The sequence below is a fragment of the Fundulus heteroclitus genome, chromosome 23 (assembly GCF_011125445.2).
Source record: "Fundulus heteroclitus isolate FHET01 chromosome 23, MU-UCD_Fhet_4.1, whole genome shotgun sequence".
NCBI lineage: Eukaryota > Metazoa > Chordata > Actinopteri > Cyprinodontiformes > Fundulidae > Fundulus > Fundulus heteroclitus.
The window spans coordinates 28,386,368-28,508,425 of NC_046383.1; the positions used below are offsets into that span (position 1 = coordinate 28,386,368).

Consider the following 122,058-nt stretch of genomic DNA (forward strand, 5'->3'; position numbering starts at 1 on the left):
ATTGTTATTGATTAATGTCCGGATATTGTTGTGCTTCAGTGCATCAAAACATTAATACTGTCATTCCATACAGTTCATTTATCGAAGAGCGCATATCATTAAGAGAGAAAACAGGGCTATTAGAAATGTAAGTTATAAGAACAGTTTTTATTTTAAAGTAAATGAAAACCTACACACAATGCAATGGAATAATCTAAGCAGAAGATGACCCTGAAGGGCGTTTAAAGGATAACGGATTATTCCAGTACCTCTTTTAACTTTTTATTCCAGCGTGCAGTGTGTCAAACGCCTACCGCATGTTGATATATTCAGTCTTGAAGTTGACAGTACCTGAGATTGAGATCATCATATTCAGTCCTTGGTACTGGAGAATCTTCTTGACCTTAGATATACATAGAAAAGGGGACTGTTAACACGTGCACCAAAAGAGCATGAAGTATCAAATCAAGTGTGTGCCGTTACACCTAAATTGCCTTTTCTGCGACTGGTCTGTTGTCTCGCAGCTGATCATTCATCTGATGACTCTCCAGCTGCACAGGGGGTTGTGGGTCAGAACAGATAGAAAAACATGCTTTCATGAATACAGAAAAAATGTGACTGGAATGAAGGAGGACATCCTAGTATTTTAGACATACTCCACCAAAAATAATATGTACTGGGATATATACTGGCAACCTTACTAGCTTTCTAAAATGTATGGCAGTAGTAGGAACACTGGACCACAGGACAGGACATAGGGGAGAGGAGTACGAGTGAAAATTAAAGCCACTGAAAGTGTACAACTTTTATTAAACATTATGTGAATTCCTAACCATTTCCAGACCTGCAATTTAGTGTAAAATTTAAAAACTTTTCACAACCACGGGATCCCCAGCAGTTAGGCTAAGACAAAGTATATTTTTACACGGAGAATGTTGAATGCTGGGTTCTTCTTGTTGTGCTTCTGGAGTGTCACAAAGAACGGTTTTTTTTTCTGGTGGCTTGTTTACCCTGTCATCTCTTCTCCCTTACCTAAAATTAAAATAATTGATGGTGTAGAGAGATACCTTGTGGATAAATATTTATTTATAATAAATATTTTGGCAATGGAAGAGAATATAGCAAACACACAAAAAAAAAAAAAAAAAACTGTGAAGAGAGGTCAAGGCTAATTATCCATACCTTTCCATCATTGCCTCAGGTCTCTGGCTTCTGTTAGTGTAAACAAACACAAAAGGCACAAAATCAGGACTGAGCCAGTCCAGTCATGTTTCCTCTGCAAATAAAGTACCGTGTTTGCTTATAAGCCACAAGCTAGTGCTGTAGATCCATATTTAACTGTTGGTCTGTGCTTTAAAAACAATTGGTAATTAAACCCAAGGTTCCAAGTGAAATCAAAGTGTAGAAACATAAGTTTATTTTTTATAGGGTCCTCGGTCTAATCCACCCGTTTGATAGCCTGAAGCTGCAGCTGCCTTTGGTATTTCTGTGGTGGTAAGCGTTTAATATCAGATTTGGTTGGTTTTTCATATGCTTCAAAAAATAGCAGGGGTACATCATCCCAGACATGTGCGCAGCTTCTTGCTGACATAGTCTGTAAACAGGTCCAAAGTAGGTATAGATAGCGCCATTAAACTATTATAAAATCTCTGTTGTTTTGGTTTCCTGGTTACATATTTAACTCTTTCTGACGCTATGATCTTAGTAATAATGTTCGTCATGCACGTTTGCTTTTATCACAAGAATATTTTCTGGTGTTTAGCCCTCTTTAGCCCTTGAATCAATTGAAAATGTAATTGTCATGGTATGCTCAGTAAAATTCGTTTTCAAATGGAATCAACATTAAAACAATTTTTGTTGAATTGTTGCAACAACGTTTTAAACGGTAAAACCTCCTCTGTATCTGGAGTGTAGGCCTACTCCTCCTTAAGCCAAGTCATCAGATAGCTTTGTAACCCCTGCTCAGCTCCTATAATGCTCCCTCATATCATCCCCCCCCCCTCACAAGTCTACTCATACATATTAATTGGAAATCAAACTAAAACAGCTCCTCCGCTCCCCCTGTCACTTCTCCAGAAGGTATTAATGGAAGCTATTAACCTGTTAATGATCAGCCATACTGCAATGGTGAGTCAAATCCTGTTTCGCACGCATTTATTTAGCCATCCATGAAAAATCTAATAAAAAACAATAGATATGAAAAACAAAAGGCACCACCCACTTACAAGTGTATTTCTGTATGAGTGTTAGGTTTGTTTGTCTTGCGCTCTGATAGACTAAACAGTCCATTTTTCCTTCCTACGGGCTGTGAGAAAATGAAATCGCCCTCGACGGGGATTTTGTCCCTCGTTGGAGTTGTCATCGCTTCAAACTGCCGGGTCATTACTGCTCCACAAGCAGCTTGGCTTAATGTCTTCTAACTTAGCACTAATGACTGACTCTGCATCGGTCCCCGCAGGCACACGGGAAGATGAGAACAGTATGAAAATTCACGGCGACCCGTATTTGCAACAATAAGTATGACATTTCTTATGGTATTTTCAAAGTAAAGCTGTTTTTTTTTTTTTTTACGTCCCTCCAAATGCCACCATTCTGTGAGGATGGAATGGGAGAGAGAAAAACAGAAACAAAATGTCTACATGAATATTGGAGTTTTGTGAGTCTACTGAGCAGTTCGTTATTGCTTTTCGGTGTTTAGACCAACCACAGGACAAGAACATCAAAGATGACAAGCCGAAAAGCTATTCTCATCTCCTCGTTTTCCTTTTTGTCTTCTTTCCCAGCGATGAATTCTTACAGTATCTCTGCTTACTTTCTCTCCCACCTCGTTTTCCAGCCCTACACTGAGATGGATAACCCATGCATATTTAACATGGCTGCATCTTCAAAGCTATGAACTTATTCATTAGCATTTAGAGTGCTAATGAAAGCATGCAGAGTGCTCGCACCCTCACTGTTTCCCAGCATCCCCGCTCAACTCCCCTTACCCAGCTCCATGCCACCCCCTCCGCCACATGCACACTCATCCGAATTGCTGTTTCTTCTCATTTTTAGCCTGTTTGGCACAGAATTCAATTACAGATTGACTTAAAACATAAAAGTAGACATTTCTGTAGTTGAGGTAGCTGAACCCTGCAGAGTTTTTATTTTTAATCTCTCTTCATCAACCACTGCCACTGTTCAGTCTTCTGACTTTCTCTACTTTTCTGTTTTTTTACTCCTCGAGAAGAGATGCAAAGGGTTCCCACGGGTCATGGAGGTGTGTTGCTCATTCCTTCACATGTCCTCATTCTGTGGTTTCCTCATTCGTCACACACAGAGGAGGCAGCTGGGTGCTTGCTTAATTGGATAGGAAGGAGTGCTCTTCTCACCCGTTTGCTCCCCTTCGGTTGTAGAATGGAAAAGTCGGCACCCTTTGTCTCATTGGCAGGGCCATGAGCAGTCTTTTGTCTGGTGTATTTTTTAGCTATTGCTTCAGCTTTGGCCCAGCTTTAAACCCCAACCCCACTTAAATCGGGATTGTTTAAAAGTTGAGGCCATGATCTTAAATCTACAGGCAAAACTTTGCTTTAAAATCAATCAAAGCCATGTTCCCTACACACAATGGTCACTTTATTAATACTATTGTTAATACCAGGCTGGACCGTTTTAGAACTTCAGAAATATTACTAATCTATATTAGCAAGATAGCAGCATCCAGTTGTTGCAGATTGTTCAGTATCAACTTTATTTCACCCAGTGTTTAGGGTACAAACAAGGAATTTGACTTTGGATTCCAGCTGTAAATTGTCCATTCTACCCTGTCCTAAAGTTGCTGGATTGTATTAAGATCTGGTGACAGTAGAAGCTAGAGGAAGGAGGTACTGAATTACGTTTCAGTGAATTTTATCACGCAAAATCAACTTTTTGGAATTGTTTACCATGTTACAATGCTGTTCCTTTATCAAAATCATCCTAAAGTGGTATTTTGCTTGATTCGGGAAGATTCATGCAGATTCATGCTTGATTCGGGTCTGAGTAATCCTCTCTGTCCTGGAAATCTAGACCAGGTCAAAATAAAGCGGTTTTTACCCGCCCCTTCAGGAAGTACCTACCTTGACCGTGCCGCCCCTGCCCAGTAAACTACGTGCCCAATGTGCGGTGATGAGAGGGAGAGCGGGAGTGCTCAAAGTTGAGACGAGGTGGCTCTTTTAGCCCCTAATCTGCTCAGCGACAGAAACTGCTCTTTTTTTTAATGCCATGCTCATGGAGAGAAGCGGCGTCGCAGTTAAGGCAAGCATGTTCCTTGGAAAAATAGCACCAGAAAACAACTAATATTGCATAAGTAATAAATACATCGTAGTGCCAGAGGCAACATTTCATCATATATATACATGATATATATACATGATACAGAACCTTTAAGAAACCAGTGTAAGATGATTAAATATTTGTGACATTAGCTACATTTACATGGACAAAAGTGATAGGAATAAAGGGATGATCAGAATAAAAATGCATAATGGAAACAAGCCAGTCGGAATATTGTGATCAGATTAAGCTCAATCGGAATGAAATTGTAATCCGAATGAAAGTGGTGGTTTTGCCGATTGATAATCGGATCAACATGTCAGGATCAAGTTATTCCGAATGTGGCAAACTGACCCGAGTGCGCATGTGCGTCGGATGTAAACATTACGAATCCTGCGTTGTTGAGTGGCGGAAATACGTCAGGAAGCAAAAATGTCTGTGTCCCTGATAATATCTTTCTATTTGAAACTTTAAAAGAGCTCAGAATTATTATTTATTCAGTAACGTTTCAACATTAATTAGAACCTGGTGCAAGTCTAGCCTGGGGACTCAACAGACAAACAAACTCGTACTCTATGGGTTTGTTTACTATTTTTTGTTGTTCAGCACAAAACTGAATTTCTTCTTCTGAGTTTTTTTTAGGGAAGTTTGATAACTGCACATGTCAGAGTGGTTCTATTCTGAATAAAGACAGGTGCATATACACGCACATTATGATCGGATTAATTGATTGTGTGCCCATATGAATGGTACAATCCAGTAATTTTCTGTTTTGTAATCTGAATACATTTCAATTGGATTGTGCAATTTTGTGCATGTAAACAAAGCTACTGTGCAGGTAGCCATCAGAAGTTGGGCAGACTGAAGAAAGAGATGGACATGGTTGGCAACAATACACAGGTTGTGGCATTAACATGATGCCCAGTTGGTAACAAGGAGGTCAAAGTCCATTCATCCATCCATCCATCCATCCATCCATCCATCCACCCATTCATCCATTCATCCATTGTCTTCCACTTATCCGGGGTCGGGTCGCGGGGGTAGCAGCTTCAGTAGGGAGGCCCAGACGTCCCTCTCGCCAGCCACTAGGAGCTCAAAGTGTGCAAAGAAAACATTCCCACACTAGTACACTGCCATCATCACCATTAGTCTGAGCCATTATTGCAAAGCAGGATGGATACATTTGAATCTAGCATAATCGAAGGAACATGAGAAGTGGAAAGTGGCCCGATTAGCACTCTGCGACTGAGAACTATCTGGCATCTGCCTTAGGGGGGATGATCTCCTCCATATGATCCTCCTAAATGGCCCAAACGAGCTCCATCTATGAGGACACTCCTACCAGCCACACCTTGCATCATCAGAGGATGTAATGTATATACAACTATGAGCATATGGCAATTGCAGCCACAGTTTTATGTTTTTAGCCAGCAGGAGTTGTCTGAACAATAGCCAGACATCTTCACCATATCTGCATGCCTAAAAATGCAGAATCGTTGCTCCATGATCAGCTGAGTCACCATTTGTATTAATCTAGTGATTCAACAGCTGTAAAAAATTGCCATGATTGCCTGTATAACAAATATATCACAGTCTTTTCCATTCTCTCTCTGTGTATATAGTTTTTTTAACAAGCTGGATTTTATTAGAATTGTAGAGTCACTGAAAAGGAAATGCACCTCTGGCTATTTGTTTTAAAACGGCAGTGGATCTGTCCACCACCACCTCCGCAATCATACATTCATCACACTCCAACACAAATACAAATCTGCCAATGGAGGTGGCCTGTTTGACACAGAATGACAGAGGGACAGCCAGCATGAAAGAGCAAAAAAGCGAAAAAAGAGGAGAGTGTGAGGATGTTGGGGGGAGGGAGAGATGATGGAGATATTGGGACTTGTAGTTAAAAGAGGGCTATGAGGGAGTTAATCTTTAGAGGAACAGACCCGTCGCTCCTGGTACTTCAAAGAGTAGCGCCGACAAAAAAGGAAGAAAATCTTCGTACCCAGTCCAGAAAGCATCTCATGCTATGAAGGCACGTGCAAATGATACATACACTGAAGAGAAAGTGATCCTAATGCATCACTCTCCCAAACAGGTACGGGTTCATAGAAAACACACTCCTCTCCCTTGGTCAGTGGCCCATTTTTTTAGCACTGGCACACTTGGGGGGTGACCACCGAATGGACTCGGCGACTTGAAACATATGGGTCAATAAAACACAGGGGACGCCGCAGCTCAAAAGGAAATTGATTTCTCAGCGGCTAGAGTGTGCTGTGACCTTCACTGACATTCACAGGCGCTTTTCTCGTGGCTTCACTTGGACTGTGCCACATTTTTGTCCTTGTTTTGATAAAAAGAAATAAATAAATCAGCAGCTGCGGCCCCTCCAGCAATTCACATCACATTACATCAATATTCTGAGCTCGCCACCCCAAGCAACAGCTTAATTGACTTCACTGAAGTTTGGAAACACTTGGCTTCTTTTATCAGATATTCTGGGACTCTGTTTACTTTCTAATAATAAACAGATTTGATTGCTTAATAAATTATTACTTGCCTATTAAGGTATCTTTCAGTCTGGAAACATTCATGGTTATACTAATTTAACATCTATTTATTTGCAGGGATTTGATCAGGAACTAATAAGTTTAACCATTTTTTTTCATTATTGAAAACGTTGCACATAAATCCTATGAAAGACTGATAACCTTTCCTCTGTGTACTCTTACACCAGGTGACTGTATGTAGATATCCTATTCCCTCAGTGACACTGATCGGGATTTGTTGGGTGTGTAAATGGAAGGATGGATGGATAGAGGAACTTTAACTTTTAGTCTGATGATAATAAACCATACATTAAAACAAAATAAACATTGTTTTTTTTCCTTTCATTTACTTCCAGCTATTTCTGTTTGTGGGACTCAAGACTTTTTAGCCCTTGAACTTTGGATTATGGCTGAGTTCCCAATGAATTCCCAAATAACTCATAATTCCCAGTTAATTATGAGTTTAAATTCTTCCACTGGTCAACTGAGTGGCTCATTTTGCAGTCTTTTGAAAGCGCGTTTCCTCGTGGACAACTTGAAATGAAAGCAAATCTGGTTGCAATGTCAACAAAACAGCTTGCGCTGGTGTATTTCCTACAAAGCCTGCTCATTCTAAGTTTACTGCACTTGTTTTTTTATCAGCAATCAATGCAGGCATTGCAAAGCTGATGGGATGTAAACTGTATATTTAAAGCTGGGCGGACAGCTCAAGATAGCTTTTATGTGGCGACAGCAGCGGGGGGGGGAAAAATGGAACCAGCTGCAGCCAACAGGGTATCTACTTTTCTTATAGGAATCTGGATGCAGAAGTTTACAAGGGTGTCTTGCTATGTCCCCAAAAAGTTGGAGCATTCACAACTTTTGTTGTTTACTGGAAGAAATTGTGTTGGTGTTGTTGCAGAAGATTCAAACAGGTGTAAATGACTTTATCTTATTTGAATGAATATAATCAATGAAAACAGAATGCATCAGAAACACCCGATTCATGAGCTCCTACAATGACTGCACTCACTCTCTTCCCTGCGCTGTCCTTTGTGAAAAACTCATGCAGAACAGCAATACAAAATTGTAAATCATAAACAAGTCTGTCTTGTAAATGAGAACTTGTGTCTCAATGAGACTACCTGTACGTACAAATAAAGGTTTAATAATAATAATATATCAAATCTTTCCCTGCTCCCCAAGCCGTTCTCTCTTTAAGTGCTGTTGAAGTATATTTAAGTGCATTGAGCTGTCGTGAAAAACATATTGTATAGCTCTGCAGGAACCTTTACTGCGAATAACCTACAAAGATGAAGCTAGATTAACTTTGACAGTCTGCAGCAAACCTCCCAGAAAATGTTTACATTCATAGCATGCTGTGCACATTTGTGTGGCTTGGTTTGCTGACCCAGTAACAGCGGACACCTTTATTATTCTCACCAAGTTTGACCTGCTCATTGGACGGCATACGCAGCACTTCCCAGTCAAGCTGGCAGAAACCCCTTAGAGTTAGACTATGCAGAAAAATTCCACTTGCTGGTTAAATATCTCTCTCCGGGATCAGGCGAAAGCACTTCCACCGTGTTTATAGCGGTTTTACTAGAGATTACAGTTGTAAATTGCAGCATCTTTTCTTTTTTTTTCGTCGTCAGCTGACCTTTCCACCTATGTCTACTTTTTACTGCTCCCTACTTTCTTTGCTAGAGTCAGTTCTCTCATAGCCCGTCTAGCAGAGATTGACATTAGAAGCTGCAGCACCCGGTGCAGCGCAGGTTGGCGCCGATGACACAAAATAACACAGGCACACACAAATGTTGGAATTGGCTGAGCCTTGCTCTGATTTCCTAATGGAAATGATATGGTGTGTGAATGGTTTTGTGGGAAGGAACCATCATTTTCTTCGAATGTACTGAAACGTGCGAACCATGACACAGAGACCTATGCCACCCTGACAAGAATATTCACTCAACTGTCTTTACACACATTTGAATTTTGGGGAAACTCTATCATTCATCTATTTGTTTTGTTCAGTTGCAGTCACGTGCCTTGCAGCAATAACAGCTTCAACTCTTCTGTGAAATTCTTCGACAGGGTTTAGTAGGAATTGGTTTATGGGAATTTTCGACCATTAGACAAAGATTTTGGATAACAAAGAGTGGCTTGCAATCTCTGTTCTAATTCATCCCAAATGTTTTGTACCTAACTGAGGTCAGGACTCCACGCAGGCCATTCACGTTCTTCCACACCTAACTTGCTCTTTCATTTAGCACCTTGCTTTGTGCAGTGGGCCATTTTCCAATGGGTGTTCTGGGTGGTGGCCAGGGGAGACCTGGGTTCAGTCCCGAAATCTCTTTGGCCACCCCTATGGTCACCCCCACATCTGCCATGTCCAGTTTGTCAACATACTAGATAGGAAACATTTACCAATCACAGGAGAAAGATGATTTCTTACGCTGATGTAGGATCAGACATATATTACAGGTGACCATAGGAATAGTATAATTAAAACAGAGATAATTTCTGGTCAGCTAAACATCTGTCTGGGCATTGCGTAAGTTCTTTCGGTGTCTACTCTCTCTGTTAATGAATATTTCAAAATGTCATCCGACACTTAAACAGCCTGCATGGCTACCTCATTAGGCAGCTGTAAATGTTGCCTTTTTTAGATTTTCTAATCCAGATAATGCTTAAAATAAGTGCTTGTACATGCGGTCTAGGATTCCTACATAAGGATTCAGTTGGGATGAGTTTGGCTGGTTACAGATATCTATGATAAACAGAGAAAACTATTTAGCTTTATTTCCACCCGTTCTTTGTTACACAATTTATGTTTAAAACACATTGTCATGTTTTTTTTTTTTTTTTTTTTTTGATGGACTTTTTAGTCCTTAAATATATCTTGTTGTGTACTTGGAATCTCTAGGAGTGCAGAAAGGTTGAATGTAGCCTGTTCGGGTGCTGCAGATATTTCTTATTTTCCTTCTGAGATACATTTGTTAAGCTGCTCTGTTTTCTCTCTTTTTTCTGTTACATGTTTTGAACAGTTATATCACAGTATTTGCTACGGAACCGCTAAACAAAGTCATGGTGCTCTCATTTACTAATCTTGCGGATCCACCATTTTTATTTGTCTTAGCTATTTTGTAGTCCAAGATGAAGGATGCTGAAGCCACAAGTAACTAAAGTGAAAATGTTTGCTTTTTCATTACACCGTTCCTCAGCATCCTACAAAAATGGCCAAACAGGGTGAAGTGGAACGCTCTGTGACCTGGAGGGGAGCAGGGTGTAAAGTGCCTCATTTAGCTTTAAAGAGACCCCAGCAGAACAAGCTGCTCTCAGACGCACCTCAAAACAGGGAGCGTGGGGGGTAAATTAATGGGGTATTCAGACCAGAGCATTGTAATTCCGCTTTATATAGATTTCATTGTGAAATCATTCAATATATTTGGAATGGGAAAGTTCATGTAATTGCAACAGATATGCAACATGGCATTTACAATAAGTCATAAATGTTTGGTGTTGTGATTAACGCTACTGAATGATTATTGTCATTTCCACTGGGATAATTACAGTTAGAGTGGACACGAAAAGGCACAGGGATACTGAAAGTGTCTAAGTCAGCCAGTGCTACTGATTGTGAGACGGTCAGGATCAGAGGCAATGTGAAAAGGCCAGTCCAATCAGCATTCTAGAGATAATAACAATGATGAGGAGAAGTCAGTTTCCTCTACCCAGCATGATAGGTCATGTTCATAAAGTTTGTGTGCAACCCAGATATACAAATTAAATTCAGCCTGTTGTTTTGTTTTTGAGGTAATGACTTGCCGACTATACATTCTGTCGGAAATATGGTTCGAGTAGGAAATAATTGAAAGAAAATATAACTAAGACAAAAAATAAAGAAAAATATAGATAGCGACCACCAAGAGATGGATATAACGTTACCATTTAAAGAAGTACACAAAACCTTAACTGATGTCTCTCTTTGTGGGAGCATAATCAACATCTCTGGAGCAGTCAAACGTTTCTAAAGCCCCGTCTGCTCATCATGGTAAATTGAATTATTTCAATTAACAAGCGGCCTCTCTTAAACCTTTACTTAAAAATGTTTTGTTATTCTTTATAGCATTCAACATAAGAATGACACTGGAGAGGTGTACTCCCAAACTTAGTGTAGAAATTGTATTATGTAAATTCAAAAGGATGTAAAGCATAAGAAAAGGTTAGATGAGCAAAATGTAGTTATGTAGCACCAGAAGATACTTATTAAACTGATGACAGTAAACTATCTTTTCAGGCTGTTCGTCTACCAAGGAAAATGATCCTGGCATCCCAATAACTGGTGCAGATGACCCAGAGGTTCTTCCTACATCCCCAAAACTTTCTGTACCAGCTTGATCACATGCGTGAATATTTCATGTTTTATAATTATGAAACTATAATTGTATTCAGAAAAAGGAGGTTAAAAATGTATCTCTTTGGGAGCTATAGGGCTTTAAAAAACTCTGACCAATCACTGCCATTTGCACCAAAGAGAAGGAATCTGTTAGAGTTTTGGTCTTGTCCTCTGTCCCTCGAGTTCCAGGGATATCGCCAATCATTAAGTTAAGACCTGCTCACGTAACGCCAGTGTGTGTGCACGTTCTTCGTTGATTTCCGCTTGCTTGTTGGCTGCGGACGAACACTAGAAGTGTTCATCCGCAGCCAATGTATCCAGTAAGGTTAGCGGTTAGGTTCGGTGTTCGCTGTTCATTGTAGCTCCACTGCTCTTGCCGAATTCATTGAACATGGCTGCAAGTCGCAAAAAAAACAAACCGTGTCCATTGTTATGAGAAGAAGAGGAAGGCCTCAGTAGAAAGAAACAAGACCAGAGTGGATTTGGGAGATTTCTTTCACACGATCCCCCTGAAGAGAGGAAGAGCCAGGAAAGCCAATCTTGCGCATGTGCAGTTGTTCAAAAAGGGACTTGGGGAAACTTCTAGAAAAAACACTGACCCTAACCTTAACAGACAAAGTAACTAGTTACAGTCTAAAAGTCTGAAAGCTTTCCTATTATTTGAAGTATGAAAACTACTTAGTTATCAATTATCAAACATAAAAAAGGTGGCTTGACTCTTGTCAAGGCACCTATCAACTGCAATATATTCATGTAGATATAAATATAAAATACATCATTATCGTTATCATTATGTTTGTAATAAAAGAATAATAAAGATAACCCGATGTTTTATTACTTTATAATTATGGAAAATTAACAGGCTGTAAATTAAATGGCTATAAAATGGGTATAGCTTTAAAACCATAATGCTTTTCAAGCAGTATGACAAAATAAAATACACTTTATGGTAAAATTAAATATGGGTCCCACCATTTCAGCAGCCAGATTTCTGATTACAACACTAACATATGATGTTATATGACTAGAGAAGTGAAGTGCAAAACTAAGGCACCCAGTTGTGAACGACTTAAACAATAATAAAGTATAAGCTTTGGACTGTCCATTCTGTCCATATTTGCACTTAACTGGAGTAAACATAAAATAGGGTCTAAACTTTCAGATTCCGAATGCAGTCTTCAAATTTGCAAGGGTCCCCTGCATCACAGTCTGTGTCTTTTCCGGTTGGTCTATTCTGTGTGTGAAGACCTGCCCATCTTAAGCATTGTCAGCCAATCAGCATCACCTATGCCTCTGTCTCACCCCCCCCCCCACCCCCCCCACAACCCTCCGTAGTGTCCTCTTTCCGTCTTGCACCAGAAAAAAAAATCTCTTGCAGCGTAGAACATGCTCTTATTAAAAGTTGCTTTAACTGATCGAGTTGTAGTAACGCACCACATCATGTTGTATGTAACATAACAGCATCCCTGAAATGGGAGAAGCCATTAGTTAGATTACTGGAAAAAAATAACAGTGTTATTTTCTAACACCACTACTCCTAACACCACCAACCCCACTCCATGGACTTTTCCACGGCCTAACATTGCGTTTCCTGGTGTTTGTGCTTCCCAATTGCTCCACTCTGCGAATATAATGCCACAAATAATAAACTGTGGAATATTTATAAGCAAATACATTTTCTTACTGCCCTTATTGCACAGGTAGCATCCCATCATGGTACCACTCTGGAACTCACTGAAATTTGGAGAACGACTTATTCTTTCACAGTGTTTGTTGAAGGACTGTGCATAATAAGGTGATGGATTTCATACTGCTGTGTTCACTGAAGTGGTTCCTGAAAACAGTGACTTCGAGGGATAAATTTTTACTTTTGGCAAAAATAGTAGAGGAGAAAAGTAAACAACTAAAAAACATGTCGGTTACTTGATTGATAAAAAAAAAATTGTATTCCTTTTTGCAGGATCTTCCAAAAGTAGGCAAATACAACATTTACTAAAGAAGGAGGCATTGCAAAGGCCCCATTGAGACCTTGTTAGTCATGCACTCCAGAAATCAGACCTTTAAGGAAGAGTGGCAGAGGAAAGCAGTATGGCACAAGCCATGTCATGAACACAGTAAACATGCAGAAAAAAGTGCTCAAGTCAAATGACAAAACAATTTTTTACTGTATACACAAAACACTATTTGGGGCAAAACCTAATGTCCAAAACTTACAATCCCCACAGTGGAGGATTAAACAAGTCAATTTAAGTTATGGCATTGACACATACAATGATGCCGATGCAATGGAACAGTTTATCTCAAAGCGTAGTTACTTGTTAGAATGGCTTAGTCAAAGTCCAGACCAAAACTTAGTCAGTAATGAAAAATAAAAATGTGTTTTACACTTTTTTTTGCTGCTGATGATTAACCACATAAGATCCCAACTACCTACACTGAACTTTGTGACTGTAAAACAAATTGAATCCGTATAAACTTTCTTTTAAGGCACTTTAACTGACAGAGGCCATGCATGCTGTCCATTTAGTCTGAAATAAACTCTTTGAAAGCAGCCTACAATTAAACGCTGACCAATGAGATTGGCAGCTGTAGGTCTTGTTTGTAGATATATTTCTCCTCACTCCCCCCCCCCCCACACACACACACCCACCCGTTTCCCTCCTCTACAAAGTGTGTCTGATCTCATTTGGGCCGACCCTATTAGCCGTGCACGACACTAATTTGTTTTGATTGATCCTAAAGGCCTGTTAGCAAAGGCAAAACAGTGATGCGGAGACGGCGGCCTTGATATTCAAAATGATTAGGGAGACAATGAGACAGCAGATCAATTAGGCGCATTTGGCTGAAATGTATCCCTGCTTTTTACTGGAAGCTATCCAATATGGCAGGTATGAAGATACGGACGCTCTGAGTGAAAGGCTTTATGTGAGTAGATATGATTACCTGTTTCCAGTGTGCCTCTTTGTTGTTAAACTTAGGAGCGGAAATTGATTTGACTGTCACAAGCAAAGGAAATACTTCATAGTGGAACACGGCGTTATTAGCAGCTGTCATTTTCTGATAAACTGCTAATATCATTTCAGTAGGTTGCACAGTTTGAGACAGCACTGAGGTAATTAGTAAACAAATGTTTCATCATTGCAATGCATTATTTATTCGGTGTCTTTATCCATGAATACAGCTTCTTTAAAGAAGTTTTATTGCTTGAAAACAGTACTTGAGAGAAAAAAAAGAAAAAAAAAAAGAAAACAGTACTTGCTCCCTTACAGATTTGCTCTTTTTTGCTTTTTCATCGTACTTAAACGTTTCAGATGATCACATTTTTTACAGATTTTAACAGCATTGTGTTAACAAAATATGTATATATATATATATATATATATATATATATATATATATATATATATATATATATATATATATATATATATATATATATGGTAAATAGCAAAAACGACCCCAAAGCGACCCCAAACGTCATTCACCCATTCACACACTAACGGTGGTGAGCTATGTTAGCAGCCACAGCTGCCCTGGAGCAGACTGACAGAGGCCAGGCTGCCATGCAACGGCGTACCATCTCACCAGCAGGCAATGCGGTTGAAGTGTCTTGCCCAAGGACACAATGACTGAGACAGACAGAGCGGAGGATCGAACCAGCAGCCTGTCAATTACAGGTATATATATAATTATGTGAAAGATTGTGTCTCTATACATAGCACAGTAGTTCTAATTTCATTACATAACTTTTTAAGATATATCAATGTTTCCCATCTTTCAAAACAGCTGGTATTTTATATAAATGAAATTTAATTGTTGTTTATTTTGTTGTTTTTTTGGCTCAGGAGTTGTGATACGATGCAGCATGGCAAATATTTGGACAGGAAATATGCAAGCTGTCAGATGAAATGTTTCAAATCCCTAAAGTACACTACGACAATACATTTCAAAGCAGGGTTATGGATAGAGTTGGCCCAAAGTTTAAAATTTTGCATTTAAAATGTACCAGTTTGGGAATAAGCGGGATTCACAGCAGTTTACAGGGAGGAAAATCCCACTTTCCATGCATTGTTAATTACGTAACTTTCGTGATTTACAGATTTATTCAGTCTTAGCTCTCAGTTCTTGGCAGGCCCCCCCGCACCAAGACAATGGCTCCAACAGCCATTTGAACTCGGTCGTGTTGCACGGCTATGCTCTCGCTAAGTTCATAGGTACTCACAATATTTCCATTTTTCCCAGAGGGGATTAATCATGATGCGGGCCATTATAATTTGTTCCCCCCGAAATTTGTCATGTCTGTGTGTAGTGATGCTCGATGTTCTGGAACCACACGAGTATCGACTCGATCAATCAGTATTACCACGGTAACGTTGTTAGAGCTCCACTTCCCCTGCGGCCCGTAGAGGGGGAAGGCAATTATGCAGGTTCCATATGAGCGCGATTGAGCTCGAGACAGAGCTGCTGGGAGGAAGAAAGACAAGCACACATGAATGGAAATAAAAGGTGACGAAAGGGGAGCATGTTTTTTAGCCTCACCTATTAATGGGTTTTTGTTTTTTTTGCCTTGCACTGGATGTCTTTTTTAATAACAAGGATTAGTTTGGTGGGTATAAGCAGCCTGTTTTTATATAAATCAGACTGAATATGAGAAAACTTAAAAAAACTTCTCACCTTAATTAAATGATTAAAATATTATACTGAAATTTATACAAAATGTTTCAATCTTCAGGAGTCAGTTTGCTGAAATCTAGCACTTTGCAAAAGCATTCACACCCCTACAACTTTTTCATATTTTGTCAGAAAATGCCATACAATTCTCTGTGAACTAAGATGTAGTTAGATCAGGATTTTGAGTGGATTATTCGAACACATTTATATGCTTTGATCAAAATGATTTCACCATAGCTGTGGCTGACTTTTCATTTTGGATTGTTATCCTGCTGGAAGGTGGACATCTACCTCAGTCCCAAGCGTTTTTCAGCCTCTTACAAGTTTTCCTTCAGGATTCCCTTGTAATTTAGCTCCATCCGTCTTGCCATCAACTCTGACCCTCACAGAATGGCGTTGTCACATACAAAATCATGAAACCTTTTTCCTTCCACTTTACAAATCAGCTCTACTTTGTGTCGATCGGTGACATAAAATCCCAATAAAATGAACATAGCAAAATAGGTAACAAAGCAATGTCATTTTAAATCGTATTTACCTGCCATAACTATATTAAGATGAAATTATATAAAAATGTGACCACCCTTGTTCCAATATCCATAGTATAATGCTTTAATAATCTCATGATTGTAAAATAATAGAATCTTACTGGAGTTTTGACCTGAGAAGTAAAGAGTTCTAATCTTTTATGTCCCCATGATGCGCTTCATCTTTCGGACAGAGTAGGTGAATCATCTATTAGAGCAACTTGTTAACCAACATGTCAATAAGCCATCCCAATTAGGGTAAAGACTAAGAACCAGGCATGCCACAAGACCGAGGCAAACTTCCTTCCATTGATCCTATGCTAATGCCTGGCATTTGTTCAAAGCCAGTGCACTCTCACATCGTCTGTCTTGTCAGTCAACAAGCGGCGTAATTAAATAAGCAGGTAAGCCAAAACCAACAACATTCATTAATGGAGCTTTGCTCAGGCCCCAGATGAAACAGGCAGTCAGTTCCAGCCAAACTGTCACCAGTCATCCAGGACTCCAGTCAACATGCTTTAAAACCAACATGGTCAGTTGCTGCTCTCTTTTCAGCCCGTTGGTGAAATCTCCCAGGGAATGGGTATCTGTCCAATTAATTGCCATTTTGTTACAGTAATATAGAGTAATTAGGCAAAGACTGCTAAGTCCTATGGATTGGTCAAGTTTAATGTAAAGTGTAAACTAAAATTACCCTATTTTAGCAAATGTGGGTTATTTATTTACAACAGTTACAGTTACTGAAGTATTTCCTCTAGTTATATTTAGACGGTTTAGGTTAGTAAAAACCTTCCTTTGACTTAAAAAACACACACACACACAACTTCATGAAGAACTCTTAAGAATTGCTCTAATATCTTTGTGACAGGTCACTTAAGTTGATAAATTAGATTACTGGATTTATGTGGTTTTTAACATACAGCTAATGTTTAATACATACTTTGCTTTAGATGGCTATATTGGGGACTGCTGTGGTATTTATCTACTCCACTGAGGACAGCAAATGGAAAAAATGGGAGGATTTTACCTCTTTAGTCAAATGCAGACCCCACGGAGAAAGATATGTAAGATCATATTTGTTGTCAATGCACAGTTTTATGAGTCAGGGAATGAAGGAGCAGTGAAGATCATGCACACATTTTAACACCTGTGTTTTTTATCCGATGCCTTTAAGTGTTTGCTGTACTTTAACCAAATACATAAATCTTTTTCAATAAATAAACAAATAAAGTACAAATTTAAGCTGCCAATATTGATGAGTGATCAGCTTATATTCAGTTTGTCAGAAGGCATACAATATTATCTATCCAATCTGCCTGTGCAAATTCAGCAAACAGCAAAAAAAACAGCAAACAGGCTTAAATCGGAGGCAACCGGACTTTCTTTCAGTTCCTTCTGAAGATATTTCGACCACTGTGCAGGAGTATTTGTCAATTCTGGAGGCTCGCGCTATCCAATCCTTCACCACCATGACATTAGCCGTAGTGTTCATTGCATATTAATGAAGCATACTTTACAGCAGCTCATCTTATGTTAGGTGGAGTTTAATATGCTTATCCACATCTCTTCCTCAGCAAATTTAACATCATAATTTAAGTCTATCCTCACACTACAGACAGAGTCTGCCTTTAGACATACGAGGGTTTTCCTCGCATCTTTTGAAAATCTTTCTTTTTTCTTATTTTTTTTGATAACAAACATGTTTCCTACAATGATTCTACCCAGGTACAAACTCTACTTTCATCACTTTTAACATGTACTAGTAAGAGCTACCTTGCCAGAAATTGCCCTGTTGTCTTATTATGACTGGTTAGATCATTCCTGCTGTGTTGTGTGGAGTACTTTGCTCAGGTTTTGACTTTGTCTTCTTCTTTCAAATGAAGTGTACTCTCAACATCTCATTGTTTTGACAGGCTTTATACCCTTCATTGCTTTTTGTTTACCCCAAGGCTGCACATTGGACACCCCTGCCTTAAATCTTTTTGCATTTTATCGCAGTTGCAAAACCACATTTCAATGTATTTTATTGGGGATTTCCATGACAGGCCCACATAAAGCAGCTCCTTTTGTCAAGTGTAAAAAAAATAATAGTTTACTTAGTTTTTTCGAAAAGTTTCATGATGCAAATTCTGAAAAGCATGCCCTGCATTTGTATTCATTCCACAAGTCAGCACTTTGTAGAATCATATTTTGCTCCAGTAAGAGCTGCCTGTCTTTTTAGTATTTATTTCTTCTAGGGTGCTATCCGTGGACTTCAGCTCAGCATTCAACACCGGGATTATCCGCACTTCTCTGCTCCTGAATCAGTGACTTCCTCACCAACAGGCCCCAGCTGGTGTTGATAGGGAAAACACACATCTGCCACACTCATCCTCAACACTGGAACGCTGCAGGGTTGTGTCCTCAGCCCTGCTCTCTTCACCCTTTTCACCCAGGACTGTTCTGCTGTCCACCTGACAAACACAGTGGTGAGGTTTGTGGACGTCACCACTGTGGTGGGTCTCCAACAATGATGAGACCCACTGCAGATACGAGATCCACAATCTAACAGTGGTACTCCAGGAACAACCTGATCCTGAACACCAGCAAAACCAAGGAGGTAATAATAGATTATAGGAGGCCCAGGAGGACTGAACACGCTCCTCTCTGCATACAGGGGGAGGTCCCAACGACGGCTCTTCTTCCTGAAATGACTAGACTCTGTTTATGCTCCATAAGTCCAGAGAATGGCCAGACAAGTCGCCACAGATCCCACCCACCCAGGCAATACACTCTTTGCCAATCTCTCCCATCAGGTAAACGTTTCTGGAGCATCAAATCCAGCAGGAGCAGACATAGAAATAGCTAAAGCTGTAAGGACCCCCTGTTAAGGAGACTGAGTATGTACACGTTGCAACATCACCACTGTGAAGGCATATTCTTTGCTCACTCTTAACCATCAGGAATCTTTCACTGCACAGTTTTCATTGCAAAGTTCTGCATATTAAGGTTTAAGAACATTGCTCAAGATTCACCACAAGCTTGAATTTATCATCAAAGAAGCTCCAAGTGACTGATTCATCCAACACAATGAATCGTGTTTAGGTGGGACTGACTTTCAGAACTAGTACTAGCAGACCACAAAGACCATCTTGCATGCTCTGATCTTGAAGAAAAAAAAAACTTTGTATTTATCATTTACTATGTTATTACCTGCACCCATTGCTCATTGTTTATTACCTGTTGTGTGTGTCACCACAGTAACACGCAGTGACAATAACTTCTTGATTCTTGATTCCAGCTTTGCACATCTAGGGACTTACATTTCCACCCACTCCTCTGTTATCCTGGATGGGGAGCATCTGTGTACATTCAATTTCAATTCTTTCTGCAACCTTTCTAATGAATTCTGATCTGCACTGTGACTAGGTAATTGTAACATGAATATGGTTCCATCTGTACAGCTGTAGCTCTGACTGTATGTGAACCAACAACTCAGTCCCAACCCTTTTTCAGTTGCTAACTGGTTTTCCTCCAGGATCTCATTGTATTTGGCTCCATCCATCTTCCAATCAGATCAGCTTCTTAGTTTTTGCTAAAGAAAACCATCCTTACAGCATGAGGCTACTGCAATATATCATCATGGTGATAATGAGTAATGTGTAGTGTTGGTTTCTCATAAAACACTGTTTTACATGTAGGCCAAAGTGTATAAATTTGGTCTTATCTGACCAGAGCACTTCCTGCTATGCTCTGCCACCCTACATGGCTTGTGTCAAACTGTAAACAGGACTTCCTATGGCTTTCCTCCTGTCACTCTTCTATCTAGACCAGATTTGTGGAAGCACAACAAACTGTTGTCTTGCTTGCTGATTCTTCCTGTGGATCAGTGCAGCTCATCCAGAGTAAACATGGTCGCCAGCTTGTCGGTGTAGATGTTTAAAACTTGGAACATTGTCGTATAACCTCACCCTGCTTCAAACTTCACAACTTTGCCTCTGAACCGGTAGCTTCACAGAAAAGCTGGATTTACACACCATTGGATTAATGTCCAAGGGGTACGAATATGTTTTGCAAGGCACTCTATATAATTACTCAACATAATTATATTTTGTTCTTTTTATAATGTAAGAGATAAAGAGTCATCCCATCAAATTCAACATCTGAATACAGCTGTACTGGTTTTGTTCCCACTTTTAGACACAATACCCATCACACGTATAGTGTCTCATTTAACACAGTCATTTTCCGGAAAGCTTTTCCTTTTTGTCTTTGCCCACTCAAACAGGAGTGGAACGGGCAGATTTTGACAGATTGCCCTCATTATGGTCTTCACATGGACTTCTATTAAAAACCCAAAGACAGTCTCTTCGATTATGATCTATGATGCAGACATCTTTGGGAATTAAATCTGCATTTCCATCTTTCTGAGTTTGTCTTTTAGTCACAGTCTTAACCCTTACTGCTAATAATTGTGTAATGGTTGTAGCTGATTTTTTTTTTTCTTATTTTGTGTGAAACCAATTACTTTCCTGTTATATGTAAAGTACTTCTCAGGTCTCTCGGCATTAATAACGATAAAAAGCATTGTGGTTAGCATACATACAAAATTATCCATGCATCCTGGACTTTCTTTTACATTTAGTTTTACATTTGGATACTATCTTTTAAAAGAAGTACTGCATAGTTGTGAGTCGAACATGGTTTTCTTTTTTTTTCTTTTTCACATATACAAATGTAAAAAGTGTGTTATGCATAAATCAAAACTGCCTATGTGTGTGTTTTGATCTCGGTATATTTGCAGATTTTCTGTGTAGGCCTCAGAGGTCTGCTGGAGAAGATTGGAGAACAAATGGCATCCCGAAGACCAAAAAGGACACAGCAGCCAGGTCGGGGATAAGGTTTTAGAGAAGCTCAAGACAGGATCAGATAATATAAAAACACTCTAAGCTCTGGCCATCTTACAGAGAAAGGACAGCATTAATCACAGAAGCAGCCGAGAGGCCGATGGTGGCCGGTGAAGGAAGTCCGTCGACAGGACGTCTGTTAGCGAGAAGAAGAAAAGCCACAGCATGTTCTGTTTGCAGCCACGTATGGGACACAGCAAACATATGGAGGAAGGAGCTCTGGTTGGAACGAGACACAAACTGAATTTTTTTTTTGGCTTCCATATGAATCTGTGTGCATGACTGCCCACCACCCTTAACAAATGATCTATGTAATGGCGGCATCATTTTGTGGGGAAGCTGGTAAGGCTGGACAAAGACTGGGAAGCACACCTGCTGCACAAGACTAGAGACCGGAGCAGAGATTCACCTTCCTGCAGGACAATGACCCCAAATATAAAGCCAGAACTACAATGGAAGGAGTTCTGTTGTTTGTTTGTGTTTTTCTTCTTATCATGACATTGTGGGAAATCAGTTTACATTTTATTTTCTCTTTACAATGTTGCACTACTTTCTGCTGGTCGATCACATAAAAAATAAATCCAACTAAGGCAAAGATATTCTGGTATTTGTGACAAAACGAGGGGGGGGGGGGGGACTATCAAGAGGTGTGAATACTTTTGCAAGGCTCTGCATATCTGTGGGCAATCTGACACACGTAATCAAACAGAGTGGGAAATCAAATGTGCTTTTGAACTCAGATAATGAAATGGCGAGAGACTTAAGTAAAAAAGAACGAAGGTAACCCTTTATCATTTTGAACAAAAGGAAGAAAAATGGACCATTCCGAGTGTATCTATAGAACATCCATCACTCATAAATTAGATAACCTCCAACTTCCTTGCCAGAGGTAATCAGTCAGAGTTGTAACGTTTCTTTTCAATTGGAAACACTGCAAATCTAATTCGGCATAAGCTTCTAATCTTCCAAATTTCATTTTTCTGGGAGAAATGTGTTACAGTCGGCTTGCGTTATGGAAACAATGAGCTGAGGGAACTGATTTTAATTTAACAAAGTACTCTTACGTGGTGTGATAGATGCGCTCATCTCCCCTGTTCCAAACCGCGCCAGCGGCACGACTTTCCTCTTTATTTTGCAAACATGCGCGGCAGCATCACAGCGTAGCGGACTTATCAATCAGCCTCACGCAAACATCAGGGGCCGTTGGTTAAATTTGCAATCTGCAGACGTGAGGCTGTGTAGCTGTTTTCCGGTGGACCCACTGGCACCGGCTGCTGGTTTAACTCATCATGTCAGCGGCTTGCTAGCCCTGCATTGTGTAAGTGCCCTGTTGTATTGAGAAATGTCAGATTTTACAGTAAACCAAGAGAACTTTATTGGACAAATCATTACAATACCAGTGCCAGTTTCCAGGTTATCTGTTTCTCTTCTCTCCAAATCTTCACTTGGAAGTTTAATGTAATTTAAAAAAATCGAAACGTGAACATAGCTCCCAGCAAATGGAAAAAAAAAATAAAAAATTGGGCGGCAAACAACTTTCATGAATCTTGGTTCCTGATTGTTTTTCTACAAAATTCAACTTTTTCACAAGAGCACTGTGACTTATTTTCACTTAAACCCTCTGGTTGTTCTCCAAACAAAACTAAGAATGTAAAAGTTGTATTCAAAGGAAAGTTGGAAAAAAAAAAAACATATTTTTATGGATTGTCTTGTATTCTTTGCCATTCAAATCTACCGATTGTAAAATAATACAATGAAGGTTTAAAAAAACATAACTTTTGAATTACTGACTTGTGCTGAGAGTGAATTACACTTCATCGTTTCTCTATAGTTTTGCTAGAATTGTAATCATTACTCTGACTAAATTGTTTTTTATACCAAAACAGCAGAGGGATTTAGCAGCATAGCACTAGTCATTACACAGTAACTAACTGATTTTTTTATTATGATTAAATTTATGTTTTTGCTGATTAGTTTGATTATGTGAGCAGAAATGTGTTCCTTTTTATTCTATAAGGCTGAAGTTCAGTTTTTGACATACATACTGAGGTAACATGGCCTCTGGATGTCTCTCTGGAAAGGAAGGAGTGGGATAACTATGTAGCAATGTGGGAGCTGAGGATGCTGAAGTAGCTAAAAACGCTGAGGAAGCTGAGGATTTGACACCTGACCGAGCTCAAGGACGGAAGAAAGCAATGTATCACACATCCGTAAGCGTACACAGAACCTGTCTCGGCGCGGGAGCATTTTTTTTTTCCTTTTCTTTTTTATTACTGTTTTACTGTTTTGTTCTGAAAGGTTTATACGTTTGCATCTCCCTGATTTAGTTACTAACCCACAAACGTAGAAATGACCGTCAAACCTTAGATTTCAACATAGGGAAGAAGGTTGGCCTGTAGAGTCAAGATGAGGGTTTGAACACGTGAAGTAATGAGATCGGCACATGTGAGCATGTGCAATGCATGTGTTTTCATAGTAGATAATTCTATGTCAAAATATGCAGAAGAAAACTAAAGCCCTTCTTAATTTCTTTACTTATTTTGTGGGGGGCCCTGGGGTCCTATTCAGGGGAAATCTACATTTTAGATTCAATTATTTCTGAAGTCGAGCAGTACAGGAAGTAGCAAAATCAATTGGCACCCTTGGTAAAGATGTGCACAAAAGTCTTAAAGTAGATTTTTTGTCACGGAAACCAATGTGGCGCCTTTTGATGATTTTTTTGAATGTTCTATTTCCATTTAGCTTTTCCTGTGTCCATTGTTCAGGTTTCCCTCGGTTCCCAGCTTAGATTCTCCCTGCAGCTGCTCTGCATTCATGTCCCAATCACATCTGCGGTAGTATTTCAGCTGCTTGGATTCTCTCCCACTCCTGGATCCCTCTGTTGCCCTGGATGGTCCCCCTGTGCTTTTCTGTAAGTAGCCCATGATTGAATCCATCACTCCACACTCAATCACGCGTCCGCTGATGTCGTGTTCAACAACATCCAAGCTTGAGATCAAGCCATTTTGACACGTTCTTACCGGTCTGGGTGCCGATAGTTTTTTCTTAAGCTTCAGAATTGGCTCTTGAGCTCCTTTTTCAGGATTCACATTTTTGCTTTTAAACAAGTAGGCCCCCTCAAACGTATAAAGTATAAAAGGACATTGAAGAACGTATGCCTATGGGTCTTAAGTAATGCCCCCCCCCCCCCCCCCTCCTTTAAAAGATTTGTTGCATCAGAGGTAATCCTGTCCATGTAGGCTATTAAACTTTTTACAGTACAGCGAAATGAGCGGATTCGAGCCAGCATGGAAATCCGTGCGCCCCTCGGGGACCTCGCATGCACTCCTTGGGCGCACACTGCAAAAAATATTCATCACGCAGGTCATTAGACATGTAATGAGTGAGAAAACGTCCATTTTCCTCCTCTGAAGTGAGAATCTGCAATCGGGAGAGGTATCGTGCCTCCGTTTCCCGTGCGAAACAGCCCTTTTAAGACTTCTGTGACTCGATCTTTCGCCATCCTTTTTTATGAGCTAAAACCCCTGACGCTTGTTGCTCTGACACTTGTATCCATGCATTTACGCAAGAGAGGGGTGTTTTTTTTTCTCTCTCTCTCTCCTTTCATTTCCAGCGTGCAACAATTAAATGCATCTTGATCCGCTTAATTTGACAGGAGGAAATTTGTCTAATAGCTTTGAAGAATCAACAGTTCTTTTTTCTTCTCTCCTGAACGGGATTTTATTCATTTCTTTTTTTCTTTTTTTCTTTCTTTTTGCAGTGCAGCTCTCGCTGAAGTCATTCTCCGTCTCGTAGCCTACACGGCAAGCAAGCAAGGACAGGAGAGCATCAGCAGCGAGAGAGAAAGGTGCCTCCTCTCCTCTCCTCTCCTCTTCTCTCCTCTCCTCCTCGCCATTGCGCTCATTGTGTCGCTGCTGAATCGATGTCAGTGCGAACGCTCCTGTAACCGGAGGCTGCTGGAAGCGCAGGGACAAACCCACGGACAAACCTATGCGTGGATTCCGGCTCTTTTTCCCTTCGCCAATGCAAAAGGAAATATGCAGCGAAGCGTCACCTTGCTCTACACCAGTTTACTGGGGATATGCTTGGGTTCGGGTTCAAGTTTCCCAAGTAACATCAATATAGGTGAGAATAGATTAGACCTTCTGATTCAAAGAAAAGGAGAGAGAGGGGGAGAAACAACAACTATTTTCCAACTTTGTGTCTTTCCCTGTGTGTCTTTAACCTGATTTGCCTGCATCTCTGAATCTGAAGCATGAACTCCTGGTTGTTTTGCTGCTCAACAGGAGGATTGTTCCCCAACGTTTCGCACGAATATGAGGTGTTCCGGTTCGCGCTCTCTCACCATCAGGACATCCCCAAACTGGTGCCGCAGGTGGATATGGTCCTAATGGGAAATAGCTTCTCCATGACATATGCCTGTAAGTGATCAGTCACCAGAAACTGCGTGTTAAGCCGCCGGTAATTGCTCCTCCTCCTCCTCTCATTGTGTGGCAGCATCTGGATGCCCGTGAAATGCTGTAATCACTCATGTTTCGGACCTGCTGCAAAGCGACATGCTGGTCGCTTATCTCAGTAACTGTTGCGTGGGACTTATTTCCCACTGCATGATCGCAGCCTTATTTGCGCTTAGGGGGGGGATCTCAAAGCTAAGGCGCATCAGTGGGAAAAGGTGTGTGATAATTCACGTCAGATCTTTACATCTACAGTATACAGTTGTTTTTTTTATTTTATTGCTTTTTTTTTCTGGAAATGCACCAAGAAGACAAGATATCAGAAAACGGGCAATTTTCCCTTGTTTGGCTGACTAGTAAACAGTCAAATACTTAAAAAAGATATATATATATATATATATATATATATATATATATATATATATATATATATATATATATATATATATATATATATATATATGTTTAGCAGACATTAATGCATATCATTTTATAGAAAATACACGTAAATAAATATGAACTGAGTATAAATTAATATTTAAGTGTTTTCTTAATGCATGTGTATGCAACATGTATCTCCAAAATCAGTTAAATTAGAAATTCTAAATATCTTGCAAACATTTACATTTTGGGTCCAAACAGGTAGCAAATGGACCCTAGATGGGACCATCCACACCTTACTTATAGGGGTCTGGTGTTTATTGCCTAAATGCGTCTTATCAACGCAGCCTTGGCCCAGGCCATAAGTAAACTGCTTTAGCCCCCCACACCAGTAGGGGGGCTCCAAGAGCACCATGACTTTCACCAAAGTCGGCTTACAAATGTACGAATAACACATCAGTATCATGCATATAAAAGCTGTCTGATTTATGCTTTTGAACTTCAGAGCACTAAAAAGCTACAGCAGAATTTCTCTAAAAACCCTGTAAATATAATGTGCTGTCAGTAAATCAGTTAAGTGACTTAAGACGGGAAAGAACACATATATTTTTTGGGATTTGCTCATTTATTTATTTCAAAGTAGAATATTTCTAAAGTTAGATGTAAATGGCACAGAAGTTCAGTTAATGATAGTAGATTAGAAAGATCTATAGAAGATAAAAGCTGTGGACATATTTTTTAATGCATAAATCAGGATAATCTGTTAATCCCTCCATTTTCTGTAGGATTTTAAGTACCATCTCCATTAAATAACCCACAGCATATATCACCCAGGCAAAGTCTGATCAGTACATCTCTACTCTCACATGATGTGCCTGGCAAAGTGACGCTTCACTGATTCAGTCTCACATTTAAGCTCCAAATTAACTATTTTAATCTTTATGAAACTCAGTTCTAATCTTTCTGATCCAAACAGCCTGGCAGATCTGAACAAATAGCTGTATGTTACTGTAGCTGTGAAGGTCAAAGGCTTATTTGCAGCACGTTTGTTTTGACACTCATTGGATTCGTTGGGTATGCCGCTCTCCTCTGGACCGTGATCTGTGTCATTCATAAAATTGATCATAAGCATTAAAAACTTGGACTTTCAAAAGTGCAAACACCTTCTGTTGTACCATTGCTGTTACTTACCATTGTAAGTGTTTGTGTGGAAACTAGAAAAGTGCAGCGTTGCCCCTCTGCCTCCTGTTGCGGACGTTGTCTGTTTCAGGTTGCTGAATAAGAGCGCTTTCCACCACCTGGAAGAGCAGCAATTCTGCTTTCCCTGAAACATTTTAAAACAGTTTGGTTGTGAAAATTAATCCAAATCCAATTAGTCTTGTGTTGGTAGCCCTTTGTTGAACTGTAGCTGGCAAGCTACGAGCAGCATGTCTGTTATTTGGTACACTACTGGTTTGCCACTTGAGTAAATAGCCCAATTAATTAACCGTCCAATATCAAGGGTTTATACTCTTGTTACTCTATGCAATCAGGATGGTTAAAAGAACAAAAATCAGAACGTTACACACTTGTAATCTACAAACGAGTTCATGTTTTGAGTTTTTTGTGGTAAATGTTTTTTTTTTTTTACTGAATGCAAATAGCTTATTGTACTGTGTCAATCACATACTGTCACAGATCCACTTTTCTGCCACGTTTTTTTTTTTTTTTTTCTCTTCCCATCCTTGACTCACTCGCACTTTTGTGAAATCTCACACTCCACTTCCGGGAGATACCCTTTGACAAGTGAGTCTGTGTGTGTGTGTGTCTGCACCCAGAGTGTGATACTGCTTGGATGACAGGCATTTCCTTGTTACTCTCCCGGACCACGTTTCCAATTTGAAATCTCCCTGGAATTTAGAAAGCAGGTCTTTAACCCATTTCCCCTTAAAAAAGATGTAAGGTGGGATATTAATAAAGACACGTACACAAAAGCTGGTGTTTTTTTAATATCTTTAAGCTTAAGTAAGTGGGTTTTTTTCAGGTTTTTTTTTTCAAGTTATTTGAGAGAAAACGACATTCCCATCAGAAATACAGCGAGAAATCCTCAGGTCTGTCTGAAATCAGCCAATTGGGGCTGACCAGACTGGATGGAAACTCAACACTCTGATCAGTGAATGCACCATACCTAAGCATTATTAAGTGTCACTGAAGAGAGCACTCTTGATGTGAAAGTTGTTATTGAGGGAAATATACTTAAATTGAACAATTTTCAATATCAGTGACATGTTTAACTCCAAGTTAGAAGAAGCACAGAGATGGGGGAAGTAACAGTAACAGTATTTAATAGCAAACTGTATTTTGTAAGACATCCTGAGATATGGCTTTTATTTATTCCGACTAGGGGACAATTAGAGAGACTTTGAGCATGTAATAGGAAGGCCGACTGTGTTAAAACAAAGCTGCACAGTTTGTGCCCTTTTTAGCCTCCAACCTCTTTCTGCCATGGAAAATGCTGGATTGGTTGGCAGCTTTTTGAAAATAAGTTATGGTAAGAGTCTACGTACTTAAGGAAATGCACACAGAGACTAATATAGTCTAGTAGTATAATATATAGTATTAATTGTATAATATAAAACTGAAAGAGAGCTTTAGGAGCACTGCAAAAAGGGAACGAAAAGTAAGTAAAATATTCTTAAAAATTGTATAATCTTCCTTGATTTGAGCAGCTAAATAAGACTATTTGCCAATGGAATAAGAATTTCTACCCCTAAGATAAGATAATTAGACATCCTGCACTTGAAATAAGATGATGGAGATGAATTGTTCTTATTTTATGTGCAAAAATCTTATTCTATTGGCAAATACTCCGATTTATCAGCTCAAATCAATGAAAAATATACTATTTTCAAGAGGATTTTACCTACTTTTAGTTCCGTTTTTGCAGTGAGAGCTTTTAATATCAAACCCAAAATAGTTTGATAGTTGTTTTAAAATATAAACTAATAGCATACCACTCATATTTCTTTTCGTATTTTTGGAAAAGAAAAATGGATTTGGTTCTTAAATCATTCCCCACATTACAGCTCTTGGAGAGAACTTGATGTCTGCAGATCAAAGCTTTGCAAAGATTACATATCACAAAATTCCAACCCATTCCTCTTTATCCATCAGCACATACGCTGAGCATCGATGGTCAGCTCTACTTTTTTTTGCAGAACAGTGATTTCTACCTTGAAAGAAAACTTTAATGCTCAAGTGCTGAACAGGAATCTATATAGTCAATCATGTTGCTGCTGCGATGCGATGCTTTTACAGACCCCATCGCCTAAGGAGCTGCTTGTGGAAAATACTGCTCTTAAAACCTCGCTGGTATCTGGCAGACACCTCGGTGACCACTCCGTGTGCCACCCCTCAGCCATTTATATGCCAGGTGCCAGGCTGAGCTAAGATGCCTTCATTAATGAGACAGCCCTCTGCTCAGAAGAGAGTGCAGGGAGGGAAGGCCGCTGGCGACCCTTTGCAGGAATTTCTCCACCGGGTTTAACAGCAGCAGCGAAGCAGGTGGTGGCGCTGATCGCGGTGGGGTGCGCTCGCGTCTCCGTAGTCGAGGCAGCAACACGGCACGCTGTTGAAGGATAAGTCCGATGGCTCGGGTGCAAGTATGGATTGCGTTGTTTTAGAATATGCAACCATTCCAATTTTCTGATGTGATTGCTGTGGCGAAGCTGTCTGACAGGGGTTGTTTGAAAAAGGATCAGCCCCAAAGGACATCCACAGATTTTCTATCATGTTCTCTCAATCTGGCTCCTCTCCATCTCTTCCATGGACAGATTTGACATCCCCCCCCCACCTCCCCTCCATTTCTTGTCAGACACATCACCCCTGTCCATGGATACGATGCAGGGTTCTGGTATAAGCGTGTCAGAAGCTTTCAAAAAGCAGAGAGGGATGACAAAAATGAAAATGACACCTCGTCCTGCTGCGTGTCACTCGTTCTAAAAGGCTGCAGAGGATATGGAGACGGTTTTGGTAGGGGGAAAAAAAAAAAAAAACGAAATGGCTCTGGGGCTTGCTTATAATAAGTCAGAGGAGAGGGAGAAAAAAAAGTGGTCTATTCCTGGATTTCTATTTAGCATGTCGGTGCGGAGGAGTGGATGTGTTTTTGCATCTGCGTGCCCATTTTATGTGGGCAGCTTTTTCAGTGAGTGACAGTTTACCTCTCTTAGCGTTTGATTCTGGGAACTCGCCCCGTGTTCGGGGGGGTGGGAGGGTCTTGGAGTTGCACCGCTGGGGTGAAAAGCAGCAGGGGGTGAATGGACCCTTGTGCAGTAGGGATGAATGGAGTTCCGGATCATCAGCTGCCACTTATGACCAGCCACTTCCTTGGAACACTCACACTCACACACACACACGTGCTAATACACGATCACTGGCTTCTGCCAAAAGGCTAAGGGAAGCTAAGTGGGTTAGAAATGATGGTTTCCCTGTGTGTTTGTGTCAGCGTGGGGGAGTGGAAGGTTGGGTTTATGCAGAGCAGAGGTTATAAAGAGGACAATAGTATGGCATAAACCTATTTTGATCGGAATAAAAAAAGAAGATAACGTCGTTGTTTGTTCGTGGCTTCTTTTCTATACGTGCCTTTGTTTTGGCACCGTCAGTGCAAGCGCTCGCAGGGACTTGCTGTTTGTAAATGTAGAATATTAGTCACCGCTCCCCCTCAGCTGGATCCCACATTACCATAATCTGCTTTTGACTTGGTTTAGAACGCGGACGTCACCGATTCACCGGCTTCATGTCAAAGAACCCCGCAGGCTCACGCTTATATGATCTACTTTTCTCTTTGATGTCCTTCGCGCGGTGAGAGTTAGGCTGAGCTTTGGTTATTTTTGGCCTATCTGCTGAGGATCGCGCTTAGCAACAAGATGTACTGTAAGGTGTCAAATTTCAGGATGTTTCCCTCACTTTTTTTTTTCTTCCTTTTTCACAAAAATGCATGCTTGGCTTTGCGATCCACTAAAGCGCCGTTTAATTCTGCGTGCGTCTCTGTGATAAACATCACATTAGGACTAATTAGCGCTCATGGAAATAAAGATTTGTGTTGTCACAGCGATGCAGGGAGAAGTGTTTCTCCGGGGTCTGGGAGGGTCAGTTAAAGAGGACTCTGTGAAGATCTATGAGGCGGTCTTGATCAATGAACTGAGCTCTGGATGGAAGCCTTCCCAGCCGATCGATATAGCACAGATGGGGAGGGGGGGGGGGGGTAGGGTCAGCTGTCTTTTAAGCATGTGCAAAGGGCACACTTGAATTAATACCCGTTGACAGGATGAGCGGTGATGTTGCAAAAACTACTCATCCAGCTTGAACCATTCTGTTTGTCATGTTGCTACCACTAACGTCGATATTTTATCGGCATTGTATGTGACAGAAGGAGAAGTAATGCACAGTTGCGAGTTTTTTTTAACAAATATCTGGAAGGTCTGCCCCTCATGTGTATTTGGTCCGCTTTACAATAATACCTGTTAACAAGAGAGCTTCAAGCATAGAAGCAATAGAGGTTCAACTCTAGAGGAGCTGCAGAGCCGCACAGCTCAGGTGGGAAAATGTGCCGACATCACCATCAGTAGACACGCACTCCACAACTCTGCAGTGTCATGAAAAAGAAAAAGAAAAAGAAAAAACACTGAATGGAAAATATAATGAGCTATTTAAGGGGAAACAGACAGTAAAACAGACAGTAAAACAGTGGTGGCGGCAATATGCTGAGGAGATGGTTTTCCTCAGCAGAGACAACAGCTTGTCAGAGTGGATGCAGCTTAATGCAGGGCAGGGAAATCCTGGAACGGAAACGTGTTACCGGCTGCCAAAGACTGTAGACGGGGAGAGAGGTTTGCTGGAATGAATCAACTTGTTTGTGTTAGAATGACCCGATCAATGACCTGACATACATCATATCTATAAAACTTGAGCTTGAGCTACTTTGAATAAAAAGGCTAGACATCTCTGTCTTTGGATGGGCAAAAGCAGAGATATACCCCAAAGGAACTTGCAGTTGTAGTAGCAGATAAAGGGATTCTACAAAGTATTGATCCAGGTTTTCTCAATAAAAATGTACACCACACTTTTCAGATGTTTATTTCTAGATAATAATAATATTCTTAAACTATCATTGTTTTTCCTCTTGGCAAATATGTACCAATTAGTGTGCTTTATGGCATAACACTTCAGTAAAACGCATTAAATTGGCTGTAACATGACAAAATGTTCAGTACTTTGAGGACCGTAACATAAGTCATGTTGAATGATAGAAAACCTTGTCCAAACCTGCCATTATTTCAATAAAATTAAGGAGAGAGAATCCCGAAATTATAGGGAACATTTTCCACATTTTCCATTTTCAGTTCATATTTGTATGATAAATAATGAAATGGTGAAATCTGTGGTGTCTTTTTTCTACATTTGAGGTTTGATTGAGTCTTTTCTCTATCAAAACCAGAGCATTCTTATATTGTACTTTATTCTAACTGCAACAATGAAATGTTTGGTCTAAACAGGTATGGACCCCACACTGCATAAAAAGGCTTGAAAGGGTCAAACAAAGGGTGCAACCATTTGCATGTAAAGTGTGCCTTGTTCTTAGTATAACACATTGATGCATTCTTAATTGACACATGCTGCATGATGACCTCCTGATGCCCCCCAAAACATTTGCAATAGCAGAGTATAAGTAATCCTCAAACCTTCTGGTTCGGCCATTATCAACAGAACCAGAAGGACGGAAGTGAGGTACGAACTGCACCGAGGAGAGTGTAAACACAGCCTCCCATCATACTACAAGCTGCCAGTCAGTCGACATGCCGTGCTGCTGCTTGTTCTCACATACTTGCATCTTATGATGGGTCAAGAATTTGAAAAAGGGCTTCAATTTGCAAGCATGTGGTTTATTTTTGCTACCTGGCAAATGTTACGCCTGGTATTCCAGCATGTTTAGCATGATCAAATTCTGGGGCCTGGAGCAGTTGGTACGTCACAATTCCGAATATTTTCATGAGACTTAAGTGACACTTCGGGTTTACCATTATATAACATTTCCAGTTGAGTAATTTTTTGGCCTCGCTGCAAAATGAGGTGTTTAAGAACGTTGGAATATAAACAGTGAAATGAACCTCACATTTTACCTGAGTTTAGCAATTATATACAAGCTGTAAAGTAAAGCTGGTAGATGTATCAAGAACTTTACCTCTTTGTGGGAATTCTAAAATTAATTGTTGGATTGAAAACAACTGTTCTCCCAAAAGTTGTGTCTCTAAATAGCTTATTTCCCAACCTCTAAAGCCTATTATATGAAAATGATTTGCTAGCTTAAAGCAACTAGTTTGATTGGGACAGATCAGCGTTGCTAACTGACCTTACAAGTAGCTTTATGTCTTTACATCAACACGGGTTTCAGATATTTCTGCTGTTTTGGTGATTATGTCTTCCAGCTAATGGATATCCAGAATGTTGTTCCTCGTATCAGAATATCACAGAAGACCAAATGATCTTTTCCAAATAGAGAAACATGATGGGAAAGACTGTTAACTCAACGGGTTTCCAGCAGACAGTCACTAATGCCCTCCACAAGAGGCGAAGCCACCTCAGGAAACGGCCACATTGGCTGCTGACAGAATGGGCAGCACCAAATTTGGGTTGAAATAAAAAATGTAATAGAACAAGATGTATGGGGAACTACATTTGTCACTGTATTGAAAATAATTGTGAAGGAATTGTAATTCAAGAGTTTTGGGGGAATTCACTCCTGAACCAGAGACTTTGCCAGAAGCATCCTGGGGTAAGAAGTAATGTGAGGAAACATGGTCCAAAGTAGTTTTCTCAGATAAAAGCAAATTCTGCATTTCATTTGGAAACACTAACAGCAGCACTTAGCAAATGTCCATATTCCCAAAAATAATGATACCATATTGACCATAGCACCAATATGTTTGATTGGTCAGCAAAGCGATCTGACCTTAAGCCCATAGAGACTCTCTGGAGTGTTTTCAAGAGGAAGAAAAGAGACACCAGAGCCAACAACGTAAATGAGCTGGAGGCAACCACGGCTTGCTTCATTCCTCAGCAGAGCTACAGGCTACATTGAGATCATATTTCATGCGAAAGGATCCCTGACCAAGTATTAAGGATTATACTTACTCTGTCCACTACATAGAAATACTTGTGTTATTGATGGATTTGCCTTAAGTAATATTTCATGATTTGGGGTTTTCATTTAATTCAAAATTTGACAGATCTTTTCTTTTTTTTATCGGATTACTGTACTAGATTAACTTTTATATTAATTTAATAAAATCCCAGAATTTATGTTCTTGACATAGGAACCACTTCATTGCTGGGCTGTTTTTAAAAGGTGGACTTGTGAATGAAGTTCAGATTTTCCTTTATTCCCAGTAGTGCAGCCTAGCAATTCATTTAATTGTGATAAACTACGGAGAAAAAAAAGTCGTACTTCAGAAAAAGACTAATCCTGGGACGTGTCTGGAGTTATATCCCTGCTTCTGCAAGTTCTCCTCATCAGCAATCCGACTCCAAAACAGAAATATTTCACACGCACATGACTCCTTTGCAGAATATTTGGGCCCACACTGCTACGCACACACACACACACACACACACACACACACACACACACACACACACACAATAGCTTACAAGAGACGGCGCTTGAGCAGATGCATTTAATGTATTATTCAATGCAGCACATCCGAAGCCATCACTCCATGGACTTATAAGCATAAATATGTAATAATAACTGGGTAGAAAAAAAACTGAATCAAACTGACTCTTTTGAACACTGTAATGCTTCATTGAAAATGTGCAGCTTTGTCGGATCTGAGAAGAAAAAAATCTTTCCTCTGAGTTTATTTTTGTTTTGTTTTTTTATTCTTTTTTTTACACTTTGTGTCTATACAGCCAGTGTTTTTTTTTCTCCTCTTTGTTCCGCCACCATGGGGAAAACAACAGCCCCAGACTTAAGAGTCTCGGTTGAAGGTGAAGGCTTATAAGCGGAGAGGCTGGGGAGGGTTGGAGGATAAGCTGGCATATTAGGCCCCGTGGATGGTGTCAGCACGTCTCTGTGGTGTTGTGTTTTGCTGTGTAGCCGGCGAGTTAAAGTTGTGGCGACTCGGCTTTTACAAAGCGCACGTGTTTCCAAGGCGCTTCTGTGTGTAAGAGAAAGCCGACAAACGGGAGATCGCCCGCTCCCTCTTGGCTGTTCGGGACACAACTGTTATTTGTTAAGAAGATAACAAAGAAAATGCTGTAGACGAAAAGAGAAAGCGGGAAGAGAAAAGTGACAGAAAAAGAGAAAGTTCTCTTGGGCTAGACTCTGGCAGGTGTTGGTTTGATGAATGAGAAAGCTTGGATTTTTTTTTTTTCTTCTTCTTCTCCCACACAGAGCCAGGAAAAGGGAATGGCCCTCAGCAATCAATGTAGATCAGCCAAAACGGCTCCCCATGCTGCACAGTGATAGAGTGTGGAGCAGAAGAGAAATGGAGATGTGGTCTGTGTGTGTGTGTGTGTGTGTGTGTGTTACTTTGAAAAATAATGGCAGAGGAGATGTGCACATGGGCCAGGTGGGAAGGGAGAGAGAAATGTCGGCGGTAAAGAAAATAAGCAACCTGTCATCTAATCTCCTCACACGGCCATTTTTCTTAGAAGCGCTCATATAAAAGCAACCCCAGTGGCCATCCGGTGCCTGAAGCTTCGGGAAATCTGTTGTCTTAATCACACATCTCATTTAGCTTGAACAAAAATACACACATTACTGGCGCCTGTGTCCACTCCCGTTTGCATTTGTTCTCCTTGTTGTCTCCCCCCCCCCCTCCTCTGTATTCATACGAGTATTTAAAACAAATCTGCGATCTCTGGAGGTAACGGCAGCTGGGATGTGACGGCCTAAGCCGAGACGCGCGGGGCCGGCAATTAGAACATCAGCGTGTTCGAAGACGAGGACCAGGATTCTTCCTGCGGGCCTGGTGGTGGTGGTGGTGGTGGCGGTGGAGAGGGGGGGGGGGGGAGGGGTTGGCTACGGCAGATGATGGCAGCTGTCATGTTTTCGTGCCGCGAAGACAGAAGCAGAGTCCCTCTTTTGTTACCCAGTACATCTTGGGAGCTTCTTGCGTACTTTAATGAGGAGCAGAGCCTACGAGCATATAAAACAGTGCGACATTGTGCAACTGCTCTGATGGTGACAGCATGAGGCTGTTGTTGTCATCGGCGCGCTTTGCACAGAAGCTCGCAGCACTAAATGGCTCGACTTGCTTTGAGACTAGACCCTCAACACGTACTTAAAAGTTGGAAAGGAAAACAAAACAGAGCCAGCAGTAAGCAGTTGTTTTTAACGTGCTGTTGCGCAAAGCCAGTTTACATTCGTTCGTATCAAATGGCAACCTAATCAATGTTTCTATGCACACATTGCTTACCCCGCGACAACTGATTGTCGAAACAAATGGCAAACGAATCGATAACATGGCAGCATCTCAGCGGATTTAGGCATCTAGAGGTGGTGAAGACGACTTGCTGAAATTCAAACCGAGCATCCCAATGTAGGGGGAAAGATGATATGACCGACCTTGAAAGCTGGCATAGTTGTTGGACCCAGAACCAGCTGGTGCGAGTATTTCAGAAACTGCTGATCTGCTGGGGTTTTGATGCAAAACCTTTGCACAGAATGGTTCCAAAGAAAAAAAAAAACTATTCAATGATCTGCAGTTGTGAGGACGAAAATCTCTATTATACTTTGGGATTTGTCAGAATTTGCTAAGGAGTATTGTGGAGAAATAAATGTCTGGTATACTTCATATACCTATTATCTCCACAACATGATCTCAGATCAGTAGACGTCAATAGATGGATGAACAGAAGGTAGAGTGGATAGCTGAAATTTGAACATGCCAGACTTGGAAGCTTGTTAGGATCGGCCCTTCCTCTTGCCCTTTGACCTAAAATAGACCCTTCACCTCCCCACCCGTGACTTTAAATATTAATGTGTGTATAGACATTAGGTGAATAGATGGATTAACTAGAAGGGGACTAGCGGGAGCAGAAAACACTGCACCCTGGATAGTACTCAACATTGCATTTGCAGAGGTCAATTCCCTGGAAACTTGAGGAAACATGAATTTACCAGCTGAGCGCTGTCTGCATCTTCGTAAATCTGTGCTTACTATGATGTGCTTGCTTTGATGGAAGCTGTCTTTACTTTTCCATGGTAAAATCTGTAAATTTTCTCCTCTGTGGAATCGGTTAAATCCGCGGTGTGCCGTAAATGATCCACAAATGTCTGTGCCAGGAGAGGAACAAAGGAATGGAAAGTTCCCCATGTAGATTGTATGAGGAGAGGTCTCCCAAACCAAAGTTAGCCTTTTCACTGCTTTATTCTGCCGGTAAAATAGTTTTAGGCTAAATTAAAGCTTTTCCTTTGTGCCTTACTGCTTGGAGAGTATTTTAGACTCTGCCTACAGTTTTTTACAGTGGACATTACAGAATACTTGAAGTACGTTTTCGAGTCAAATCTAACACTTATACATCAAATTAGTTTCCATCAACACCACTGAAAATGGCAATTGCATAGTATTGCTTAGATACAATGCTTTGTTGCTTAAATGTCTGTCGTGCATTTACATTCTGCCTGGGAAGAATATATTCGGCCAGATGCCCATTCCTTCCAGGTGATGCCCATATTCCCAGACCCAAAAACAAGCCAGACAAACATTGCTCAACTTGCCTGATCTAATATGTTAACGTTTCTTCCTTTATTAATAATGTCTTAGGAACGGATTATGTTAGGATCAGGATGAGCCTGTTTGCATCAAAGCTCCCTTGTCAGGTTAAGGCTTACACTTTTTAGATGACCTTCAGAGGGTAATACATGCCTTCATTAAATTTCTTCTGTAGAATACTGAGAGTCTTTATATGTTGATGTTTGTTTTTATCTCACATTTAAGCCCTGTTCCCACTGCAGGCAAATGTGGCCCAAATCTGATGTTCTGCAGGCTAAGTCACCTGGTCAGACTTTTTGGAACCAGTAGGGACACTCAGATTTGGTCCAAATCTGATATTTGAGCCACTTCCATACGTGGTCCTGAATCCGATTGGTATCTCACGTTTTGGAATGGGACTTCATTGGACACCACCAAAGCGTATTAAATGCATCGTTGACGTCACTTTCAACCGACACGTGTCACAACTTTGCCCCGGCAGCAGCAGCTGGAGGTGAAAGCCGTTAACATTAGGAAGACAGGCGGCAGCCGCCTGCTGCCAAAACGCTGCTCAGTGGAGGGACAGCAAGATTTTAGACCTCAGGAAATCTTCTAGTGAAGACGCTTGTATAGGAACCGTTTGGATGAGGGACGTAACGTACAACTGTGCATCATTTTTGTACAATCCTGCACACGGAGGACTTTGTAATGCCGAAGAGGTTTTCACTCGTCGCAATCCATTGAATCCCGAGCAGCGTGTTGTAATCTGCCCCATTGCAAAGCAATAAAATTTATTACGATGAGTGCCCTGCCTTTGGAGTTGAGATGAGAGGTGCTGATATATATTATTAAACGTTGCCCTATTCCTAAACTTATGAATGAACCCGGTCTCTGAAGTTGTTAAAATCTCTGCATCACCAGTCCTGGCTGCATCTCTGCGGCCAAACAGATCTCTGTTTAGCCAAAACCTTGTAAAATGCCAGAGTTTCACTTTCTCTTTATTTCCCCCTCAGCCCCCCGCTGACACAATAAATGGCTTCCATTGGACACTTTAATCCATCAATCCTGTTTTTTTACATATTTGCTGGACCAAAGCAAGCTGTGTGAAGTTATTGTTCTTTTGCACATGCGGGTGAGTTTGGAGCCCCCACACCGTTCACACTGGACTCAGTATTCCTAAAGTAATGGGAACAGCCTCTGAAGAAAAAAATTGGAATGAGCATTAAGACCTGGAGTGGAAACGTAGCCTTAGACATCTGCAAAATATCCACCTATTTTCTGACAAAGTGCCTCATAACATCACACCCTGCAATGGCTTTTACAGTTTCAAATATTGTTAGTTTACACAAAAAAGTAGCAGGATCGTAATCCAGTATTGCAATCTACCGTGTTTCCCTTGAATGTGCGTGCCTCACATAGAGTTAAACAGTATCTCCAGTACCTGTGACATCACTTGGCCTGTTTTTGCTGCAAGGTTTGGCTCAGCTCGTCTCAAGCTGCTCATTTTGTGATTTTCCATTGTGGTGGGTATTTTACCGGAGCCGCCTCAGTCGAGGTTCCGAGCTAGCAGAGCTGATAATGAAAGGTGATGTTGAAGTGCTTTGGACCACTGCAGCGAAGAAAGTTATCACTGGAATTGTCATGTGAACTGTCTCCGCACCCGGCGGTGAACTCCTTCGCACAAAGAAATGCTGCTGTAGCCAACAAAGCATCTTGGTGGGTTTTTTTTTTGTGATCAAAGAAGAAGCTCGTTTCGAATCTTGCTGCTTTTTGCACAAACATGCTGCCTGAACGCAAACTGCACCCCGGCGCCGCTCAGTGTGACAGGCACAGTCACTTACAAAGCGTCACAGTTCACATAGCCATTAAGGAGCAACGCAAACGTTGGCTGCAGACCGTGTGAGAGAGAACATTTAAGATTCAGTTTTTGATTTCCTTCTTTTGGTTAATGGGAATTTAATAGAAAATGCGGAGGATATAAAATGAGCATGTCAAATAGCCGAGCAGCATCTGTGACGTGACTTGATTGTGATGGCAGGTTAACAATGCAATAACTGTTGGCAATATTTCAGTCACTTTTTCATACCTGCTTCATTTTTTTTTTTAAAGAAAAACAGGAAGTTATGTAAATGAGATCTGCCAGTCAGCAGCCACAGCGGCAGACAGACTATTGGAGGTTGTGTCACATCTCTCCTCATCATGACAGGCTGAGGCTGCGTTATTGTAGCACTTTCAGATTTTAACATACTGGTTAATTTATTCCTTAAATCTTGCCTCTGTGTTTTTTTTTTTTTTTGTTCTTAAAATACAGAGGATGAACCCCAATGATGGCTGAATTAATTCAGGGTTTGCAGTCATCAGTCACGTTGCCTTGCAAAAGCAATGGAATCCCTCAAACGATTAAACATCATGTCACGAAGCCACCGACTATCAGTGTATCTTATTTGGATTTTTGTAACACTGCATTACTGGGAAGTGAAAGGGAAATGATGTAAACCGGGTTGGGACATTTTTTTTTTAACCTAACTGTGGTTTAACCTTCTCCACAACTTCAGCTTGGCATGTTCCTTTGTTTAGATGTACTGGATTTTATTTAGGTGTAGCAGAGTAAAGGGGGCTGAATACTTGAGCAAACCACATGCATTTATTTGTTTGGAAAAAAGTTCAAACTCTGCACCCTTTTTTCCCTTTATTTTACAATAATGCGCTACCACACAACCTCCCAAAATAAATACATAGATACACAACATTAAAAGGCTATGCATCTACAGTATGTACATACATCGCATTGAAACAATACTTATCCTTTGAATGCGTCAAGATGTGAAGAAATGCAGTTTTTTTTTAGCAAAACACTGTAGCTACAACAATCTGTTTCTTGTATCTATTTGCTTGAGCAGTTGATTGAACAAGATGAAGTTGTTTGGGACGCATTGCTTTTTAATTAGAGACCTTTTTGGGCTAAATTCTCCCCTTGATTCAGAATACCTGTATGGATTAACTAATTATTATCATAAATCATTTGCTGCTGCAGCAATTTCTCCCCCATTTTCACTTAAGGTTCACTTAAGTCGAAAAAAGGAAAAATTGCTCATAGGATTTGCAGTGAGCAGGAATTCCGCACATGTCTACAACGAGCGCTTTAATTTCCCAGTAGGTTGGCTGGAAATTGGTGAAGACCGTCGTTAATTTAGACAGAGCCTCCAAAGGAATTAGCATGTAGGTTGTGCGTCTGGCTCTTCTCGCTCCACATACCCGCCTCCATCGGTCCCCCCGTCAGACGACTGCACGTGTGCGCGCGCGACCGTCCCCGTGCACCTGTCGACAATGATACGCAGATGGGGAGATAATTGCAAAGGGATGATAGTTAAGCAGATAATTGGAGTTTCCATACCCCCTGACAGGAGCTGGCCCGGGGTTGCGTTTCTGACCCGCTGCCCAGGTAAGCATTTATGCAGCAGGCGGCCCGGGCCTCGCAGGTTTGCGAAACGTGGCGAGAGCCATCGAGGAGGAGAGACAATGACGGGGTTAGAGAGTAAAAATCAAGGAGGTAGAGGGAGAAAGAGAGAGATGCACGGAGCTGAAGGGAGTGCTCGCACACCCTCGATTACCCATTAAATGAGGCGACTCGGTGCCATTGTTTTATTACTTAGAGGAAATGGGAGAGATCTAGATTTCACGGTGTGGTTCCTATGTTTCCCACTGCTAGGCTGGCATCTGTTCTCTTTGTTCACAGCATTCTCTCCATTATCTTCTCTCGCAGGCAGTAATGCTTCAGTTTATCCACATTCTGTTTGCCATCACCTACACGTGCAATGGCTCACTTGCACCTTTCATCCTTATTAACCCTCTAATAGCCTCTTTTCAGTGAAACGATTTTTTTGGATTCAACAGTCCCCACTTTACAGCCGAAGAGCCGTTTGGTTGGCCCAGTTGGTCTCAAATCATGGTTTTCCTGTCTAATTTCATTCTTTATTTTCTAAAGAAATCCATTTTTATCGCTTATCAATTGCCATTTTCCTTCTCCTTTTCCCATCCTTTTCTTTTTTTTTTACTTTACAAAACGCCAGAAACAACAGCGACACAAATCCTGTTTTATTTCTCCTGCACTGGCCGTATATCTTACTCAAGCTGTTTATACCGGAGAACAGCAAGCACCCTTCGCTGGAGCATAGCAGTCTAAGGGGCATGTGGGTACATTAGAAAGATGGAAAGGCACTGAGCCTAAACCTATCCCCCCCCCACCACCACCACCACCACCACCACCACCTAAAAATCTTCGAGAAAAAGTCTCCTGCCTAACGACCTGAACTCTCTCCATGGAGTCTGCATGGATGAAATAATCTCTTTCCGCTACATCGACACATTATCCCTGGAGGTGCTAGTTGGCATGAATCTTTCTTTTTTTTTTTTTTCGCCCTTCTCTGAGGCGAAGATTCCTGAATCTTTCGCAGGAGATCCCAGAGAAAACTGCTCATACAGTGAAACCCTCCTACTCAGTCATGTCAGGAGACTGTCGTGCAGATCCTGGTTGGAGTTGCATTTCGGTCCCCCGGTTCCCTGTTCTCTTCACAGAAGGAGATTGATTGCACTGCATGAGTCATGCTGTGCTGGCGGGCCCACGGACTGGGCCACCCCCACCCATCACCTGGGGGATTCTTTACAAGCACAAGTCTGTGTCTGTGTCTATGTGTGTGTGTGTGTGTGTGTGTGTGTGTGTGTGTGTGTGTGCGCTCGCTCGCCAGGGTTGTCGAGGTGGGCGTATGGAGTACCTGCACCATTACAGTAAGACATAGCTCTGCTTGTTTCTGTATGCGTGTAGGTAATGAGTGAATCAGTTATTGACTTCTTTTGCTCTGCCTTTCATTACCGTTGCTGATTAGCTCCGCGAGAAGATAGATGGGACCGGCGGGACCACAACATGCTCTCCGTTTTTTTTATTACACGCATTATCTGGCAGTTATTAGCTGTGGGTGGCTGAGTGGATCGTGGTGCCATCTTCCAGTGTCTGTCAATTGTGTTTATCTCCCATCAGTGTGCTCTGTGGTTGATTAAGTGACCTTTCACCCGTTGGAAGTGGCGCACATCATTGCCTGACGTGACGGTAATGGCTCCGCTGCTGCCGCCATCTTTAAAAGTAATGGCCAGGTGACTGTATGTAGAGGATATGAATGTATTTACGCCATTTACCCAGCCATGAGACGGCACCTAAAGTCACGTTTGATCAAATTGCCTTTAGAGTTTGTGATGTTGTAATTCAATAAACAAAATGACAATGATATCACTACACAGAAGTCTGCAGGAATTTATGTTGTATTTTCTTATTTCATTTAAGACTGAACACTGGTAAAAATACTGACAATATAATGATGACTCAGCATAATTTATGTACAGTACCCTCAGTATGTTTATAGAACTCATTTTAAGGTGCGGCTGCAATTTAGTGGTTTTCCTTTCATATTTCAATCTAGTTGAATGCGTTTGTTGTTGTTTTTTTTGATAGAACCGAGGCAGAATATGTGGAAAAAGTTATTGATTTTGTTACTAGAGATATTGGGGTGGGTGGGTGCTATACTTTATGCTCAAAATACACCTACAATATTTGAAGTCACTGCTAGTTTTTATTTCAGACTTTACAGCTGGAAATTGAGGCTTTCTGTTTGAAATATGAGCATCATATCGTCGTTCAAATGTTGTTCAAATGTGACAATAAGGGATGGCAACATTGCAATTTAGTGCTTGCTTCTTCTCTCAATGGGCTGCAGAGTGCCAGAGTGGGCTCTCTTGCAGCAAGAAGGTTCTGGGTTCCAAACCCAGCCAGGGGTCTTTCTGTATGGAGTTTGCATGTTTTCCCTGTGCATGGGTTCTCTCCACATTAGGTACCTGTGTGTGTGTGTGTGTGTGTGTGTGTGTGTGTGTGTGTCCCTATGTTGCCCTGTGATCAACTGGCGACCTGTCCATCTGTACCCCCACCTGTCACCCAGTGACCAATGGAGATAGGCATCCCCCACCCCACTCAACCCTGCATGGAGAAGCAGGTTTAAACAATGGATGGGTGCTTCTCTTGATGTCATACCACAATGCTTGCGCCATCGGGTCACATCTGCGCTATGATGTTATATTTAAAATTCCTCTATATATTTTGGAGATTTATGTAGCTCTAGTTTCAACCTTGTTTAGCACCCAGCCATATTCTTATAGGCTGCACTGTGGTTATTTTATAGTTGTATTATACACCATATGAACCACTGCTTTTACTTTTCATCTCCATCCTTCACCTGTCTCCTTATCGCTAAACACAATGTCAAGCACCTGGGATTTGAAGAATCCTGTAACATATCTGCACTATCCAGGGAACATAATTTGTTTTGTTTCTGTTTTTTTTTTTTTTTTTACTTATCTGTGAGTATTGTTAACTTTGACTGCTTTGGCTGTTTTCATTGTTTGTGAGCTTTGTATATTTGCCGTTTTTCTAAAAAAGATAGTCCTTATTCTCAGGTGGCCAAATCAATAACACAGTGTTTTGTTGTCCTCCTTCTGTGACAAAGATTACACGGAAATGTCTAGTGGAAATGCTCTCGCTGTTTTCCGGCATCCAGCAAAACCCCTGTCCTATCACAGAATGTAATACACCTGCTGATTTTAAAAATACAACTGGTCTTTATATATTACATAAAAACGCCTGTAGCTTGCTCCCAGAAATGGAGATAGTGAGGATTTGAGCTGATTCCGCGTGTGCTGACATTCTTGCTATTTCTGACACCTGGCTTTTCAAATCTGAGGAGGATGAAAATTTATTGGTTTGATATTTATCATTCAAAGAGCCCAAGAAAATGAGGTTTTGTAGCTTTATTTGTAACATTCTGCCTTACAGTTCAAGGGTCTCGTTTACAAAAAAAAAAGCATAGAATCCATACTAAAAGTGTTCATACTGCAAACAAATTCTGATTTATAAGACCATGCGCACGTACACCAGCACACAATTTTTCTATATAGATCACAGCTGTACCTGAACGTTTGCGTACCAGGCTCTGCCTCATGTTCTGCCCTCTATATGCCCAGATTCAGCCATAGATGGTCAATGCAAAGCACCGCATGAATGCTAATCTGTATTAAAAATGTGTCAGCTGACCTTTTTTCATGGTGTAATGGAAACCACTGAGAATAAACAAAAAAATATTTTCAAAGAGAAAATCAAAGGTAAACGCACAGATGTTCACATTAAAAGAACTTGTTAAAAAGAGAAGTTGAATGCAGTTTTAAGTCAGAGGAAAGCCTGATGGCACTAAGGTCTGTGTTGAAATTCCTCCGAGGCTGTGCATCCTGAGGCTGTGAAACTGGGAGGAATGAGTGGTTTACCCCCAATGATGAAGAATTAGTCAAGTTAGTCCATAGTTCACTACTGCAATAGCAAGTTTGTTGCTAGGGAGAAATCAGATGTGTGGCATCCGCAAATAAATCTGATTCTAAAAGTTGATTGCTTACATTTCCTTCAAATATGAAACCAGTTTACGGCTGCCATGAAGAAAGGATTATTATTTTTCTCAGACTACAAAATGTTTAAAGCTCAAGTGTGTAAGATTTACTCCCATGTAGTGGTGTGCTAAATTAATTAAACGTCCAAGAAGCATGCTCTGGTGCCTCGCCACTAAGCGCGCAACGACTTTGAAAGCCGTGGAGTGTCACAAATGTGTTAAATAAAAAACAGCAACTGATAATTGTTACAATGGACCTTGTCCGGTGTTGGCTAACAAACAAACTTGCTGTCTCTGCCAGGAGGACAGAGTAGTGGCTGAACTACGCTGCCCTGTTTCTAACATAACACCAAAATTAACTCCATTGTTATATTGAATTAACTTACCTGTCCGACGGAAAGCCTACAATCCCCGCATCCGCTTTGAAGCCCCGCCCAGCCCCGCCATTAAAAGTCTCCACCTGGAAAAAGCCAAGCCAGTATAGACTTTCATCTTCTCCCATTAATTAGTTATTTTTCTTTTCTCTGTTACATTCTCTTCCCTTTTGCTGGGTAAAAAGTATGGATAGTACTGCATTTCTACAGAAAACGGCAAGTAGAAATGATCTATGGTTGTCTTTGCTTGTTTTATACTCCAAAACACCACATGCGATTGTAAGTGACATAGGTTATCCACGTATCCTTTTTATTTTTCGGTATGTTTTCGACATAGCAAACAGGGTTTGATGCATTACATTGCTGGAAATTGTTAATGACCCCTAGGTAGGGTATCCTGTGCTTGTTGCCTTTCCCAGATGTGTCAGAACTCCCTGGGGTTTGTTTATATTTCAGTATCTGTCTCTAGATCCTCATTTGTGTTGTCTGTTAAAGGTTTAGGTTATTAGATTCTTGTATCTGTTAGATTCGGTTACTGTTATGTTCTTATTTTGGAAGTCCTGTTCTATCTGTGTTTCCTTAGTTTATTTAGATTTCTTCGCCTTATCTGGTCCGTTCTTCATCTCCTGCTAGGTTCTGTTAATTCCCTGCATCAGCCAGTTCATTGCCCTAATTCTCCTGCTGCCTAATTGCCTTTACTCGGTCCACCTGTGCTTGATTGCTTCACCCCCTTGTCCCTTTTGTTTTCCTCCTCTCTCAGTCAGCCACGCTACCCTGTTCTGATCTGCGCCTTGCCGTGTTCCTGCGTCCATGTCTGCCTGTGAACCTTGTTTATTTATATGTCAAAATCATTCTTCACTCAACATGCGGCTTCCCTACTCTTTGGTCCAAACAACAGCACACCAAACTTTACAAGATGTGGAAGATAACCGTTTTGTAATCCAATTGAATTTATTTACAGCACTTTTAAAAACAACTGCTGTTGGCTCAAGTGCTGCAAACACAAATGGCACATTACAATAATAATTCAAAGTTTAAAACATGTAAAATAAAAACATGACAAAACTAAATAGAAACCATAAGTCAAGTCTCATGCCACATTAAAGTAGAAAGTACAAGGACAAAAGGGTAGAAGCTACCAAATTTATGTGTGAATCAACTCTGGGTTTTTACAGAGTGGACTTCGACTGTATCCTAGACATGGTAGATGCACAAATTACTGAGAGGTTTATGCAACCAGGCATTTAAACAAGGAAACAACTGAAAAAACCCTCCCTGACCCTCATTACAAATGTTACTCCAGTTTACAGATTTCCTTAGGGTTAGGGTTAGTTTGTTATGATGATTATTTAATAACCCGAAAAAAAATGTGTCCCAAAATAGATGTCTAATTCTAAAGATTCAGCCTTGGTCTCGGAAGAACCGGTCTTGACTCCATTACTCCATTACTGATGATAGCGCTTTCAATTTTAATGTGATTGTTATTATACTTTGGCAGAATATGTATTTATGAAAGTAATGCTTGATTGTTGCTGATAAAAAAACAAATTAGTTACACACTGTCCATTTAAATTACCCAAATAAAATTTGGAAAACTGTTAAGACTTTCTCAGGCAAATCTCATTGCTCAGATTTTCCCCCAATCAATAAATACAAACCCACAGTGGTACCAGATAGGTCGGAGATGCTTAATCGTTTAAACAGACATTTCATTGCCTCTGGAACCTTGTTTGATGCAGTCACTGATGGTCAACATTTCACATTCTCTATGAATTACCCCCTCAAGAGAAACACCTTATCATTTTAAGATGTATCTGTCAGAGAAGTTTCTAATGCACTGAAGGATCTTGATCCTAATACATCTGTGGTACCCAATTACATGTCTCCTTCATTTTCAGAAGCAGATATTATTGCTGAACCAGTACATCATAATTTAAATTTCTCTTAGGAAACCAATGTCATTGCTTTTGTTCTCGCCTCAACAATAGGTGGTAATCCCAGTGTGTTAAACATTTATTGCCCCATTTAAAAACTTCGTAATTTAGCCAATGTTTTTTTTTTTTTTAAATGGTTAGTGGTCAGGTTAAAGAATATTTGTATGCTGCCAACATCTTGTCATGTTTTTATTCTGGACTCAGAAAACTGCACAATACAGGAACAGCCACCATAAAAGTTGTACACGGCATTGTTGACGCTGTGGATACCAGTAACTACTATGTTCCTTTTTTATTGACTCCATTGTTAAAGCTGTCGGATTGCGGTTCATCACATGAAACTGTATGCTGGTTATCTAATTATGTGTCAAATCGTAGACGATGCATGCAACAGTGGTCTGTCGTCAGAATACTTAAACATCACAAAAGGTATGCCACACGGTCCCATTTTAGGTCCAACAATGTTTCCAATTCATGGAAACCGTATCAGTGAAAATGTTACTGATGCTTGTAAACATTTAATTCTGATGGCACAGTAGTTTACTGTCATGCAAAAACTATTGCTGCCACGTGTCTGCAGTCTACTTTTGACTTTGTTAGGTTATATTCACACCAGCCATATTTGGTCCGCTTCAAATGGATCAGAGTTTGTTTCCCCCCTTAGTCTGGACTTTTTGCGCAGGCCAGGGACCACTCAAGTGGTCCAACCAACTGGACCAAGACCCACTTTTTGAAGTGGGCTCGGTCCACTTCCAAGTGGACTCTGATGCAGTTTGCTACTGGTGTGAATACAAAATGGCCTTGATCCCAACTCACTACAGAAAACATCCATCTCAGGATGCATTATCGGACAGCTTTCCAAAATTAGAAATAAATTGTCTCGAAAACTGCATTGAATGAGCTGCTTGCCACTCACAATGATTAATCAGCTGTAGTAACAGCAGAAATATGCAAACCATAGGTGCCGCAATGCATACCTCCATGTTAGTGTTCCTCCATGTCCGGGTCTGTACAATACCAGCCCTAGTCATTTTTGTCCAATGGGAGAAACAATCGTCACACGTGGCTTTGTTTACAAGTTATAATTCACTTACAAAAAGTACAACGTGAAGGCAAACCACACTAAATGAAAAAAAAAAAAGTCTGCTTTTGGTCAATACCCAACAAACACACCAAAGGACTTTCCTGGTGTGAATACACGCTCAATCTTACTTGCTTCATCTGAAACTACTCCTAAATGCTGATAAGTCAAAGTCACGCTGTTTGTTCGTAAAAATAAAGTTCTACAAACTTGCCCTTCCATAAAAACAATGACAGTTACAAGTACCTCTCTATATATCTCGCTTTTTTTTTTTCAGTGCAAGGAACCATTTTGTCTTAATTATCTTCTTGCCTCTATTAGATTACTGTGATGTTGTTTATATAAATCCATCTGCCACCTCTCTGCATATATTGGTGCTGTCTATCATGGAGCATTACGGTTCATTTGTATTCTCAGTTCGGCTGGTTATCATTATCAGTCCGTAGACTCATGCATTGGGACATTTTCATCTATAAAGCTGATCCTGTCTTATTTATCCTCCTCCTCAGGACTTTATTAGTTACTATTATTTATTTTTTTTAAACAGAGTAATCTCCCTGTGGAACCTAATCCTATTATTATCTTTATTAATTGAAGTTAAGTTTTATTGTTAGTGTTGTTATTTTCTTTGTATAATCAAAACAGGTCTCATGTAAATGAGATCTTGGCTCTCAATTAGACCACCTGCATAAATGAAGGTCAAAGGAAATTTAAGACTTTGTCTTCCAGACCATCATGGGTACAATTTGAACTGCGACTTGAAAGTCCAACAAACACCTTTGTTCCACCAGGTTATGTGCAATTTGAGAAGTACACATTCTTCCTCGTAGCTGGGAACTCCATTCGACTTTGAGTTCAGCAGATACTAATCTTTACTAGCAAGTGGTTTCATGGCACTGAATTTATTAGCATTGACTTTTACAGTATTGGGATTGTGGGTTGTTCATATCTCACCACAGAGGTTATCTGCATGCTCAATACAGTTGGCTAACTCTCACACATCCATTTGAAGTAAGGGAGAACCACAGCATTCTAGATCAATCCTAAAAACCTCTCCCAAGAATTTGCAGAGGTGTTTGCGGATTTCTAATGTTGTGGATGGTCTTTGACGGTGAAGGTGACCAAAAAGAGGTGACAGTTAATTACCAAATAAACTGCGATGAGATAGAGATTGCATATAATCGTAATAATCATAACAGAATACTATGATCATTACATTTCATTTTTGGAGGCTTGAAGTTTTATTTTAATGCAGTCAGCCTTAACCTGACCCTTTCTTAAATTTAATACCTAATATAAATCTACAAAAATGGAAATCATCAGGTAAAGGCTAGTATTTATATAGGTATAAACATAATAATATTCAAAGAAGTGTGTACCTTTGCTCCTGAAAGACTTGCTGAGGATCTCAATTTCTGTCCAAGAAAATCACTAAAGTTTATAGGAAATATCCAAGATATATTGGAATAGGTTTGCATAGTCTGTCCAATGGAAAATGTTGCCAAGTATTTCACATAATCTTACATTTGGCACTGCATAAGGAACTAACAGACATTAATTGCTTATAAAACTACAGCCACTCAGAATACATAAAACATTATGGAACTAATTTCCTAAGTTATACCAGAAACTTGTCCTTGCATCAGAGTAGCTTTATGTTAACTTTTTCAGTGGTGGTGGGACTTGTCGGGACTTTTTAGTGGCAAAGGTTAGCGCAATGAAAATATGGATTTTGGTCAGCTAACTCAGTATTTCATATATGTTCAGATAAATTCAGTTTTCCTTTAACCAAAACTTAAGAGACCAACAACACCAAGCAAAACCAATAACCTAGGTATATATCAGTATGGGTTTCTCTTAGTGCCCTTGGCCAAGATAACTAGTGCTAATGTAATGGCAGCATTAATACTAATCAGCATATTGACATTTTAGAGCAACATATGGTGCCTTCAACGGACAGGTGACCTGTTCACGGTGTATCCCGCCTCTTGCTCATTGGTTATTGGGATAGGCTCCAGCCTTTCTGTAAATCTGAACAGGATTAAGTGATTACAGAAAATGGTTGAATGGATATACTGCTTTCAAGATACAATACTTTCTAAGGATGCTCAAGTATTTCTCCTGCTGATAAAACGGCATAGGTACTCGACCCTGCTTTCAGCAATTTGTAAAGGAATTTAAAAGGTGACAATGAGCGTTCACCGTTCCAAAACATGTGGTAGGGTTATTTGTAGAATGGAAAGAGATAGGACCTGAAAACCATTATCACGCAGTAGTTTCAGTCCTTGTATTTCATTTGTGTGCTGTGAGTAGAAATACAACATTAACATAATATTACATGCCAAAGCAGGATAAAGCTTTCCATCCAAAGGTCCCTCCATTCATTACTATTTCCACTCATCCTATTCCCAGCAGGAGGCAGGGTGGCACCCTGGACAGGTTGCCTTCCCTCACATGGCGGAAAGTACAGTAAATGTAATACCTACTTTATATGGTTTTATATTAATTGCACTAATAAAATTATTTTATGGCATGGGTTTTACATTTTAATCATATGTTTGAATAATTGAGTAAAATAACCCCAAATCCTCCTTTCTACTAAACCACAGATCTTATCTCTGCTAGACTTTAGGATTTATCCTAATTACATTGTAAATCTTTATTTTGCCAAAACATTGGCATCACAGAAATACTGTTGTCACAAAAACGGGGACTGCGGATAGGTTGTCTAACTAACCAGTGTTAGTTGTAGTAAAGTGAAAACTCACAGCTATGAAAAACCACAAGTTTGAATAGCGACATTTTAACTTTGTGATGGACTCACCGATGGACGGATGATTGGATTAAATTAGAACCGTGAATCACAAGCTTTCTAAAATCCATTTCTGTAACTGATTCAACTTAGCCTGAACCTAACATCCATGCACCGTCCACCATTGCTTCTTTCTATATATAACATTTTAAAGATGATAAGCAAAGACACAACCACTGGTAGCATCATGAGTATCATAGGCAGATTTTAATGTTGAGCATTCCGTATTGAAAATACTAAATACTACATCGGTCTCCAGCATTACTCTCTCTGTTCAGCTGTGACATGTGTTTGGTTGTCAGTCTTTTTTAGCTGCTCGACTGAGAACATTGCATAAATTCATGATGGTGTCAGGTTTGTGGTTGGAAGATTTAAGATTTAAATGATAAATAAGGCTTACAGGGACCAGGAACACGGCTTGGATGACGATAAAGGACCTGACAATGTATGTGACAGATCTGGCTAAATGTATAGGGGAGGAGACGGAAGGAACAATAGGTGGAGCGATAGGACACAGGTGACCCGAGTGAGGCAATCAGGCTGTAGGAGAGGAGGGACAATGAACTAGCAGGTGAGGTGGAAATAGAATCTAACAGGAAACAAGTGAATGGCCAGACATGGGGTAAAACCTAACTAAACTAAGAAGGAACAGAGCAAACAGCACTTGAGAAATAATACAGAACAGAAGCTAGTTAGACAGGAACTGAAACAGATATCAGAGTACACCATTAACATAAATACTGAACAGAAAACTAAACAAAAACAAGGATCTAGGGATAAATGATATTAAGGTGCAACATAACCAGACTGTAGGATCCCCAGGGAGCTACAATAAATAATCAAACCACTGGGGATCCTGACTGATGGTGGAAAGAGAATATATGACATTGTCCACTGGTTCTTTTAGCATTTTGTTCACACCCACAGAAGTTTGTACGACTAGTTATTGAACATAGTTATTGATTGTATACTAAAAAAATATTTAAAAAAGAATCTTTAGATTACTGTAATTTTCCTAAAATGTAATGCTGTAGTGCTGTTTCACTCTGGATACAATTTAATAAACTGTTAGTTCTTCAGTGCCAGTAATTGAGACTGCCAATGGAAATTTCTTGCTTTGAGTTTGAAAAGTTCAAACTAGAGAAACACAAAAACATTTAAAAAATGAAAGATGACCAAAAGCTGCTATTGTACATTTTTTATTATTAATCCTTTATTTATACGGGTTACTCCCTTGAGGTTCAGAGTCTCATTTATAAGAGACCTGATACAAAAAAATGTGTTTGTTGTATTCCTTTGATTTATGTATTGCTTTAATACAGAAATGTGTTGATAAAAAGCACATTTGACTTATTCACACTTTACAATTTCTGAGACATATGGTCTTGTGCTTTAATATTGACATGGGATGAGCATTTTAAGGCCTACTGCAGTCATAAGATTGAGGCTTAATGTCTAAATGTTCTGTCTGAATCAATCTAACAAGCATTAGGCAGTGGTGACAAAAGCTGGGCTGAATTTGGACGATTAGTGTTTTCTATATTTGTCCAGCAGTCCCCGGAGGAAAGAACCATCGTTTCCCACCACAGCCAAACGGGGCTCTTTTGTATTTCAAAGTAAAGACATACGGAAAATATGATTGAACACAGTAGACAAGATAAGCATCCTCGATCAGTTGCCCTAGTGTCACTTAGTAAGTCACACCTTGGTTGGGAGACTCTATCAAAACGGGATTTTTCTGGATGATTGAGCTTTAACACACATATCAGTATGCTCCCTTAAGATGAATATCCTGCTGCGGTGAAATCCTCTCGGTACCAGGGGGAACATAAACCAAGAGAAAAAGACTTCCTGTCTAGACTGTCCACAGTGGGGTTTTACACTCTTCTGCAGCTCATTGAATCTGGTTTGATATAGGGTAGATCTGGCCGAGAAAGTCAATGTTGTGTCTCAAATGTTCAAACCATACGGTTTGGATATTATTCTAAAACAGTGGGATTCTACACTTAGTGTTGATCACATTATCTATCTATCTATCTATCTATTCTATCTATCTATCTATCTATCTATCTATCTATCTATCTATCTATCTATCTATCTATCTATCTATCTATCTATCCGCCTGCTCTGGTATACTTTACTCTAATGCACAGGTTAGTGAGCAGCTCCAGTGGAGCAGCTGGAAGGCAGATACCATATTCAAGGACACCTTGAAACAGACTTTCTCATCTGTTAGCCAATATATTTGGTAAATATCAATGTGTTCCAATAAATAAGAAGTAGCTGTGATATAATTGGGTCCTTGGATTAACCGTTTTTTTTTTTGTTTTTTTTTTCATACCAAGCATCTGTCGGACACTGACATTTTTTTTTTAATCTGTCAGAAATTAAAATGCTTTTTGAGCAATGTTTATTTACTTGTCACGTCAAAATATGAGGTATCCAGCATTGCTCAACAGCTCCCATTTGCTAGCTACCCCATCATCCAGAAATCTGGATGCAGGAGAAACTGTCACAAACATGCCCTCTTTGTGCAGCCGGCACAGACACGTCTGTCATTTGATATTTGGCTCATGCTAAGCAGAGGAACAGCTGCCGGGCGCAGGAAACGGAGAACAGGGAAGACTTGAGTTGCATGAGTTGTTTCTGACAGCTCCTCCTGTTGTGTGAGTATCACTCCCTGTGGGATTTTAGCTGTTTTTCTGTCTTATCCTGCAGCCCGAAACACTTTGTCCACAACAAATTCAAATTAACTTGTTCATTCAAAGCAAAAAAAAAAAAAACTTTATAAAGTGAAAGCACTGATCACAGAGAGATGTCCTGACTCCGGATGCGGAAGATTATTTTTTTTTCGACTGTTGGGAAATAGGAGTTTATTTAAACTTTGTTCATTTGTATGGAAGAAATATAGTCTCTTTAGAACCTGATATGTTCTTTTTTTATTTTATTTCATAACACTGAACTTTTATCCTATGAAATTATGTTCATAAGTGATTTTTTTACTTTAAATTTGCCAGCAAAATGTTTGCTGCAAAAATTCAGCCGAACGTTTTGATGTTTTGCAAATAAAGATCTGAAAAGTATGATATGCTTTTGTATTTAGCGCTTTGATCTAATAGTTTGAAAAAACATTTTTCTTTGCTATTAAAGCTGCAAATCGTTTAAGGTATGGCTCTGCATGCTTTGCACATCTAGGGACTGGCCCTTCATTCCAGTGAAGCCTTTTTTGCAGTCTTTAATTCCTAAAGAAAAGCACATCTGCTGTACGGTGGAGGGTCTTCGTTTTCCACCACATACATTTTGCATGTCGGTCAAAAGTAAAAGTTTTAGTCTTGTTTTACCAGAACAACAATTTTCACATTTACTGCAAAGAGGAACCTGTTGGGCTTTTGTTAAAAACAAATCCTGCTAGTCCTGGTTTGAGGCCATATTTGTAAAGTGCACAACTAACAGTTGCCCTGTCAACAGATTATGTTGGTGATGTAATCTCAGCAGGTTTGCTCTTACCACTTTCAGATGATGGATGAAGCAGGGTCTCAGGGGATGTTGAAAGTTAGGGATATTGCTTCACAACCCAATTCTGTTTTGAACATCTACAACTTTATCCCTGAATCCAGTTCAAGAGATGGTGCTAAGATAGACGTTTAGCTTAAGGAGTGACTTTATTTATCCACATGGATAAAAGGACCACTCAGAGGATGTCCCTCTGATCTTCACTGAAAGTGTGATTGTTCATTAGTGTTGCTTCTTCTTCGCCTGAAAGGATAAAAAGAAGATTAAAATACATCCTTATCTCAGTGAATCTTTTCTCCTTTTTTTTCAAACAGACAATATTTCAATTGCGTGTAAACAGCTAAAGCTCTGCAAGAGCCAGGGGACATTTGTAAAAAGAAGCAACAAAAACGAGCATAAAAATCTTTTAAATTAGCGCCACCATAACTTTGCCTCTGGTTCATATCCACCCATCATAATAGCAATGATGTGTGCTTAATGGGTATTATCGCTTGTTTTGAATATAAATGCAAATTTGGTGCAGCGGAACTGAACTGGAGATCTTCCATTATTTCCCGAAATTATCCGCGGATTTTGCAAAGCCCAGTGAGTTTTTTCCCCCCTTCAAATTGGCTAATTCCTTGGGGGTTGGGGGGGGGGGGGGGGTATAATTATGGCAAAATGTCCAAACAGTCAAATTCCCAGCCCATCTTGCAAAAGGCCTTTCAGCAGCTCTGAGCCTCTGTAATCCCTGCCAGAGAAGCGCACCGATTCCCGGGCATCCTCAGTCCTGCCGTCGTGGCAGCTGTAACCGTGGTGAGGAGATTTGGAGTGCCAGGGCGGACAGGTGTTGCTGGGGTCTTCGAGATCACTTGAGTTGTTTCAGGCCCGACTCAAATGTCGTTGCACATGTGGAGTAGAGCTAACAAGCCCCTCGCACGGACAAACGCTCACACTGTGCCGCCGATCTATTCTGCCAGGTGAACTGATGCTGCTGGGTCTCACTAATGGCCCGGGTCATTCTCATGTCGAATCGGGCAAACACATGTTTGTCTTGCCAGCTCGGAGCAGGAGGCCTGTGCCACACGGCTACCTTTTTTTTTTTTTCTTTCTTTTTTACAGGTAACAGAAATGACTTATGTTCAGTGAAACATGTTAACCTGCTCCGGGGCCGAGTAATGGGACGCTGCACGGAAAGTCAAACAAGCTCTCATTACCTTTCATCCAGGCAGAACGCAGAGGACACCTCTGAAATCGGTCCTGGAAAATTGTAATGTGTGCTTGTGGAAAGCCGCGGATCAAAAAGCATCCATTTACGAGGGAGAGCATGTGCAGACCATGAAGGAAAGATAGTTCTGTTACTGAGTCAGTGTGGCGAGGCGCAAAATGTCTATTTCAGGGCTGCTTTAAGTAGGGTGACTCACCAGGCTTTTGGACCACTTCAGGCTGCATATGTGTGTGTGTGTTTGTGTGTGTGGGCATGTATTTTTATGTGATAGCGCTGATTATTTTTTTTTCTCTCCCTCCCTGTATCTCCGTCACACACACGTGCCTGCCTGGAGGGGGCAGGTCTGTGACAGGTTAGGCGTTTTGGGTCTTGGCCATCGTTTCGCTCTCTCTCTCTCTCTCTCTCTCTCTCTCTCTGTGGCTGGTTCAGCTCCGAGCAGCAGGCTGGCCTTTGCACAGGTCCGGGCAGGAATTTCAATCTGTTTGGTAAATACTGAGATAAGTGAGGCCCACCCATCACCTCAGCAAAAAAATACTCCAGGCCAGACCGCACAAGTGTAAAGAGATTCTGTTCTACTGAGACGATATACCTCACAAGGAAAGAAGGCTATTAACGTGAATTTGCTACTTTGAGATATAGTAGGGTGTGGAGACAGCAAGATGTGGCATCCAGAGAATGATTTGGAGGGGAACAAAAGTGTGATGGAGGGAGAAAAGCAAATGAGAGATGGAAACCACCTCCTGCAGCTAGCAAAATGTCAATGGAACCCTGGGGATGCATTGATTAACCTCTCTGTTCCTCACCTCCTCCTCCGAAGTCAAGAGCCACACTAGTGGTGCATAAACATGATTTTAATTGGAAGACTTCAAAATGCCCTGACAAAGATCAAAATCTCTTTTGTCTCTCTTTTGTGCCTTTTCCCCTCTTCAAATGTGTTTTAGTTTTTTTTTTACTGTTTATCTCAGTTTATTTCAATTACGCTTCTGCAGCATATACAACCCTAGATATGTATTGTACTCCCCGAAATCTGCGCATGTCTAAAAATGTCTAAAAATGACTGGCTAATTGTTAGTTTTGGCATTTTAGCTGAACTCTGTAACATCTAATTCACAATGTGATTTAGCATTGTAGTTAAATTATCACATCCTTGGAATTTCATCAAAGGGTCCCCAACATTTTGCAAGGATAAAAACTGTTTCCCCTGAATACATTTTTTATTGTTATATTAAACAATTAAATATACGTTTTTGCAGCTGCTTTTCGTTTTATCTAAACAGGTGTCTTGTATCCACAAAATCCACTTTTTTAGCCCTTAAATACATTTTTGTGTACTTGGAGTATCTAGCAATGTAGAAATGTTGAATCTAGTATGTCCAGGCGCTGTGTAGATATCTTTATATTCTGCTTGGGTCTTATTTTTAAACCCATTCAGTTCCCATTCACTCCCAGAAATTAACTTAAGGAATCCCTGCAGTGTTTTTGACTCGCAGTGTAAGTTTTGCATTCCATTTTATTTTGCAATCTAAAATATGTAGACATCCAAAATATATCAGGACTGTTTGACCTGAAGGATAGGTAAAGATATTTTTCATGTTGCTCCTGGATTTGTTTAATGTTTAATGAACAAGACCCTTAATAATATCAGAGATTTAATTATAAAAAAAAAAACTCTTCAAAACCTGTCAGAAATAGAAAGCAGATACATTGGGATGAAATGATAAGTATTACAGAAAACAACTAAAATTCAAGGAGTCTTTTTGATTTTTCTGGTTTTCAGATTCAGATTTGTTTATGACCCTGCTTAGTTTAGTTTTTCCTATTTTGTCCCTCAGCTTCCTATTTATGTCATTAAAAGCAATACAATTATCAACAACAGCATTTAGAGGTAATCCTTTTCACCTAGACTATTTTAGAAACGTTCCTTCCTTTCTTTGCTGATCTTTTGTACTTTGAAGCATTTACAGAGATAGAAAAGGTCTGCTGCTGTCACTTTCTCTGACAGAGAGGGAAATTTTACCTCTTGCAATTACAATGTTTTGGTAATTTCTCTCCACTTTAAATCAGCCTATTGGAGAATAACCGCTATAACATCACACAGCAGTTAAACTAAAAGGCTCAGAAAAAACAATGCTTTTCATGCTCTGAAAGCTTTCTGTGTTACATGTAGGATATGTTCTATGTGATTTGGTGCACTTCTTTACCTTTTCTTAACTTCGTAAGAGAACAGCCTGCAAAATAAGGCATTTTCTGAGCTCCATTTTCCAATACCTATCATCTGTTCCCATCCATTGTGGGAAGTAGAATAAGTCAAATACTTCAGGATCTCCTAAAATATTTGACCTAACCCTTCCTTTGGTACCGGGCCGAGGGCACAACTGACCAATTTGTCCACACTTGTCGCAAGGCGTGACTTAAACTATGCCTTAAACTAGCCAATGTCTACATCAGTAAAAACAGTGCCTTGTTTACATCAATCATCTTGCTGTCTATCTAAAAATTCACACTTTGTCTAATTCACTTTCTTCCTTTTTTTTGTCCCTCGCAGTTTGCTCCCAGTTCTCCAAAGGCGTGTATGCCATCATTGGCCTCTACGACAGGAAGACCGTCAACATGCTTATGTCGTTCTGCGGAGCTCTTCACGTCTGCTTCGTCACGCCGTCCTTCCCCATCGAGACAGCTAACCAGTTTGTCATCCAGTTGAGGCCTGAACTTCAGGACGCTCTGGTGGGAGTCATCGAGCACTATGGATGGACCAAGTTCGTCTATATGTACAGCTCTGACTCGGGTAGGAAATTTAATCAACTTCAAGTTCTCCTAACGCTTTTTTCGTACGCTTTGGTCATTACCAGAGAAAGTGACTGTGTAGATTGCTTGAACAGTTTGGACTGTGTGCATGTTATTCTATTAATATTTAAGAATGTGGTGTCACATATAACTAAGGTTATATGGCAAAAGTTAGTTTCATACATAGAAACTCCAAGGTAATGATGACCAACACTAAGATAAGTTGCACAATGAAAAACAAAGGACTAAGATTTTCATGGAACTGTCACCAAGACTTACCTTTGTTTTTCATACTTCTCAGAGTGAAAAAAAGCATTATCATTCAATTTAAGCATTTCAATGACACTCCTGCAAAGGCAGAGAAAAATTAAGCAGCGCACCTGTCAGCCTTCTCCTGTATAGCCAAAAAGATTTACCTTATGCCGTGCCATCTGTCCCAGGTGTTGTGGGTTTCAGAGCATGACCATGATTGGTTCCTGCTGGTTTTTGCAGGAGAAAATATCAGGCACTATACATAAAAGTATGTCTGCATATGTGCTTCTAGCTGATGCTGATGTGTAGTGTATTGAACTCTTGTCTGCTCATGTGTTTGGCTTGTGGGAGAGAAATAAGAAAGTTATTAGAAGCCAGAGATTTCACAGACGTCTAGGTCTATTGACACTGATGTCTGGCTTGGACTGTTCCTGAGATTTATTTGTTGTTGTTTCTTTTTCAGTATTTTCTGCACTCCCTTTATTATCTACTCAAGAAGTGTCAGATTACGTGTTTGTGAATGCATTTTTGTGCAGGGTCACCTCTGTGTATCTGAGTTGTGGGATGAAGCGGGTGAAATCCGCATCAGTGCTCCTCAGTTGCCTGGAGACTATGCTGCAGCCACCAGTCCTACAGTTATTCTAAGCTCTTGAGAAAAATCTTATTTATTTGTTAGGAATTTGTCATGTTTGTTTATACATTTTCTTCATGGCTCACCATGTTTTATTTAGGTCTTTATGACGGTTGCTTTTTTTGAAGAGCAGAAACCATTACCTTGTGGAAGAAAAGGAAAAACTCAGACTATGTATGCATTAGCTTTGTAATATATGAAAAATAATAACTATATATAAAAATGTAAGACATGATCTAGATGCTTTTGTTTAATAAAAATACTACTGATGTTACAGTTGCAAAGATAATACCACAAATCATATACTAGGATATTAATGTATCTGTTGTAATATTAATATTGTTTGGTTGCAGGCATTTAGATTTTGATGTAAAGACAAGTATAAGGGAAGTGAAAGCACACAAGTGATTTTTTAAAACAACCAGTGTATGTTAGTTTACATATTGGTAGCAAGATCTGGATGAAATCTTGCAATGTAATGGAGAGCAAAGCCTGGATCACAACAGTCGCTAGTCTGTCTTAGCTAATACTGTTAGCCCTGTGAAGGAAACTGACTGCTTTAAGGTTTATACAGTCTAAGTTTGAAGCTATTACTTAGAAGTAAGAAAGGAAGAGTTGCCTCATTAAGACCAGTCGTTGGGCTGGAAGCTACACCCGTTTACCAGGAGCGTTGAAGAAGCGACCTCCAATTTAACTCGTTATGCGTTAAGGGTCCACTAGTGGGCCCTTGAGCCAATAGGTTTTAGCCAAGTCCGACTTTTAAAGGAGCACTAAGAGAAATTGCATTATCTTAGGTAAAAAGAACTAAAAATAGTGATGTGATGAACTAAAGGTATCTTTTTAGATGGAATATGGTATGACGTCACACAAAATCTCTCTCTGTTGTTCTCCAGTGTCTTGTTTACATGTACGTGCATGTGAACAGCTGCCACTCAGTTCTTAGCCCCTCCCTGACCAGAAAATGCTACCATCACAGTAGTGTAGCGTTGGAGCAACATGGCAGAGCGCACGTCCAGCAGATGAAAACATTATCTTGCTAACAGCACTATAATATTATGAGCTACTTCTTCACTAGACATGTTCCTCCGAAAGGTCATGCTGCTTTGCTGTGTATTTATCCTTTGAAAATATGTGCAAATGAAAGGGAAAGGGGAGCCTGGTTGCAGCTAGAGTGGTGGTAAAGAGTCGAGGCTTGTCACACATCTTGTTTTGGTCTACAAACAGTGCTTTACAGCCCCACCTAGTGGTGAAATGTTACTCTTATTGCAGCATTTTGGGAAAAATGGAAAATGAAACGTTGACAGTTATGAGCATGAACAGTTAGTGATAATTGTAAATACTGCAATGGGCTGTTTATTTTTCCATCAGTTGTGCAAACACTGTTAACAGGTTCTTACTTTTTGTCTTAAAACTGTGTTGGAATGAAAAGAGTAAGCCGCCATGCACCTCAGTTAGACAAGCACCAAAGTGCTGAAATTTTTTTCTACTAAAATAAATTCAAACGGATGACTTTTTCTCTTTTAACAATAACAGCAACCAATGGATGAGTGATAGAGGTACTCTAACCTACATACAACCTAAACTGCAGGTATCGTAGGGCAGAAAGGTTTACGGGTGTTGTAACCAATCCAAAAAATACCCTTTTCCTTCTAACCAAGTGCTGATATTTTCATAAAGGCTAAGTTAAGTGATAAGTTAAGCGTGACACAAAAACTCAACACTACCAGCAGCGATTTCTGTGATGCATACAACCTGACTGTGATGAATTTTAAATTAACTAGATAAATTAGCACAAATCAACACACTGGAAATTTACTTTTATTTAAATGTAATTTAAGAAATGAAACATTTTTATTCATGAAATTACAAATGAGGATTCACTCACTTGTTTTTTTTTTGTTTTTTGTTTTTTTGGGGGGGGGGTGGTTTGTCCAGCAAAGATAACCAAAACTATATGGCTGTACACTGTCCAACAGAACTTAAATGTAAAGTGTGCATTTCCAGTATTTTAGCGCTAGAACTCCCAAGGCAGGCATTTTGACGGTTTCAGATTTTGAAGTGTAATAATTTTACATGTATCTTACATTAATCTGGCAATCTGACTTTTCCTGCGTCTGTATGTTCTTTATTTCCATGTTGTTGTTTTTTTTTTAATACAAAAGAAAAACAAAAAATAAATCTGGCTACTTTTACCTTTATCTCCCACACCCGTCATTTTGACGGCTCCATTAGTTACATTGTGTTTTCTTCCCGTGGTTGATACAAGACGGGGCCGTTACCTAGCAACCGACATTCTAGCTAGCGCATTTACTCTCTGGTATTTATCAGGTAGCTGAAGTGGCTTTTAGAAGAAATTTAACTGCGAAAGAGATATTAGAAACGCTACAAAAGCTTGATGATGCTGAGAGGGAAAAACTGATGATGATGGTAGGAAGCGGCCCAGAATAAAGTAAACTAATAAACCTATGTCTGTATAGTGACTCCACAATTGGCTGAGGGTGAATCCACTCAGCCCCCAAACGACCGACACAACAGAAAAGAAAAACAGGAGAGGGGAAGGTTGGTACAGTGTGGACTATGGTAGATGAGGGAGAAAACAGAGGGAGACGTCCGAGTCAGAATGGACTGACTGAGGCCGAGGACGTATCCAAATCTCCAAACTTACTCTGATAAACAAGGTATGGGAAGGTTATATGAACAACAGCATCTCCTGCTACAAACCTGGAGCCAACATTACTATAGACAGGCAGCTCCTTCCAACCAAAGCCCGATGCAGCTTTCTGCAGCACATGGCAAATAAGCCAGATAAGTTCGGCATCAAAATATGGCTTGCAGCACATGCCAAAACTAAATAAATTTTGAACGCTGATCTAGGCAGAGAGGAGATGCGCATGGTGGGTCAGCAGCTGGGGGACAGTATGCTGCTGAAACTGGTGGAGCCTTTTATGGGAAAGGAATAAATGTAACCACCACTTTTTTACATCTCTAAAACTTGCAGAAGAACTGCAGGCCAAGAACATGAGTCTTATTGGCACAATGAATGAAAGAACAAGAGAGCTCCTTACCGTGTCACAGAAAAAAATCCGCTGTTCAGTACTAAGGTGCTGAAAAAGAACCATGTGACACACACTGTCTATCAGAGCAAAGCACAAAAAAATGTGTTTGTGCTTAGCACTGCCCACACCTCAGCCGCTACCCTCAGTGGCCCAAAGGCAAAACCAGAGCCTGTATTACAACCACACAAAGGTGGGCATGGATGTGTTGGATCAGATGATTAGGAAGGATTGGGTGAAAGCTCCCACATGAAGGTGGCCTGTGGCAGTGTTTTACAATCTCCGGGACATAGCTGCTATAAATGCATTGATTTTCTTTAGGAAAAGTTTGAATGTGACCATCTCACGCAGAGATTTTATCCTGGAACTGGCAAAACACTTTTTTGCTAACCATGCGCAACAAAGAGCCACTGGTCAGCGAACCCTCTGCCGCGGAGGAGCCACGTTTTTTGAGGCAAAAGTGTCAGGTGTGTCTACCCTGTACAAAAAAACAGCTCACATGATGTCGGTCACAAATTTAAAAAGGTGGTGTGTGGGAAATGTAAGTGGATGTGGCTGTGACATGCAAAACATGTATTTGATCTGTTTTTTGTTATGTCATCCCACTTGTGGTTTTATTGAATATTTGATTTTTAATATGTTCATTATCAGTGTACTGTTTACAATGTTGTTTTCAATACCATCTTACACTATAAATAATAATTTCAGTATACATTGCAGGCCTTGATAAAATTAGATATTTAGACCTCATTATTAGGTCTATGTAACCATAATGGGCTGATAAAGCTAAAACCATTTTAGTAGAGATTGTCATCACTAATGTCGCATTCCATTGGTCAGAATGTCACCAGTCATATTAGTGACATTCGGTGGGAGTTCTAGCGATATCAGAATTCTGGGAGTCCTAGTGTTAACTGGGAGATCTGAGGTTGGGGCTGTAGTATTTGTGCCCCAAGGCTGTCTGCTGAGAGCGTGTTGGTCATGCGCGCAGTGATTTCAGATGTTTATTATCTAAACACACGTTAATGGGTCAGGCCCATTTTCAGAGCGCCTCAAGAGGATTTAGCCTGCTGAGCTTAAACTTAGGTATGTAGACATAAATGGTTTTTTTTCCGCCGACGGAATCTGTCTTTAGAAAACTTTACATTAAGCGAGCATAGAGCTCCACAGTGACACCTGGCAGGGCCAGGCCCGACTGAAAGTACGCATGTGTTATGTCGTTCTTGAAAGTTTCTTGAACTAGTTTCAAGTGTACAACGGAGTTAAGGTTTTTATTGCCACCATTACACTGTCATTAATTTATTGAACAAAGAGCATTTTTCCAAATTGGAAAACCTTATGAAAAAAATTGCAACACACAAAACCTCTCGAGATGCATTCAAAATCTTTAAAACCTAAACTTTAGATAGGGTTTACTTTCTTCTCACAACTATGTGACATGTATAGCACTGGTCAAATCTTTTATTTCCTTTAGCTATCTATCTTGCTTGATGAAAGAGTAGCTTATCTTTATTTTATTTTATTTGTTTTACTTTCAAAAGCAAAGAGTAGGAAACACATTTGATAAGCCATTAACCTTACCATAAGCAATATTCAGAAAATGGTTTGCCAAGCTGTTATTTTCTCTTTTCTCAATTGCCAGACGCCGAGGTCTCCATGTACCGCCTCTGGCTAAAAAGGTGCTTATCAGAGCCAGATTCCATTATGATTTTATTCTCTTCCAGGATGCCTTTGGAGGACCATTTTTGTATCTGCTTCTCCTGAGGGGCTCCTTGTCAGGTTGGCTCTGATTTATAGGGATGCATTAGGCCCATTTAGAAGCAGGAGATAGTATTTGATGCAAAAACATCAATTCAAAAAGACAAGTGAAGCAGAAGAGGATAAAGCTTAGATGGAATAAATAAAAAAAATGGATATTGCAATATTGGTAGTCAAGCCACACTGATATCAAAATAAAAATAAGATCCACCCTAGGAAACAGATGCATTCAATATTTGTGTTTAGAAACAATCCAGGCTGGAAATCTTAGTCGATGGAAAATGATACACAGATCTATGAGCCTGTTATGATGCATTCAGTAGCCAGGGTTTGTTCACAATACTCCTATAATAACTCACATTCCAGTAAAAATATTAACAGGGCATAGTAATTACTTCAATTGTAGAAAGAAAAGACAACTGAAGCTAAGCTTCTCTGTGTAGTACAACAAGAACATTCCTCAATGCACTGAACTGCATACACCACTCCGCTCATCTTAGTCTTGGGGATTTCAGGTCAGTAGGAATTTTCACATTCTTTTTTTGCAACACATTAACCTCTGTTGCGCCTCCTGTCTTTATGGAGTAACAATGGCAGTGTAACAAGCTGATATTAGCTGCTTTATTAGTTGGGCTATCTGCTCTAGAACCAAACCCTGATGTTGGCTGCTTTATAGAGATGCTGTTTGTATGTTTAATTCTAAATACTTTTTACAACCTCAGCACACTTTGATACAGGAAACAAGCCCATATCTAAAAGCTGAAACAAAATATTTTAATAAGTATACATGATGTATTTTGTGTTGTGCTATTACACACTGTTCAAAGTTATTTAATGTTTAATAAAATAACTCTGTCTGTTAGGTATTGTCCGGTGAATATCAGCCCTGAGCTGATATTGGGACAAAGGATGATCCGAGCACTGACGTTCTTTTAACAACAAACTCTGCACACATATAGAATAAAGGAGTAACAGCTTCTCTTCAATTTCAAGAATTTATTAACAGAAATAAAATTAACATCCAAATACAAAATAAAATGGCTGATCATTATCATCAGTATGATTCAGTGAGTCCTGGTTCACTGCACATCTAAGTTAAAGAACCAGTTAATCTTAAAGAATGTGGAATGAGGTTAAATTAGCTTAACTCATTTCAAACCTTTGGTGTGTGTGTCAATGCAAATCCTGAGTCAAGCCTGAGAGTGACAGCGCAGAGGTTGGCTCCGTCGTTATGTCCTTGGGCAAGACACTTTGCCTGCTGGCGGTGGTCAGAGTGCCCGGTGGCGCCAGTGTATGGCAGCCTCGCCTCTGTCAGCCTGCCCCAGGGCAGGCGTAGCTACTAACATAACTCACCACATTTATGGTGTGAATGACTAAACTGTAGTGTGAAGTGCTTTGAAGGTCATCAAGACTAGTTAAAGCGCTATACAAGTACAAGTCATTTACCAAACAAAACATTATTTGATAAAATAACATTTTAAAGAATGATTTGCTCAGTAACCTTAGGACACTTGATTTGTTCATGCGATTTTTCCTCCGGGAAGCTAGGGGTCGTGTAACGATTGGTCGCTGAAATCGGTTAATCTTAAAGTTATGAAAAAACACCATTAAATCAACATCAATGTTCCATACTAATGCGCAAATAATGCTTGTAACACTATCGAGCAATGGTGTAGTGAAATGAAACAAACCTTGTGTTTGAAACGAACCGTAGTCACATATCCGGGAAGAAAATTTTTTATCTGGAAGCTAATAGCATTAGGCTAGCGGACATTTGCCGTTAATTTAAAAAGCTTTGGCTTTATTTTGGTCGTAATGAGCGGACCGGATAACACAAACATTAATATTCCATCAATGTATAAAACCCTTGTGGAGATAACATTTGTTATAACCGTAAAAAAAACCACACTCGAACTACATTAGCATGCCGTGGTTTAGAAAAAGCTAGCGGGAGCTATCCTGTAAGCTCCACGTGTTTTACAAACACCATCAAAACGCATTAAGTAAACCTTCTAACCAAACCATTTTACTTTCCATGTTTATTTCTCTGCCAAACCTGTCGGTGCCTCTGTGTCAGTTTGGTTCACGTTGGGCATCCAGTTGGAAGCGGTTGAAGCAGGGTGAAGGCTGATTCTCTGATCAGCGGCATGCGGCCACGCGGCTGTTAGAGACACTTTGCCTGCGGGCGGTCCCGGATCGTAGTCCGGCCTCCAACATGTGGAACTTAGCACTGTAGCGGGGAACTTCAGACCAGCCCCTTGTCTCAGCTTGGCCTGGCGAGGAGACCGCTCCGCACTGTCTCGAGCTAGCTCTCTCCTGCACAGCTTAGGCAGACCACCACTTATTTGATTATTAGGAGCACACTTTACTCAGCTTGGTCGACCCTGGAGATGCTTGTGAGTCTTTGAGTCCCATGCTGGTCTCCTCAACACGGACCCTCTCCTTGAGAATCCAAAGGCAAAGAGGAGGTGGGTGTTTCCCCCCAATGCCGTTCCGACGAAACAGCGGCAATTAGGATGATTGTCTGTGGGAGCTTGGCTTTATAGCAGTAAAACCCCCTTGCTGTCAAATGTCTTTGCTCACAACTCAGTCTGATTTTTCCTCATGGCTTGATGGCACAACATTAGGGTTTAAAGAATGTGCCAGTTTGAAGCTTTTTTTGTGGTAAAAGCTTTAGGTTTTGGTTTGGTAATTATACATCCTCCTTCTGGATTTCGATATGCAAATAAGTACTGAACATAATCCGCTTGAGTTTAGAACTGGAGCATTATCTACTCAATCTCAGTATCACTTGCGACTCCATAACTATTGTAAGGGTTTAAGGAAATAACAAAAGCTATTAGAGGACATTTTAAAAATGGGGGAAAAAAAAGTCAGCTCTGGGGTCACAGTGGTGGCGCGCGCAACCCATTTACGGAGGCCTCAGACCTCGACGCGGCCGTCCTGGTTTCGAGTCCCGGCCTGTTGCCCTATGCCGCATCTCCTCTCCCGCAACTCGATTTCCTGTCAGCCTACGTTCAAATAAAGGCTACCATTGCCAGAAAATAAATAAGAAATACAAAATAAGTCAGCGATGTCCTTTTAAAACTGTTTAAGTTGGATGGTGCCACGTAGGGTGCTGAAAGCTTTAGACACCTGAAATTGACTCCAGTCAGTGATAGCTGACCTACTGATCTTTTTCACAGCAGTGATTAATTATCTCCCGTGTTCCCGTGCCTGTCATCAGTTACACAGCTACTGTTCAACCTGTCACCACCAAGAGTTGCAATTATTCACTCATTAGTAGCAGTGGATAGAAAACTGCACCATGAAAAAAGGGGGTACATCTCCATGTTGCTTAGCAGGAATGCCTCCCGTGCATCTAATTTCCTCTCAACGGCCGCACATTTTTCTTTGCTTTCTCATTTATTAACATGTTGCAGTCATATGTGATGTTGGAACGCCATTTGTCTTTTTTTTTTTTTGTTAATGACCTGGTGTCAAATAGGCAGCGGGAATTTCCTGGAGAGCAGCTGCTGTGCATTTTAATAAGCCCACGTGGCCATCTTTCACGCTCGACAGGCGCATTTATTATTCTTATTTTGATGAAGCGTGCATTATTGTATTATTGTATTATTAATGTAGTTTGTTGATAAACCAGAAACGGAACCACCAGACGTGGTAAATATGTGGCTATAAAATGATCATCAGGGCAGTAAAAGAAAATGAAAAAAAAAAAAAAACAACAGCAACCAAATCAAATACTGGTTTGCTTCTCAAAATCTTTCTAATTGCTACAATTCATTTAGATTATAGCAGCCAGTTCACTGTGGGTGAAATTACTTTATTTACTCTGCGGAACAACTATGGCTGCCAGCTTGAGAGGAATCTGATCGGCCCTCTGCCAGCAGCGGCACAGAAGTACAACACTGAGTCAGACTGTAAATCAGAGCTCAAGATCAATGTGTTCCCTAATCGCCTTTTATTTCCTGTCTTACCATAAGCCCTCAGCTCATTGGCCACTCTTCTTCTCTGTGATGTTTCGAGTGTTTCAGCGGCACATCGGCGACAGTGTAATTGAGCATCGCCACCTGTAATTGTTGCTTAAAGGACGCAAAAGCCTGGCTGCGAGCGTGCGCGCGGACCGTGATGAAGCCCCGGCCGATTATTTGTTAGCATGAAAGTGGTGATTACTTAGGCCGGCTGCGCACAAGCTGGAGAAGCACACCTGTAGGTGTCAGGGTGCTTAATGGACTGTCCTGCTCGTTACACTTTATCACTAAAGCTACAGGGGAGATTCTGATGGATAAGCTTATAAGAAGAAATGTGGGTCTCCGCACAGCTTTTGCTTGGTTCACAAGGTGCTTTAATTTGCTTCCCAGCTCATATGATAACTGGAGCAGAATGTGAGCAGAATCGGGTTTGAAGTTTTTGGCACGCTTCCTTACGAGATGCAGACATTTATGAACTGCTTTCTGGAGACAAACACCAACCAGATGCCCATCATGTGTATTGCAGAACTTTGGTGGAAACATGCCTCTGAAGTTTATTTATTCAGCGTCCACAGCTGCTGAAGCATGTTTTCCTTGTCTTGTCTCGCTCAGGGCTTTCGGTGCTGCAGAAGGTTCTGGACACGGCAGCGGAGAAGAACTGGCTGGTGACCTCAGTCAATGTGGAGAGCATGACGGGGGCGTCCTTCTTGAAAGTGTTCCAGGATTTGGACAAGAGGAAGGAGGGACAGATTATCATTGACTGTGAGACTGAGCGACTCACTGGCATTCTCAAAGAGGTAAAAAAAATAAACCACTCTTTTCTTTTTCAGTGGGATTTTTAATGATAGACTACTACAAAGTTTTGCAGTGAAGGAGAGGAAAATTATACATGATTTTAGAAGTGTTTTACAAGTGAAAATGTAAAAGGAAAGCAACAATTCAGCAAACTCCTTTTTTTCTTTGTCTGTGTGTGTGTGGGGGGGGGGGGGTGATGCTTCCAGCTATTTTTAACATGTACAATCTGATTCTTTTTTACCAAATAGCACAATCAAGGGCTGGGCTATATGGCCTAAAAATAATATCAACATACAGTTTGGCTTTATTGTAAGACATCATTTAAATGTTACTATATGATATTTAGAAATCTGTTCCTCATAGCCAACTCTCTAATTCGGACAGTAAGTCAGATTTTGACCCTCCTTTCAACAGCAGGAGACAAAATGTTTTAGGTGATGTTTTTCCTTATAATTCAACATTAGAGATGATCTTGAATACTTCAAGTGACTGGATGAGGAGTGTTTTTTTTTTTTTTTTTAACTGGCACATTTCATTAGTAAAAAAAAAACTAATTGCAGGTTATGGTTTTAGCTTAAAATAAATACAGTGTAATCTGACCATAAAGTGTGTTAAATGATCCATTTTTATAGCATTATCTTAGAATGACTTTCCAAATGGACCCTGACACAGGCAAGCAAACTCCCGTGCAACGATGAGATTAAGAGCACTAAATTACAGCAGATGACACAGTAATATAGCACAGATGAGCTCAAACTGAGCACCGACACGTCAGAGAAGAAGCGCTTAAAGCAGCCTAATACGTGTGCACTTATGATGCAGAAAGCTGTACTATTTTAAATGAATACTGTACATTGTATAAGGGAAATCTGATCATACTTAATAAGTCAATGTAAGTCATAAGGACTGTTTCAAATGAGTTCTGTGTTCGACTGAAAAAAGCAGCAGCGCCGATATGAGATTAAAAGCTGTTTCACATGGCTAAGCGAATTAATTAGGACCACTGCAACCAAACAAACACCCTTTGGTGAAGGCAGTGATAATAAACGCCGTCGCCCTTTTCTCAGTTTGCCGAACAGTTTTATTAGAGATGTGCTGAAATCTCTGCTCCAGGATGGCTTCGTGCTAAACGTCTCATACGTTTAATATCTCTTCCTTATCAGTACGCATTGATCTACAGCTGTTTTTTTTTTTATCTTTATCATTCCATCATTCTTTTAATCCAACATCTATAACGCTGAAAGGTCTGTATCTCTTGATGGTCTCTTTACATTTCCGACGGTGTCATCACACCATCTTTTATACAATTGGCACACCAAGATTTTCCGAATGGGGTGGGGGAGGAGGGTGAGTGACGCGTCCAGCGACTTAGATGCAGACGGATAATGGTTGCTATGGAAATGTATGCTTAAATAGTCCCAGTGTTGTCATTTCAGACCTCACATGTGCCACAAAGCATGGTACGTTGAATACTTTCCTTATTGTCCAGCCCTACCACAAGCTCACTAATATTGGATGAAGAGTACCTGTGAAGGTCAGCTCTAGCATGTTTCACAATAAGGGATGGTTTGTGAGAGCTGGAGTTGGGTACCTGTGGTCTAGAGTGATGGTTTTCCATCATACATAGTGTTCTGTATGTAGGCCCAAATGTTCAGTTTTGGTCTTTCATGATGCCGTTCATGACGCTCATGCATTCTGACAATCTTCTGAGGCCTTTACATAACTTCTGTGTTTATACTGAAACCTAATAACACACATTTAGAATATGGGCTTCTGCGGGCAATTGGTCACTCTGGATTTCAGTTAGGGGTATCAGAGTAAAGGGTAGAAATGCACACCCTATTATCGGGTTTTTATTTGTGAAAAGAGTTTAAAAACACTGTGCAATTTTTTTTTTTTTTTTAGAACTGATCGCATACAATCCCAATTAAAAACCCTGAAATCTAGTGGTAATGTCAGAAAACATGGGAAAAGTTCAAGGGGTATTTGCTTATGCCACTGTAAAATGTGAAAGAATGGGCCACACGCGGAAGGTAGAGGTGGTTTTTTGTTCAGCTCAGGTAGATTTTCTTCTGGAGCATTAAGAAAAGGAACCATTCAAAACTCCCGTGATTGCATTTTCAGCTGCCATTTTCTTTTTTTTTTCCCATGATTGGATTGTCACCCACTCACCCCTACACGGCTGAAAGAAAACAGAGCTTGGCATCGCCGCTGTCTGTCCACTAAACATAGATTTTCATTTGCAGCTCATCAACAACAATTTCACCGGGCAGACCTGTCAGTGTGTGAATTCTGGAGTCGATTTAGGTAGTCCTTTAAAACCAAATTCAAAAACCTTCCCGGGAAGACCCATTTATTTTTGCTTCTCTCAAGTCAGACGGGCAATCATAAACTGTAAAATTGTAGCATTTTCAATCCTTCTTATGCGAAAGTACAAAACACAGTAATCTGTTTCTGCACTGAGCCCGGCTTTAATGGTTGTAAAAAGCAAGCAACCAGTGTGTTACTTTCAGAGTTCACGGCTCTTTTTTACCTGGATAAAGAGACTTACAGTACATCAACATTTCTTCCCTTTTAAATCCAAGGTTGTTCATTATGGCTTTACAGTTACATAATGGGGCTGTTTTTCGACTGGACGTTTCAAAGCATTGGCTAGTGACTCATAGTAACCAACAAAATAAAAGTGGTTGGTATGATTAATGTCTCAGAAATATATAATCCATACAGTATTGAATTGCAGTTGAATTGCATTAAGAATTATTATGTCATGGTGTGAGAATTGCCTTAATGTCTGATGTGCTGAACTATAATCTGTCTTGCAACCTCTGTCCATTAATATCGGCCCTAATGTTATTATAAAGCAGGTCATTCGTTTATCAAAGTTTTCTTTCCTGATTGGCAGCATTTGCTGCTCAAAATGCTGGAAACCTATTGTGCAGAATTACAAACTTTTTCCCCTAATTCACTGAAAGGCTGCTAATATTTGGCATGCACAAAAGGAAATAACAACCCTGCAGATTATGCTTCATCTCTAGAAGCATGAAAGCATCCACACAAATTATGTACTGTACTGAATGAAAGCAGAAATAGAAGCAAGCCTTGTCAGTATAAGTGATTTATATTTTGTTTGGGGCGTATAATTTGCATTTATGTACTACATTTTTTCAGAGATTTCACTACTTTTCTTTAACGCTACAGACTAAAGCAAATCCATATCAAGCACTTACGCCTCTTCAGCAAACATCTCAGTTTTTTCAGCACTTGGTCCAAGATGTGTTTTCTGTATTTGCTCTAGCCTAAAAACTTACGTCTGGGTACAAAAAGCTGAGAACATGTTCAAGTGAAGATGCAATAAATGCTTGTTGTGTTAGACGTAGGTGCTTCCTTAGGGGAAATGTTGAGGAAAAATATGGGAAAATCCTCTTAGTCTCCAGAGTGCTAATAAACTTAGCCCTGGTAATGCAGTGAGAACTTCTCAGGCTGGGTTAGACAAAGATCAATAAGGCAGAACACAGAAGCTGTGGTCAGAGTTGCTCCTAACCATTTGTGCTGGATTTGCTTTGGTGTTATTTGTTTTGTGAATCAAGTGTTGCTGGAATGAAATAATGAACAGGGCCACAGGAGCCGAATGTTTGGAGCGGAACAACACAAGTCTTTTCAACGGGACCTAATTATTACATAGGTCAATAAAGAAAGATCTTCATTAAATGCAATTTAGTTTCTTATACCTTAATAGGGCAACGTATCCTGGGAGATACAACTCATAAAATCCAAAATATTGAATATATATAAATTTTGAATGTGGAAATATTTCACTTAGGGCCTAAAGAGATGAGTGATACAATTTAATTATTTTTTGCAACTTATTTTCCACTCCTGCCTGTTTAAGGGTTAAAATCCTGCAGTGTTTTTATTTAATGGCTATTTTATGTTAATCATTCAAAGCTTTGAAATGATTAAGAATGTAAGTTCTAAAGTAACAGTACTAAAATCTAAACTTTTGTGTTGTTCTTTTTTTTCCTTAAAGAAGGAAGCAGAAGTTAAATAATCAAGTTAAAACAGTGTCATTTAGAATAATCGTCTGCTCATTTTGTATCCTGAAAACCTTTTGGTATAATGGAAATGCAGGACAAACCCAGCAAGGAGGAGAGCAAAAACATAACGTGCAGTGACTTTAGATACCTAAAGTTTATTAGCATTTTCATATCAGGAAATTAAGTCTTCATGCTAGTGTCAGTTGGTGTTGAGGTGGATGTGTCACCATCATCTTGTGTTGAAGGAAAGCAAACAACCGAGCCTGCATTAAATGGGTCACACTAAAATCCAGCAGACACAAGGAAGGCACTCCACATCTCATCAAAGTTGTTACTCGGATTCTGATTGGAGCAATGAATGTCTATAAGACAGAAATTCTTTTTAACTTTTCCAAATTGTCAAAAATATACAAGCTTATTAGAGGATAGTGTTCTCTGAGTGCAACAGTTGCATTTCAGGTGATTACATTAGGTTACAAAATAAAGAGAAGGGAAATGAATAGGTGTGTAATATTTGCAATGTGTAAGAACAATAAAGAACACACTCTTCCAGATATGTCTGCTTCTCTATCGCGTCGTCAGCCATGATGACTTTGACGTTCAGTCTATTTTATTTCTAAGACACACTTTTCTGTCTTCACCTCAAACTGAGCTGCATTTGTTTATATTGCTCCAAAGTCAAGAACCCATTATTTCAAAACTTTTTAAAACTTTAAGTGGTTCATTACTGCCTTTTTCTGAGTGACCTTTACTCAACAAGGTATAATTTATTTTACTCATTGATAATGTTCACACAGTTTTGAAATTAGATTTTCCCATTTGTTCCGTGATATTGCTTATAAAAGGAACGTACGCCTCCACGGTGCCTTTCTTTCGACTGAGGCTGCTGCGCAGTGCCGTTATTGACGGCCCCCGTGTCTAAAGTTCAGGTTATTGCATCAGGTTGTGCCGGTTTACAGGAGCTGAACCGGAGAAGTTCTCCATTCAGACGGCTGCCATCAATCACTGACATGTGCTCGCTGCCTCCGCACTGTTGTCCCTGTACATCCAGACAATGACAAATGCAGTGAACCACACACACGCACACACACACACACGCACACACACACACACACACACATGCACACGCTAAAACACGCCTCTGCATGCTTTGCCCTTTAAACTGACTCCTGAGTTCAACTCACACAGTACACAAAAGGTGTTATGATAATGTCACAGAAACCATCCTGAGGGTCATTTCTCATAAGTAGAATGTTGTTGTTTCCTCTTTCTTTTTTTTTTTTTTTTGGTGCCATCTCAAAGAATATTTTTAGTGGTTGAAAATCTACCAGTAGAGTGGTTTTTGTGTGCGTTTTGCTCCCTAAGAGAGAAAAAGTGACGTATTCTTTTGAAAATGAACTCTGAGTGACTCTTCAGATTTGCATGCATAATTGAAAGGCGACTAATGCCAAAAACCTTTCCGTTTGACCGTCCACTGTGGCAGTGTGGTGCCGTGTGCGTTGTTATTTGCATGGGCTGCGACTCCCCTCCTTCTCTCCAGTTTTCCTTGCTTGAGGCCTTGCCACAGGGCTCGCCTATGTGCTGGTGTCACCATTAATAACAAATGCCACCTTCTGTCGTGACCTACAGTCATTAGACACACAACACGTACACAAAACAATTGCACCCCCCCTCCCCCCAAGACTGAACACAATGTGAAAAGCTTGCCGTATTATACGGTGTTTATTGTGTTCTACATCACTTCAATGTGTTGTTTTTCTATTAGCCCTTCTCTGATATAACACGCATTTATAAGATTTACACACAAACCAACACTCCTAATTTAGGAAATATTAACCTATTTGCACTCTCGTGCTAATGCAAAGGTCATTAATATGTAATTACGCACAGTTTGGCAGTTTCATTCATGAATTATTTTAGGGGCTCGCTAGCTATTGCTACTGGGTCGAAATCTACTTAATACTCGCAGAGAGAGCTGGAGCTCCATGTTGTCCATACCAGCGCATTCATCGCTAATTAAACTGTTATGGCTTGTCGGCTGGCGTTGTCAGCAAAGGCCAGGTGATGCACATTTTAAGTATTCATGAGTGCTCGTAAACTCTGTCCCTATGAAGAGCAGACGTGAACTCCATTTATCAGCAGCCTAAAACTCTGAGAAATATGTTAAACATGCATACATTTAGACCCAGAAAAGGGCATAACCTGGAAATGCACAAATTGTTGATTACTTAGAAAAAAAATTATCTCTTGTTCAGAATCCGCTATTTTAATATTGCCTTGTTCTTTAACCATTGAACGAGCTGTAACTGGCTCAATAAAAAAAAAAAGGAAGTTTCAAATTTCTCTTTGAAGTTGACACAGTGGTGGTTTTGTGGACGATAAAAAGAGAATTGGATTTTGGATTATCAAGCCAGTCAAGCTTTAAAGTGGCATGCAGAGTGTTATTTAATTTAGTGCTGAACTCAACCGAGATCTAGCAGTTAAAAGGCAAAATGAAGTCAAGCTTAGGAAGAAATTCTCATTTCATTGCCTGATTGTCAAAGGGAAACTCATTTTACTGCAACTTATGGTTGGACTTACCCTTTAAAATGCTTTTAAGCCAAGGTGTATTTTAACACGTATAGCTCTACAGTTTGTGAATGGTTGGATGAATCAGTCCTGTTCTTGAACTGAAGTCTAACTACTAAAAGAAATCAGCAGAGACACCGTGCGGGAAAAAAAGCACAACAAAAATTCTCTTCTTGTCTGCCAATCTCACTATATGCAATTTCAAGGCTTTATAGCTCTCAACACACATCTTGGAGTGATATCAACAGTGAATGCTAGATAAACTCTTCAGAAAACAGTTTCAAGCTTTCAAACTTACATTCTCCAGCAAAAACCTTCTGTGTAAAGATTAGGCTTAATCATGGCTGATACTTATTTGTGGTTTGGTTTCAGGTTTGACTTGGTAAATCCGATTTTGGTCTTTTGTTCTTTTTTCCTAATGACTATTGCTTATAAAAAGAAAAGAAAAAAAGTTGGTGCAGGTTCTGTGATAGACGTAGGAAGTAGTTTTCCATCCAGTGACAATTCCAATTTCTGCTTTGAAGCAAATCACCCTAACATTTACCGTATTTTTTTTATTCAGTTCAGAAAAAGTTCATATTCACTTTGCATGTATTGGAGCAGCTAATCACCAATCTGAGCTGATCAAGAGAAAACTGGCTGATTCCCATCTCCCAGTCGGTTGATTGCACGCCTCAGTATGCTCTCTCTCACGCCGTTTGTACAACGTGATAGGGATCAGACTGATCTTACTCGACTCCCCTCTTTCTATGGTCCGTCTCCCACTTTAGAGAGAAGGCTGGTTTGATTTGTTCATTGTATCTGTTTGCAAGCTGCAGACATTTTATAAATATTTGCTCTTAAAATTATAATTCATGCACATCCGTAGGCCTATGCATTACTAGTCGAAGGGTTGGACACACTTTATTTATTTTTAATATCCCATCAACAGGATGACAATTATTTATACAAACACTACAGTATTTAGAAAAAATTTAGAAAGTAATAAAAATAAGGAAAAAAATGTTGAATGACAAAGGTATGCCCAAACACTTTACTGGTATTATAAAATTATATAAATGGGATATTTATGTTATACTTTCCTTGCAGACAACAATGGCTTTGTATCTAAATAAAAGCACGTCCATATTTATCACATTTCTATCTTGAGGAAGGGAGGTAAAGAAAGTTTATTAAACCAAATTCAGTTTGCATACATTTCCATAATTGTTTTGCCTTTAAAACAGTTGACTTGTGTCGAGTGCTTTGAGGATCCTTCTACAAGCAATTCAAGATAGCTTACTAGAACGTTAGCCTGTTCCGTCTGACAGAACTGAGTCAGGTTTGTATGCCATCTTGCTCACACACACCTTTTCAGCCTTGTCCTCAAGATTTCAGGTGGGACTAGGGTGACCAGATGTCCGGATGTGTGCGGCACTGTCCAACATTTTTCACTGTTGTCCCGCTGTTCCACAAGCTGAAGCAATGTCTCGCATTATACTGGGTCAAAAAATTTTTTCGACGTGTGCTTTTCTGAAATAACGCAGAGGCGCAGTCCTCGTCAATAAGAGCTGCGTCGGCTGTCAATCGATATCCTGCAGCGTCGCACCTCGTGTGCAGCTGCGCACCGGGACGCTCGTGGGAAAAAATGACAAGGGTTTTGATGCATACAGATTACTAAGGAAACTACGTCAAAGAAAAGAAACTGCAGCTGCAACATAGACTGGAGAACGGTTTCTAACTGGGTGAGGCCAGAGAAAGGCGATTCTCAGAGAGCTTTTTTATGAAGTTCACCAAAGTTATTTTTTCAGTTTCAGAGGGAGGCGAGTGCGAGGTGAAGCAACACCAAAGCGAATCATGCAAGAAGCAGCTGAATCCTTTTTACTCCACACCAAAAAAACACCTGCCAGTCAGACAAGGTGCAGCAGCCAAGATTAATTTAAACAATATTTAACTTTATGCAAAAGTTTTTTTTTATTAATAAGCTGTAAAAAGTGTTAATCTCTAAAAGCTAGTTAATTACATTTTCTAAAAGTTTAACATCCATGCAGAAGTTACATTGAGCTGTAACATAGGGTCTGGAGGTGTGTGTGTGTGTGTGGGGGGGGGTGACCCTAGTTGGGACAGAGATCAGGGTTTATAATGGCCTCAAATCCTATACCTAAACCTCCCTATCAGCATCAAAAGGCAAGTTTTACCAAGTCCAAAAAGTCAGTCTCTTTGCAAATTATATTAATTACTTATGCGATACATTCATGCCCACAGTAAATGCTGTGCAGTAACCTTAAGCCTTCATTTACAGAACTGTGCCAGCAGACATTGCCTGAGGAATGAGTGTGCAAATAGGCATTACCAGTAGTGTGATTACAAACATGTAACAGACCACAAACCGCTCAGCAGGGGGCGATAGCCCTTACAACTTTTGGAAAGAAGCTGTTTTTGAGTCTATTAGTTCCTGATTTAATGTTTCTCGTGAGATGGCACGTGCATTACCAATGGCAGAGATCGAGAAAGAAGCACTGATTGGATGGAATAATTCACAGTTTCACACTGAAAAGAAAAACCCAACATTGCACTAATCCAAAAAGTAAAAGGAGATAATATCTAGAAGCAGTCCGGTCTTACCACTGCTTCTAATTCTACAGAACGAGGAAAGAAAAGGGAACATTTTCATTATTCTTCTAACTAAAGGAATCATTGTCTCATAACTAAAATGTCCAAAACGGTGGTTTTGTTGCTCTAACTTTCCTGCTTCACTTACTTATTTTTTGATTATATTTCTCTCCCACATCTTCAGTCTTCCGTTTGTTTCTGACAAGCGTCTGCTCTTTCTTTCTTTCCCCTCTACCCTCTTCATTGCAGATTGTGGAACAAGGAAAGAACGCAAAGAGCTACCACTACATCCTCGCCAACCTGGTAAGAAATTGCCCTGACAGAACAGCTTCTTTGTCGCAAAAGAATGCCACACACTTCACACACTTTTCCCACGTACTCCATACTTCCATTGAATTTGGATTGGCAATAAATTGAGCTTTTAACAGAGCTCCTGACTTTCAGTGCTTTATCGCCAGTTTAATAGACTTTGTGCGCGCCCGATAAATTAGGCTGGAACTATCTGGTTTTACATCTCCTCATTCCATTTTCCACTTCGGCTGTTCTTTCTCTGTCAGAGCGGCAGAAACTGCAGCGGTTCGGCGATAGACTAAAGCACAGGAGGGTGATCTGTGACAGTCTGAGGGAAAAATCTGTGCAGACATAGTTTGACAGAAAAGGGTCAGGCAGCCTGCCTCTGAGAGCTTTATCTATTAACTCTCTCTTTTGTTTTTCTGCCATTTTCCTCTGTGCCAATAGCATGTAGACCGGTACGGGAGCTCGGTAAATGCAGCAAAGTGTAGGCTAAACTGACACCAGCAGAAGCTGTGGCTGTAACTCCATTAATATGCAGCCGCTGGCTCTGACAATTTCTCACCACTCGGCTTTTAGATTAGTTCAATCTCTCTTGTCTGGCCAGTTTGCCAGATTTAATTTTAAATGATAAGGCTCGGACGGCAGGAACGGCTGATCTGCAAAGTGGCCGCAGTCGCTAATAACGGACCCATTAAAAGCCCTGTTTAAAAAAAAGGGAAAATACAAGAATAAGAGTTTCTCTTTGTCCTTGCACCTTTTTCAGAACAGTGCTAATTAACTTACCGGACTGCACGTCTGCACCTGTGTGAGGATCCGAGGAGGGCACAGTTTGAATTTCTTTCAGCCCTTAAATGGGGTTACAGTACATGTTGGAAACACGCCGCCTCCATGTCCAGCATTAGCCAAGGCTAGTTTCTATAGTAACCCTCTTCAGCTCGCTCCTCGACATTAATCCATTCATAGAGCAAAGAAAAGACACGAGTCTTCCTGAGAAATGCTGACACCTGACAACTTTTAAAAGGCCGTAATGATAGAAGGAAGCAGACTCCACTGTGTACGCATGCAGACCCTCTGAAAAGTAGATTTGTTTGAGCCCTTGGTAAAGATATTTCAGATGCCTCAAATAAATGCATCTTTGTGTTGTAACAGCATAAAATAACACTGAAAACGATAAGCATTTATTTTGAGCACAATAATCTGGAGGGGGAAAAAATCCAATAGTTAAAAAAAATATTATTTACACCAAAATTATGAAAGTCTCGTGTGCTATCCCTTTTGTCACCACTCACCCTATATGGCATTTTAAAGACTGGAGCTCAAAGAAGTTGTCAACTTTGACCATTCCTCTTACAAAATGTATATAGAGCGTGTTCATGATGCTTTGGATTCTTACATGGTTACCACATTGTCTGGTTAAAAAAAGGCAATTAAACATGCCCACTGCATGTCACACATTTATTGCTGGGGGAAAACAGAAGGCCACAGATCAGTAATTTCTAAAAACTGATCTACTTATAAATCAGAAATGTGGATTTTATATCAAATTGTTCGGGGTGCCAGTAATTGTGTCACTGTTTACATATGATTATATGTTTCATATGTTTTAAATGATATTTTCCTGGCTAAATAAATGTAGGCTACTGGAATATTATAGAGAGCTATTTTAGAATACTTTAGACTGTTGAACAGCTAGATGTTCTTTTTCTCGTTTTGTGTAGCCTGTATGAAAATAAAAGATTAAAGGGTGTGAAACAAGTGATATTTTAAGACGGACAGGTAGCAAAGAGAGAGAACCAAAGCCTCATGAAACAATGTCGGAACAAAGAAGAAAGAGAAATCACCGAACACTTTGTGCCATTAGACAGATGCCTGGGAAGCAAGTGACAATGTAAGGAAGCACCCTTTTCTCTTTTCATCTGGTAAAACTCTGCTTTTAAAAACCACAGAGAATCTCCCACCCGTTCCGATTCCCATTTGTCTGCCTCGTCCTCTCCCCGCAGTGACAGGACACCTGCTGAGAAGCTGAAGCTCCATCTCCTCCATTCTATCTCTCTCCTTCTCCAGAAAAAAAAACACCTACATATCAGCCAGGGGAAAAACACGAGTACAGATACAGTTCGTCCTAATCTCTTTTTTCTCTGTTCTGGGATGTGTGAAGCCGGAGCTGTATTTTACCCTGAATCCTATAAGATTTTGATCCTTTCATTTTTAACTGTACCCTATGAGGACTTAGACCGTCACAGATTACCCCTGGACGACTATTGCTTGAAATGACGTTTCTTATTTTATGTTTCCACTTCTTTTGTCCTTAAAAAAAAAATAAAAAGTGAAGTTTAATATTACAAACCTTTGGAGAAAACAACATATCTGCATTGACCCCTAAAATAGATACTGCACCATGCACAATCATTGGAATTGAGCACTTTAAATCATTTTGTTACTGAAACCTGCTTTATAAATAAACTTGCCTTGCCTATAACATGAGCCTGTTTATTCAGGATGTGGCAAAAAGTTTCAAAAAATTAGGCTCTTAATGAGAAAGATTTTCAGTGCAAGACTATGACAAAAACATTTTTTAATATATCCTTTATTTCTTAAGTTGATCAGAGTGTCTAGGAAGTACCTAAGTCTTAATCAGTTACTTTCATTTTGCTTGTTTCCCTTCTAATGATTAGATGGAAAGCAAATGAGGGAAAATTATGTCCAGAGCACACAGTTAAACAACTGTAGCAAAGACTAGCGTCTCTGGGTCATCAGTTCTCCATAGAACCAGCTAGATGTTAATTACAGGCTTACCAGCTGTTTAAAAAAAATAAAAATACTAACATTGCATTTTTGGGCAACAAACTCTTCAGGTGGGTTAAACTCTCCATGAAACAAGGGAGGAACATGTGGGAAAAAAACAACTTGGAAGATGAAAAATGGCAGAGGATCTGTGGTGCTTCGGGCCTGCTTCTCCTGAAAAGGGTTCTGGAGACTTTATTGAAGTTATTTCATGGGCTCTTTGAAATAATGTTTCAGCTGGGAAGCTAATTCACTTGGTCTTTTACTAGGATGTTGAGCCAACCATATGGCAGAATTAACACAGATATGGTTTACCTGGCACAAAAATAACCTTTTGTGATTCAATCAGTTCCCAGAAACAAGTTCTGTAAGAGACGTGTGGGGTGACAAAAAGGAGAGCAGCTGTCTGGATCCAAGACTGGCCGATCTGGAGAGATTGTGGGTTGTATGAGTTACTAAAACCAGGTGTATCTGTAGCATTAACAATTTAATTAACAAAAACAAATATTTATGTGGAATTTGGTATATGATGCTACTACAATAAAAGCTGAATTTAGTTCAAGACTTTTTTACAAATCTTTACTAAAGGTAATTTGAGGTTATGATTCGACATAACCTTCATCCTCTCTTTACTGCGGGAAGATATTTAAGTGTCCAAAGAAAAGTCACGGTTACAGAGGAGTAGTGTGCTAACACCACACAGAAAGGCTCTTGTCAAGATTCAAAGTTGGAGCGTGTCAGTGTGAGCGGACGACGCAGACCACCGACTCCAGCTGGGGAACGAACCATTAGAATGCTACTGGTTTCATTATGTTCAAATAAGTTTTTAATTTTCAGTTAACCTTTGCAAAAAAAAGAGCAAAACACTCACTGTGCTATGTTGCATTATGCATCACCTCATCCTGTTATGTAAATTGCCACTGACACCTGGTAACATCATCTTGGGATCTCTTAGCATTCCCACCTACAAGCCACCCTTTCAGTTCCATGTCTCAGCCCCATTTTGACTGAGTGTCCTACGTTCCTCATTCCAGCCGTTGCATTTTCTGTCTTTTTTTTTTCAACTGCCTTGGTAACGTAATTTTTACCTCTGACTGTCTTGCTGTCGGTCCCAGGGTTTCCTAGACATCGACCTGACAGACCTGAGGAAAGGTGGTGCCAACATCACTGGCTTTCAGCTTGTTAACAACTCCGAGCCGAGCGTGAGCCGCATTGTCCAGCAGTGGATGGAGTTCGACAACAAAGACTCCAAAGTGCCCAAAACTGGACTCAAAGTAACATAAACTTTTTTTTACTAGTGTTCTTGTTCTGTAGTTCCTGGAGTTAAGAGAATGCACATAAGCACAAAAGGCTTGATTTTCTGATCAAATAGGATTGGCTACAAACAGATTTTGTTTTTAGTTTGTTTGTTTTTGTCCAAAGATTCAGCAATCAGAATCCTGTGGCAGATTTTTGATCTCTGTTTTGATTCCCAATACTGGTTTTAGCTGAATTTGATTTCTCTTTAACGGCTACAATGTAAAAATGGTATAGGAACAGCTTTTAATATATTTTCGCTGGCCTTGCTGTCACGAGTGGTCACTGTTTATTTGTATTAGGACAAGAGGTTACTACAGTTCATACTGTGTGTGTCTGGGAGGAGTCACTGTAAAAACTAGAAATTTCAATCTTTATTAGCATCTTTTATTAGCAATTAGCTTGTCTACATAGTTAATCTAGATCCTTATCTTTACCCTGGCATGTTTTAAAAGGCTGACATTTTCAGATCCTGTATGTTCCACAGCAAAGGTTGAAAGCGCACAAGGATATGACGGTTCTCCATTCAGCCTTCCTATTATCTGCTCAAAGCCATGCTCTCTCTTGCAGCTTAAATACAATGCAAACGTGTCTCCCCGGGAGTTAGAAAACAGTCTTTTAATATACCTTTTTGACTTAATGAAAACAAAACTGATGCAGAACCAGCTACATTTAAGTCCTCATTCAGTAACAGCATCAGTGAAACCTGGTTGTTCTTGACGAAGATTGTTCAGAAAAACATTGAATAGAGTTTTGGGGTTTCCGTCAACTCTTGCTTGCTGATCAATGTGAAGATAAGCCAATCCTAGCTACTAGCTGTTTTTTTTTTTTGTTTTTTTTTTACAGCATCTCCCTTATTTTGTTTATATCCACTAATATTTAACTATGAGCAGCATAAAAAAGGTCAGGAAATGTTTTGAAGAAATATATTTCCAGATTTTACCTGAATGTGCTGGCTCAGGTCTGGGATTCAGCAAGTGATTTTGTTATTGATGTCCAGCCAGCTAAAATTGCTTCCACCTGCAAGGCTTAATAATGCAAAATCCAAGTTGGGACGCTCTTTAATGATGTTTTTAACATGATAAATAAAACAGATGAGATTCTAATAGATGTGAGGAGTATACTCACATCATATCGAGGCATAGTGCACATCTCAATTGCTGTCTTGGCTCTTTTGACTCTTTTGTAAGTCTCGCGTCTGTTTTGATTCTCTGTCCGCAGTACATGGGCGCACTAACATATGACGGGGTGAAAGTCATGTCCACAGCCTTCCAGAATCTGAGGAGACAGAGGATAGACATCTCTCGTCGCGGCAACGCTGGAGAGTGTCTCGCCAACCCACCAGCCCCTTGGGGACAGGGCATAGACATCCAGAGAGCCTTGCAGCAGGTCTGCACACATGCACCGACACACAACGATCCACACATGCACAAACTCGCACACACACACACACAGGCATGAATACCCCAACTCTGCATAGACGTACAGGACTTTGTGACTGGCACATTGGCTAACAGCTCCTGAGCCGGGGCTGGCTGAACAAATTAGGTCTCATTCTGTCGCGCAAAGTTCACATTAAGTCATGGGAGAAATCCTTCGGTATCAAATGTGACATCACGGCAAGTAAACAAAACCTGTGGGCAATATTACTCAGCTGTGATCATCATGGGATATGACATCAACAATTGAGTTTAGAAATGCAATATTTGGCCACGGGAATGGTAATGGCGGCCTGGCTGTGAGGCTTCTTAATCTCCCGGGGGCCAGGCAGAGACACTTGGCACGTACACTGAGGAACAGATAGAATTGCTCCTGCTACATTTATAATACTACCGGTACATTACTGGAAAATATGCAGATGCAAACAAAAAAGGTAAATGGTGAATTCCCACACAGGTATAAATGAACTGCCCGTGCGCATGCGTTACAGCCCAAGGCTCCGTCTGCAGAGGCTGTGCAGAGTCAATCTCGCCATCTGCCTGCGGACAGACTGGAGATGGAAGCTGTGTTCGCTCAATTAATTCCATCGCCAAGCCAAGGCAAACACGGCACACTGTACACATACATGCACGCCGTCTGTCATTCACCTCCACGGGGACACGAGACGGCGCGGACTTCCACAAACGAGCACTGTACCAACACGTACAAACTATTTCCAACGTGCATTACGAATGTTTCTGGTTGATTCACTGCAGCGTTGATCGTACACCTCCATCTGCCAGGCGTGCTCCAGCCTCGCCACGAGCTACTGTGCATGTGTGTGACATCTTTACAGGTTCGCATTGACGGATTGACCGGTCACATCCAGTTTAATGAGAAGGGCCGCAGGACCAACTACACCGTTAGTGTCATGGAACTGGCCCCATCTGGACCCAAGAAGGTACGTCTGAGGCGCCGGTCCTAGACCTTCAATTTTGCCTGAGGAGCCTAAAAGCAACTAATAGCTCAATAACCTGCTAATTTTCCATCTAGTCTTCGGTAGGTTCAGAAAAGACCAGTGGTCAAATTTTCTCGTATGAATTACGATGTGCTCTGGGCGGATCAGTGAGCAAAAAGTGCCTTATTAAGTGAATGAGACTGACCTGAAAAGAAAAGAAAAGAAACCTAGTCCTTCTAACAGTGCGGTGTAAACCGAAACCTTTACTGCTGCACCAAAGGGATTTATCCTAATGCTGTAACATTGTTTAGTCTTTCAAAAATTAATATAAGTGTGCCGATTATGTTCCATTTAGAACTAACATATTATTATATTATATAATATACTATATTATTATATTATATATTATTGAGTTTCTAAAATGCTAAAGATGATGTGAAATAATACTTTGTGGTAAAAAAAAAAATTGCTAATTGAAGCATGAAGATAAAATCTGCTTCTAACATTCAGCACCGAAACGGACTGATGGAAGCGGTGAGAGAGGTTTTGCATGAAAAGAGACCATGAATAATGCATCCCAAAGGTTTATTTGTTTTTTGCATCCCCGATTTTAGAAAATCACAGCTCACTCAAAGTGGATAGCCTTCCTAAATTCATTTTTGAGATAATAACCTGCTCAAGAAATGAAAGGAGCATTTTTCAATCAGAGTATAATATCAGTTAAACTTCTGTAACATTGATCTGGTCAGTTCAGTAGTACCGGGGGTTGTTAATCAGTGTTGGCTGTTTTAGTGGTAATGAAATTAACAACGGCTAAAATAAAGGGGCAACAAGGATAGTTTTGCAGGTGGAGGCGGCAGATCTTTATTCTCTCCTCATTTTTTTGACTAGTTTTCAGTAGTTTTACATTTGACCAGCATCAAAGCTACAGCTTTGTTCCACATGATCGGTTTGATGGTAGATCAGTGTTGATCTCAGGAGGCATATCCATGGGGGGACGCGCAGACCAGGCCCCCTGGTGCTGGGATGAGAAGCTTCGACCCATTGTTAGACCCTTCACTGGTGCAGTGGGTCCTGGGTTCCCCTCAAAATGCTCTGCCTCATATTGCAGGAGAATGCAGGCAGCTCCTGGAGGATGAAGGATTTGATACCATTTACTGTACCTCCATGGTCCCCTGACCTCATTCCAATAGAACACATCTCTAATTGATATCTGATGTGTTTTCAAAGTGTTCCTTTATCTATTTATTTTAGCAGTGTGCATACGTAACTCTAATTCAAAATCCAAAATTAATTCAAACTCTGTGTTTTGTGGGTTCCTTGTTTTTAGGATCTTAGGCAACTTTAATTGGACGTTTCATGCCCATAAAAGCAGATGAGCCAGGTTTAAAATAAATACTCCATAAAATGAGCAAATCTTAAGTGTCTATTCCACAGACTGTCATCACACTTTGTCGTTCTATTCTTAGTTACACCGGCACAGCAAGCTGATATTAACTGGTTAATTAGTTGGACTAGCATGCTGTCAAGCCACAGGACCTTTGCAAAGGCTTCCATGCCTTCCATGTTTTTACAAAGTTCTCCAAAACATCTGAAGGTGTCTTTCTTTTAAACAAGTGGACATGTGTAGTAGGCGTTCAGCCAGCTGGCATCCAGTGTGCAGTAACAAATGAAGCAGGAGCTCTATTTTACTGTAAGCTCTGTACTGCTGTGGCAAGCTCCTGTCACTCCAGTACCCTCTATGTTATCTCATTAGGACTGTAGGTATGGTATGATGGAAAATGTTAATGATTTTGAAGCATCTCTTTTTTTTTAAACCTAAGTGTATCCTGACACCGCTACCAGGCCTTGTTTCGCTAAATTGGCTCGCCATATTAAAACAGTGCCTCATAGGAACAGATGAGTAAAATAATGACCAAAATGGAGTGGTCGCGCGCTCCGGTTGTATTTATACATTTGCATTAACACGTAGCCACGTAAGCCCTAGGCTTTCTTGGATGTTTGTGAAAGCTAGCATAAAGAAATGTTTCACATATAGGCTTATTTTAAATGCTAATTTGTGTTTTGTTATATTGGCTTTCCATGACCCTGAACAGGATTAACGGGGTAAATAAAACAAATGGATGGCTGACTTCTGCTAATGGTGTATTCAATAAAAAAAAAGAAAAAAAAAACTAATTTTCAGTATCCAAATGGACTAAAATAAAACAAATACAGAATGTAAATTACTTAGTTAGAATGCAGATCAGAAAGGACAGGTTATTTTTTGGTACGAAACAAATTAAATTCAAACATGGGATGTTTTTATAACGTCTGTTTTTATGTTTGATATAAGGTGACATTGAGTGTGAAGAAAGGCACCTTTAAATAAAATGTATTCTTATTATTGTTAATTAGTAGTTTATTGCAAAGTTGGGCTCTCACTTCTTAGAAGCAGCGAATGCAGAATGATTTAAAGAGAAAGTTGTCAGGAGATGAAGATGAAAATATATTTGGCTCACTAGGGTGTTATTTTTCTCAGTTCACACTGTGGTGGTTCTTTTGGCAGTTTAGAGGAGCTGAGACCCAATATTTTGGGTTACGGCTGATTAATGTTGATTCTTGCATAATTGCCGGGCGACATTTAAATGTTGCAGTTACTCAGAGATGATCCCCCTCTTGTAGGCAGCTCATATCATCAAATGCAGGACACCACAGGACTTCCAACTTTTTAACTTCATTCAGTTTTTGCATAAGATAAAAAAAACACACATTTCCACCTCCTGTTATTTTTAAAGGATTGTGTAAAATCTAATATATATTATTCCCACAGAGAATGCACCTTATGAATGTTCAGCAGATTTTTTTTTTTCATAAATTGTTTCCTCTTTAAGTCTGAAGAGGAAAACGGAGGAGCTGAAGGTCCCCATCTGACACGTTCTTCTTTTCCTAGGTTGGCTACTGGAATGAAGATGAGAAGTATGTGACCACAGCGAGCCTCATAAGGGCCAACAATGACTCACATGGACTGTTGAACAGGACGTACATAGTCACCACTATTTTGGTAAGTCTGGCGATGTGAGGTTTCAGACAGTAGCGGGGAGCAGAGATTGACGCAGGTGATAGTCAGGGCAACATTTTTCATTTTCTGCTTTATGATGGAGTTCCCCAAAAGTTCACTAGCGGCGATGAATTCGCCCAGACCCCTGTGATTGTTTTTTTTTTCCCCCCTCCCTTTCCTCCCTTCTCCGACCGCGTTCTGCTGTCTGACAGGCGCCTGCTCAGAATGATGATAGCTTTATTGACCAAACACAACAGCGGCGCAGAGTTCTGGCCCGCTGACGTACAGGGTTGATGACTTGCAGGGGTGTATCTTTATTTATTTACTCCTCTTTTAATCGCGTCTGCCAAATCAAGATACATAAAACGAGGACAGACAAGAAGGGGCCGGTGCTGCTTTCAGCATTACAGGTGCAGCTGGAGATAAGTAGAGCATAGCAGTTGATTAAAGGCGTTATAAGCCCAAACCACTTCAGAGTCTGTAATATGTCAGTGTGTCCTTTCTTTCTCTCTCCTGTCTTTGGCTCGGATGTCACACGCAGCCTATATAACATGGCTTGGCAAGATTGCATTAAGTCTACTGTCCTACATTTGAGAGATTTAGGTGATAAGAGTAGGTTTGAGAAAAAGGGTGGTCTGCATTGATTATGACCAACTCATGTCAGTTAGGGTTTTGGGACATTTTTTCTCATAAGGGATAGAAGTATAGCTGACGTAATTTGGTCTAAATTTGAATTAGAGTCCCCAATATAACTCGTTAAAAGCAGTGTTGTAGTACTCGAGTCCGAGACTCGAACTTGGGTCCGAGTCATTAGCTAAATTTAGAGACTCGTGACTTGACTTGGACTTGAGCACTGATGACTCGAACTTGGACTCGGACTCCTACATTCAGATCATTCTGACTCAGAAATTGAGAAAAAGACTTGACTTTTTTTATATCATTAGGCTATAATTTTAATATGTCATTAGAATATTATTTGGTGTATGATTTTAATATCTAAATTATTAGTGCAATGTGGTGGAGTGTGGATTTTTTTTTTAGTTTAAAAACATGTAGGCTATGCTTACTTTAGTGCAGAACTTGGACTCGACTTGATCAATAAGGACTCGACTTGGATCAATAGTGACTCGACTCGGACTTGACTCGGATGAGTAGTGGACTTGACTCGGACTCGACTCAGATTTTTTTTAATGACTTGGACTTGACACGGACTTGAACACTGGAGACTCGAACCTGGACTCGGACTCGAGGCATAGTAACTTGACTACAACACTGGCTAAAAGTCTACTGTCGTAGTGTACAGCTGTTTATAGACTGGACTTGACTTCTTGAAGGGTTTCTAACAGAAATATGTTGCTGCTGTTGTGTTTTTTTTGTAGTGGGGGAAAAAAGGGAAGCCATGGACACAGGCTAACCTTAACATGCTTCAGCTGTTTCACTTTCAGCAAGGGGTGCGATGGGGGTTTGTGGATTCCTCGATATAGAGAGTGCCATGATAGTTATGGTGGAGATAAACTCTCTATACTCTTATATTCCGCTGCTGCTATCGTGCGACTTTGTCTGGTAAAGTACTGTATGTGTAACTGATTATTATGAGTCCCAGATACGCAGGAGTTATTTTAGCTTGAAACACTGTGGCACCTATTTTTGGGACTCTTAATTTCAAGGTCAGAAGGGGAGTACTCCCTGCCTTGCTGCTTCTGCACTGACCCAGTCAGACTCCACTAAAAAAAAAAGCTTTGAAAAAGCCTCAGGGTTCTACCTGTTTCAAATTGTTTGCGCATTTTTGGGATCATGTTAAGGAAAAATAAACGGGGAGTGACAAACGAGACAACTGTGAGAATACAACAACCAGGCGACTGTTAGAAACAGAAGATGCCATAGCTGGGGCCACTTTGTATCACAGGGTCGCCAAATTAAAGGGCAGTTTCTATTGAGATTGTAACGCATTTGAACGTCATTATTTCAAAATTGAAAACCACTTTGTTCGGTCAAACCTGAACCCCATGATTATAACGAAAAATATATTTTATATAAATTAAAACATTTTTAAAACACAAAAGAAATTATTTTCAATACGTTTTTGATGTTAGTACTACCAGAGATTTAGACACGCATAAAAACTTGAATATATGGAGTATCAAAACTGGACTAAATTATTGTACGCTGATTTCAAAAGATTTTGGATTGGGAGAATATTATTAATGTGAATGAAACATTAGGACTCTTAGTTTTCCCAAACATATTGCTGATATTTGGTTTCCTCAATAACCCGAGCTTTTTTACTTTTATTTTTGCTGTTTCTGATAAAGCTCGCCCTCTGCTGCTTTAGAAATAACTTTAGATTAGATTAGCTTGTTTGTTTCTCTACCTTAAACTGTGTGTAACGCTGTCAGTGTTTTTGCCACTGTCACGCCCAAAATTTCCCCATTGTGGGACAAAAAAGTAATTTCTTATCTTATCTTTGCCTAGGGAACTGAATGTGTTGATACATCCCTTGTATCAAATGCACACAATATTGAATTGGATCAATAAAATAAAAAAAACTCTTTAATATTACATAAGGTAAATATATGTACATCCCTAACAAAAGTACTCAAAACCTTGAAGGTTTTCATTTTGTCATGTTACAACTACAAATTTAATCTATTAAAATTTTCTTTGATAGACCAAAAAAAATCAATACTGTGAACTGAAAGGCACACACTTTTACCCCTTTCAGTTTTATTATCAAATAGCTCATGCTCAGTCAGAAATGAAGAGCAACAACGAAGTTCAATTTTCGAATCTTTCTACAGTTTCTCAATTGGGTTTTTGTCTGGACTTTGACTCGGCCATTCCAACACACAGATGCTTTGATAAAAAAACATTTCATTGTATTTATGCATTCTTGTCATTGGACTGTCATTCTTGTCTTGCTCTGCTTGAAGGTTAACCTCTCCTCAAGTCGGAAGGCCTGGGCAGCCTCTAACAGGGTTTTTTCTTGGATTTCCCTGTATTTATCTCTGTCCATCTTTCCATCCACTCTGACCGGCCTCTCCACAAAATGACACCGCCACCACCACCACCACGTTTTCATTAGTTTTCTGCCACACCGTGTTCTGCCTGAAGGCCAAATGAGGAAAGGGCGGCTTGTCTGCTAGCCCAGAGAGTCATTCTGGAATATTTAACAGTGGAAGCTTAACCAGAAGCAGCATTGCAGATTTTCTCGGCACCCATCAGTATATATATTGTTGCCTGTTATCATCAGTCATGAAACTCAGTTCCTAGCACAAAGGCAGTGACCCTATCAGTCTATTGATAACTACACCAATAACTATGTCTAATAGTGGCAACCTTTCAAGCTGTTATTACAAACTACAAAGGTTTGAGGAGAAGAATCTGTTGTGTCCTTTTTGTCTGTAGATCCATTTATTGTCCAAATGACTAATAAAGAAGATTTCTTTCCACCACCTTCACCTTTTCTTCATTGGAGGGACGCTCTGTTTGCTTAATTAACACTAAATTCAGGTTCTGCAGTGATCAGAAAAAGGGTTCTGTGCTGATGGAAAACTATTTTGGATGTACGGACATTAAGACTTGGAGGCATTGTGCACTAAAATGCCTTGAGATATTTTCTAACTGTATTCATTTGTGTTAATCTAAGAACATTTTATAAGAATTTCTGGTTAATCCAGGATGTTTGATCTACTGCTCTCAAGTGTCAAAACTTGGGGCATTGATTCTTCCGTGTGCATACAAAGACCCTTGCTCTAGTTGAAATATTGCTGATTACACGTCAGGCTTAGTTGTAATCGTGCTCAAATGCATATAGCATTGCTGGTAGCTGACAAAATGATACTAACCCCTCCGCGTTATTCTGATCACGGCAACAGTTTGAGCTTCTTTTTTTCGGAAACGCTACATATGTTTACACTCTGTTTACATTTATGCAAAAACATTTGTACGTTTATATTGAATTTCAAAAGACTGAAGGACGGCGGCTATCTCTTGAAGTGTTTAGCCAAGGGACCGTCTGCGTGCCTTAGCCTTTTTTTCTGTGTGTGTCTCTTTCTTTATCTGTAACTGTGAATGCATACCCCATGACAGCAAAGCAAAACAGACCTTTCTCTCCAGCATTTCCCTGGTGTGCCATTTGTCTACCAGTGGGATATCGGGTTTGTGAAGCAATGATGCCCTTGATCCTAACCATAGGAGGAAGAGAGCAGGCGTAGCTGCAGCAACGATGAAGAATCCCCTAAACATCTCTATAGCCATATGAACCATATTGGCAGGGTCTGCTATGCTCAGCAAAGCTTGGCTTAAAACAGGCTCAGATAACAGCTTGTGGGAATTGCTACCTTCCAAATGATGCTGGACTGTTAAGACTGAGGTGACTAGAATTCGGTGTGAAATACTTTTTTTTTTTTCCCCTGAAAGTGAAGCGTAGCCCCAGGTGTCATGTCAGCTGTAATTTCTCCAGCCAGTCAATCAGTGTGACATGTACAAATGATGGTATAACGGGGAACATATTTTGGTCCCAGAACAGAGGGCTTGAAAGCGCAGTCAGTGTCATCGTCTACATGCCTCAGACATACACACCGAGGCATGAACTCACTCATGCAGAGATACTTCTGCCAACCAGGTTTTTCAAGGCTTCACGGTATTTATAATCCAGCTAATTTCCTTTGCTTTCTCGCACGTTATCAGCACTGCCATTGTCACAGTGCAATCATAATAATCATGCCTTTTGGGTAAGAATGAAACCAGTCTTTAAGAAACAAAGCTAAAAAAAAAAAAAAGATGCTTCGTAATTTGAAATGATTATCCTTTATATCTCAATCTTTCAAAGTCTTTGAATCCATTTCTTCCCCAAGACAAAACTCTGAACTTTGAATACAAAACAAGTAAGTGCCACTGTAACCCGGGATGCATTTACAGCATATGTTTAGATTTTTTTTTTTTTCTCATAAAACTAGTTATTTGTTAACCCAATTGCAAATATTTGCAATGCCAGTTACTTACAGTCTCATTGGTGGAGCATTTGTTTGCATTAGAGGACAAACTGCTTTAACAGCATTCAGAAAGTTGATACGTTATTAAAAGTTGGATTTACCAGGTGACTGTAATAGAACGTTAATACAGATGCATTTCCCCCTCCAACAGGAGTCTCCCTATGTGATGTTGAAGAAGAGCCACGATCTGCTCTCAGGGAATGATAAGTACGAAGGCTACATTGTAGAGCTGGCTGCAGAGATAGCCAAGCATGTGGGTTACCAGTACAAGCTGAAGATTGTTTCCGACGGCAAGTACGGAGCCAGAGATCCTGAAACCAAGATGTGGAATGGCATGGTTGGAGAACTGGTCTATGGGGTGAGTGATGAAAAGGCTTTATCTTGAACAATTTTCAGATTAAAGGTGTGTTACCAGGATATCTCCAACTGTAATCTGGAGAGTAAACGACACGCGTCCTTTGCAGTTTTGTGTTTTTCAATGAGTTAGGTAGACTTTGGTTCTTTGTAAAGAGCCTGGAGAGGACGTGTTGTGAATTGGGGATATATGAATGAAATTAAGTTGAATATATCCGGCTCACTTCGACACTGTAGTGCAGATTAGATACACACAAAGAAAGGAAAGGAGTTCAAAGTGTGATGGGTCTTGAACACGGAGTGACACACAGAATGGAAGCTGCGTCTGTTCAATTTAGTGACGATTACTTCTTTAGTCCTTTGTAGTCAAGCCTCTGAATACAAATGGGTTTTGGTACAATAGACAGTTTATACTTTGAAAAAGAATGTGTGTGGAAACAAGTGTCCTCACTGAAAATGGAGAAAATGAAAACAACACTTTGAGAATCTGGCAAGGATAACATGAGATCATGTCACTTTACAGCTGAATTCAAAAACAGTTTATTAATCCCAAAGGGAACTTATGCACTGATGATTCACTCACCTCACCATGCTGAATGCTTGAAAAAGCTACATCTACAGTCAGGTGCTCTTGGTGAAGTTGCCCCTGGGGTACGATCAATAATAAATTGACATTTTGGGGCCACTCGTAGGCATATGAGCATCCCAAAATGATCAGATAATCACTAATCATGGAAAAATAAAAAAAATCCCTGCAATATAAATGTGTGCAATATAAATTTTTATGTAAATTGTTTTAACTTTATAATTCAAGTGCAAGTACTCCTCCATAAAACTGTTTTTTGCTATATGTTAAGAGCTGGGATTTTTTTTTTTTTACATGAGGTTGTTGGAATGACATTAATGTTATTTTAAAACTTTTATTTACAGCTTGGCAGGCAACACTATAATGTTTAGACTGAATTACATAGACAACAATTTAGAATTGTTTATAAATATCTTTATTCTAATAAAAACATGTTTTACTCAGACATGTCAACTCTCTAATCAAGCCCCAACTAAATTTATTTTGTTAATTTTGGACAGTTGTTAATTCCAGCACATTTTGCCTTTATGTTGATTATTTTAAATGTCTGGGTTTTTTAAGGCCCTTCATTAATTTGCTGTATTTTAGTCTAGAATATCCTGGTGTATCTCTCTTTCATTTGCTGTCGCCAGGAAATGAAAAAGGTTGCAGCTGGTGGGAAAGCAGTTCACACTACCCGACTGCATCCAGATTTGCCAAAAATAAATAAATAAAATCCTGACATTCACTTTTTCCTGACCCTTGTCTTTCCAGCATTTTCTGTAACCTTTAGCATCTCGGACGCTGTAATACAGTATGTGTCAGGTGTGGAGAGCTACTGCAGTGAGATTCTGTCTAACAGGAAGAACGTGTCATTTGCATGCAAAGTGATCATTTCTGACACTTTATTTTCCCACAATTACATCATTCCAAATAGTCCTTTGAATTCTTACTACTGCACACCACGGTATTGCAATCAGAATGCATTTGTGATATACTGCTCTGTTGGCAGGTAAAGGCAGCAGAAAAAATAATTTGCAAAGGTCATCTGTGAATACTATTAAGTGCAACCCAGGCTACATCCAGACAGATCAATTATTTAATTTTTATTTTTTGTTCTTGAGCACGTAAAATATCTCAACTTTTCAACTAAACAGCCCGTCTCTGTGTTTGTGCTCTACCCTCAGAAAGCAGATCTGGCTGTCGCTCCTCTTACTATTACCCTTGTCCGCGAAGAGGTGATAGACTTCTCCAAGCCGTTCATGTCTCTGGGCATTTCCATCATGATCAAGAAACCCACCAAGTCCAAGCCTGGTGTCTTTTCCTTCCTGGACCCTCTGGCGTACGAGATCTGGATGTGCATCGTGTTCGCCTACATCGGCGTCAGCGTCGTGCTCTTCCTCGTCAGTCGGTTCAGCCCTTACGAGTGGCACGCCGAAGACTATGAGGAGGGAGCCGAGCCTCAGACTCCCACGCAAGCGGCGGCCTCCAACGGGGTGCAGTCGAGCCAGACGCCGACGCAACAGAATGCCAACCAGCAGAGTCCAGAACAGACCAACGAGTTTGGCATCTTCAATTCGCTTTGGTTTTCACTCGGCGCCTTCATGCAGCAGGGTTGTGATATCTCACCACGGTAAGAGAAGTCCAGGCAAAGAATTTGCCTCAGTTCATCGCACAGTCTTTGAGTTTTTTTTTTAGATTGTGCTTCGATGCCGATTGTTGTACTAGACCTGTTTTTCATAGGGGATACAGGATCTCCATTGTATCGCGTAGCCGTTTTTCATTCTTCTGCCTTCGGATTTTGCTGAAGTGTATATAATAGGGCTGGACATTATAGAAAAAAAGCATATCGATAAAATAGAAATCATATTGATCGATATCGATAACTGTCAACAAATTCAAAATATACATTTCAAATGCAGCCCTGACCATTTTATGCTGTTGCTTAGCGATCTATTTTTAGATACAGAACACACAAACACTGAATTCAAACTCAACTTTTTATTACCAAAACTGCAAGTTTTTAGACTTGAAAAAAAGAATGCGTGCCTCTCTGAAATCTTTGAAGGGGGCGGAGCTTAGTGACGGAGCGCTCCTGGGTCTGCGTTTGTGATTGGTTGGGAAGGATGTAATGACTGTAATATTAACCTACATGGCTAGAATGCAAAATGAAAGAAAACTGTTATTCTATTGAACTTTGTATTGGACCTTTTTTTTATCATTGATGTACGTCTATCAATCGGCATATATTGTTATTGAATTATCGTCCAGCCCTAATATAAACCAAACAAATTGTCAAATATGAAAAAAGAAAATTAAAAACTTCAAATTCAGACTGAGTCCATATGTCAAGTAAGGAGTCGGGGTTATTTGTATCTGAACAGGAAGATCCTAAGGATGCTGAAAAATTACTCTGAAGTATCCTGGCGTTAGCTTGGTGTTAAATGTCTTGGCTTCCATCAGTTTGCTCTCATGAGCTGTGGTATGAAATTGTTCTCAGAAGGTCATCAATTAAAAATCTCATTAAGTGTCTGAAATTAGCGACACTGAGGTCGACTTTTAGAGCTTTCCAGAGGGATTAGGAGGACAAGATGAGGAGATCAAAGTCAGTGCTATCCCTGTGAGATCTATCTGAAACCTCAGAGATGGGTTAGTCCGTGAGCTTGACTCTTCTTGAAAACACATTATTTGCAGTTAGTTGTATTTTGGTGTATGTTCTATAAGGTAATGCAGTGTGCTGAAAGAAGTTTCATATTCCTTCAACGTTTTCACATTTTATCACTTTGCAAAAATACACTTTATTTATATGAATTTTTTATTTATGTATTTTTTTTTTTTTTTGGGGCGGGGTGACTTTGATGTTACAATCCCTCACACAGTAGTGCATACTGATAAAGTGGAGGGAAGGGATACATTGGTTTTTTTTACTTTTTACATCTAAATGAAATTCTGTAGTCTGGCCTGCATTTAAACTCAGTTTTCAGTGAGTCAGTACTTTGCAGAACCATCTTTTGCTGTGATTAAAGTTGCAAGTCTTTGAAGGAAATGTCTATCATCAGGAGACTGAATTTATTTGCCCATTCTTCTTTGCAAAACGGCTCAAACTCAATCAGACTGACTTGACTGGCACATTCTAACACATGAAATTTGTCCAGCTTCCGGGCCATTCTAAAATAACACAAACCCACAGTATGATGCTGCCATTACCATGCATTACTATGGGGATGGTGTGTTTAATGTAACATGTAGTGTAGGAAAAAAACGAATGTGTGCAACCCATTTCAGCTTTTTTGTTTTATTTAAAAACCACGTGTCCTTTCTGTCCACTTCTCAGTTATGCACCATATGTGTTGATCACATGTAATTCCCGTAACATGCATTGAAGTTTGCGGTGGTAAAGTGATGAAATATCGACAGTTCATGGAGTGTCAGTGATTTTGCAAGGCGCTGTAAATACTGATGTTTGTTTTGACGGTTGTACTGTGAGCAAATTGGGTTTTTCTAGATCTCTCTCGAGCCATGTGTTCTAAAGGACTGTAATATTTAGTAAAACGTTTATTATTATTTTTTTGATGAGAAATATAGAATGACCAGCCTCATTTCTGTGCAAGAAATAGAGCTGGAGCCAGGAGGCACTTAGCATTACGACTGTGAAGACTTAGGCTGCTACGTTTAAAGGGTTACATATATAAGAAATGTACCATAAGAAATAACTATTTATTCTTGTCTTGGTATTGATTAAGGAAATAGAATTCCCTGCCTTAAGCCAGCAGAACATTATTCCCCAGACAGAAGAGCAACTGGATGAAGCTGATAAGGAAATTACAGTACTGTGCAGAGCACCTCTCTTTATCTTGGCTTACCTTTCTTTTGACATTCACACTATGTACTGTATTTTGATTTACTACACGTGGCTTATTCAGGTGTGGGAGAATAGAGAATAGCTGCACATGTTTATGAGTCCCTCCTTGCATGTACCTCCTCCTGACATTTCTCCTGCCTGTGGATTCTGCTGCGCTTCATCCAGGTTAAAGCCCATTGTCCAGATGTTCTCCTACAGGCGAGGAATGCATCTGCTAAAACTATTGATTTTGGTGTATGCCACACAGAGCCAGAGAATGTCACAGTGGTTCCTCAAATAGTCTGCTCCCTGTAGCTTCTTTGTGAATACACAGGCCTTTTTTTCTCTGTGTGGGTGTGTGTGTGTGTGAGAGAGAGCTTTTTTTGCATTTGTTTTGCTCGGAGGTAAGTAATCACAGATGCTGTAAGACATTTTACTGACGGATCGTCTGGACAAAATGATCAGTTCTGCCCTTTTTGACATTCGTGAATAGTAATTTTGTCATTTTGAAATAAGTGGTCGAAGATTCAGTTTCTACTAAGAAGTAGGAGGTGAAATAAGAGCAGAGAAATTACATGTTCAAGAGAAGATGCCAGGCATCCTAAGACGCGAGTCTCTTTCTGCTGGGGCTTTGTTTTGTTTCGGAGATGCTTGGGATCATTGTGACAAATGGTAGAACAACACTTCTGCTAGCCATTTGCGTGCTCCAGTCTGTGCACGGTGTCTCGAAAACTAACACAGTAAATGTTTCACCCTGCTGAATACCAACCTGAGAACATCCTCCCCTTGAAAATTTGGGTGACCTAGATGCTTGCAGACACATAGGGATGTGCATATTAAACACACTTGTAAAAGTCTTATGAGACTCTGCAAGTCTTACAAGGACATGTGATGTTATCCCTTGTATGTTTGTAAGAAACCATAATACTTGCAATGTGACGCACACCCTTGACATGCTGTTGCGTTGTGTGCCTTTGTAACGGCGATGTCAGGACAAAGACTAAAGCATTCGGCTGATTTAGGCATATTCAGCTTACATTCTGGGTTTTTAAGTCAGCTTATCTTAATGAGAGTAATGAGGTATTTTTCTGCCCAATTCCACACAATTTGTCTCTCTTGTAAGCATCAGAAAAGTTCAGTAGACTTCTGTCAGGCAGCTGGCTGGCAGTACTCGACACCAGTTGGGCTACATGCAGTCGTAGTTCTTGGATAAATGTTGTACTGAATGAGCTCCATCTTTGTGTCACATGCACATGATTTGGTTCAGAAAAATGAAATAAGATGCAACTCAAACTATATTTTAGAAAAAGAAAAAAAATATCTAGTTTTCACAAATAAGCTTCACGGGCTCAAACTGCACGTTGAAGAATCTGCGAATAGTGTAGAATAATGTTTTATGTTGAGCAGTATTAATATGTTCCGCTCATTGTTTCTTCAATGTGCACAACACAGGATGTAGCCCAATGGCTAATGACTGGAAATGGCAACAAGCAATTGCAAACTTGTTCAAGGGAACACTTTGGAGATATCCTTTATATTAAAAAATATATTTGTTATTTTTAATGTGTTCATGCTGCCCCTTGGCAAAATGGCACCCTGGGCAGTGAGCCGTGTTGCCCACACCAAAGACCATCACTGGTGACAAGCATTACTGTTTGGTCACGTTCATACAGCTGCAGAAAACGTCGGCATTTTCTCTGGGATCTCATTAAAAAGACTTTAAACATTTTGGATGGTTTAAAATGATCACATATTAAAACCTTGTTGATCTCCAATTTTGTAAAGTTCTGACTTCACCAAACCAATTTTGGCCAATTCCAAATTCTGTCTGCTATGATTAACAATCAAAATATTGTCTTTTGTTTAGCTTTCTGGATTAGGTGAAAATATAAAATAAAAGGCATTTATAAAAATAACCCATCTAAACAAATCACAACCTTTGTCATTTAAAACAACTAACATGCTTAAATCGGAGGCAACCAGACTTTCGCTCAGTTCTTTTTGAAAACGTTTCAACACCTATCCCGGAGTCTTTGTCAATTCTGGTGGCTCACACTTGAACAACCTGCAGTTGGTGTGCTTGTCATGATTCAGGTGACTGAATCATGTCGATTACCTGGATAACTGAGAATTTGCACAGGCATCTCTCCTTTAAAAGACAGATTATAGCTACCTTACTTTGTCTTTGTATGGCTACAAATAAAGCACCATATACAAATAAGTGCACCATATAACAAGATAATCCAGTTTCCATTCTTGATAAATAATGGCAGTGTACGACTTAATATTCATGAGGAAAAAGCTGTGATTTACCGTTTGAAGAATTAGGTTGTTAAACCATTCGTTGTTTATTGCATCCATAAACCAGGTCGACCTGTTGTCAAGAGCAACTGGTAATTATTTAGCTTCAGCAGTGATGTCATGGGAGGTGTGTGTGTGTGTGTATGTGTGTGTGTGTGTGTGTGTGTGTGTCCCGGTGAGTAAAAGAAGTTTAAATCCATATGTGAACTCAAACAGGGGTTTATTGTTATTTAAACTGTCCTTAGCTTGTTATATCAGAATCAGAAATACTTTAATAATCCCTGAGGAAAATTATTTTCGTTACACGCTCCAGATATACAAACAACATATATATAGCTATATGTACATATATATCTATATATAATAGCAGTTACCCCCATTGGCAGAGTTAACAATTCCCACCGCTAGGTGGATCTTTGTGTGTATTCCCTGTAGCCTGTAGACCTGTCCATTAGCGTTCCATTGAAATATTCAAAAGGCTGCTAACATTTCCTATTGGCACGAAGCATTCAAAAAGCTTCAGGAGAAAATACGGTTTAGTTTCTATAAACTCATGCAGATTTTATTTCTAAAAACTTACTGATGCTGAAAGTCTCAAACTTTAAATTTCCCACACTGAACTTTTGTCGTTGCTGCCATCGCAGTTATGGTACTTTCACTGATTTGAAAAAAGGGTACTTTTTTTAACAGACTTGGAAAATGAGGACAGAAGTTTTTTAACAGATAAGAGCGAGTTAAGAACAAATTTGAACAATTTAGGTCACCAGCCAATTTCTAATTGAATCTCCAAGTGTTGGCAGTGTAAGTGTAGATGTACCAAAGTGACACAAAGTGGCCAACTACACATACCAAACACTAACCAAAGACATTTGCTCCAAGACAGCGTGTGATCTCAAAGAGAACATCCAGTAAGACTGGAATCGTTCATTACTTGAACGGGCTGGGATCAAATCCAAAACCACCCACTCAAGCTCCAGGGCATCAGTCTTTAGATTAAACACTGAATACCTCATTATAACAGCATGTCGGTGACCATCGCTGAGGCGAATGTAATTATGATCACGATGCTTTGCTTTTAACAAAATTTTTCTCGATGTATTTTAAAGTACAAATTCAGCTATCTCTTTTTGTTGATCGTCCTTCTTTGATCCTATATTTTGATTTCATATGAATATAGATTAGCACATTAAGCCTGAGCTAGTAGGAGATTCTGATAGGGTACTATCATTGTTATTAGTATTATAGAAATAATATGATAATTAGAATATAAAATACTAAAATAAAATGTATAATTTTATTGCTATAATAACATTTCCGCAGGCATATAGCAACATTCACACCTGGTGTAATGTGTTCTGATGTACGGGTAACTTGGTGGTGCTGGTGGCCTTTGGCTGTAAATATTTGTTTTCTTTAAATGGACATAGTCAGGAGGATGGAAAACATGCAGGAAAGGTCCCAATGCCTGGAATCAAATCCCAAATGTCTGCACCGAGGATAAAAAGCCTCCCTTATGGGGAGTCCACTATACTGCAACACCACGCACCAGGATGCAAAGATATACTCTTCCCTGTGCCACTGCTTTTAAAATCATTCCATGTTCTTTTGAAACAGAATAATAAGTTTGATTTTCATAGGGTATTTTATATTCAGTGTATGTTTGAAATATCAGGGGATGAAATCCCTGTTTAATCTTAAGGGTTGAGATGAAACCTGAACTTGCTGTCCACTAAAACTCAAGAAGGAGAACTGCAGCATGCTTTAGGATATTTTTTTCACCAATTGACAGTGCAAATGTAGGTCTCGTCAGGTATCACCTCAAAAATATGTTGGATTCTGCTGCTTTGGTGGCCATGCCAAGAAGATCTTGTTACGTTACCTTTGCAACATCCGAAACCGTTTCACTTCTTAATGAGAATAAACAGTTTTCCCCTCACCTGGCCAGAAAATACAGCTGACGGACAGAGCGACATTGATCTGCTCTAAATACGGAACTTATCACTGTCTATTACATTTAATCAACAGCGCTTTAAAGAGGGCTGCAAGAAAGGTGTGATACACTGCAAAAACAGAACTAGAAATAAGTAAAATGTCCTTAAAATTAGAGTATTTGTCCTTGATTTGAGCAGGTAAATAAGATGATTTGCCAATGGAATAAGCTTTTTGCACTTAAAATAGGAACAATTCATCTCCATCATCTTATTTCAAGTGCAGGATGTCTAATTATCTTATTTTAGGGGTGAAAATGCTCATTCCATTGGCAGATAATTGTATTTACTTGCTGAAATCAAGGATAAATATACTAACTTAAAGAACATTTGACTTATTTTTAGATCCGTTTTTGCAGTGTACAAAACTTTACACTGTGATGGAACCTTCAACCTTCCAGGACTCTGGCTTGCAATTCAAATTTTAATGGCATGCACCCACATGTGAATAGTAACTAACCGATAAAGCATTCCACTGTGTGCTTTTCTAAGCATCAGGCGAGAACAGACTGTTCTAGAGATGCATTTAGACCAGAGGTAGTGCATCCCTCCTCATGCAGAGCTATTAAACTAGAGACAAAAGGCCACAAAAGAGTATATCCTCTGTTCTGGTTTATAAGCAGACATGTTTACACTGTCTGTCTGCCTGCGTCTGTGTTTGTGTCTGTTTCTGTCTGTACTCTGAATCTATTAAAAAAAAGGCTTTTCTTTGGCCTTTCCTTTGTCTGCTCCCCCGGTCTAAACTGCTTTTATCAATTTAAGTTGCTTCTACGTCGAGCTTCACACGCTCGCCCGGCACATAACGCGTGTATGCATCCGAATGCAAAGGTGCCTTTGTTTATACATTGATGTATTGCATTGATGTGTACAGTTTGTCACTGTGTGTATTAGCCACACTGTTCCCCGTGCTATTTGTGAGACCTTGTTTACTGTGCTCTTTCTAAATGTCAGGCCTGTCAGTCAGGCCCTCCCAAAAGCCACACTCTGCGCTTATGGGCCCTCCTTGTGTTTATCTCTGCAAACAGGTGGACTCTGAGACAGCCCCCCATCCCAAACACTCTCTCTCTCTCTCTCACACACACACACACACACACACACACACGCTCACCCACTCACGTATACTCAAACACCACTCCAACCATCCAATCATCTGCACATTTCCCTCCGCTTCCATCGCCTCTTTTCAGTCCACCTCTTCTATCCTCTGCTCTGCCCTCCACCCTCTGCTCTCTGCACTCTTTCAGTGACTGCTTTTGGTTTGAAATTTATCACGAGAGACTGCTCTCTCTCTCTGGACCTTGATGCCAACTCCTGCAGAGTTATCTCTAGATTTTGTTTTATCAAATTTTCGGTGCCATTTGGGCTCTTTTCGGAAGTCTGTTTTGGGGAGGAATTTGCTTTCATTGGAAACCTAGACAACCTGCAGAAGATGCCCTTCACACCATACCTTTTTATCAGGTCCCTTTAACTTTAAGGCTATTTCAATTAATTACAATATCACTGAAAAGTATACCATTTCTGTTTTTTAGTTAAAAAAAAAAACTTATATTATCTACAGTCATCTCACACACAAAATGATCTCAAGCGATTATTTTATTTTGATGATTATGTAGTAATCCCTGCAAAAAGTCATTTTCTTAGAAAAAAACAAAACTTTACATAAATCCAATTTAGCAATAATACAGAAATGTTATGCTATAGCCAACAACATTACGGGGAAAACTGTAGACATTACAGTTATTAACGGGAAATGGTCGGAGGCCAAAAGGTCAATGTGGAAAAAGCTGGCTATTCACAGGCTGCTGTGTCTAAGCGTATTGATGAAAAGTTTAGAGAAAGGTTTAGTGTAAAAATATGCAGCATCTACAGGGATAGCCGAAGCCTGGAAAGGGTTGCAAAGATAAGCGCATGCAGGAGTTGGGAGGGGGGGGGGGGGGGGGTTCACAGTTATAGTCGGAGTTTCAAAAGCCAACACGGGTGTATTCAGGGCATGAGCAATAATCATCACATGTTTTGTCTTAAGGCAAAGAATCAAAGCTGCTTGAGGTCCAGTGTGATGTTTCCACAGTAAGTGATGATTCGGGGTGCCATGTCATCTGCTGGTGTCGGTCCACTGAGTATTATCAAGTCCAAATAAATGTAATTGCCTACAAGGAGATTTTAGAGCACATCGTGCTTCCCTCGTTTAAAAAAGCTTTATGGAGATGCTAATAAAATTTTTCAGCAGACCTGGAAACTGTCCAAATTGTCCAAAGTACCAATACCTGCTTTAATGACTGTGGTATCACTGTGTTTGCCTAGCCACTAACTTCACCTGACCTCTACTGCAAAGTACATGGCTACACATTTTTAGTAGGCCAAAAGTTCTGTATTAAAAATTATGTTTTACTTATGCATACTATTGTAATATTTCAGAAAACTGAATCTATGGTTTCTTTGGCTTTAAGCCATAATCATCACAATAAAAATGAAATAAACACCAAAAACATATCAGTTGATGTGTAATATATCTATATGTTTTTTCATAAAATTCAAATTTATTAAGAATCATATATAATTTATTGAAGTCCTTACATTATGAATAATGTCCTTATCATATTTGTTCACAGATCATGATTTATTTTGTCCTATTTTCATTGTTAATAATGGGAAGTGTCTCAAATTATTTTGCTTTCTTATCATGTTCTTCTCCCATTTACATTTGTGTATATTTATATAGCACTGCTGCAACATAAAAAAAATAATAAAAGTAAACAAGCCTCTTATTTAGAAGTGAAATTTAGATATTAGAAAGCATAGCAAACAAATCTCGTGCAGTGATAAGTTTGCCCTCAGTTTGAACCCTTCCTTGAGTTCCCTACCTGACTGGAAGAGGAGGCGATGCGTCTCGTGAATTAGTTTGGCGATGTTTATGTGTCAGATATTCGTGTGTGCATATAGGTTTTATAGTCCTGTGGAGTCGTCTCAACTCCTCTGTGCCTCTGTTGCTCCTGCTTCATGGTCGTACACTGAAATAAATCAGCTCTGTCACTCACACAGTCCCTGCCATAGCAACAGCTACTCAGCCTGGCCGTGGAAATCACTCGATAATGGATTGTGTCTGTGGTGCATTATAGTAAACCATGGTGACTCTGTGTTTCTCACACTGAGTTTTCTGTCGTGCTGGTCTGCATTCGGTGTGTGCATAAAAAAAGGCGATGGCTAAATGTAGATGCATTTACTGTAGTTCATATCGACTCCTACTTGTAGAGACCAAGACTAGGAATAGTCAAACCTCTTTGTAATATGTTAGACAAATTATTCAAAACGAATGAATCACAAACATTTCTCAAAGTTGTTGGTCCAAACTGACAAGTCATCACAACATTGCTCTGCATTTGTCAACTACACATCCACCACCGCTGAAAGGCGAATACTGAATACTGAATCTTTATTGTCAATGTGACAAGTGGAATGAAAAGCAAGACTTTCAAGTACATATGTAAAAACTATAAAATATTACAATTAAATATGATTTACAAATGAGCAAGGAAAACAAAAACGTAGCAGCAAAGATACAGTATATACAAAAATGTCCTAAACCAAGGGAGTTTCCCAGCAGCTGTGGATATTACACAGTAGCAGTGGAGATTCCGTATTACCAGATATTGCACTTATTTCATAGGACATGGAAATTTAATTTCATTGACATTCAAAGCTCTGACAGTAGTTGGGTTGAAACTGTTTTGCAGTCTGGGTCGTTCTTCCTTTAAAGACCCTGCATTGTCTGCCTTCCGACAATGGCTCAAACACGGAAAAGCCAGGATGGGATGAATCTTTTAGGGTGTTTTAGCTCTCCTGAGATAGTAAGACCCATCACGGTCCTCCAGTGTAGGTGGTGTGCACCCAGAGATTTACGCTGCCGTTTTGGAGACCCTTTGGAGCATTTTTCCTATTTTTCATCATGCAGCTGCCTACCCATCTACAGAGGCAGTGTGTGAGGATGTTCTGCGTAGTGGAGCAGTGAAAAAAGACACAAGCAGTGTCTGATTGATGTTATTTTTTCTGTCTTTTCAGAAAGGGGAGTTTTTTTTCCTGTGCCTTCTTTACCATGTTCCTGTCCCATTTCAGCTTATCCTGTGGACTCCCAGGAAGCAGTCTCTAACCCTTTCCATACAGATCCCATGGATGAAATAGAGGAGAAAGTCCATTTTGTTACTCCATTGTGTTAAACGCTGAACAATAATCCACAATAATCCACCCTACTGCTCAGGGTTGGTCAGTCCTTTTTGGAAGGCAGTGGCCACAGCATCCTCTGTTGACCCATCGGCCTTGTAAGCACATTGCAATGTGTCAAAAAAGGAAAAAGATGGAGGTCAGGTATTTCATGAGGTGACTTCTTACTAGTTTCTCAAAACACTTCATCACCACTGGTGTGAGAACAACAGGCCAATAGTTGTTGAGGGTGATTATTGGGGGTTTCTTAGACAGAGGGAGGTCTTCAGGCATGATGGGACGACATACTGAGTCAGTGGAAGACACCCCCCAGCGTGTGCCTCACCTTGTCCTCTACCACTGTGAGGGTGAATTTGTTTCCAGCTGCTGATGGCAATGTGGCTACTCTTGGTGACTCAATCTTGACGCGAGCTAAAAAGCGATTAACCTCTTCTGCCAGCGTAGCTTCACCTGCAGCGGTTCTGATGCTGGGTTTGTAGATGTTGAGCTGCTGGACCGCCATCAAGATGTTTTGATCGTCTTGATGGGGTGGATTTTTGGAAGGTGATCCGACTTGCCTATATGTAGTGCAATACTAGCCATGTAGCCCAGCCTAATGTTGATCAAACCTTGTCAAGTGTATTGTTTGTTTAGAGATAGTGTTCCACATGATTTGGTTTTAATGAATGGTCATTTGAGCTACTGTTGTCAAAAAAGCATCTTGAAGCAGTCTACCCGTTCTCCTCTGAGCTGTGACATCAGCATTGCATTTTCATCCATACACTTGACAGTGGATATTTTTTTTACCACTCTCTGTAAATTCTGCATGAAAATCTCAGCTCATCAGATTCTACAGTAATATCCCCATCCCATCTTTTTTCTTTTCTTATTATAGATCAAAAAGGTTAAATGTTCTATACCTGTCCATGAGGGCTCTCAAATGGTCAAATAATTATTAGCTAAAGTACTCAGAGAATAAGTTATAGAGCTGTCAGCACCGCTCCAAGCATTCTTCGTTGGCACAGGGTTGTTTCACCTAAGACGAGAAACGCTATTGGAACCGTTGTTGCAACATTTGAGTAGCACTTGTATTAATTAAGCTGCAATGGTCCATATTTGGAATTAATATGGTGTTTCAGAGTTAAAAGGCTTATGCCAGAGGAAAACACCCATGGCAACCTGGCTTAACTGGTGATCAACTAGAAATGATACAGTTTCAGACATGTAGAAATGCTGGAATGGTCGTTATCTGACACAGTGTATCTTTCTATACCGATGAAACACAAGGCTGACATCGAATAGTAGGATGTGGCTATGAGATTTGTGTGAGATTTACTGTACAACTAATCGGAGATTAGAAGACCTCTTGAGGATCGGACAACATCCTGGCAGTAAATCCTGGCATCTTCCAAATAACATAAGCCTATTATTTGTTCAAGCCTTTATTCTTTTCTTCTTTTTTTAAAGGTTTGTATAGACATATTTCTACATATTAGAAGCCTTGTGTAATAATTATTTCTTTATTCATGTATTATTATTATGTATTATTTTAAGCCTTTGAATTTTTTATTTTATTCAATTTATTTCCAGATGCCAATAATTTTTTTGTGGTTTTAGCTTTCATTTAAATTCTACACTGAACGCTGCCTATAATATGGGACATTTCTCTTGAGTCTTTAGTGCCGTCTCATTGCTTTGGGCTTTAAAACTGCAGCATTGTCTGCTGTATTATAAACAGAGGCTGTTGCTTTGGCTGCTAATCAAACTTTCTGGAATGAATCTCATGAATTCTTGGGATCAAAGAAATTATTGATCCTGCTCAGGGATCTATTCGGTATTACACCGTGTTGATGTTTCCATTACTGTGTAAACCAATAAGAAACCAGACAGAATTACATGCTTCTGAGTTACATAATTGCAGTGTTAGTGAGCGACCTGAAAGCAGTTAGGGGAATTTGTGTGGAACAGATGATTTATTCATAAAGAGATGATTTGGTTTACTCCACGGAAGAACTTATGTTTTATTTATCTGGAGATCGCATGAAGGCAACTTTTGATCACACATGCATGCATCATCACTAGCAGAAACCAGTGAGGCGCTCTCAAAGGATCTCAGTGGGGAATCAGGCTTTGTATAGAGACAATGATATCTTTCCTCAAGAGGGATATGTTCTGTCCATTCGGTTGCACAGAGGATTTTCTCAGAGATTGTCAGGGTTTTAAATATGATAGTATACGAGGAGGTTTAGGTTGGTTTGTGGTTTCAATGTATGCTACAAAGCCCTTTCTCTTACAGTATGCTATTAGTCAGTTGTGTATGATAGCTGAACGAGATAAAACCCTCTGATCTTTCTCATTGACAAAACAGGTCAAAGTTAGGTCCTCTGGAAACAATGCACTTTTAAACACACTGCTTACCATTTGATAAGTCAAGTCCACATTGTGCGACAAATCTGAGATCTATCTGTGTTCTACGGTCATTCTGTTTGTCAACATAGAGCTGCCACGACCAAAGACGACCCCCAACTAAGCAGTGTCTGATGTTCTCTGAGAAAATGGTGCAATTTGACCGCTGTTGCAATCAATGTCTGATTCTTGCCTTCTTTTGTGCAACCAATGTCCACTTCCTGTTCTGTCTTGTTTTGGAGAAAAAGTCTGTTGACATGGACTTGTTGAACAATAAAAATTTTACTCCAACCTGGCCCATATGAAAAGTTACAGATCCTGTGTACAAGACCCGAAGGGAACAAAGCCAAATTACAGAAGGGTCCCCCTTCTATCTTTAGGCACAGCCTTGTTTTATTGATGAACAGGCAATGTGTATACTCCTTATAGTCCTTCTTAGCACAAAGCTCAGACTAGCACACTTTTCCCCTTGCACATACTTTCGCCAATGTAGCTTCAGACCATTTTTTTTTATTTGATTTGTTATTAAATTCAGACCATTTCTAAATATCATCAGTTATCCACACCTTACCTTTCTTGAGCATCTGAGTGTGAGCATCTGGCTTATGAATGTGCTCCAAGCCACCGTATTGTCAGACATTATAGAAGTTAGTATGTTTCACTCACACAGAGTAACATGTCCAAGTCTAACTCAGGGCTCACACTGACTACGCCGTCGGTTACATTTCCAATCCAGTGCAGGTTTACGGCAAACCCCCACTTACTGCTCCTAGGGAAACAGCGGCCAGCTGCGACTCCAGCTGCGGGAGGGGCGCTCGCGAGAACAGAAGTTTAACGTGGTCCTTTGTGTTGCTATCACTCATAAATGATTTAAAAACATCTATGGCTCGTTATAAATATCCTATTTCATCCTCCAATAGCCCTTTTGTTTCCTCGTATTTCTGTGTTGCCATTTTGTTTACACTAGTCAGGTTAGCTTTAGTTGGTGCGGTGATTTTATTCTGAAATTCACGGGGGCTTTATCCTATCTAGCGTCCGACGTTTCCTGTTTGGCTCAGAAAATTTGGGAGGTTGAATGTCCGATCAAACTTCCTTCTTGCGTAATTTTTTTGTGGCGCTGCACCGCCTCGGTAACTGGACCCACAAACTCATGTAACTGATGTGAGTGTATGCACTGATTTTAATGATTTGGGTTCTTTGCTGGGCGACACCAATATATGCACTGTGTTCAGTGTGAGCCCGGCGTTATACAAGCGCTTTAAACATCATTGCAAAGCTTAGAAACAATAATTTCAAAATCAGTTCATAATAAGACTAAATACACATAATAAATGTGGTTTCATTGGCTCGACACATTTTTTCTCAAGTTTATCATACCATAACAATGATCTTGTTTTAAAATGAGGATGCCAGATTGACCTGGATTCACATGACTGATTGGACACTTGCAGCGTTTAGCTGCTTCTCACTCTGGCCTTCGTCTTCTGGCTTGTGAGACATTTTGAGAGCGTTCTCAACAGCAATGCTCCTCTTCTGCTGCAGGGACTGATGCTCTTATAGAGGGAAGAGCAGAATGAGGGAGAGGAGAAGGAGTTAGAAGTCTGAAGTCTCTCTCAGCTCAGCTGTACTGTTTGGAGTGCAAAGTGGGCTGCCATAGCAACCATAAAGAGGGAAATATTGTCTGATCCCTTTTTTTTTTTTAAACCAATCTACCCTCACATCAAGTGTCTCTAACTGTCATTTTGCCGACAGATTCAACGCTTATATTTCCAATGTGCCGATGGTATTGATTTTTGGTGATGTATTTGTTGTGATGTGTTTGTGTTCGCGCTCCAGTTTTTTCTCGCCGGAGTGACTAAGAGGCTTTGCGTAAGTGTGTGGGCGCACAGCTCTCACAACTCGCCAGCCCTGACTTATCTCAGGTTGCATGTGGCTTATACAGCTTCCATGATATCATTCAGCAAACATGTTTACAGCTACAAGTATGCAGCATGCAGCTCCAGACTGCGCTGTCTCCTCTGCAGCAGCGGACAAAGTTTGCAAAAGCGAAATTATTTTCTGCACACGCACCACCAGTTAAATGAGCCATATGTTGCAGAGCACCCACTTAACTTTGTTGCTTTTTAATGATGGGAACAAGGTATAAAAGAAGTCTTTTAAGTCATAATGCCTTTGTAGATTTTTTTTCATAGTGTTCTGGGGGGGGGGGTGTAATTACTGGCTTGTAGTGTATTTGCTTGGGAGTGTTGTAACATTATCAGATTGCCTTTTCAATTCAATGCCACGGTAATATCGACCTTTAGGGGAAGAGATATGCTTCATTATGTCGGTTTTGCTACATATTCAAAGCTTGCATGTTAGCTTGGCCTTGTAAATGGAAACCCTCTGGAACAAAAGAAACAAAAGAGCCTAGGAGTTGTGAGATTGTCAAAACTAAAGCGTCAGTAAAGCAGCAACTCTGCTGCAGCATCGGCTAGAGCATGTTTTCATCCCCGGAGTCTCATTTAGCCATGTAGAGAGGAAAATAGAGAGGGTGAAGTGGTGGGAAGTTGAGAGCACGGTGAAAGCATCAGACGTTCTGAAAAATGTGCATGTTTTCTGTGCCGCGATGGGCTCTAAAAGCATCATTTGTTGCACACCAATTCAGGCTGGAGAGTCGGCTAAAACTTTGCATCAGCGTGCAGCTTCCACCGGGGATAAAGATCACAGGGGAGCGGAAATATTTGAAAAGATCATCAATTTCGTAATTGCTTCATTCCAGTTGATTATGCCGGGACGCCCATATAGATTTGCATGTTTTTGACAGCCATACGTTTTTTTACCGTGGAGACCAGGGGAAATTGTAAAAGTTTGATACACTCATAACATTGACGAGCTCATGAATAGTAAAGGAACGGTTCATTTACAGCAGCCCTATGATGCACATCAGTGTACTGAGGGCCGTAAAAGCATGAATGCAAGCGGTGTGGATAGAGAAATTTAATAATTTAAAGCCAGCTGATTCGCAATGCTAAATTATATGGCTGGCAGATGTTTACTATACTGTCTTACAGTCATGAAGCAGGAGCCTATAACAGTCTGTGCTTTGTCACATTCAGGTACAGTAATGAGAAATGATTTTTCTTATGAAACACAGCTGTTATTGTAAAATATTAGATCTGCTCGGACAGTATACACATCATATTATAGACCCTGGGTTGTATTAAATAAAAGGCACTATTTGTTTGCCTTTGAGTCAATTTACCCCTTTGTTAATTTGTACCCCCATCTCATACCCTTCTCCCAACTTATACTTCTATTTCTTACCCATGTATTTCTGTCGGTAGGATAAGTACACTCATGACTTATGTGGATAATTAAAAATATAATAATTGAAATTCTATTTAAATTTGTTATTTATTAATAATTTTTTAAACTATGTAATATAACTCTATGGAGTGTTGTTCTAACCCTGCTGTTGGATAACTAGCTAAGTTGTTTCGGGATAGTAAAAATCTTCCTCAGGTTTCAGAAACTCAGCAGGAAGAAACTCTGAAGTCAAAGCAGGAGACAAGTTAAAGCAGAGCAATAGTTAAAGCATTATGAAATACTCATAATGAGTGCCTCAGGAGAAACAGGATTTCCAGACAGATAAAGGTGTGTTTTACCTAATACAAAGCTCCAGTCAGTAGTTTTATAAACATCCTTTCTCTCATACTTCAAAGACTTCTTGGATCAGTGAACAAATACTGCTACTTTTCGATTCATGTAACATAAGTGGCCCCCATCCAAACAAGTGCTCTTCAGAAGTGATCTGTGCTGTTTAGCATGATGTAATTCTGCAAAAACAAAGCCCTACAATTGAAAAGTACACATCTTCAAAGAGAGAAAAAACTGCAGTAGCAAAGTAATAATGGCAAATGGAATCAGGTAAATGTATAATAGGTCCCCAGTTTATCTCATGGTATTCCCCTTCAAGCTTAACAAGAAGGACGGTTAAATGGTGCACCTTGATGCACGTTTTATTTCTACTGACCTGTTGCAACTACCTTTGTAGAAACAAAAGAAAAGAACTTCATTTCATTTTTATTTTTATTTATTCAAAGTATTAGCTTGGTTTGAGATCTATAAAATTATTTTTCAGGTTAATATACAGCACTTGGCATGTACAGATGCTTCGTGGGGGCTGCCCTTCTCAAAAACTCGCCTATGTAACTTGAGAGGGTTGGATCCGTCATGGATGGGTTAGAGACTATGGCAGTTTGAGCTCAGACTGCCATAACAACAAAACTAAACAGATATGATGCTTACATGATTAGACATATTTTTTGGTTCTTTGATGTAGGATTAAATCTAGAGGGGTGAATGTGACCTTGTCTTTATAAGTTACTCCATTCTTCTTCTCAAAGTGCTGGTCTAAAGTGGTCTGCTATCAGATTCCCAAACTTGGTGGGAGACTGTGCAGTTTTACCAGTGGCCTTCAGGGGTTACAGGTCTAGTGCCCCCAGTGGCTTAAAGTTACACAATGCTGCTTTAACAGGATGTTGATGCAATTTTAAAATATCCCCTACTAATTAATTTTTAATCAAACTAATTGGTTTGATTAAAAAGCAGACCCGTATAAATGTATTTGTCTTTCCAAGTTAATTTTTTTCCATGTTTTATTTTGAAAATTCTCATGCTGTGCAGCACCTCTCTCTACTTCAGTTAATTAAACAAATAAAAATGTTAGAAGCTAATTACTCTCTAACACTCGCACACAATCCACCCAGCATTGTGACCTTGGGGTTTTTGTGTTTTGTTTGGTTTGAATTTTTTGTGGGGGGTACAATCATAGAGTATCCGTTGAGCTTTTTAACGACCATCACATTGTGACACCTGAACTTCAGAGCAGATGTTTAAGGCTTTTAAGGTTACAGTTTGCAGGAAGTTCTGCCCAGGTGATGCGTTGTGTTGGACATTACACAAAATACAAAATGTTAACCAAACCACTTCGAGCGGGATGAGTTTCACAGTTTTTCTCAAGCCTAAGCAGACAAGTGGTGCTACATATATCTGGATAACAGATAAACAAGACCATCTTGAAGACATATGGATAAACTTATCGAGCATCAGTTGCAGGCACAGCGGAGAAGTTGACAGGTAGAAACTGAGTAGAGATTGGTTCAACACAGAAAACATGCACAGTCTGCGGTACATTTTTGAAAGTGATTGTTGCATGGCAGGCATGCAACACGATTGCATGGCAGGCTGTCTGACACTGTTTCGACACCTAGTCATCTAGTGAGTTGGGAGCATTTCCAGTATTTCATTGCAATCGGAGGGAAATTCGTCAGCATGTATACTCACACCAAGTTATAGACGTGTGTAAATACATGTTTGTGAAGAATTAACATTGTGTACATTATTACCACAGATATAGACTCTATTGCTTTTTTTCACTTCCACTTGGCCTCCTTATTCTATATTCACCATATATCTAACGTTACCATATGCTCACTCACTGAAAACATACAGATGTCTAACTAATTAAAAAAGCAGCCTACCAGAAATCTCTTCTTCTGCTTCTCTGATTTGCCTTAGAATCACACACCATAATTAGAGACCATTTTCTTTCTAGTTTAAACCTTTGCAATTCCTAATTTAATTGTAATGTGGCCATTACTGGCTCATTTTTTACACTTGCAAGTCATTAGTCATTGTTAATTACCATATCGAAAAGCGGAGGCCAGCCAGGGGGAATTCTAATGAGAGTTTAGTACCGCAACAGATTCCCAGTGAGTTGTGGGTGGAGAACATATAGCAGAGGATAAAGCTCTGATCCGAGATGATCTGATACCTGTTGCTTTCAGTGATCAAACACTGCCAAGTGACACAGAACGCTGACTGAAATGAAAGATTCAAATGGGAGCGTGAAAAGTGGAGGCTGAATTTTTGCCCCTCCGTCCTACAACTGCGTATTTGAATCGGCAAAATCCCATGTCTGTCTTTCAGGTGTAACTTTTCCGAACGAAAAATGCTCCCCAATGCCAAACAAACGCTTCGCCTTAGTGCAAAGAGGAACAGAATAGATGACACCTTCCTGGAGAGGTTTATGCCTGACGTGAACTAAATGGATTAAGTCAAACAGATATATGAAGTTGGAGCTAAATAAGAACATTTATGAGGAATACAGGAGGTTAAGTTTATATACAGAAAAAGCTGGTTAATTCAATCCAGTCAAGCCAGATTTTATTTGCCAATATTAGTGGTTTTGGAATGGTTTATATTAATTTTGAATTCAAACACTGGCCTCACTTGTTTAAAGTGAGGCCAGTGGCGCCTCTAGAAATATTTTGTAGGGGTGGCGAGATGGAGCCACTTAAACTCTTGGGGTGGCACTGAAACTAAAAGTTGTAATTTCAGGATTTTATTCTACTGTTGTAGTAAAGCTGCATGTAGAAAACTATCAGAAAGAGTAAGTAAACGCCTACTAATATCTTTTGGTATTTAATGGTTTAATGTGCATTAAATACCAAAAGATATTAGTAGGCGTTTACTTACGCCTAAAGCTCTGTACAGTACAGTACAGTTACCATGTTGAGTTGAACAAACATTCATCTTTATTCTGTAATTATATTTAGAATAAGATGCACATTTTTTAATTTTTTGGAAAACAAAACAGTTACTTTATAAAAGTAGATACTGGCAGATAGAAATGAAAGCACGACAGAAGGTCAGGAAAAGCGGCTGCCTTGCTGGCTGTGCATGATGGGATGAAATGGTAAACTGACGCTACTACAATTTACACTGGCCAGTGGAGTGGACGACAGGGTGGCCCCCTATTTAAAAAGGGGGTGTGTTCAAACTATAGAGGGATTACTCTCTTGCGTCTCCCTGGTAAGGTCTATTCCGACGTTCTGAAAAGGAGGGTCCCTCGGATAGTCGAATCTCGGATTCAGGAAGAGCAGTGGGACTTTCGTCCTTGCCGTGGAACACTGGACTAGCTCTACACCCTCAGCAGTATCATGGAGGGGGCCGACCCGCCTGATCTGAACCCGAGCGGTGTTCTGTTGTTGGACTTCTGTGCTCGTCATGGATTGTCCATAACGAACACTATGTTCAAGCATAAGGGTGTCCATATGTGCTCTTGGCACCAGGACACCCTAAGCCGTAGTACAATGATCAACTTTGTTGTTGTTTCATCTGACCTGCGGCCCCATGTCTTGGACACTCGAGTGAAAAGAGTAGCTCTCCACTGACCACTACCTGGTGGTGAGTTGGCTCCGATGGTGGGGGAGGAAGCCGGTCAGACCTGGCAGGCCCAAACGTTTTGTAAGGGTTTGCCAAGGTGTTGAGGGGACCTGTTTTGGTGACCTTGGGATTGCGTCTCTGCTCTTCGCGGATGACGTGGTCCTATTGGCTTCATCAGGGCGTGATCTACAGCTCTCACTGGAGCGGTTACCAACCGAGTGTGAAGAGGCCATGGTGAGGATCAGTGACTCCAAATCCGAGACTATGGTCTTGAGCTGGAAAAGGGTAGAGTGCCTTCTCCGGGTTGGGGAGGATGTACTGCCCCTAGTGGAGGAGTATAAGTATCTTGGGATCTTGTTCACGAAAGGGGGGAATATGGAGCAGTAGATTGACAGGCAGATTGGTGCTGTGTCTGCTGTGAAGCGGGCGTTGTACCGGTCTGTTGTGGTGAAGAGAGAGCTGAGCCAAAAGGCAAAGCTCTCCATTTATTGATCAAGCTACGTTCCTACCCTCATCTATGGTCACGAGCTTTGGGTTGTGACTGAAAGAACGAGATCCCGGATACAAGCGGCTGAAATGAGTTTTCTCCGTAGTGTGTCTGGGCTCTCCCTTAGAGATAGGGTGAGGAGCTCAGTCATCCGGGGAGGACTCAGAGTAGAGCCGCTGCTCCTCCACGTCGAGAGGAGCCAGTTGAGGTGGCTCGGGCATCTGGTCAGGATGCCTCCTGGACGCCTCCCTGGTGAGGTGTTCCAGGCACGTCCCACCGGGAGGAGGCCCAGGGGGAGACCTAGGACACACTGGAGTGACTATGTTTCTCAGCTGGCCTGGGAACGCCTTGGGATTTCCCCGGAGGAGCTGGCCCAAGTGGCTGAGGAGTGGGACGTCTGGGCCTCCCTACTGAAGCTGCTACCTCCCGCAACCCGACCCTGGGATAAGCGGAAGAAAATGAATGGATGGATGGATCATTTCCTATATTACATTTGATAATACATACACAGTAGTAGTTTTCCACTCTCCTGTCACTGAGTTGGTCCTGTTGCTCTTCTTACTTACAATATTTGCAATGGAATAAAACAGGTGGAGTGAATAATTGATTATTTATTGCCTCAACAAGAATTAAATCAAAGAGCTGCTTGGCGGATGTTCCTTACCGTATTAAGACGGCTTGCTTATTGTTGTCTAGATCAAGCATGCCTGCCATGCATTAATGTATGAGAAATGCAGCGGACGTTCGTTGGAAACTTGTTGTAAAGGAAGCAAACTGACACAAACAGTATGTTATGTATGCCAGGCACTCCGTTCATATGTTTGCCAGGCGCTGCTCCGTTCAGCTCGTGAGGAAGTTTATGGGAGACCCTGACACACACGCACACACAGTCCATTTCTCCTCAACCCAGTTGCACAGTAAATGGTGACCTAATTGCTGTCGTGCACAGATAAACTCAAAACTCAGAGCACACTGTTCTACTGTACGTGCATGCGTGTCTGTGTGGGCATCCACACTGCGTCAGTGTTGGTGCCAACGTTTAGGCTATTGTTGTCTTGGACCAAAACAAACCCCTGTCAGCCCCCCAAGTGCTTGGGGAGACGAGCAGGGGGGAGGTTGCTGTGGAGGAACATGTTGGACGGAGGAAGAAAGTAAAAAAAAAAAAGAGTGGGAGAAAGAAAACAGGATAACTGAAGGGGAAGGATTAGACAGCTGTTTACTGCCATCTCTGGAGGCGAGCCGCAGTCAAAGCTGAGGAATTTGTTTGCTTCTGGTGCTGCAGTCCAGTTTGCTTTTCATCTCTGCCATTTCTCTTCCTGCCGTTCTCCACCTCCGTCTGACTTGCAACGCTGTTTCGGCACACACAAAAGCTTTGCTGCTTTGTCTAGCCCCAGTCGCATGTTTGATTGGTTATCACATTTTTCCTCCATAACAAGAACAACCAGATGACTGTCAACAGAGCAGGAAGCAGTTCAAACACAAATACAGAGCTAATGGGTTTCATAAGAGCTAATGTTTATTATGCAGAACAATTAGTATGAAATTATTTTAGTTTTTACATTATAACTTCAAGAGGTTATAATGGATGGGTAGATTTGTTTGCTATTTTGTTATGTATTTCATAACCTGCCAATAGTGAAAATGTCAAAGGCACAGCGACTTTATAAATAAATTGTTAAAAATACAGACAAATAATGAACAAAACAGCAGACAAATGTTTTGTTTGCAAAACATTTCTTTACAGTGTTTCTTGCTGCCATCTAGATGCTTCCTTAGCTCATTAGTCAATGTCCCTGAAGCAAGGGGCAAAATTAGTTTTCTTTGCTCGTTTCATGACACAATTGAATCTTTGGCTTGTGTAGAAGTCCACTTTGTCCTCAAAATATTTATTTGTGCTGAATATTAAGTGCTGAAGTAGGGCTGGCTAATATTTAATTGTTTACCATGTACCTTTGAAAAAGAAATTGGCATTCAACAAAGTAGTCGCCCCTGACACCAATTACAGTAAAACTCCAGATGATGACTCCCACACTCCCAAAACTGGTGGCAAGATTGAGATTCCTTCTTTAGCAGAGGTTCTACTATAGCTACTTTCAGTTGCATGTTAGCATTATTAATCAGCATTATGTACTGTCTAGTAAAACAGTTGCATTGTTGCATTAATTAATACCATTAGTGTAGTGAAGTACACTGATAACAGCAAGTTTTTTTGGGAGTGTAATTTTTTTGTCAATTTGTGGTCAGTTATTGGTCCTTTCGAACCCTCCTGCTTTCCGTACCTTTTGTAATTTTGTGCTTCAATGCACAGCAACCATTCACCAAATTTGCATTTCATCCCAGCCTTGACACACTATGACATGAAGTCATTTTCTATAATCTACTAATGAATCTCTGTAGGGAAATGTGATCATGTTACTGAATCATATTGGTTTAATGAAGGGTGCTATCTTATCTTATTTCATAAGAGTCACCTGACCCAATGGGAGGCATATAATTATGCAACACAAATGGTTCATGGTTCTGTATTTTCCTTAGTAAACAGTTCACAATTGAATTAACTTATACATTAAAGCTGAACATTTTATGACGGTATATCTACATACTTAATGAATGGCTGTGCAAATTCTATGTATATTCTTAACGAACTACATGGTAAAAATAAGCTGCAAAAATATGCAGGGGTTTTGCCGAGATGTTGAATTAACTCAAAATGTGGTGTTATAAATCCAACAAACGCCATGGTAAAAAAAAATTTAGCTCTGCATTTCCCACTCCTATATTCTAGTCTGTGTTATCTTGGTGCTAAATGCTGCAACACCTTAACAACTGGTGTTGTGCCCATACGTGGTTTCTGAGAACAACTTAATTATTCTTAATTATCTAGCAATAATTAACAATTATAAATAATTATCTTAGGTATAATAAATAATCACATATATATTAGCTATCTAACAATACATTGCCAATACATTTTGCCTTCATTCTTCAGATCAATTCAGTCCCTTCCCGTCCAGAGGCAGAATGCATCTGCACAGCGTGCCAAAACCTTCGCCGTGTTTGACCGCAATCAAGGACCTCATTCTATTGCCTAAAAATATAACCGCACTCTGTTCTCAGAATTGTTGTGCTTGATTTTTATTTTGTAGATTACGTTGAGCTCAATGTGCTGCATACCAAATCACCACTTTAATAGTTTTCATGTTTGGTAAACCTGGGAATTTATTTTAATTATCTCGGCGTGCAAGACAATTTATTTTAAGTCATCCCTGAAGATATTTTGAATTTGGATGCTTGAAATAGTGGCCAAAAATACTTGATTCTCTCCCTTGGGCAATGTCTGCACATTTACATATTAGCGGCGCTGCTTATTTTGAGAGATTTTCTGAGGACCAACCTGTTGCATGCACCAATGATGGCACGCATTGTTGTGTTTGAGTGATTATTTGACTGTTTATGGATACCCAAAAGTCTACCTCCTTGTTTAATCGGGTGCATAATAAAATAGTAGCAAAAGTCAAACAGTATGCGCTCACAAGCACACACACATTCTTGTCCTGACAATAACCCTAAACCAAGCCATCACCTGTACATACCTAACACTAAGGTCCTAAACTTTACAGTTAGCAAAAAAAAAACAAGTGTGGACCAACAAAATGTCCTCACTAGGGTACAAACAGTCCTCACTTTGATGGTGAAATCAGAAAAATGGTTCTTGCTCTGATACCTAAACAGAAGCACAGACAGACACATGGCAAACAGCCCTGCTTTATGACTTTCAAAGGCTCTGGAGCCACGCAGTGTTGCCTCTGCGCTCTTTCACTGCCGCTGCTCTTTCATCATCTCGCCGTCATCTCAAAAGCATCTTAAATGATTGTTTTAGCTTCTCCCTCTTTGTCTTGCTGCATTTGATCTCGCCTTCATGTTCACGCTCCATTTGTTGTTGTTTTTTGAGGCACAAAGGTGAAAGGTGTTTTTTTTTTTTTTTTTCATCAGATTTGTGTCATTTTCATTGCAAAAGCACCGCTGCTCCCTGCCCCGGTGCTTGCATGTGTTCTGCATCTGTTGTCGCTCAAGCTGACTTTTTTTTTTTTTTTTTTTTTCCGAGGTAGGAAAGACAGGGATTTACCTCGTTTCAATTTTATTTTATTTATTTCTTTTCAAAAGTGTAATTAGAGCAGCGCTTAAGTGTTCTCCTTTGCTTATTAATCCCAAACAATTAATGAGTGTGGTTCCATTAAACATATTGGCAACTTTCTTAAAGTGAGATTAATTTGGCAGGCAGGAGGCTGAGTGGGCCTTTGTGGGGCTGGTTATCTTTCCTCAGCAGACTGGGCTAAGCTCTCCACAAGCCTGGTGGGATGAAGAATGTGTGAGTGCAGAGAGGATGTGATGCAATGTAGGTCATTTGGGTGGTGTGAACATCACAAGGGTTTAAGATCGGCCTTCACGATTACCTGTTAAACTCAAATGTGTTTGCATGTTGTACGGTCCACATAGTGTATCTACAGTGACTAATATTGACCAACGACAACGTCATGTGTGTCTGTTTTTAGGTCTCTGTCCGGTCGCATTGTGGGTGGCGTCTGGTGGTTCTTCACCCTGATCATCATCTCCTCCTATACGGCCAACCTGGCTGCCTTCCTGACAGTAGAGAGGATGGTGTCTCCTATAGAAAGTGCTGAGGACCTGGCTAAGCAGACCGAGATCGCCTACGGAACGCTGGATGCCGGCTCCACAAAAGAGTTCTTCAGGGTGAGGAAGATCAAGCACTTGTACGGTGCCTTGCCAAACTATTCTTGCTTCTTATAATAGCAAACTATGGTTTCTTTCCATGAGTTTTTATGTGACAGACATACACAAAGTAGCGGTAGTGTTGGTGAACACTATTCTACTGGCCTTGCTAACGATTCACGGCGCTGTCCATCTTCAAAGCACCGGCTTCCCTGTCTTTGCTGACAAATTGCCTCCGCATAGCAATATTGCCGCCACCATCACCTTTCACCGTATGGATGGTACATTCAGGGGGGGTTGTTGTGTCTTTGTTTTGTTGGCCGTGGTCTCATCCTTCTCATATTTGCTTTGTTCCCTACGTGGATTGTGGCAAACTGCATACGTCTCTTATGTCTTTCTCTCAACATTGGTTTTCTTTCTGCTACTTTTCCGTTAAAGCCAGATTGGCGGAGTCAAAAAGGTGTGGATGGCCACATGTTGGCAGGATTGCAGCTTTGTCATATTTTTTTT

The 122,058-nt window shown here is 40.2% G+C and overlaps 1 protein-coding gene across 1 annotated transcript; it reads left to right on the top strand.

Moving 5' to 3' along the window:
• Window positions 1-24,668: 24,668 nt before the first annotated feature.
• gria1a (glutamate receptor, ionotropic, AMPA 1a) lies at window positions 24,669-121,569 on the top strand (the record flags this gene model as incomplete). Its single annotated transcript, XM_036127749.1, is given in 12 exon segments — window positions 24,669-25,405; window positions 25,567-25,701; window positions 58,792-59,031; window positions 69,308-69,492; window positions 78,934-78,987; window positions 82,878-83,036; window positions 84,280-84,447; window positions 85,334-85,438; window positions 88,368-88,478; window positions 93,621-93,827; window positions 95,576-96,021; window positions 121,371-121,569. Coding segments are annotated over 12 exon segments (2,097 nt in total), but the record flags the coding sequence as incomplete, so codon positions are not given.
• Between the last annotated feature and the right edge of the window lie 489 nt (window positions 121,570-122,058).